Below are 144,179 nucleotides of genomic sequence, written 5' to 3' on the forward strand. Positions count from 1 at the left end.
CCTACTTATATTTTTAAAATGAGTTATTGAAGGAAATAGCAAAAAATGCGCTTTCATGGACTTTAAAAGCAGGAAATTAAACCTGATTTTTCTGACCTCGAGCATACTTCATATTGCAATATAAATAATTGTGATAATAACTGCCATCATAGAGACATCTAAAACTTTCAAAACATGATTTCTTCAAAGCACTTGAAGACTCACAAAATTCATATAGGAATAAATACAGATTATATTATTATCTCAATTTTTCAAATAAAAGAAAAGGAAAATGTACCACACAGCTAGTTAAATGGTCAACCCAGAATGAACTTTACCTTTTATATATAAAAGTAGTATTTATGGTCTTTTCAAAATAAAGATTCCTGGGCTGGGGATGTAGTTCAATGGTAGAATGCTTACCTAGAATGTGTGAAGCCCTGGATTCATTTTCCAGTACTTAAAAAAAAAAAAAAAACAGATTCCAAATCAAGTGCTCATTTCACTAAATGTTCCCAACCTTTTAGAAAATATTTATTGAAAAAACACACACAGAAAAAAAATAATAATAATAGTTCTAAATAAATTCACATTTATTAAATCCTATCTACAAATATTTGGGAAATAGTAATAAAAGTTATGTATTCAGTCTATAGATTGTGACTAGTATGAATATGGATTCACAAGCTTTAGCAGTAACACCCAGGCATTGACCCAATCTGTGACATTCATGGAATAGCTTCAGTCCATTAAAATTTCATCAATAATATGACATCATGAAACTCCCCCTTGAACTTCTCAAAGGCTAGAATATCCTTGATATAATTGGATTATGGTAGAATCCAAAATGAATAATTTAGTGGGAAGGCCAGTACATCCTACTGGCCTTCTTTTAACTTCTAGAAAATAATAACTCTGAAATAAAACTAAGTTAAAAAGAAGAAAAGTGTGAGACAATAATGGAGATTTGACCATCCCTCCTCCAAGGCTGATAAATTCTCAATTCAACTACTTACTGAAAGATATTAGAGAAGCTTCCCCCCCCCCCAAACAAACCTGTCCTGAACTCATTACATAAGAATGTTTTGCTGACAGAGGCCAGTATTGTCTTTATGAATATTTCACATTGTTATTGGAGATGGAAACATGGACTTACTATCACATTTTTTAAAACTAACAGAGTAAATTTAATAACTAGCTAAAACTATCTCCATGAAAATTTGTTAATGAAATGAATAGGTCTATTCTTATTCTGTCTTTAAGAATAAGACAGGGCTGGGGTTGTGGCTCAGTGGCAGAGCACTTGCCTAGTTTGTGTGAGGCACTGGGTTCGATTCTCAGCACCACATATCAATAAATAAAATAAAGGTTCATTGACAACTAAAAATTTTTTTTAAAAAAAAAAGAATAAGAGATAAAATACTTTTGTTGTTATTCATCACAAGTAACATTTTATTTAAATAGAACTTTTACTTTAAAAGTAACTTTTACTTTAAAAGTAATATTTGCAAATTCTGGAAAAAGGGAGAAATGTTAGAAGGAAAAATTGAGGAGAAAATAGCATTGTTAACTATTATTAATACTTTGTCACTTATCTTCCAGTCTCCAAAACACACTTATGCTTTTCATTTCTAAGAATATAATGCCTAATACTCAGAACAAATGAAAAAATGCACACCAGAGGAAAAGGCATAGAATTAGTTATGGTGGTCCCTATGGAAAGAGGTTGGAGGGGGAGGAAGGATGTTTCACTTCTGGCTTGGTAACTCCTAAACTGTATTTATGCTTTATTAAATAAAATTAAATTCAGTAATAAAACTATATAGTGAGGACTACAGGGGAGAAATCTGTTCTCTTTATTTTTAGCCTTGTTAATTATTCTTACTGTCTTGTATTTGCATAGATTTGTAGCACTGGAGGTGAATTGAGATTACTAGAAAAAATAGAAATTGAGTTTTTTTTTTACTAGATAAAATAGAAATTGAGTTTCTATTTTATAGATGAGAAAATTAAACCAAGTTACATAACTAGACAGCAAGGCCACATCTCTAATCCCTTTGACCTTAATGTTACATATTAATATTAATTTACTTTGAGTAGTTAAAATGCGTATGCATTTTACCAACACACTTTGACATTAATCTGGATGTGACATATGCAGTATTCTCTCTCATTAAGAGATTTTACCCAACAGACAACTTTAAACTAATTCTCCCTTGTTATTCCCTTTTATATGTGTTCTGTTCCTTTCCTTTCCAGCATGTACCATGATTTTTAATTATATATTACTTTTTGCTTATCTATTGTCTTCTCCCCCACCAGACCCTGAAGTCCTTAAAGGCAAATCTTCTACATGTTCAATTCTCCACTATAAACTCAGTGCCTAAGATATGTTCCATATGCAGGATCAAGCCTTGTTCTCAGTGTGGTCATTTAGGGGTTGTCTCCTAATGTACTGTCAGGATCCTGTTCTTCACTTGAGCCCACTAAAGCCAGTTCTCAGTTTGGCCATATATGTGCAATCTTCAAATGGCTTTTTGGTAGAAGAAAGGAAAAGATAGCATAGGGAGGTTGGGAAAAAAAAAAACTCAGTGCCTAGCACAGTGCCTGGTGTGCAATGGGTGCTAAGTAACATGCAGCCAGAGGGTCATAAAGATGTTGACTGATTCACTTTACTGACCGTCCTTTCATGGGTACCCAAGTTACCTCAACTTATTGGCAATTACTGTGTTCTAAAATTTAGACAATGTAAGAAGCATGGTTTATATGTTTATGCACTTTAAACATATAGATTAGCTATACTGTTATCTCTGTCTCAGACTAAGGCTGAGAGAGGAGGGAAAATGTCGAAAGATCAGAAATTGAGTGCTATAATTTGGTTAGGGTTAGTTCCCCAGATGCTCAGGTGCTGGAAGTTTGATCCCCAATATAATGTATTGAAAGGTGGCAGGATTTTTAAAAGGCAGGATTTTTTTTACATTTTTTTTATTATCTACACATGACATTACAATGATCTTGGCAATTCATACATTTGTATCATTGGGGTATAATTTCTCATTTTTCTAATTGTACAGATTGCAGAATCACACTGGTCATAGAGTCACCTATAAAAAGATAGGATTTTTAAAAGGGAGGAGACTGGGTCATGGCCCACCTCATGAAGGAAGTGAGTTAATTCTCTCAGGAATAAATTAGTTCTCTCAAGAGCAGGTTGTTATATTGAGTTAGCTAACCCCTCCCTGGTCTCTTGATTCTTCTCTCACCATGTGATCTCTTCTGTACATGCTACTCATCTTTTACACAAGTTCCTGTCATGATGCCATCTGCCCTGTTGTGACACAGCCATAAGGCTCTCCCCAGATGCCAGCATCATGCTATTTGGACCTTCCAGCCACAAAAATTGTGAGCCAGATATCTCTCTTTCTTCATGGAGTATCCAACCTCAGCTATTTTGTTACAGCAACCACAAAATAGCCTAAAACATATAGCAAATAACAGACACAGAATTCAATCTTCAGGTTTGATGCTAGGGTCTAGGATCTGAACACTTTCGCTATTGCTTGCTATTGCTTGCTAATATCCTAGTTATCTGAGTTTGAGATTCAGTAATAGGAATAGTTTCTTTTTACCCTCAAAAGTTTTCTGAGCTTCTGAGTTAGTATGCTAATATTAAACAAATATTTCTAATTTTAGACCCTCAAAACTCACCTAAAATGATAAATGGTTTTTTTTTTCGTTGTTTTTTGTTTTTTGTTGTTGTTGTTGCCACAGATTGGACCCAGGCAGGGACACTTAACCATGGAGCTACATTCCCACCCCTATTTATTTATTTATTTATTTGTTTGTTTATTTATTTATTTGAAGGGCCTCACTAACTTGGCGAGGATGGCTTTGAATTTGTGATCCTCCTGCCTCAGCCTCCCAAACTGCTGGGATTACAGGCATGCACCACCACGCCAGGCAGTAGATGATTTTTTAAAAGGCAAAAATGCCATGAGAACAAGGAGAACTGAAAGAGAAAGCAGCAAACAAATGCTGGAAGCAATAAAACAAAAGGACAGTTGTAACTGATTTAGCAAAGCTAAGACAGCTGCATCCAGAACTGGTGCTCGGTAACTGAGAGCCTACCCCATTGACACTGCTTAAATTGGTGGCACTTGGGAGAAGAGATGAGGGACTAAAATAAGAAGTAATTGAAAAATCGTGAAGAAATTGTTAGATCCCAAGATCCCTTTTCTGACCCTAGCTTTAAGAAGTAAAGGACTGGAGTTTTACTCCTGGGAGAGAGTCTCTGGACTGTCCAGGCACAGTTGAAGGCAGAAATGTCCTTTTGAAAAGAGATTTTAAAAGAATGTGATGTTGTGCGCTCTATGTTGATGTTTTGGTCAACATGGGATCATACACACAATGCTGGTCCCATAAGATGATAGTGGAGCTGAAAATGCCCTATTGCCTAGTGATGCAGAAGCTGAGGGAACATTGTAGTACAAGGTATTACTCACGTGCAGGTATAGACGAACCTCCTGCACTGCCAGTCTGTGATATCTGTGTATCAGATAATTACTTACAGTACATAACACTTGATGATGATAAACAACTGTTATGGAATGATGTATTTATGGTGCTATATTTTTGTTATTTGAGTGTGATTCTTCTACTTATAAAAAAATTACTGTAAAACAATATGATATGTTACACCAACAGCAGCTTCATAGCTCATCACACCAAGTTGCTTGATGCAATCAAGAGGCCACAGAGAATGACGAGTCTACACCACCTAGGTTTGTGTAAGTAGACTCTATGGTATTTGCACAACAATGGAATCCTGACCATGCATTTCTCAGAATATAACCCCATCGTTAAGTGATGTGCGACTGTATATATGTGTGGTGAGTCCACCTTCCACTCAGCCCTCTTCTCCCACTCAATTCTCAGAAGAATGGAAGCTAGGCCTCCACTTGGGCAACAAGCAGAAGATTGGGAGAACCTCCCCTGGGGAATCTGAGCAGCCCAAGGGGAGAAGATACCAGCACTGGCATTCCCCCCAAAGAAACAGCCCCAACAGTTAATCAAAAACAGAAACAGAGTTAAGCCTCACTCATGAACTTGGAGAGTCTTAGAAATGTTTAGTCCTGTACACTTAAATATTAGCATAAAGTGTGGAAGTCCTAAATAAGGAGAAGGAAAGCAATTTGTGAGAAATAGAAACTACACAGTGAGAAGAAAACACATGCAAGAGGAAGAAATCAGATTGCTTTCCAACTTCTTGTGAGCAACATTGATAAATGCAAGGCAATGAAAAAATCACTTCAAAAGTCTGAAGGACAACTGTACCTAACTTGGAATTCTATGCCCAAGTGAAGGGCAAAATAAAGATTTAGGCACTCTTGGTTTCAAACAATTTACCTCCAACGGCTTCAGCCCCCCAAGGAAGTTGGCCATGAAAATAGACATGAGATCCAAGAAACAGAAGAGGCAGAAGAAATCTCAAGATGATAGCAAATGGACATCTATGTACCTGGAACAAAGGGCAACCAGTGCAGATTAGAGTAGATCAGAAGACTATAAGAGATGCCTTCAGGAAAATGCAAACCACTAAGAAACCTGATGCATCCAAAACCTTGAGGGGTGTTTTCAAGCGTGTGTGGAGTTCAGGATCGAATAAGTGATAAGTACATAGAAAAGTCACCAAACCAACAGAATGATGGCAGTTTTCATCCCCAGGGAAAAATCACAATTTTTCCAGGAAAGGAAAAAGAAAGCCTAGTTTATCATACTGCTCAGCCAAGAAAAACATTTTCATATTACTAAAGTAAATGCTGAATAATAAGCTAAACAAAATTAAAATATTATTTTATTGGGATTTTAAGGGAAAAGTAGTAAAGAGAAATAGCTTCTTCTTACCATAATGAGAAATCAAAAACTTAAAATTCAAGAATTAATGCAAATATTTTATTTAAAAACATATAAAAGCTGTCTCTCTCTGTCTCTCTGGAGATGGGCCACATTCACCCTTAAATGTGTCCCTGCTTTCCTGAATAAATCTTTGTTTCTTTGAAAAAAATCATTTTAATTTGTAAACATGAAATGATAAGCAAAAACAATTATATAAGGCACATGAAAATGAATGAAGCAAGAGGAGAAGGTGGTCATCAGGAGTGAGTGGAAAATGGCTGCTGTTTATTATAAAGCTATTGGTCTCTTTAAACTATTGCACATATCATTGGAAAATCTAAACCACTAAATTTTCTTAAAAACTGAAAGAAATATTTAAGGGCACACCTCTCCTCAAATTATAAATCTCATGACAGCCCTTTCAGCTAGTCAGCTGAAGAAGAATGTTTAAATTATTTTAAATATCAGGTTGACTCAGATAAAATAAAAGAATCCAATCAGACAAGAAAGAAAATCATTTCCTTTCTAGGATGCCACATGAATCAAAAATTTCTGCAAGTTGAAATTCTGCTTTTGCCACAAAATGACCCCTAAAATGATTTATTTTTCATCTTCGTGTAACCCTGTATTTTTTTTCTACTGATCTTTTCCATAAAAGCTCTGTGTAATGGTGTGTGTGTGGATTTATGAGACTTCCTCCAGCCTTTATTCCATTTTTATTTCTTCTTATCTTGTTATTTCCCTTGGTAGATGCATGCCAAGGGTGTTCAGTCAAAGACAGTTCTCGGTCAAATTGTAGCCTGAGACAGATGGCGAGGCCCAGTCCACGCCTTGGGGCAATCAGATTACATTTCCACGGTGTTCTCATGTAACAGCTGTGTTCCTTTGATCAAAACACTGAGAAACTCAAGCCTCCACGTCTTCCTTGGCACAAAACCAGCCAGGACTCTATTTTCCTGGATCAATTAAAGGCATGTCAACTTCTCATAGACTTCCTATGCAGCCGATACCCAGGTTCTAGAAGAGTTGAAGCGGCACCATATGACATGAGTCATCCGTGCAAGAGGACCTCTGCAAGGAACTGGAGGGGCTCCAGGAGGCCTGTTTCCTACTCACACGCTGTACGTGCAACAGTACTGGGCACAGAGCAGGGGTTCAATAAATATTTGTTAAATAAATTATTGAATAAACATGCCGCTTCTCTGTCTGTCATGCATTTTACTTTTCTCAGATTGACACATTGCTGTTCATCCATCAAGATCTAGTTCATCATAGCTGGGAACGGTGGTGCAGGCCTGTAATCCTAGCGATTCCTGAGCTGAGGCAGGAGGATCCTGAGTTCCTACCCAGCCTCAGCAAAAGCAAGGTGCTAAGCAATTCAGTGAGACCCGGTCTCTAAATAAAAATACAAAATAGGATTGGGGGTGTAGCTCAGTGGTTGAGTGACCCTGAATTAAATGCCCAGTACCTAAAAAAATAAAAATCTAGTTCATCTATCTCATGTAGACTTTTCCTTGACCCATCCAAATCTTTCTCTTCATACATCTGCAATTTGAACAGAGTATTGTCACTTGTTCTCATACTACAGTACTGCAGTTACTTGGTTGCCTGTCTAGGGCCAAGGCTGTGTCTTTTATTTATCTCTGTACCTATGTCACTTAGAATGGTGCCTATTTTTTATTATTATTATTATTATTATTATTATTATTATTATTATTAATGTATTTGACAGAATTTGAACAACTGCTAGGTATGTATCCTGGAACAGCTCTGGAAATACATTTGTGAATAAGACATGAACCTTCCCTACCCCCAAGTTTAAATTCTATCAAGGATTGCAAATAATTCAAGTAAATGTGATAAGTACAATGACAGAGGTTGTGAGCATAGTATGGGAGCAAATGAGAAGGGCTCATTTGAAGGACTTCCTACAAGGACGCAAGAAAATGGGAGGGCTCTGGAAAAGCCTCCTAGAGGATGCTTCCCAGAAATAAAATTAAAAAAAAGAATATCTTGAGACTAAATGAAAGTTAACTAGGAAAAGGCTAAAGAGTGTTCCAGAAAGAATAGCATTTTGGAGAATGGAAAAAAGAAGGAAGAAGGGGAGAGGAGGAAAGAAAACAAGAGGAAGGGAGAAAGGAGGAAAAGGAGGAAGGAGAAGGTAGAAGAAGCAATGAAGAGAGGAAGCAGGGGATACCACATTATCTTTCTTGCTTTGTTCCAGAATGTGGCTTTACCAAGAGCCCTGTAACTGCTAAAGGCCACCTGCTACCCCATCTTATTTGTAGGATCTGTTTTTACCCCCAGTCATAGAATCACAGACTATTGTAGAGCTGACAGGGGTCTCTAATGCCTAGTTGTATCCCTCTTGTTCTACAAATAAGGACATTCAAGTCCACAGAGGTTAATAGTGACAGTATTTTGCTTTTATTCATCATCTTACAAAGTATTTTCATCATTATCCAACCTGAAACAAACAGCCCCGTGGAGCAACATCATTCCTTTTTACAGATCAGAAAATGAGGTTCAGATGGAATTAGCAGTAGAGCTGGAAGTCCGGTCTCCCGGTGTCTGCTCAGGGTTCCTCCTGCCATGCCCCAGCTCTCTACCAGTCACAACTGTAGGAGTAGATCCAGCCACAGAAGGCTCCTCATCCAACATGCAAGCGCATTCTGACACCTCATAGGGACAGACCACTGCTAATTACTCATAGCCATCCCAATTACCAGAACACTTGTGCTGAATGCCTCACTTGCCAACAGCCTGGGGAGAGATGGAATCATAGGGATTTATTTACTCTTGCCTTTATTTGGTATCCAATTGTAAATTAGCCTTGTTACAAGTAAAAAAAAAATTGTTAATTTTGGCTATATAAAATGGTGAAGTGTCCATAAAAGTAAGATTCTATAAACCAAGTTAAAAGATAAGCCACTGGTTAAAGAAAAAAACCAACTTCATATCAAAACCACCAAAAAAAAAAAATCCAAGGAATTCCTATAAGTAATAAGAAAAAGACTAATAATCTAATAGAAAAATGGGCAAAGGATATGAACCGGCAACTCACAAAAATAGTAAACTTAATGGCCAAGGAAGTATATATGAAAAATACTCATCATTAATTGAGGTGCACATTAAAGCAATAAGATAACTTTTCACCCCAGATTTATTAACTTTTAACGTCTAAAAAGAGTAAATATTGATAAAGATGGGATGAGAAAGAATTACACTTCAGGAGTGAATCAGACAATATCTAATGAAGTTAAAAAATGCTTTATGATCTTCTATGACTCACACATATTTACAGAGGTATGTACAAGGGGGGTTCACTGAAATATTGTTTGCCACCAAAATGAAAATAAAACAAATTTTGAAATGTTATATACTATGTTACCATTTCTATAAATTAGAATAATTATAAAATATTTATTAATACATAAGTGAAAAGTGTAAAAGCATGGAGAGAACATATACCAAATTCCTGATAATTGTTACCTCTAGAAACGGAGGAAAATAAATAGAAGTGAGAAATATAAGAACTCCAATTTTGCTAGCTCTTTATTTTTCTTAATTTTTTTTCAAAAATCTGAGCTGAATAATTAAAAATATTTTAGCTCCAATTTATTTCTGCAACACAATTTCTTTTCAAAACATTTTTAATAAGCTTGACATTTCATAAGGAAGTTTCAAATGTTTCAGACTTAACTCTGCAAGCTTCCTAATCTGTTAATGGAAGAAAAGGTAGATTTTATCAAGTCTAAGATCCCTTCCAGCCCTGACACCGTAGTCTCCTTGAAATCTCAAAGGCTTTGAAGAGCATAGAGACAGGTGACCTTTCATTCCAGTAAATTCTGGGAAGGAGCTAGAAATATACTGTCAGCTGTTACAAGACGCCATGGAACCTTTTTTTAAACTGTGAATGCTGCTTCTTTTCACATAGCCTCACCCCACAGGCATTCCCCAATTAGTGTCCCATCTATTTATATTCTGGGAACTCTATCTAAATTCAGCTTCCACACAAAGTTTGTACAGTGATGGGGTCTGGACATCCTGCTACTGTTTCCTTTCCCCAATTTTAAGCCAAAAGCCTTAACTTGAAACCTCATTGTCACTAATTCTTAACTATACTAGGCTTAGAGCTTTGGTGACCATGTATTGAACCCCAAAGTACAATATGTGATCTGACACAGGTCTGATGCTGCAGCAAAATGTTGTTAATTGGGATTGTCTCAGCACATCTCAAGTCTGTGGGAAACTGAAGGAAACAGTTAACAGCTTCAGTGAGAGGTCTCAGACAGAACCAGGGATTTTATATGGAGTCAAGCTTGCTTCTAGTACTCACTAGAGGGGAACCTACGAGGAATGCTTTCTTTAACCACAGGATAACTGAGAAAAACATGGGAAGAGAACTGAAAATGAACATTTAACATATTTATTCATAAAACTGGCAATAAAATAAAGGTTAGGAAAAGGAAGAAGAATAATATGTGAACAAAACAGAAACAAGGCAACTAAAATAATGGTGAGAAGAGACAAAGGGGAAATAGAAAAAGATTCAGAAAATGGACGCTGTCTTCAACTGAAAGTCAGTGGATAGTGAAAGGGGAAAAGGGGATTGGAAATGATTTTAAAACAAAGATAACTATCAGAACTAATTATAAAACTAAGTGCTAATAGAAATTCTTTCTAAATAGCAAAAAAAAAAAGTATAGTGCATAAAATGTATACCATCATCATAACATCTGATTGATGACAAGGCTGAGAAAATGTGATTTCCAAGATATGTTAAGTGAAAAAAAAGTAAAATGCTAAAGAGTTCACATAGTATGCTACATTTTGTGATTTTAAAAAATAGGGGGACAAGAAGCATAAATTGTACTATTTTGTCTTTTTGCAAAAAGAAATACAGGAAGGGCAACCAGAAGACAATGAAATTGGTCACTTACAAGTGGGAATGAGAAAGATAAATGCAAGAGAAAGTGATGCTTCTCTGAGTGAAGTGTTAATTTTTGGAAGCATGTTAATATTCTACATACAAAAATAATAAAGTTGAATCAACAAAAATGGGAGGGGATCTAAAACTGAATACAAACAAAAAACAAATGAACCCAATTATATTTGAAATAAATAATAACACTCTCTCTACTTCCTGGCCACCAGGAATGGAGCAGTGTTCCTTCACCACACTCTTCTGCCATGATGTCCTGCCTCACATAGGGCCCAGAGCAATGGAGTTGGCCTTCCGTGGACTGAACCTCTGGAACCACAAGCCAAAATAAACTTTCATTCCTCTAAAAAATAAAATAAAAAATAAGTAAATAACATGATCACACTGAAGGCGCATGGTCGGGGGATGGCAGGAGTGAATGATCGCTTTTCCCCACTTTTCTTTGCGGTAGGGCAGGAACTCTGGATTGAACTCAGGGGCACTCAACGACTCCTCAGCCCTATTTTGAACCACATCCCCAGCCCTATTTTGTATTTTATTTAGAGACAGGGTCTCACTGAGTTGCTTAGGGCCCCCCTAAATTGCTGAGGCTGGCTTTGAACTTGTGATCCTCCTGCCTCAGCTTTCTGAGCCACTGGAATTACAGGCATATGCCACCACACCAGCTCCCCACATTTTTTATTGGTGCATTATAGTTGTACATAATAATCACTTTTGAACACAGTATTTTGACCATAATCCTCAGTCATCAGTCTAGTCAAGATAGGAGGTGAGGAAATACCAAACAAATCTAAACTTTTTTTAGCAGTTTTGTTTTTCATAGTGGTAAAAATATAATAATTTTGAATCTATTTTGTGTTTATTGTAGATGTGAGTCTGAGTGAATGTGATTAAGTCTGAGGAAGCCAGGGTTCGAACTGTGAAAGAAAGGAGACACAGTGATGGAATGGAGGATAGAAAGGAAAATCGGTTGTGCTGAATGGTACTGGAGCCTTAGCATGAGCTCATAATTTCAACAGTAAACAAACATGTCAGTAACAAGAAGAGTCACTGGTGCCCCAGTCTTGTTTGGTTCATAGTAGGAGTGGCATCGTTAAATGAGAGGAAAAGATGGTGTTGGAAAAAACAATGTCTCATGATATGGAAAAAAAATTAATGTGGATCCACACTTTATACCACAAACGAAGATAAATTCCAGGTGGATTAAATAATGATACATGAAAGGTAAATTTGTAAAGCAAATAAAAAGGGGAAAATGAAAGAAAATATCTTATAACTCAGTGAGGGATTTCTTAAACAAGGAAAAATTCATAAGGAGAAAAGTTGGTGAAATTTGACTACATCAAAGCCCAGACTTCTGTTCAAGAAAGCACATATACCCGAAATGATATGGTGACAGATTAGGATATATTTATAACATAAAAAGCCAACAAGGAATGGATTCCCACCTTATGCCAGGGCCACCTGAAAACATAAGAAATTTTAAAAAGGATATCCACACTTGGTAAAGAACTATGAACAGGGGATTTACAAAAGAGAAACGCCAAATGACCAGCACATACCTGTCCCCCAAATCAAGGTCTTTCTCTTCCTCCAACATACCAGCTTTTCCAACTCTAACCATTATGTATGTGCCAGCCACTGCCTTAGTCCTAAATATTTGTTCCCTGAAACTTCCTATAATTGTCTCTTTGCTATTTATCTCTCAGTTTAAATGTAGTCTCTTCAGAGATCTTTCCATCCCCCCCACCTAAGTAACCATCCCACTGCCTGCCCTATTACCCCCTCTCTTTTAATATTATCATGCATTTATCACTCAGTAACATATCCTTTACCTGTTAATTAACTCTTCTTTCACCAGAAAGACCCAGAGTGGGAAATTTATCTTTCTTGCTCAACCTTGTACGCCTAGTACTTGATACATTGTTGATATGTAATAAATATTTGTTGAACTAATGAATCCATCAAGGTATGAAAAAGATAACACTATCCCTGTTGTTGAAGTAAGCATTCCAGACAAGGATATTTAATCATAATCAAATAAGTAATTAATAGAATCTTGCTAAGCAGAGCCAAGCATCAAATGGAGAACTGGACAGGATGACCATTTAATATACTCCTTCTAAAAATAATGTTTTATGAGTCAAAGGAACACAGTTTCCTTGGATACCTTTGCTTCGACCACAGTACCTAGAGCTCATTATTTGAGACAATTGGAATAATCCAATTGAAACTCAACCTTCTGTAGGACTATGCACCTTCTATATATTGTCACTGAGAGGGGCCCCATGTGCATTCCATCAACAGGAGGTGGTGCTGGTGCTGAATGTTCCAGCAGGCAGAAATATTCTAACCATGAATCTTGGTGACTCAAGGTTACTGACAGTTGCTTCCCACTTTAAATCCTATGGAGTGAAGATCACCACATAATAATAGAAAACTATTTTTTGCAGACCAGGTCCCATGTGAAAAAATGCAGTGAGTTTCTTATGATTGGCTCTCAGGAGGAACAAGATGTCATGGGTATCACATCTGCCATTTCAGTTAAGGCATAAAGGGCTTGATTTAACAAATTGTTGAATTTATTTCAACAAAGTGTTTACATGCTTGGAAAATCTGTCAGACGACTTCTCAGCATGCCATGCAATTTCTAATGATCCATTTATGTAAACTTCACTTGCTCTGTGTAAGGTGAGCCTTGTCCCTGTGGATTTGCAGGGATATCTGTTTAAGAGGCTTTGTTTTTTTTTTTTTTTGCTCTAACTTAGATGAATAGTCTCATTAAATACAATGTCCTCATTCTTAGCACATTATCATATTCAATCCATGAAAAGCATCTCTCTTGCTTTATCTATTTATTTTCTCTCTTCATTCTTGACCCCAAAGTCACTAATGGATGTATTTCATAAAATGTCATAAAATAAGCACATATCCTCATGAAACGTGGTGTTGTGCATGTACTTTAAATATCATTTAAATCTGTTTATATACCACTTTTAAGATACAGCAGAGTTTCTAATTCAGGCTCTATCCACTATATTTTAATTGTCAGTCATTTTCTGCTGTTGTTATTACTGTTGTCAACAGAATCTTATTTCTATTTTATTTTCAAGTTTGCTATTACTGGCCTAGAGAGAAATGGTGTCTATTTTTATAAGTTGATCTTGCATCCAGAAATTTTGCCAAGTATTTTTAATAGTTCTAAGATATTGCCATGTTGAAGAGATTGAGACACTGACCCCACCTTCTTATACTTCTTATCCCTTAGCACTGACACGGACCTCCTCCATGATGTTACAAATTAGTACTGAACAAGGAAATTCACTGCAGTGAAAGGCTGTAAAGAAAGAAACTTTCATCACCAAGGGACCATTTGGATAAACTATGATATAACCTCTTATTTTACTCTGGTAAAAAATTCTCTGGAATATATGGTTGACTATTTCTCCCTTTTATCTTAGAAATATAGGAAATACAAATGAAAGAGACAGGTAGAGAGTTTGCCTCTTCTATTCACTCAAAGGTTATCAAATTGACAGTGTTTCGTTGGTTGCCTGTGACCAGGAAGAGAGCTAGAGTCATTTTAAACTTTCAACAATTAAAAAAAGAATGAAATTATGTCATTTGCCAGTAAATGGATGGAAATGGAGAATATCATGTTAAGTGAAATTAGAAACTAAACTCTGGGGACTGGATTGCAACTCAGAGGTGGAGTGCTTGCCTAGTACGTGGGAAGCACTGGGTTTGATTCTCGGCCCCACATATTAATTAATTAAAGATATCATCAACAACTAAAACAATTCTTTTAAAAAAGAAACTAAACTCAGAAACTCAAAGATTGAATGGTTTCTCTCATATGCAGAAGCTAGAGTAAAATAAAGGAAAGGAGAAGGGGAAGATAACAAAGATAAAGGGAAGATCCGTAATGTAGAAAGATATCTAGAGGCAGAGTGGAGGGATGGGTAAGAGTAGGCAATGTGGAGTGAATTCTCTAAAACTCATGTTATGTGCATGTATAAATATGCCACAGGGAACCTCATCTTTATACATAGGTAGGGAAAAAAATCACATATAAATAAATAAACGAGCAAAAGGAAGTCCAATAGAAGAGAGGAAGGTGAATAAGAGAGGGGAAGGAGGACGGGAGGGGAAAGAGGGAGGGATAAGGGGGATCATGAACTGAAATCCAATTCCATGCATATATGAGATTGTCAGGATGAACCCAACTACTATATATAACTCTAAAGCTCTAATTAAAAAATACATGTGTGTGTGTGTTTTTACACACACACACACACACACAATTTGGAATTAAAAAAAATTTCAACAATGTAACTTCTCCCAAACCATCTCCTCCACCTCTCGTCCTATTCAGGTTCAGTTTCAGACAGATATCTCCATTTGGTCCAGCTAAAGCCAGGACAATCAGCTCCCAGAGCAAGCGTCACCTGGCTTTTCACAGAGCTTGTGTGAGCAAAGCTGCTTCTCCTCCCCTTGCTGCTTCCCATAGGATGAACTTTCTGCCCATGACTCAGTGCTATAATAGACCCAGGGGTAACCATCAGGGAACATGACACGACTGAGCTCTGACTCTGAAAATACCCTCACGTTCTAAATCACAGAATATTTTGACAGCATTACGTGTTTAGAAGCCTCTACCCTGGAGTGGTTTTAGAAGTCACCATTGTCCAAAATAAAAAACAATGTAAAGAAAAACAACTCACAAACTTCTGATTTTCTCCAAAATGAATGTTTGAAAAATAGAAATTATCAAATTCCTTAAAAATATATTTTTTTTAATTTTTATGGGTGGATCTGAGAAAGCCCTAAGCACAGGAATGATGTATATATTTGAAATCTCAGAATGGGGGCAAGTATTGTTTTTGCTAAGACAATAGACACTCTATTGGGTTTGACCAAGAGTATGTGGTTAGTTAGTAGTTAAACTGAAATTCTAGACTTGCATCTTACATGCTCTCCACTAGATTACACTGCCCATATACTTAGTTGTGTACACAATGTGTGCAGGTATTGGGACAGTGGTGGAAAGCATCTATAAAACACAAGGTGACTTAATCTGACTCAAGGAAGACTGGGATTCTGAAAGTCGAGATTGACCTGGCATCTCTGTGCACACAGTTACTATGTGGAATACACATTCCCAGGATCCAAGTCTCTGGAATTTGGAATTCTAGAGTGAAGCACCCCCCCCCCAGAGTACCTTGGACCAGATAGGAAGCTATTTCTCACCCAACTATCACAGAGTAGGGCTTCCCGTGCTGTGATGAACATGGTACAAAAATCAGACTCGGTTTTTGGGGCAGAAGGCATTGAAGTGTCAGTCCATCTGCCATGTCTGGTATGAGCATCAGAGAAAGAGTGTGAAAGAGATGGCAAGCACTGTATGCCTTCCATGGAGTGAAAATTCTCAGTGTCACAGATGGATGCTGAAACAGACCTGGATGCCTGAATGTAGTTTTACAAATCCTTCAGTCTTGGGAGCTGATGTTGCAGCTCAACCTGGGGAAATAAGGAGCCTCCAAAGTAATACAATCTTAATCAGATAAATGTTCTTTCACCAGTTATTAATTATCAGGAAAGTCAATAACAGGATTCAACTGAACAAAGTCCCAGGGGCTTCTTGTTCTCGTGTTAATGCAGGTATTTATTTTCCAAAATTTTTATTTCAACACCGCCATCTAGTGTTCAGTTCCCTGATTTACCAAACCTCAGAATATCTGTAGAAGGGAATACTATTTATTCAATCTTAGGAAGATCAATATTCTCTACCTAAGAAAATGTCCTGACATATTGTTGGGAGCAAATTACATCAGATGTAACTTTCCTATGTTCATGTATGAATACACAGCCAATATAACTCCATATCACATACAACCACAAGAATGGGAAGTTATATTCCATGTGTGTATAATATGTCAAAATGTACTCTATTATTGTCATGTATATCCAAAAATAACAAATACAAATAAATAAATAAAATATTAAAACATTTTTAAAAGCAAATTACAAAATGGTATGTATTATGTGGATCCATACATGGGACTATTTATGTGCATCTGTATCTGTACAAATTTTTTCATGTGTTTTTTATTGCATAAAGATCTAGAAACATTTTCTAAATTATTATTGATGATTATTTCTGGTTGGTAGAATTTGGGGATTTTTAAAATTTTCTTATTCTTTTCTGTCCTTCATTTTTTCATAACACTAATCAATAATTTAAGTAATCGTAGAGAAGACATAACTTTTTAAAAGACCAAATGAGCCCCCAAGATAAGAATTCATCCAAAAAGGACTATTTTCTAAATGTAATTACATTCAACTGATGTTTATTGAGTGATTATGCATAAATGTATCCTTTTGATCTTCAAAAAAGTCAGACAATGTCCCTCTACCATATTAGCTACCATTTAATGAATATTTGCTATGTTATGCTATATACTAATCACTGTGTTCTAAATCATAAAATAATCCTAAAGGTGAAACTACTAAATCCTAAAGGTGAGAATACTTTGGCTCACAGAGGTTAAGTAACTTTCTCAAAGTCATAAAGATTATATGGCATTCAAATCCAAGTCTTTCTTCTAGACACGTGTCTAAGAAATTACCACATATTGTGCACAAGCACAATAGAAAAGGAAGTAAAATATGTTCAGTGATGTTAGTCATTATTCCCTAACCAATACTCGATGAAGTGATATATCGTAGCATACAACCACATTACAGGCGAAGTTCTTTGTACAAGTTTTCCTGAAGTCACAGAGATGGGAAACAAAATTACTGAGTGTGTTGAGCACAAGTTATGTGTCAGGTCCTGTTCTAAGAACTTCATATGCATTGAACTGTTTAGTCTTCCAAATAACCCCATGAGTAGCATGCACAATTATCATTCTCATTTTGCAGAAGAAGAAAGAGTTCAGAAAGGTTAAGCAGCTTGCCCAAGACATTAGCTAGTAAATAAAAGGGCTGGCCTTTGAATACAGGTTTGACTAACTCCAAAGCCTTCTCTCTCTCTCTCTCTCTCTCTCTCTCTCTCTCTCGTGCGCACGTGCTGTCCTGGGCATAAGGTAGTGCAGAAAAGGATTTCAGATAAGGATTTCAGATGAATAAATGGAAGATGAGGCTGCTGTTGTCCTCATTTTGCAGAAGACATCTGGGACCCAGAGACTTGAATGCAATAACTGTCCATGATCCCTGAGCTAGTCAATATGATTAGAATCCAGCATGACTGATTCTCAGGCATTCCCAGACTCTTCTTGACACCTGAACTCACCTACATGCAAGAGTATGTTAACCACAAATGGCTAATATATTCCTCTTTTATTGGAACAAACTACCATAAACATGGTAGCTTAAAACAACACAAATTTATTATCTTAATGGTGATGAGAAATCTGAAATAGTTCTCACTGGACTAAAATCAAGCTGTGGGCAGAGTTGTGTTCCTTGGTGACCGCTCAAGGGGAGAATCCGTTTTCTTGCCTTTCCCAGTTTCTAGAGGCTGCCCATGTTCCTGGTTTCATGGCTCCTTCATCTTCAAGGCCAGCCATGGCCAGTTGAGCCTTTTCACATTATATTTCTGACCTTTTCCATCATCACATCTCCTCTGTCTCTGCCATTCTCTCCTCTCTCTTTCACCTATTAGGGCTCTTGTAGTTGTATTGGGCTCACTTGCTAATCCAAGATCTCTCCCTATCTCAAGATGCTTAGCTTGATCACATCTGCAAAATTCCTTTTACTATGCAAAGCAGCATGTTTATAGGTTCCAAGGATAAGGACATGGACATCTTTGCTATTCTGCCTAACAGTTAGCATACTGATTATTAGGGATTTTGCCTATTTCAGATTATAATTTTAAAGATTTGTACCTACATTCAGTTGTCTTCATTAAATCAAAAATGAGTACTTGGAGGAGAGGTTTCTATTTAGAGTGTGAAGTTGTCTTTCACAGAGAGAAAATCCAAATTTCTTTATTTTTTTGGCAAAGGGCTCCTGACCTTCCTGAAATTTTGAGCTTGGAAGGTTATATCCCATACCCTTCTGAACTGTATGCCATTTGCCACCAGACCAGGATCTACATGGAGCAACTATCTCCTTTACTGTTTCCTATAGTTTTCCATTCAGGGAAGTATCAAGGTAAGTTACAGGTGAAGGGGAGGAGATGGAAGCTGAGCAGGTCATATGGAACAAGGAACAATGCAAGATAAGGCAGGTTCAAAGAAAAGGAGTATGGGCATTAAAAAGTCATGGAACAACCATGTAACCATTACCCCAGGCAAGATATAGAAACCCAAGATAGTTCCCCCTTGCCCTTTTGCAGTGACTTATATACCCCCAAAGCACCACCATTCTGATTTCTAGTTCCATAGATTAGTTTTCCTGGTTCTGAACTTCATACAAATGGAATCAAACAATATGTATTCTTTTGGCTTTTTGTTTCTTTCATTCAACATAAACATATGTTTTTGAGATTCAGTCACATTTTATATGTATCTATAATACGTTCCTTTTATTGCTAAGTACAATTCTGTTTTAGTCAGCTTTTTTGCTGTTGTGACTAAAAGATCTGACCAGAACAGTTGTATAGGAGGAAAAGTTTATTTGGGGGCTCACAGTTTCAGAGGTCTCTGTCTGGGCCACCCTGAACATGAGCTAAGTACGCCCCCCTTCATTGAGTAATAAAGGTATTGAACTGGCAGCGCATGCAGTGCAAAGCAAGTGGGCCTTACCTTCCCTCAGCAAGGAAGTGCATCACCCATTGGAACTGGGCTATGCCTCCCTGTTTCTTGTAACACAATCCCTTGCCTTATTTGGGTGGTATATTGAATGTCTTTTCCCTAATAAATACAGAGGTTCGGGGTACGCTCACTCTCTATTGCCTCCCTAGCTCCTCTTGCCCTCCAGGGTGGGAGCTGACCCCTGAGGTCAAAGAGCCATCCCTGACCCCTGCAAAAGGTATCTCCATGTTTATGTGGTGTTTACATTGCCAGCCTAATTCACACGGAAAGACCCCATCACCCGCGAGGAAAGTGGGCAATAAGCCTCAGTCCATGGATAGCTGGCTCCATTCCTCAGGGCTTGAGGTAAGGCAGAACCTCATGGCAGAAGAGAGTGGCAAAGGGAAGAGGGTTACATAATTATTAGAAAGCAGAGATAGACTCACTCACCAGATACAATATATACTCCAAAGGCACACCCGCAGTGATCCACCTCCTCCAGCCAAACTCTACCAACTTTCAGTTACCACTCAGCTAATCCCATCAGGGGATTAATTCACTGATTAGGTTATGGCTCTCCTAACCCAATCATTTCTCCTCTGAACCTTCTTGCAGTCTCTTGCTCGTGAGCTTTTGGGAGCACCTCACATTCAAACCATAACATATTCAATTTGTGAATTTGTCTCAATTTGTTTATCCATTTTTCTGTTGATTAACATTTGCATTATTTTCGAATTTTTTTACCCTTACACTTAAAGCTACATTAAGCATTCTTGTTAATAGAAGACCACTGTACTGATGACCTCCATTATCTGCAAACCAGGAATTGTCTCCCATCTTTAGCACAATAGAACAGTATATATGTAATAGGAGGAGATCTGGTACATATGCCACTTGGATAGTTGTACCTGAAATCTGATATTTCCTTGACTTACCAGAAGGTGAAGAAGTAACAGAAATACAGTAGAACATTCTGAGTAGAGAAATGCATTTACTTGTTATGCATTCAGTAACAGTCGTACATATGATGGGTGATTCATTTCTCTTACCGGTAGGACCTATCATGGTGGTGTGATCCTTCCCGTACTTGGTGCTACTTTCCATTTGCTGTCAGTTTGGAGATCACTGAACATGGACTTTGGGCTCCTCCGAGAGGAGACTTCCACTATAAAACTTCTAATACCTTATCCAGAGTCATAGATTCCCCTGGCTGGACAAAAGATGGCCCAGAAACTCCAACCCACAGACACTCCAACATGCATTTCCAATGTTAGACAAGCTATAATGTTAAGCAGGTGATTGAAAACTGCCCAGGTTGTGAGGAAGGAATGTCAGGTGGGGGAAAATTATAAAAAATGCTGTATCATACCACTTATCCAGCATGAGGGTTTGCTAGACAGGATATGAATGTAAAAAAAAATGAAATATTAAGGTGAAATGGAATAAGTCCAAGCAATCAACCACAGACTACAGGCAGAGTAGAGAGGAGAAAAAATGTTCCAGAAGGGGAAACATTAAAGTAATTATAGAATAAGAGCTCAGGAGAACTTGAAAAGTAGGTGTGCTGGGTTTGAGAATATTGCACTCAAAATAGAGAATATGGGATTTTAAGATACCAAAGCAGAGCATTTCTGAGGGATGACAAATTTTCAATACAATATGAGAGAAATTAAGTAGTGTTTGGCATTAAGGAGACAAAGAAATTGTTAGGTTCAAGAGTGTGGGGGGGTCATCTACAAGGGTACAGACCCTCCGTGTGATAGAGGATGCTAGGTAGAAGAACTGTAAACCAAGTTGCAAGATCCTTAATGAAGGCTGGAGAGTGAAAAGGAGGCAGAAAGGGGCCACACCAAGAGACAGAAAGCATGAAACTAAATATGAAACATGAAGAGATACAATAAAAGGTGTAGTCATATTTGTTGAAATATATTTTATTGCTTTGAGAAAAATATCTAATTTTTTTCATTGGGACAAGAATTGAAAGAATACTGTTGGCAACAATTATATGGCAATGGCAATAAAGCACAAATAGTTATTAATTCCCATCAGAGAAAAGATTCCTGGTGGGTACTATATTTTTAAAGAAAGCTATTCCGATTTTTCAAACTTGATGATTTATTCTTAAGTGTAAATCATCCTGCTATTGTAATGAAATTACTTTCCAGACAACAAATTTGTAGGGAATTTCTCTTTTTTTGGCAAGGAAGATACCAGACAACCACCCTAGATTCACTGAGAGCATCTTCCATTCAGAAAGAGAGAGAATAGCTTAGAGTCATTAAAATTAGTCACTACCCCCAGAATCTTACGTGGAGTCATTTCAATTCCTTGGAGGCATCTCTCCTAAAAATGCATTTCTCCTAAATTATTTTTATGGCATTCAAAAAACTAAGGGTTGCATCTTGAGGAGGATTGGTGGTTTGGTGTGTGGGGAGAGTGAGAATTATTTTGTGTTTTGAGAATTGGACCTTTTTACACTGCTTGAGTGCTAAAGAAAATATGTCAGTAGTTCTGGTCAGCAGGCATTAAACAAGTCCTACTTAAGTATCTGAGTCCAGATGACACTTAAGAGATAGTTATATATAAAATAAAATGCTAAATATTAAATGCTGCAACATGCCTGGCCAAACTTCAACAGGCTTGGATCGCTTACTCTCCATCAAAGAACCACATCAATTTGTGCAGACCTGGATAAACACTGGCCTCACACAAAAAAGGAATAACATCCTCTGTCAAACTGTGGAGAACTATGTTGAACTTTGAGGACCAAAAAGTGTAAATCACATCACTTTCTCAAGGCTCACTAAGCAAAAGGCAAGCCAGGACTGCACCCACTTCCACTCACAATCACTGTGTGGAGCTGCTTTGTACTCTAAAGGCTGGTAGGCCAGAAGAGATCTTTGTTCAGCCCAGCAGACACCAACCTATTTGTGAACTCCAATTCACCCAGGTTGGTTTTTTGTTTGTTTGTTTAAGTTTTAGATGAAGAAGTCTATCTCTCACAGGGTTGAGTATAGCAGCACATTAGTTATTCTGGCTGGCTTTTCCAATAGCTCCCTGGATAGCAGACTTATCTGTATCTGGAAAACAGCCAAAATCTAAAGCTCAGAATTTACTTTCAGATCCCCAGGAACTAAGAACACTCTCTGTCAGGCTTACACGCTACCAAGTCAACTCTCAAATGGTTGCATTTGGTTATCACTAATTAAGTGCAAGGAGATGTTAATGTTTAAAGATAACAATTATGTTGGTTATAATCAGACCTCTATGTATCTAAATAATAACAAAATAATAATGATATTTTAATTTAAAAACAATACCTTGAAATTTATTCATAATTTTCTGCCCATATTATTGATTTTACTCTTCAACAATGATAGATAATACAAGAATTGTTATTATACCATGGCACTATATCATGGAGCCTAAAAATGTAGACCCTGGACTTAGACAAAGGAGAATCTAAATTTGATGTTTATTTAACTTCCTTAAGTCTTTCTACAGTCTTAGGGATACACATAAATAACCCAAGTTTCTCCCCATCCCAGCACATTGCAGAATTGCATTTGTATGTCCCTTTGAATTTAGATATGGCCATCTAATTTTCTTTGGCCAATGAAATATAATAGAAAGTGATATATGTTGTTTCAAGGTAGTAATTAAGAGCCAAGAAAGAATTTTCAATTTTCCTCTGTCCCTCTGCCATGGTGGCCTCATTGGCCTGGGCCCCAGAGTGGGGACAACTTGAGGCACACTCAAAACAGAACTGTAGTATGGTTAAAAATTAAATCTTTGCTGTTTTAGGCAATACAATATTTGGCATTGTTTGTTACAGCAGCATAACCTAGTCCTTCCTCACTGATTAAAAACCTCAGTTTCCTAATTGTAAAATTGTTATATAAATACAACATGCTTAAGATGTTATAAAGTTTAAGTCAGATGACATGTTTCTAAAAACTTAGTACTCTTCCATTCACATACTACTTCTAGATCAATAAGAGATACGAAAGAGAAAAGTAGCAAAAAATCAGCTTATACCATCTAGATTTTTAATAATAGAACAAGTTCCTTTTCCCCAAGCAGTCATCTGGAGAGTCTGTAAAATGTTAATCATTAATTCAAATATGCATATTCTGGCTTCCAAATGTAGTCATTTTCACCAATATGCATATTAACACTGTGATGACCAAAATTTCCCTTCTATTTGATATGCTTGTCATTTTTCAATAACAAGGTCTAATTGTAGGAAATTAAGTCTACTGACCTAGACTTTATTTTTTCCAAACCAGAGTAGCATTTCCTCATCAAGTATCTTCCAAAATTCATCATTCAGTCCCATCTTAAAGGATTTTAAGAATATTTCCAGCGAGAGATTAATGCAACTAATAAAACTAATAATTAATAAATTAATCCAATTAATGGGAACCACATCAGCCACAACATTGGACAATGTCCTAAATAATAAATTACCCTCTAGTTCTTAAATCATAGAATTATTATTACTTACCCAAACTTAAAATAGCATTTCACAAGTTTAGAGTCTGATAGAACATGGGAAAAACATAATTAACCAACAAATGCAAACCACAGGATGCCTGAATCTCTGTTATTTTTTTTAACATTTTTAGTTGTAGATGAACACCTTTATTTTATTTACTTATTTTTATGTGGTGCTGAGGATTGAACTCAGTGCCTAACAAGTGCAGGCGTGCACTCTACCACTGAGCTACATCCCCAGACCAGTCTCTGTTATTTTTAAGAGTTGATGTTTGGTTATATTGAATATTAAAAAGAGAGTTTCTAACCTTTCTCACTGCATTAAGATTTTAGTATACCACAAACTAAAACAAGGCATGTTTTGCTCTGCTCAGGCTGTTATAACACAAATATCAAGTGGTTTATAAACCTGGGTGGTTTATAAACAACAGAAATTCATTTTTCACAGTTCTGGAAGCTGGGTGGCTACTGATTGTCTGATGAAGCCTCCCGTCCAGTGTATAGATGGCCATCTTTTCACTGTATGCTCACATGCAGAAGTAGAAGGGAGCTTTCTGGTGGCTCTTTTATAAGGACACTAGTGACTCTGCCCTCATTCCATAATCACCTCTCAAAAGCCCACCTCCAAATACCATTACTTTAGGGATTAGGCTTTAACATATGAATTTCACAGAGACACAAACATTCACTCTATAGCAAGGCATAATTTCTGTCCATAAGGATCTTATCATTTCATTAAGAAGATAATATATTAACATAAACTGTTAAGTAAATTAGCAATGCAAGACCTCAAATTCAACATGTTCATAGAATCCCAAATATCCCATACTATATAAAGACCCCAGACCAACTTTTGAAAGCCCTCAGTTGCTCAACAAGCTTATTTTTCAATGAATTAATGATTGATGCTGCCGCCAACCAACAATTTATTCCCACTGAGCAATTGGCATTTATGTAACTGTTTGGCTATTTTAGCTCATCTTGCCCATCTTATTTTATAAAAAGGAATGATAATATTAGTTCCATATAGTAGTGTAATTCTTATAAATGTAATATAATAGAATAAAACTGGCAAATGTTTACATTTCCAAAATGTGGAAATAATGAAAGTGGTGTATCCATAACCTCACTGGATTTTCAAATGAGGGAGGAAGGAAGCAATAAAGATTGAGTATAAAATACTCACTCACAAAATGCTGAACATGTAGAACCTAAGTATGTGTCTAAACTGGGAGTTGTAATTAGACCCCTATTCTCATCCTACACAAAACTCAAATCAAAATGGATCAAAGACTTAGGAATTAGACCAGAAAACTTATAACTGCTAGAGGAAAACATAGGGTCAACACTCCATTATATAGGCGCTGGCACTGACTTCCTTGACAAGACCCCCAAAGCACAAGACATAAAACCAAGAATCAGTAAGTGGGATGCCATCAAACCAAAAAGCTCCTGCAAAACAAAGGAAAGAATCAAGAATATGAAGAGAGAGCCTACAGAATGCCATGAAATCTTGGGCAGCTACTCCTCCAATAGGGGATTAATATATAGAATATACAAAAAGCTCAAAAAAACTTAACACCAAAAAAAATAGATAATCAATAAATGAGCAAAAGAACTGAACAGAAACTTCTCAAAAAAGGAAACACAAATAGGCAAAAAAATATGTGAAAAAATGTTTAACATCTCTAGCAATCAGGAAAATGCAAATCAAAACTACACTAATATTTCATCTCACTCCAGTCAGTATGGCAATGATCAAAAATACAAATAACAATAAATTCTGTGAGGTTGAGAAGGGAAAGGTACATTTGTACATTGTTGGTGGGACTGAAGACTAGTACAACCACTCTGGAAAGCAGAGATTTGGAGATTACTCCAAAAGCTAGGGTTGGAATCATCATATTGACCCAGCTATCCCATACCTTGGTATTTTCCCAAAAGATCTAAAATCAGAATACTACAGTGATAAAGCCACTTCATTTATAGCAGCACAATTCATAGTAGTTAAATTATGGAATCAACCCAGATGCCTATCAATAAATGAATGGGTTAAGAAATTATGGTATATATTTACAAGGGTCTTCTACTCAGTCATAAAAAGAATGAAATTGTGGCCTTTGCCAATAAATGGATGGAAGGGTAGAATATCATGCTAAGTGAAATAAGCCAAACTCAGAAATTCAAAGGACAAATGTTTTCTCTCATTTGCAGAAGCTAGAGTAAAATAAAGGAAAGAGGGGTGGGAAGGACAGGATAACATAAAGAACCAATCAAATATATAATAACAGATGAGTGACTGGAAGTCTAGTATAGTAGATGAAGAAGAATGGGAAAGAAGAGGGAGGGCAGGAGGGAAAAGCGGGGATCATGAACTGAAATCAATTTCTATGTTTGTATGATTTTGTTGAGACGAACCCAACCACTAAGTGTTACTATAAAGCTCTAATTTAAAAATTAAAATAAATAAAATGTGAGCTGTAGTCGGATAGTCTAAATTTCTTGGCTGTCTTGAATTGAATTGAACCTCCTTTTCCTTTATAACATGAAAATGTATTGTTTTGACTTGCCTATTCAACTTTTATTCACATTTAAAGGAATGCAGTATGATTCTGGTAGAAAATGATCCATGTATATCAGCTGAGTGCTACAAGAGAATAAGCAATACTGACACCCTAAGGAGGGAGACAAGCTTGTGGACTCCATCATCTAGGAAGAGGGAAGAGGACTGGAGCTGAAACTTGGAAAATGAAGTACACATTAGATACACAAAGATGAATTGGAAGAAGGAATCATGCATAAGAAGAATTGCCTATAAAGTATATGAAGACAGAATGCAGTAAGCATGTGAGCATAGAACAAGAAGGAGGCTTATTAATTGAATTTGTGTGAGAAAGCAGTAACAAGATATAAGATTGGAAGGTAAGAACAGAATCAGTTAGGTTCAGATTTTATTCTAAGAGTAATTAGGAGCATTGAAGGTTTCTGGGTCAATTGAGCATGCTTTAGAAAATTTCCTCTAGCAGGAATACATAGGGTTGAAGAATTATAGGAATGTGTAGAGAAAGAAACTGTAGACAAAAACTCAAGATATTAGAAGATATGATAATTAATTTCGTGTCAATTTGACAGCTAAGAGATGCCCAAATAGCTGGTAAAACATTTCTGGGTGTGTCAATGAAAGGGTTTCTGGAAGAGATTAGCTTTTGAATCAGTAGACTAAGGAAAGCAGATTGCCCTCACAAATGTGGATGGGCATCAACCAAACTCTTGAAAACCCAATTAGAGCACAAAGACAGAAGAAGGTGAAATTCCCTCTTCTTGTTTGAGTCATCTATCCTGTTCCTGGACATCAACCCCCTAGTTCTCAGGTCTTCAGACTTGGACTGGGACTTACACCACTGGCACCCCTGGTTCTTAAGTTTTGGAGCTTGAATTAAAACTACACCACTGGTTTTCTTGGACCTCCACAGCTTTCAGATGGCATTTTGTGGCACTTCTTGGCCTCTACAGTCACAGGAATCAACCCCACTTAATAAATCTTTCTACTCTGCTTTCTGGTTGCTTTCCTCTGCCATTCCATTCTGCCATGATATTCTGCCTCATGTTGGGCTCAGAGCTATAGATCAGTCATCTATGGACTGAGATCTCTGAAACCATGACCCCAAATAAGTGCTCCCTCCTCTACATTGTTCTCAGATCTTTTTGTCACAGTGACAAAAAAAAAAAAAAAACTGACTAAAACAGCAATTGATGCCAAGAAGTGGAGACATTGCTGTGACTAACCTGACCATGTGATTCAGAAGCATTTGGAGTTGGTTTACAGGGGGGAGGAATTTGGAAAAGTTTAGAGAAGCAAGTTTGAAAACCTTTAGAATGTTGTAAGCAGAGCTTAATGGATGAGTGGGGTGAGAACTCAGAAGACCAGAATGGCCAGTAGAACTGAGGACAGTAAACACTGGGCTCATGACATTTCAGAGGAGGAGGACTCTACCGGAAATTAGAGTAGGGGCCAATTCATGTTATGTTGTGGCAAAGAATTTGTCTACATTTTCCCCATGTGCTGAGACTTTCCATGAGGCTGAATTTAAAGAAGATGGAATAATTATCTGGTGGGAGAAATTTCTAGGCAGCATAGCATTCAAGCAGTGACATGGATATTGCTGGAGGCCTTTAGTCACGTCTACTGTGATAATCAGGAGCAGAAAGATTTTAAAATTTGGCAATTCAGCTTGAAAATTGTAAGTAAAACTATGACCATAGAAGGTGTAGTGGTTAAAGAGATTACACCCATTAAAGGAATGCTAAGTACTTTACCCAGGAACAATAAAAAAGATGGCTTGAGGGAAATTCACGAATTGGCAAAACCATATCTATCTCAGGTTCAAAGATGTTAAAGTCAAAATTCCTTTGAGAAGAGACCACTAGGGTGCCCTGTTTGCAGAGGTATCTAAGAAGTTATTTTCACCAGGCTCAGCTGCCCAGGTACTCAGAGGCTGCTGCAGCCATGTTCCCAGGTAGGTGTGGCTACCCTTAAATGGTGGCAGAACTTGGCATTAATCACATGGTGCTTGTTCTGCAGGAATGCAGGATAATGGAGGTAAGGAGTCATGGAGGTTTCCATCAAGATTTCAAAGGAAGGCCTGGGAAGTCAGTCAAAGTGTAGCAGGGTCAGAGTCCCTGTGGGGTGCCCCTGAGATGGCAATGCATGAAGAAGTGAGGAGGATGCCAAAACTATAGTGGAAAGTCCCAATATTAAGAGATGCCAGCAATACAGGGCATCTTCTGAGGAAATCTGCAGGAATGAAGCAGAAACAAGTCAAGAGAGAGGCCCTGTGGGCTGCAACAGGCGAGGCCACAGGGGTGGAGCTACACAAGGCTTTTGGAGAGAATATCATAATGCCATGTGCCCTAGATACTGGATGTGGAGCTACAGGACTTGTTTGTCCAGCCAGATCTCAATCTTGCTTTAGTTTCATCCCCTCCTTCTGTGCTCCTGTTTCTCCCTGGTGGAAGGGAAATGTTTACTCTGCTATTATATATTGGAATGCATAACTTGCTTTTTGATTTTTACTGTCATAGCTAAGAGTTTGTCTTTAGTCTCAGATGAGATTTTGGACTTGGACTTTGGGGCAATGCTGGAATTAAGACTATGGGGACTCCTGGAAATAGACAAAGTGTATTTTACATTGTGAAATGGGCATAAGCTTTTGGAGGCCAGGGGTAGAATGTTAGGGTTTAGATAAGAGGAGTATCCCAAGAGCTCAGGTGTGAGACAATGCAAGAATTTTTAGAGATGAAATTATTGGATTATGAGAGGTATGGCCTAATCAGTAGATTAGCCCAAGGATATGGATGAAGTGGGTGGTAACTACAGGCAGGTAGAGTGTGGCTGGAGAATGTAGTTCTCTGGGGGTGTATCTTTGGAGTTTACATTTTGTCCCTATAACCAGAGCTCTCTTAGCTACCTGGCTGCCCTGTTGTTTCCTGAGCTGCTTTCCTTTACCATGCCCTTCTGCCATGATGTTCTGCCTCACCTTAGGCCCAGAGCTATGAAGTTGGCCATCTATGGACTGAGGCCAATGACAGCATGAGCTCCAAATAAACTTTCCCTCCTCTATGTTGTTCCTCTTGGATCTTTTGGTCACAGCAATGAAAATCTGACTAAAACAGGAGTCCAGTTTTTTTCTTTTTTTTCTCCTCTCTTTCTGTTTTAGTATTTTGACTACCTGAAGCCATTTTTTTAGTTTCTATTTTGTGTGATAATCCATAATGTAGACCATTCTAGTGACTATGGGAAATGTATATGTGGGACACATAAGTTTGCTAGGGTTACAATAATAAAACACCACAGACAGGATGGTATGAATGAATAAAATTTATTTCTCACATTTATAAAGTTAGAAACCCAAGATAAAAATGTTAGCAAGTTTAGCTTTTCCTAAGGCCTCTCTCCTTGGCTTCCAGACAACCACCATTTGCTTTGTCCTTACACGGTCTTTCTGCTGTCTGTGTGCATCCCTGGTATCTCTCTCCTTCTTATGAGAATATACCAGTCAATTTGGATTAGGGCCCCAACCTTATGATCTCATTTAACTTTAATGACCTCCTTGCAGACTTTATCTCCAAATTTCTTCACATTGTTTGTAAGGTCTTCAAGATATGAATATTGGGAAGACACGGTTAAGTTCATAAAGGAAGAAAGTGTCATAGTAGTCTGCTTCATAGGCAGTCATCTCTGAGAGAGTTCTTGAAGGTTAGGGTTCCTCAAAGCATTCATTTTGATACTTTATCTAATGTATGTAATCACATGTACATGCCCACAAACAAATGTGTGTACACATGCAAAATCTAAAAAGAAAATGTCTGAGAGTAGTATAGAGGTAAAATCAATAATCAGTAAAATCAGTAATCCATAAAATAGAAATTAGGAAAAATTAAAATTATTAGAAACAAAAAATGATTAATAAATTTGAAATTGTATTGTGAAACAAAACATGCAGTTACATAAAATTTTGTATGTTATCTGACATTTACGTTTTCTAAAAGATAAACAGTGAAGCATGAGAAATAAATAAAAACTCATTAAAAATCTTTCTCTGTATCTCTATCTATATGCCCTATTGGTTCTGTTTCTTTAGAGAACAGTGATTAATATAGAAGGCTATAGGATGAGTATGAAAAAAAGTAATGAGAATTTGAGCTAATGAAAGAACTGAAAATAACAAGAAAGACAGTTGTAAGAGTTATCATCAAAGAATAGCCTGTTGGTGCCTGTTGGATGTAATGAGTGAGAAAAAATCTAATATAGTTTCAAAGATTTGCATCTGAGCAACACTAGAACAGTGCAACTAATGCAATATGGAATTCAGAAGTGGACACTCAAAGGTGAGAGGAGATGACTGAAGATGAGAAGGGAATAGAAATCACAACAGGCTTCAATTTGATTTCCTGGGCTTGAGGCAATGATGGGATAGTCAGCTTCAGGAATTTCCATATTAGGAAGTTTAAGAACATTCTAAGGACACAGGCCTATTGCTAAACCAATAGCAGACTGAGTTCAGTCTGTCTTTAACGCCCGCAGTTACCTTTCTTGAGTTCATCTTCAACCTAGGTGTCCAGGAGTCTCACCTTACTCAGTTTCTTTCCCCATGCCAGGTGTCCCACCTTGGGGACTTAGTTAAGCACCCTCCCATGCTCTAGCTAGCCTTCTCCCTAAGAGACTGGCATGTGGTCACTAAATTCCAGGCTGTTAAAAAAGTGCCCAGTTATCCACAGATAGATCTCCCCAACAGCGTTTGCTGGCCTAGCCTGGAGTCCTCCGGCTCTGCCCCCCACAAGGAGATATGGACTTCAGCCATGTTACTACATCATAACCAAGAGTACCCAGGATAGTGCACTGGGCTCACCAGCCAAATTAGCCTCTCTGCTGAGCCAAATCTGCCTGCTCTGGCATGTCTCCCACTCTAGTTAGCAAATCAGGGGACCAACCTTGGCCCTTTCATGGCCTATGTAATCCTCTAGATTGACAACAGAGAACAAAAAACTGCTGAACACCAACTGTGTCCAAGTATGGGTACCAAATACATTCAAGCTAACAGAGGGACTGGGGAAATTAAAGTTCTTTAGGAAGGCCTTTGGATGTTGCCAGAGGCAGGGGCAGAGTCCCTGAAACTGCTACAATCCATCTTATTGAGAATAGCAATTCCTAAGAAAGTAGATCTTGGTGAGGTTTGTTTTAGTGATGGTGTGTGTGTGTGTGTGTGTGTGTGTGTGTGTGTGTGATCTCTAAAGGTGGATGCACTGAACTAGTAGGATCTACAGAGGATCACAGGCCAAAGTCAGATTATGAATCTGAAAGAATGTAAAATAATCAGGCAAATGTGGAAAAGCACAGAAAAGGTGGGATTCACAAGGAAACTGTAGCTACTAGGATTGCAAGCTCTCTGTGTCATACCTTGTGTATAAACTCTGGCCTCCTCAGTGAGCAGGCAGTGAGTGGCAATAGCAGATTGAGTGACCAGTGCCTGGAAACATCTAAATGCTTGTTTATGGTCAGTTAGTGACAATGATTGTTCAAAAGGCCTACCTTTTTATATCAGTATCAGGTCTACCCACCCTCCTTCAACCTCAATTTTGTTCTCCAAAAGTGTCTGCATTTCAGACCTAGGTTATTAGAAGAGGGCATTATTTAAATCAAGGAATAAAGTACATAGTGAAAATTGTTGAGCACTGGGAGAAAAAACCTTGGGGCATTAAATTCTACAGGTTCATACATGGAAGGGCAGGTTACATTCTGCTGTTTTGAAGAGGCTTTATTCCCCTGATATACCTTTTATATAGTGTCAGAGTTTCCAAAACACCCTTTATATGACTAGTGGAGAATTGCATGTTCAGCATTACCTAATTTGCTCATAAATCTCTTGCCTTTTAATCAGCTAAGTGGCTATCTGCTGAATTTCCCTGATTTATTGATATCTTTTGAGGGCTGAGGATATGTCCAGATACTAAGTGATTCAATGAGGATGAAATGGCACATCACCATAATTATGATAGAAAAGAGAATCGTGACTAGGCATGCAAAACACCTTGTGGAGACAAAAGTAGACAGTTAAAGGGCAGGCTCCAGAGTTGCAGAGAAAACACTACCAAGCTAGTTTTTCCACAAAAATCTTCCCAACAGCTCTCAAAAGAGTAGCATTTGCATTCACCGACTCAGCAGTCCCACAGGAACCATGACCCCTGAGAATATACTGAGCAGGAACCAGATTCTGGCTAAACTAAAAAAATTTAAATCTGCATCCTCTTTCTACTTAGCCCCCCAAATCTGTGTGAGCTGCCAAAGGTGTTTCAACTCTTCTGAACCCCCAGTTCTTCAACTGTTAAGCAACAGCAATCTCTGCTGAGGAAATTCATTATAATAACCTTTTTTAAAAGAAAATAGACGTGGAAAAAAAAGATGCAGGAAAAAAAATGCACTTGGGGTCTGGGGTTGTAGCTCAGTGGTAGAGCACTTACCTAGCATATGTGAGGCACTGGTTCGATCCTTAGCACCACATAAAAATAAATAAATAAATAAAAAGGTATCATTTCCATCTACAAATTTAAAAAAAATCAAATACGCTAACAGGACAGCATGGTGGTGCTATAAAATGACACAGTTATTTATATCACAATTTCTGGATTGTTACAATTGTTAAAAGCGCCACCTGCTGGAAAGGCCACTGATACATATCAATTGGATGAGATGCTGCTATCATCAGGTTAGAATTGTTAACTGACTGTTACCAAAGAAAACCTAATTTCAAAATACAAATAGTGAACATGGCATAGGCAAAGTCCTCTCTTCTTAAGTGCTACCACAGTCCGGTTGCCCAATTTATCACATCTATACAACACTAGGGAACATTCCAGCAACTCTATCATTCATAGGGGTCTTTTTTTAATGCCATGAATATCTATTAAAATTATTGAAAAATCAATATTGTTCTAATAGGCAAAAAGAATTTAGAGAAGACTCTCAGCTTAAGAATGTGGTGTTTCAAAAGCCTGCATATGCTCTTGATTTTCAAAGGAATCACCACATATTTAAATATTTATTTATTTGTTTGTTTGTAATTTATAGTGCTGGTAATTGAACCACCCAGGCATGCTTTACCACTGAGCTATGTCCCCAGCTCTTTTTTAAATTTTTAAATTTTGAGACAAAGTCTAGCCAGGTTGCCAAGGCTATCCTCAAACCTGAGATATTCCTGGATCAGCCTCCTGAATAACTGAGATTACAGGCATGCACCACTATAACCTGCTCAATGAGTACTTTGTCATAAAAATCTAGCATGGTGGTGTGAACCTATAATTCCAGCTACTCAGGATACTAAGCCAAGAGGATCAAAAGTACAAGACCAGTCTGGGCAACTTAGCAAGAGCCTGTCTCAAAAAAAAAAAAAAAAAAAATGTTTTAAAGGGGACAGGCAGGTCTGGGGATATAACTCAGTACAGAGCACTAGCATGGCATGCATGAAACCCTGGACTCAAACCCCTGTACAAAGAAAGAAAGGGGGAAGGGAGAGAGGGAAGAGTTTGGGAAGGCAGTTTTAATAGGTTTCAGAGAATGAAAGTATATTTATTCAAAAAAGTAAAAATCCCATTGTGGCCATTCAGATTCCTACAAATGACCTGTAAGCTCAGTATCAATTTCCCTCAATCCCACAGTAGCCCCCAAATAGGTATGTCTGCTTCACCTTCACAGGAGACATGATTCTAAAAACTTGGATATAAAAGATCTTGAATATATGAAGTCATTTACTGTCCACCAGGGGATTCAGTGAACCTAAGAAAACACACAATAACTATATTTTGTGAATTCAAAATCTTTATTTAGCCCCAATTGTTGTATTATACTTTTATAAAAAAATTTTTTTACAAACAAAGTTTTCTGAAAGTGTCATTTTGGTGGTTGATATTATACTGATGCTGCATGTTAACACTTTACATTGAAAAAGAATCATAAAAATCTCATGGCATTACAAACATTTTGGTAGGAAGTAGAGTAGAGCTCTCTATCAACTAATGAAGGCTTCCTAGGCTCTGGGGCATACTATTCTCTGAAAAATCATTCATTTTATGTTTTCATTTTGATGATAATCTATTTTCTTTACCAGTTATACAAATAAAGTTTTCTCCTTGTTGTGATAATTTGCTGTAAGACTTAGTTTTATGAGCTGAAACAATAAAATGAGATCAATAGGGAATATTTCTGGGAGTCATGAGAATTTTTGTTAAAGGATGGTATCCACATATTTGCTCAGGTTTGAGAAATCTTGGCATATGGTGTGAAGCTGAAAATGTAGAAGGGATGTTCACCGTCACAGACTTTAAGATCACAGTCTGCTCTGGGACCTGGAATGAAGGAACAAATGTGACCAGTGAGGACCTGGGAATGATGGAGGAGAAATATTTAAAAAAGAGAGAGAGCCTACAATTGAGAGAGGGTTCTAGGCTACTACATTCCAGTTTCATGCTTCCATATTATTCATTCTTTTATCTCAGAACCTCTCAAATGCTGCCCCACCCATTTTCCCACCATATGCAGTCAGTGGCCAGGACTCATCTGTGCCCAAAGGCCACAAGGCCTGTGGATAACTGCCTCAGCAGGACAAAACCCCAAAGTTTCCAACAGAGGAAACCTGTTCCAGAACCGCCCTGGACCATCCCTACTCCTGAGCACTTGGCCCAGACTGGACAGCCTACTTTCAGACCCTGCCCAAGGCTGGTTCACTCCTGGGTATTCCCCCATTCTGCTCTCTCACATGTACCTCTGAGATACCCGCAGCAGGGCCCACACCTTGTCTCCCTCTCACCCAAAGGTTTTAGTCCTTAACACACAGAAGAAACAGGTCCTGGTCTTGGGTTCTGCTCTATTTTGGTATATCTATTTTTGATACATTGTTCAGTGTTCCTTTCTAAAATCTAACCACTGAGTGTAATCCAGTGCTATAGAGGGTTCATTCCAAGCCTTGTAATTTCCCCAAGTGTCTCTCAGCAGTCGGTGGGTTCTGCTTTCTCCTGGTGCTGCACAGGTGTGTGCCATCCTCTCCAGCTACAAGACCGCAGATTGGGTCTCTGGGAGACCACTCTCCTCAAGCTTCAGTCCAAGGTTGTCAATTCCAATGCTGGTGACTGGGGGCACATTGCTCTCCGCTGGCTCTGCTGTGCGCGTCGGGGTGGAGCAGTACAGGATAAACCCCAGCATGATGACAGTAAAGGACAGGATGTAGAGTCCTGAAAACTGGGAGAAGAAAAGAACAAACAATGCAAAGCGCTCCCGCATATACACACCTTTCGTCTATAGTCCTTTGAAGGTTACCTTCTCTTTACCTATTTCTGAAAGTTCTGTAAGAAGAAGCTAAATGCCCCAGACCCTCCCATGTATACTGGTGAATGCACGGGCTATCGAAACACCTGGCACATCAGCCAACTACAGCCTTGCATCTTTAGGGAAATGGAACCTTGCCTTGCTTTGTGATAATTTAGATGTACCTCACCCTGAAACCAATCCAACAAAGTGGAGGAAATAAAAGGCCATGATGAATACCATGAGAGAGCCCATTTCAGATCCTAGACACAGTTTACCATATTGTTATAAAACAGGACACAGAACCTAAGACAAAATATGGATGCACAGATGTCATATCTACTCAATAACTTCTCAATCTGTGTATCATAATTTGGGTCTTTCGTGTCCTCCATAAAGCTCATGTGTTAGTCAATGTAGGAATGTTCAGAGGTGAAATGATTAGATTATCAGAGCTGTAACCTCACCAGTGGATTAATCCATTTGATGGAATAACAATTTGAATGGACTACTGGGTGGCAACTGTAGGCAGTGGGGCATGGCTAGAGGAAGTAGGCTACTGGGGGTGTGACTTTGGACTATATCTTGGGCTCTTTCTTGCTCATGTGTGCACATTTGTATTCTCTCCCTCCCTCTTTCCCCTCTCTCTCACTCCCCTCCCCCTTCCAGTCTGGAGCCAGCCAACCATGGACAGAATGTCTGAAACCATAATCCCAAAATAAATTTTTCTCCTATAAATTGTTCTTGTCAGGTATTTTGGTCACAAGGATAAAAAGCTGACTAACACATCTTGCTATTTCAATAAATTTCATTTTGTTATACTAGAATGAATTATCCTGTTTCTGTAGGAAATTATTACATAGTAAAATTTATGATGGACTGCACAGATTCAGATTTTTAGAGCTAGAAAATGATTAAGACACCATTTTTCAAAAGAGTCTGAAGCCCAAAGAGGAGAGTGGGGTGACGACAGCCACAAGAATGAACCTGCAGAGACACTGGCTACCCTCTCTGCTCCCAGAAGGACCAATAGAACAGGAGCCCATTCTGACAGACACACCATAAGAATGCAGAGCAGTTTTGGTGACTTCTTCAAATGACCCTTTTTAGGAATAAAAACATCTACCCAGGGCAAAATGCAATACAGACAGAAAGCTAATTCATTGGGTATATATTCCAAAAATGACATCTGACATACCTCCCAAAATTTAAACAAGTTATATTAGGTACCTTGTAAATGTTCTCTTATATGAATTGAAGATCCATACAAAAATTCAAGTATTAAATAAATTAATAAAATCAATATAAGTGGTTCCCTCTTATCCATGATTTTACCTTCCTTGGTGTCTATTACCCAAGGCAACAAGGATAAGAACAGTACAATAAGACACATTTACATAACTCTTATTACAGTTTATTATTATAATTGTTGTCAGTAGTCATCATTAGGGTTACTGTGCCTAATTTATAAACTTTATCTATAGATAAATAGATAGACAGATAGATAGATAGATAGATAGATATAGGGTTCAGTGCCATTCAGTCAGTTTCAGGTACTCCCTGAAGGTTTTGGAACACACTGTATTTGCTTTTACATTAGCATGACAAATAAAGCACAGAAAGAAAATTACTGAAGACTAATCAAGAATGGTGAAGTAAAAATTATGGAAACTACGTGCAGGCGAGGTGGCACATGCCTGCAATCCCAGTGGGTCAGGAAGCTGAGGCAAGAGGATCACAAGCTCAAAGCCAGCCTCAGCAATTTATCGAGGCTCTAAGCAACTCAGAAAGATCCTGTCTCTAAATAAAATACAAAATAGGGCTGGGAATGTGGCTCAGTGGTCGAGTGCCCTTGAGTTCAATCCCTGTACCAAAAATAGAATATTTTTTTTTAATTATGGAAACTATGTAGCATAAGTAATGCATAATTAAATACCCAGGATTTTTTTTTTCTTGATAGAAGTAAATTCAGTTCATGAATGGTCCTGTTAAACTGATTTTAAAATGAAGAATGGGGGTAGAAGGGCATGTTATGTTATTCAGGTCAGTAGATGTATTGAATTAACTTAGGTTTTATATTATGTCCATTAAAAAAGGGTTTCAATAAGGGGATTACAAAAAGAGCAGTAAGAAAACAGAATGGGCAAGGGAAAGGAAAGAGAAAGATTACAGAAAGAGATGAAAAGGAAAGCAAGACACATCCCTAAAGGTAGGTTTGTGAAATAAGTGACCTTCTATGGAACACCATTGGGTTTGACATGCTAATTTTCAAAGACTCTTATTTCCTCTTAATATTAATCTTCATAAAGAACAGAAAGGCCACAGCTCTCCTCCCAAGGCCCGACAGCCTTCACCAGATTCAATGATGTTTCAGAGCCAGTGACAACATCAAGCTGAGCAGTTGAGTTACCTTCTTACCACTGGCTTTAATTCTTATATCTAGCATTTAGCACGGTGTCAACACATAGCTGGTGTCTAACGGATGCTTGTAGGAGGAACATTGATTCAGAGACTATTAGGGGAAGTTAAAGCTATTTAGAATATCCTAATTTTTTTTTTTTAAGATGGAGTCCCACTATGTTGCCTAGGCTGGTCTTGAACTCACAGACTCGAAAAAATCCTCCTGACTCACCCTCCCACGAACCTGGCATGCAACTCTGCACCCAGCTCATTAAACTTTTAAAGTCAGTATTATAAAAAGCAATCACATTCTCCTGTAAAGTGTTCAGAGGTACCCCTCTGGGGAAAGCTATATAGTTTGTTCAAAACATACCCAGTTTGGTTTGGTGGTTTTCAAATGTTCCAAAGAAAAACACTATATCACTCTTAGGAAGAAGGGTGATGAAATGGAGGCACCTTTATTAGAATAGAGACTGAGGGAGTGTGGTAAGTCTCCTAAACAGAGGTTATTACCCTTTTTCCTTTATGCAATTCTACCCTTTGAGTCTGGATCTATACAGGAAGTTTCTGGTAGCCACTTTATTCAACAGGTATTTACTTAAGGTCGATTCCAGAGGAACAGAGTGTTTAGGATCTGACACAGACAAGTGTAAAACTTTTAAACCTCTTTTCAATTGTCTTCTTCAAAAGAATCAAAGTTATTTTGGCTATACAATTTTTTAAATTGGTGGTATACTGGGCTTCCTTTAAAAACTGTCTAAAATGCTAGGTGTTTTCATTACTCCCTGAACTTTTTACTACATCTACAATGTAGTCTAAAAATCACTGCAGTCCTGCTCTTTGCTCTGTAAGTCTTGAAATGGCCTTTGGACAAAAACAATAAAATCTAATCTGAGTTAGGAGTTAGCTACTAGACCAGCAGGGACAAAGGACCATAAAACAAAAGAACTGGATAGGAATATATAGACTGCAAGTTCCCATTCTAAGAATAATAGTTTAAAGTCATGTGCCCCAAAAATGACACAGAAAGGGGCTTTTTCAAGGGAGATTGAAGAGCAAATATTTAAGGTCTAATCTTAATTACTTATTATTAAGAGTTTATTAAATGACATATTTGTTAAGATAAAGAGTTTATGATAATGACAAGGGAACTTCCACTTAGAAGTTCTTTCTTTCTTTTTTTAGTTGCAGATGAACACAATAAATTTATTTTTTTTTATGTGGTGCTGAGGCTCGCACCCAGTGCCTCACACACGCTAGGCAAGCGCTCTACCACTGAGCCACAACCCCAGCCCTAGAAGTTATTTCTTTAACCTTTGCTCCTTTTTAGACAATATTTTACTTATGAGAGTAAAAGTTAAACTACTAGAGATAAATCAATATGTTTGGTTAAAAAAAATTAAACAGCACTGGTGAGACAGGTCATAAATTTTACTTCTGCCCCCAAATGCTTTGTTTGGGTACAGAAGCTATCATGGGCCTGGAAAGGCAGTATGGAAATGCCACCATCCCCTAGTGGCAGTCATGAGAAATGCAACCACAGAACCAAGGAGCAGCTCAGTACCTTAAGAAGTATTTTGTAGCCCTTGACAATTCTCATGGGGGGGGGGGGGCGGGGATGGGCCTGTCAGGACCACTTCTCAGATTCACTTTGACATTTGTTACTTTTTTGTGATGCTTCCAATAAACTATAAATACTCCTTCTGTCTTATTTCAGTAATATCTTAACCAAGTATGCAAAGATAAAATCTGGTTTCTGTCCTCCATCGCTTTGCAAGACAAAGGTTTACAGTTCATAAGCAACAATTTCTGAGAACCCAGTGAGCTTCATGTATCAACAGTTCAGATAAGTATGTGAGTTCATGGCTGGTTCCTGGGAAAGAGCATACATCAGCATAAAGGATTACTATGTGGATACAAAATTTACTAGAACAAAGAAATATAGCTGCTATCCCTTACTGAAATTAAAATTATCAGGTAACAGCCAACATGGTAACTATCTGTTCCACGATTATGGAGAAAGAGAGCAAGCAGGTCAACCAGCCTCTATTGTGGGTATGATGGAGGAAAAAAAGCTTCTAAGAGAGCAGCTCTCAAAGTGTGATCCAAAGACCTTTGAGGGAACCCCTTGAGGGGAATCTGTAAATTCAAAACTATTTTCACAATGATACTAAGATAATATCTGCCCTTTTCACTTCCACTGTCTTACAAGTGCACAGTGGAATGTTCCAGAGGCTACATGACATGTAATCACAAGGCTGAATGAAGAAGCAGATGCAAGATTCCAACAGTTTTCTACTAAGCTGAACATAAAACAGATTCTTTGAAAAGTAAATCAGGGCTGGGATTGTAGCTCAGTGGTAGAGCGCTTGCCTAGCCCATGTGAGGCACTGGGTTCAATCCTCAGCACCAATCAATAAATGGGCCAAGGAACTAAACAGACACCTCTCAGAAGAGGATATACAATTAATCAACAAATATATGAAAAAATGTTCAACATCTCTAGCAATTAGAGAAATGCAAATCAAAACTACTCTAAGATTTCAACTCCAGTAAGAATGGCAGCTATTAAGAATATAAGCAACAGGGCTGGGGATGTGGCGCAAGCGGTAGCGCGCTCGCCTGGCATGCGTGTGGCCCGGGTTCGATCCTCAGCACCATATACAAACAAAGATGTTGTGTCTGCCAAATAAATAAATATTTAAATAATTTTAAAAAAAGAGAATATAAACAACAATAAGTGTTGGCGAGGATGTGGGGGAAAAGGCACACTCGTTCATTGCTGATGGGACTGCAAATTGGTGCAGCCAAAATGGAAAGCAGTATAGAGATTTCTTGGAAAACTGGGAATGGAACCAGCATTTGACCCAGGTATCCCACTTCTTGGTCTATATCCAAAGGACTTAAAAACAGCATAGTACAGGGACACAGCCACATCAATGTCTATAGCAGCACAATTCACAATAGCTAAATTGTGGAACCAACTTAGATACCCTTCAGTAGATGAATGGATAAAGAAAATGTGGTATATATTCACAATGGAATTACTAGGCAATAAGAGAATAAAATCAGATAAAGGATGGAGTTGGAGAATACAATGCTAAGTGAAGTAAGCCAACCCCCAAAAAAACAAATGCAGAATTTTTTTTTTTTTTTTTTGATATAAGGAGACTGATTCATATTGGGGTTGGGAGGGGGAGCATGGGATGATTAGACAAATTCTAGATACGGCAAAAAGTTGGGGAGGAAGGGAGGGGTCATGGGGGTAAAAAAGATGGTGGAATGAGATGTACATCATTATCCTAATTACACATATGAAGACATGAATGGTGTGAATATACTTTGTATACAACCAGAGATATGAAAAATTGTGCTCTATTTGTGTAATATAAATTGCAATGCATTCTGCTGTCATATATAACAAATTAGAATAAAAAATACAAAATACATAAAAATGAAAAATAAAATAAAGGTATTGTGTCCATCTACAACTAAAAAATAAGATATACTAATCTTTAAAAAATGTAAATCAATTTCATTTTTTTAAAATCTTAGACAACATAATTTTTCATAAAAATATTATTTATGCTATTATGTACTATATGAGTTTATTGTTTTCTCAATATGTTAATAAATGAATATTTTTAAATTTCTCAGCTTTAATTTCCAATATGATAAATAATAGGGAATAGTGACTTGAGCCCTCAATTTTTAAGCATTTCAAAGTGTCCTGAGATCAAAAAGTATGGAAAATGCTGCCCTAAGAGTTCTCAAATAGGCTGTGAAGTCGAAAAAATATTTACTTATTTGGTTCTCTCTGTTGTATGAGACAACATGATGAATTCATTAACTTGACATTCTCATTTTATAAATTAAAATAGGGGGGTAGGAAGTTCAGTGAAAAGAAAATTGGATTGCTAGAAGAGAAAGAAGAGGATGACAACTTAAGATTTGGTCATGACTTCACCACTAACCAGTGGTAAAGCCTTGCTCACTAAGGCTAACCAACTTAACTACATATAACTTCCCTGGGCCTTTGTTTCCCATCTCTAAAATAAATAATATAATCAGTAATTCTCGAGAGAGGGTGGTCCAGACTGAGGATACAATTTTTTCAAATTACATATTCATTCTCTTGCTTCCCCTGAGGACGCTGATTTATTTCCTCCCACCCTATTCCCCTTGATCATTAGTGCATTTAGCAGAAACTATTAATGATGGGAGTGGGTTATGCTTATGGTGTGCTGTGATGCTCTGGAGACAGAAAAAAATCTGAAAAACCACTGGACTGAACTACCTTTTAGGTCCCTTATGATACAAGATTACTGCCAAAGAGGAATCCATTGCAATCACACACTCGTGATAATGTACCTTTTCCTCCTTCCTTTCCATCAGGTGTTGCAGACTCTATATCTGGGCAAAGAGTGAAGAGAAAAGCCCCAAGTGCTCAGTCTAGTTTGCAAGGTCAATAACATCTCTCTCCAATTGTTTGGTTATCACCTGGCAACACATATTAGCATTTCCAAAACCTAGTGTTCTTGGCTAAATCAAAAACAAAGTGCACTGCATTTCGCCCTTTAGAATAACTCCAGAAGGGCGATTCTTATTTGGACCGATTTTCTAATTTGGAAACAAAAGGAGTTAGGCTTGTCCAGTGAAATCCTTGTCAAAAGGATGAGGTTTTATTTTTGGATAGAGAGTTTAAAGAAACCTGCTTAAAGAAACTTCTTTTCCACCAGGTAAGTGTTCTTATTTGAACATGATCTATTTTCTTACCTTATAACCAAACAGAAAGAGTCCAAAGAAAAGGCTGTAGAGATCAGCTGTCAGGATGCCCAAGTTGACAGAGGTGGCACTAGTGACTTTAATCACCAATGGCATGAAGCTGTATAGGCAAAACATACAGAGAGCAAATGCCACAAATAGCAGGGCTGTGGAAAAATGGAATATCTAATATTATGGGGAGAAATCACAAGACAAAGTGGCTTAAGCTTGGCTGCCATATAAAACTCCCTGATCCTTTAACACACTATCTACAAAGCTTCTCCTAATGGTAGTACTGCAAATGTGACTACAAAGTTCTCTGGAAAATAATAACAAAATACCAAGCTGTGATGTAGATGACAAACCTTAAAAATCTAATAGGGTGTTGGATGATGAAGACCATAATATCTTGCTTATAGTGTGACTGAGTTAACAGCTCTTATCACCCTCTGCTATTCTATCCACCCTCCCAGGGCAAATGATTCTGTGATAAAAAGTCAATAAAAACAGACTCAATGTCATGTGTCAAGAGAAATCACTCATTATCTTTTGTTCCTTTTATTTGTTTGGTCACTAGGGTATGGTTTGTATAACTGGATTCAGAATAAAGTATTTTTAGAACATCCAAGACAGATATGAGATCTTTGTATTTTGTACATCACATTAAATTAAATGCTCCAAGACAGCACGATATAACTATCCTCTTTGGGACAGTGCTAGTCACAATAGCAATGTTTCCGCTTTGTATCTACTTCTTTAACCTTGTGCTAAGCTCAGTGCAAATATATACATATATTCATTTTCTCTCTTTCTCTCTCTCTCTTCTCTCTGTTATTTAATTGAATCAAGTTATTCAAGCATGGTACATAATCGTCAGTGACATTTATGTACTGTTTAACTTCTTTCCACCCATCATTAAATACGGCTCAACTTTGTAATGTTTTGAACAACCAATAAAAAAAAAAATACGGCTCAAATCTTTCTTCACTCTCTTAACATTTTCTTCAGTTTTATTTTTGTGCAGAAACCTAGCAATGTCAGATGAGAGGAGCAACCAGAGGTGGTGAGTGATTACACAACCTTTGATGCTTCCAGTTAATGCTTCACAAATTACCACAAGCAGATGGCAACCTTCACACGTTGGAGGACCTAAATACAGATCTAATTGAAAGCTAGTGTGACGAAGTTCAGTCATCAGTCTTGTTCAGAATTCATAGTTTGTTTTATTTTTAAAGCTATTCCTGGAGTTAAAAATTAATTTTATAAGGGTTCATCTACCAATTCTCAGAGAAAACTCAATGTAAATCTCTATCATCAGTGTGATTTTACAAAGACATATAAATATTATTAAAATGAAGCATTTGTTTTTTGGTGTGCCTTTCGTCAGTTGGGGATAGAACACAGATAACAAAATTATTATTTATTTACATACCAATTTTCCAGTCCCAGTGAATGCTGGCAATATCCTTATATTCCACAATCAATCTAAGATAAAAACAAGAGGTTGCAGAGAGAGCCACATATTAATTTTTACTATTTCATAAGTAGTTTAGTTGCTATACTTCAGCAAAAGTAAGGAATTATGTTGACTTTTGAATTTTTCGTAGGAAATAATTATCTTCAATAAAAATGACAAAGAATAAAACCAAAGGAGTCCATAAAGATATGTCAGACTCAGCCAGGTACATTGGCACACACCTGTAATCACAGCTGCTCAAAAGGCTGAGGCAGGAGGATTGCCAGCTCAAAGCCAGCCTCAGCAACTTAGCAAGGCCCTAAGCAACTCAGTGAGGCCCTGTCTCTAAATAAAAATATTAAAAAGGGCTGGGGATGTGGCTCAGTGGTTAAGCACCCCTGGGTTCAATTCCTGGTACCCCACCACCACCAAAAAAAAATGATATGTGAGACTCCCTTGCAAGTGTTCTTCAACAGCAGTCAGCTATAGAAGGAAAACATGGCATACTCCTTTCCCTTGAACAAGATTAGAAAGTTAATGTGTTAACATTTTTTTGAAAATAATTTTAAAAGAAAAAGTTCTTACTGGCAAGGCCTCCACAACATTGTAGTCAGGAATCCTATGGAATCCCACATGCATAAGAAAATAAAATATAATAATATTGATGTTTAACAATCCTCTAACAAATCTTTATCAGCTTTCTATTTCAGAAGTGAATTTGGGCTTAACCGAACAAATGAATATTAGTAGTTAGAAAGCAATCTCTGATATATTTGCTTAGTTCGTTCTTAAGAAAAATCTTAGACACTTACAGCTGTATGCCACTGATAATTGTTCCAAATAAGCCCACCATTCCTAAAAATTCCTGTCTGCTCAGCTTCTTCACAATGTATTCTTCACACACATTAGAAACGGCATAGAGGGAAGCTCCAAGCAGGACCAAGAGGTCACCAATCAGCACGTCACTCCCTACAGGCAGGCAAGACACAAAGAGGAATATATTGTCAATAAGTGAACTAGGGGTTTACCTGATTCCTGTTCATTTAAGTAAGATTTTTATTTAACCCTGGTTTCTAGAAGTTCATACAATTCTCACTATATGGCAAAGTTTTCATATTTTTACTCCTCAATAACTGGAAAATAATATTATATTCCATAATATGAGGCCTCAGAAAGTGATTCTATAACTTGACAAACTCATGGAATTTGTGGAAGGGGATATATTAAAAACCACAGGGCAGGAAGCATGGAAATGCTCTTGTCTAAATCTGACACAAAGTCTAAATTTCACCAAAGTCATCTACAGTGACTTTAGATGTCACCAGAGAACACCAAGTCTCATTTTTGATAAAAATAGAAAAACAAGAAGACTCTACAATAGATTTTTCAGTAACTAATCTAAATGTTCATACCAAAAGAAGATGATTGCAAATATACAAAGAAACGACTCTCTCATGAGACAAAACCAGAAACTATTTACTGAGAAGAAAAAAAAAAAAAAGAGCAGGGAAGGACTGTGGGCCAGTAGGAACAGGAAGATTGTTTTGTGAAAACAGTTACAAAACACCAGAAACAAGTACAGCTGAAAATAAAATGTAAAAGATAGTTAACCAGGACATGTTTACTGCCTTTGACTGCATCTTTGCAAAACTAAAAGTGCTAACATGAGCAAAACTTTTCTGTGACTGAACCACAAAGAAATAACACACAAGTTCTTACCTGAGTTGTCGTCCCTCCCAGCTAAGATGTCTGCACCAACCATGGTTCCTACCCCCAACAGACAGACAAACACAGCAATGAAGTGGATCACTCTGTATCTTGCACGAAGAATAAACCACGAGAGAGCCATCAACACAGGAATCCCAAAGCAATCCAAAAGCTTCAAGGAAAGAAAAATAAACAGCTTCAAAAGTCTCTCATAAGCTAAAAAATGGCTACTAATAATAGGAAGCAGTATTTCTTGGGCATTTATTATTGCCAGTCCTGTATGCTAAGTGCTTTACCTGGACTAACTCATTTAAAAATCCTTACAACAACCCTGTGAGCTTGGAATTATAATCACATTTTATACATGAGAAAACAAAAGCACAGAGAGAAGAAAAGAGTTGCCCAAAACCATATTGTCCAAAGTGGGATGGCTGGTTGCTGAACCCAAAAATTCTATTCGGAGGCATATGCAATTTACCTCTACACTCCCACTTATGTTTATCCTAAAATCCAGAAGGCAAACTTTCCTTCCTGCATTCATCTCTTTACTCAGTCAACAAATATTTATTAAGCACTTGACATGTGCAAGACACTGTAAGAGGAGGTGGGAATACAGAGGTGAACAAGATAGATACAAGGCCTGTCCTCAGGAATTATACAAGGTTAACAGATATGGAATAAATAATCACAAAACCAGATAAGTAACTGCAAAAGGGGAATGTGCTACAAACAAGTAAAGGTCAAATTGAAAGAGCAAGTAGAACCCTCTCCCTGATGAGTATGTGACCCCATGACATGAGACAATGGTTTGTTCAAACTCTTGCTTGTTTTCATCACATGCTCCTCCATCACCTGTTAATTCTAGGTCCAGAAAACACTTGTACCCTGATATTGCCCATCTCAAAGACAGGGACATTAAGGGTGTCAAAATTATACAAATCCAAAACTATTTGCAAAATAAAAGAAAAATAAAGATCGCACTTACTTAATTCTTAATTTTGCAAAACTATGTAAATTCAAGGATAAAATATAAATAAGGATAATTCATGATGCTTTCAAGTATATATATGCCTTACACTAATAATATCCCAAAACTGCTGGGTTTGGATTACCCTGTTTTTTGTTGTTATTTGGTTGGTCAGTTTGGTTTGATTTGGTTATTTGTTTAACTCTTGTCCATGATTCTCTCTGAATCTGTTTAGTCATAGACAAGGCAGATCTCTAAAACTCCAGCAGCCTGTCTGATCCTATCTGCCTTTTACTGCAGTATCATCACTGGCATCCAACACACCATGTAGAAATGGGCACCTTGCCTTGTTATTTATTCCAGCTGCAATTCTCTAATCTCCTAAGTGCTTTATTGAGTTTGCCTGAATAACAAGCCATTAAATGATGCAAATGATAATAGGCTGTCCCGAAAGACACCAGCAGAACCCATCATCATAGCTTAACAAAGTTCTCAAACCAAAAAAAAAAAAAAAAAGTAGAAAAAGTTCACTCGAAACTGTCACAAAAGACTCCCTATCCAAAAACTGCATCTTAAAATCAAACTTGAATCTGCTCTACCTGTAGCAATTTCGGTAAGCCACAAATGACCTTATGAGGAAGCTGCTGTCACGGGAAAAGCCTCAGAAGCTTCGGCTCTGTCCCTGACATGGACCAGCTAACTCTGTGATCTCAAGCCAGTCACTCTCTGAGTTAAAATATGGAATGAAGGGATCAGACCAAATGATCTCAGGTTCACTCCTATTCTAAAATTCCATAACTTCTCATCTGATACCTAACACCTTCAGTCATTTATCTACATGAACCAAATTTTCAAAATGTATTCTTGCTGACTGGTGTCTTCTTCGATGCCTTCAGTTCCAAGATTCTCACTTCATCTTTAAAAGGCATTATAGAGCCACAAAAGAGGGCACTAAGTGAGACCCTGAGGACAGGAGTAGGGAGACATAGATATAAAAATGAGTTAGATCATATTAGAAGCTCCGCAGCTCCACGCGGCCTGGTGACCCAGAGAGAGGCCCAGCCTGAGCTGGGGTTCCTTATTCACCAAAGTGTGGCTCCACGGCTCAACATCAGGGTACATACAGGCTTGAAGCTGCCACTGCCACAAAACTGGCATATCGTGGCTTCTATCAAGGGACAACAATAAGGACCTGGTAAGATGTCACCAAGGTCCCTGTGAGCCTGGCTGCACCAGAGGTATCTTTACTAGGGGTGCTAACAGTTATCCTGTTGCTAAGGTAACAGGGAGTCTTGCATGGGGTTGCCTCTCTCTTGTTTCTCCTACTAACATCCTACCTCACAAACATCTCAGCCCACCCCCAAGCCACCACTTCTACCATTAGAAACTGTAAACCATTATGCAAACCCATCAACTATATGGTAGAAGATAACCAAACTCATCATTTCTGATTATAGCAACAAAACTGTAAATGTAAAAATAGAAACTAACGGATCTATGGTTGCACATTGGGTACATTGAGTGCTGTAATGTTAATCTCCCCCTTAAAGGTGAGGTATTGGTAACCTGCAGGGACATTATAAGACAATAGGGCAAAGCTGTAATACCTCAGATCTATACTGCAAGAGAGGAACACACAGAGACATCATGAAAAACCAAGGGAGGAAAGTGCCCCAAACAAAGCAAAATACTACAACAATAGAATCCATAGATAGCACAGTAGATGAAATGCCAGAGAAGGAGTTCAGAATATTCATAACTAAAATGATCTGGGAATTAAAGAATGACCTAAATGAGCAGATACAGGCAAAAATCAATCAATCCAACAAAGAGATAAGAGAACAAATACAGGCGACCATCAATCACACCAACAAAGAGATAAGAGAGCAAAGACAGGTAGCAAGAGATTACTTCAAGAAAGAGAGATTCTGGGGAAAAACAACAACAACAGAAATTCATGAAATGAAAGAAACAATAAGCCAAATAAAAAACTCAATAGAAAGCATCACCAACATACTAGATCACTTGGAAGACAGGACCTCAGACAATGAAGACAAAATACACAATCTTGAAAATAAAGCTGACCTCACAATGAAGATGGTAAGAAACAATGAAGAGAACATTCAAGAATTATGGGATAGCATCAAAACACCAAATTTAAGATTTATTAGGATAGAGGAAGGTTCAGAGATTCAAACCAAAAGAATGCACAGTCTCTTCAATGAAATAACATCACAAAATTTCCCAAGCATGAAGAATGAATTGAAAAATCAAATACAAGAGGCCTATAAGACACCAAATGTACAAAATAACAACAGATCTACAACAAGACACATTATAATAAAAATGCCTAGCATAAAGAATAAGGATAGAATTTTAAAGGCCACAAGAGAAAAAAAATCAGATTACCTATAAGGAAAGACCAATTCAGGTCTCAGCAGATTCTTCAACCCAGACTCTCAAAGCCAGAGATCCTGGAACAACATACACCAAGCTCTGAAATATAATGGATGCCAACTAAGAATCTTATATCCAGAAAAATTAAGCTTCAGATTTGATAATGAAATAAAAACCTTCTGTTCTAAACAAAAGCTAAAAGAATTTATAACAAGAAAGCCTGCACTACAGAACATTCTTGGCAAAATATTCCAGGAGGAGGAAATAAAAAAACAACAATGAAAATCTGCAAAGGGAAGAACTACAATAAAGGAAAAGCCAACCAAAGGAGAAACCAAGTCAAGTTAAATACCAAAAATAAACAAAATGACCAAAAATACAAATCAGGTCTCAATAATAACCCTGAATGTTAATGGCCTAGACTCACCAATCAAAAGACATAGACTGGCAGATTGGATTAAAAAAGACCCAACAATATGCTGCCTGCAAGAGACTCACCTCATAGGAAAAGATGTCAACAGACTGAAGGTGAAAGGTTGGGATAAAATACACCATTTACATGGTCTACGTAAACAAGCAGGGGTTTCCACCCTCAAATCAAATAAAGTAGACTTCAAGCCAAAGTTAATCAAAAGGGATAAAGATGAACATTTTATACTACTTGAGGGAACCATACATCAACAAGACATAACAGTTATAAATATGTATGCCCCAAACAATGGAGCATCTATGTTCATCAATCAAATTTTCTCAAGTTCAGGAATCAAACAGACTACAACACAATAATTCTGGGTGACTTTAACACACCTCTTTCACCACTGGATAGATCTTCCAAACAAAAGCTAAACAAAGAAATTGTAGAACTAAATAATACAATAAATAACTTAGACTTAAGACATATATAAAACATTTTATTTATCAACGAGCGAATACATTTTCTTCTCAGTAGCACATGGATCCCTCTCTAAAATAGACCATATATTATGCCACAAAGCAACTCTTAGTAAATACAAAAAAGTAGAGATACTACCCTGCATTCTTATCAGAGTATAATGGAATGAAATTAGAAATCAATGCTAAAACAAAAAATAAAAGCTATTCCAACACCTGCAGACTAAATACTATGCTATTGAATGAACAATGGGTTGCAAAAGATATCAAGGAGGAAATTAAAAAATTTTTAGAGGTAAATGAGAACACTGATACAACATATTGAAATCTCTGGGACACTATGAAGGCAGTTCTAAGAGAAATTTCATTGTGTGGAGTTAATTCCTTCAAAGAAGAAAAAGTCAAAAAATATATGACCTAACATTACATCTCAAAGCCTTAGAAAAAGAATAACAAATCAACCCCCAAAGCAGTAGAAGACAGGAAATAATTAAAATAAGAGCTGAAATCAATGAAAATGAAACAACTGAAAAAACTGACAAACAGTTGGTTCTTTGAAAAAAATAAATAAAATTGATAAACTGTTAGCCATGCTAATAAACAGAAGGAGAGAGAAAACTCAAATTACTAATATCCGTGATGAAAAGGGAAAAATCATGACAGACACTACAGAAATACAGAAGATAACTAGAAATTATTTTGAAAATCTGTACTCCAAAAAATAGAAAATATCAAAGGCGTCAACAAATTTCTGGAGGCATATGATATGCCAAACTAAATCAGGATGATATACACAATTTAAACAGATCAAGTTCAAGCAAGGAAATACAGGACACCATCAAAAGCCTACCAACCAAGAAAAGCCCAGGACTGGATGATACACAGCTGAGTTCTACAAGACCTTTAAAGAAGAGCTAACTAACCAACCAATACTCCTCAAACTATTCCATGAAATAGAAAAAGAGGGAGCACTTCCAAACACATTCTATGAGGCCAATATCACCCTGATTCCAAAACCAGACAAACACACATCAAAGAAAGAAAACTTCAGACCAATATCTCCAATGAATATAGATGCAAAAATTCTCAATAAAATTCTAGCAAATCGAATACAAAAACATATCAAAAAGATAGTGCACCACAATCAAGTGGAATTGATCTCAGGGATGCAAAGTTGGTTCAATATACAGATATCAATAAATGTAATGCATCACATCAATAGCTTCAAAGATAAAAATCATATGATCATCTCAATAGATGCAGAGAAAGCATTTGACAACATACAGCACAGCTTCATGTTCAAAACACCAGAAAAACTAGAGATATCAGAAACATATCAACATTGTAAAAGCTATTTATACTAAGCCCCAGGACAATATCATTCTAAACGGAGAAAAATTGAAAGCATTCCCTCTAAAAACTGGAACAAGGCAGGGATGCCCTCTTTCACCACTTCTATTTAACATAATTCTTGAAACTCTAGCCACCGCAATTTGACAGTTGAAAAAAAAATTAAAGGGATACGGATAGGAAAAGAAGAACTCAAATTAGCACTATTTGCTGACGATATGATTCTATACCTAGAAGACACAAAAAAATTACATCAGAAATCTTCTAGAACTAATAAATGAATTCATCAAAGTAGCAGGATGTAAAATCAATACCCATAAATCAAAGGCATTTCTGTACATCAGTGACAAATCCTCTGAAAGGGAAATGAGGAAAACTACCTCATTTACAATAGCCTCAAAAAAAAAAAAATACTTGGGAATCAACTTAATGAAAGAGGTGAAAGACCTCTACAACAAAAACTACAGAATGCTAAATAAAGAAATTTAAAAAGACCTTAAAGATGGAAATATCTACCTTGTTCTTGGATAGGCAGAATTAGTATTATCAAAATGATCATACTACCAAAAGCACTATACTGATTCAATGCAACGACAATCAAAATTCCAATGACATTCCTCATAGAAATAGAAAAAGTAATCATTAAATTAATCTGGAAAAATAAGAGACCCAGAATAGCCAAAGCAATCCCTAGCAAGAAGAGTGAAGCTGGTGGCATTACTATTCCAGACCTTAAACTATACTACAGAGCAATAGTAACAAAAACAGCACGCTATTGGCACTAAAATAGACTTGTAGACCAATGGTACAGAATAGAGGACACAAAGACTAACCCACATAATTACAGTTATCTCATATTAGACAAAGGTGCCAAAAACATATATTGGAGAAAAGATAGCCTCTTCAACAAATGGTGCTGGGAAAACTGGAAATCCATATGCAACAAAATAAAGTTAAACCCCTATCTCTCACCATGCACAAAACTCAACTCAACAATTCAGAGATCTTTCACCTAATGGAAGAGAAAGTAGGCCCCAATCTCCATCATGTCGGATTAGGCCTCAACTTACTTAATAAGACTCCTATAGTGCAAGAATTAAAACCAAGAATCAATAAATGGGATGGACTCAAAATCAAAAGCTTCTTCTCAGCAAAAGAAACAATCAATGAAGTGAATAGAGAGTCTACAGAATGGGAGCAAATCTTTACCACAAGCACATCAGACAGAGCACTAATCTCTAGGATATATAAAGAACTCAAAAACCTTTACACCAAAAAAAAAAAAAAAACAAACAAACAAATAACCCAATCAATAATTGGGCCAAGGAACTGAACAGACACTTCTCAGAAGAGGGTATACAATTAATCAACAAACATATAAAAAAAGTTCAACATCTCTAGCAATTAGAGAAATGCAAATCAAAACTACTCTAAGATTTCATCTCACTCCAGTCAGAATGGCAGCTATTAAGAATACAAACAACAATAAGTGTTCGTGAGGATGTGGGGAGAAAGGCACATTCATACATTGCTGGTGGGAGTGCAAATTGGTGCAGCCAATATGGAAAGCAGTATGGAGGTTCCTTGTAAAACTGGGAATGGAACCACTGTTTGACCCAGTTATCCCTCTCCTTGGTCTATACCCAAAGGACTTAAAAACAGTATACTACAGGGACACAGCCACATCAATGTTCATAGCAGCACAGTTCACAATAGCTAAATTGTGGAACCAACCCAGATGCCCCTCAGTAGATGAATAGATAGGGAAACTTTGGTGCATATATACACAATGGAACATTACTCAGCATTAAAAGAGAATAAAATAATGGCATTTGCAGGTAAATGGATGGAGTTGAAGAATATCATGCTAAGTGATGTAAGCCAATCCAAAAAAACACAAATGTTTTCTTTGATATGAGGATGTTGACTCATAATGGCAATTGGGAGGAAGCATGGGAGGAATGGAGGAACTTTAGATAGGGCAAAGGGGAGGGAGGGGAAGGGAGGGAGTTTGGGGGTAGGAAAGATGGTGGAATGAGTTAGACATCATTACCCTAAGTACATGTTTGAAGACACGAATGGTGTGAAGATACTTTGTGTACAACCAGAAACTTGAAAAATTGTGCAATATACATGTAATATGAAATGAATTGCATTCTGCCATCATATATAACAAAATAAATATATATTTTAATAAAATAAAAAAGAACAATAGCGTATAGAAAAGATAGCCACATTGAAGTAAGCCTTAAGAAAGGGGAGAGGACTTCAAAACAGATTTCTAGATTATATTCTAGAAAAAAATAGAGTGGCAAAAGAGAGAAGGAGCAGATATGGTAGGGGATGGGCAGATGTGGCAGAAGAGTGGGAAGAGACAGGAGTAGAAACCCAAGGCCACACCATGAACTTCAATGAAACACCGTCTGACTACCTGTAATTACGAATCTTTGAAGGAATCCTTAAGAAGGAGGTACAAAGACTTTCTAATCCAAATTTCCACATTTTCAGATTTCCCCTGTCAGAGATTTACTTTAACAGAGAATCAACTTGAATAAATCCAATCATAGGAATCTCTGCTGCTAGAAGGAGCTTTAGTTGTTAGATGCTTTTTCTGAAATAATATATTCTTTGCTAGGACCAGAAGTATGTGACTTGACAATCAAATGCTTAGGTTTTTCTAAAGGGCTAGCATATAAGAAATTGTTTTCAATAGGAAAAAGCATGAACTTCAGTTGCAACAGGTAAGCCGGGCATGTTGGTACAAGCCTGTACTCCCAGAAGCTCAGGAGGCTGAGGCAGGAGGATCACAAGTTCAAAGTCAGTCTCAGCAACGTAGCAAGGACTTAAGTAACTTAGGGAGATCCTTGTCTCAAAATAAAAAATAAAACTGGCTGTGGATGTGGCTCAGTGATCAAGTACCCCTGGGTTCACTTCCTGGTACCCCCCCCCCTTTAAAGAAAATCCAAAGGTAAGTATTTTGTTTAACTGTGTGTAGACCTTGAACCAATTAAAAAGCTGTTCATCATTACTAGTCAGATATCAAAGTTTCTGAAAACTGAAATCAAGTAATTAAAATGTATCTGAGTTCACTCTCTAGCACCAAAAAAAAAAAAAAGGTATCTGAAATTATAAGGGTAGATGTGACTAGAAAATGACATTTTCTATATGTACTCACTCCTCCTTGTGACAAACTTCATCCTTTACGTAACTCTGCTTATAATTTTTATGAAATTCTAGGTTCTTTGTGTGCCTCCTCTGGTGTTCAGCTTACAGTTTAGATATAAGGTGTCCCTTGAAAGCTCATGTGTGAGATAACCCAAGAACGTTCAGAGGTGATATGATTAGGTTATGAGTGTAACTTGATGGATGGCTTATCCCACTGATATGGATTAACTAGTGGTGACTGTAGGCAGGTAGGGTGTGGCTGGAGTACATAGGCTACTGGGAGCCAGCCTTTGGGTATGAATTTTGTCCCAGGAGAGCTCTCTCTACTTCCTGTTACCACATCCTGAGCTGTTTTCCTCTACCATGCTCCTCTGCCAAGGGTTCTGCCTCACCCTGGGCTCAGAGCTATGCAGTTAGTCATCTATGGACTGAGAAAATAAACTTTTCCCCCTCTAACTATTCTTGTCAGGAATTTTGGTGACTAAAACAATGTCTGTCTTAACAAATCATTTCCTATCTGGGAATTTTAAGCTATACCAGTGAAAAAACCAAAGGATTTGCTGAGGATGATGCTTAGCACAATTTTATAGGGGGGAAAAAAGTATTTAACAAAACATATTCTGGGAATAACATTTAATGTATGTTCATATAGAAAAAATAAATTTTTGTCAATCTTTACCTTTTCCAGTGAAATGAGTTTAATTTCACTTTAATTTTTCCACAGTTGCTAAAATTTGTAGGTCTAATACAAACTGCATAGTGAGAAAAGTAATATATCAAAAAGTTATAAATTCATAGAACTTCGAAGTTTAAACATGGAGTCCATTTCACTTCCATCTCCTTATACATTTTGTTGCTAGTAATGATGAGTTGGTATTAATACATAGCATCCCCACTAACATTTAAACAACTGAAATTAAGTCTTCCTCAACTCCAAAAAAGTTGGAAATTAATGCTATATAGGAGCACTTTTCTTTCAACCCTACAAGAATAAAACTAATAAAGAAATAGGGATGAGAGTTCTACCTTTGGCTACCCTCTCTCCCCAAGATGTTTAATAGGCTCCTTCAATAGGTTCCTTTGCTTGCAAACCTCCAACTTTTCTGTAGTATAAAGATACATCCACTTTCATGTTGAGCAACGCATAAAACAGAACTCCTGTCAACATCACAGTACCAACTGCCAACTAAATATTTGTGCTTATTTTGGTAGGAATTGTTCTAAACTGCTCTAGCATTAGTGGTTTAGGAAATGATTAACATGTATACATTTTTTTACTAATTCCAGGCAATATTACTCATTACTGCATGTGCTCTACTGGAAAACAGATATCATCCACCTGTGTTTAGGTTATTTCTTCAAGTGAACAGATTTCAATAAAATTAGTTAGCACACATAAGCACATGTTCTCCTCTTGAAGCTATAAAATCCACAGTGGTCAGAAGGCTCCCTCTCACCTGGACACTGGTTAGAGTGGTGTATTGGTATGCTCTGACGATCGTGTAATTCGCTTCCACATCTGCCAGTCCCAGCAGAATGTACTTCCACCATTTCCTTTTCAAGATGTCTAAAAGGTTATCACTGCCTGGTTGAAAGAATGCTGGATTAGTTCATGTTACTTGAAAATAATAAAACACATATTCATCTGGAGATCAGAGCCAGGACTCTCTGATCTGTATTCTGTATTGTGTATTTTGAAAGTGGTCCCACCTAAGTTTCATTACCCAGAATCCAAACTCCTGCACCACCTTAGCAGAGTCATATTTTTTCTAGATGATACTCAAGTTAAGGTGTCACCATAGACCAAGTAGTCAATGAAAACACCAGAAAGAAATTGAGAGAAAAGTGGTTAAATTTTCTTTCCTGTTGTCAAAGAAGTACAATATCCAGATGAGTGTGGATGTCACTATTTCTGACTAGCCACAGACTATTCTAGGAAATGAAATGTTTTCCTGTGAATTAACTGGTTATTTAACCTCCATTCATGGGCTTCTTCAAAGGAAACTCTGCAAGTGGTCTTTCTTTTGAAAAAGATGAACTGTTAAGTGAAAGGAAGCCAGTGATAAGCTTAGGAAAAGGCCCAGCCATACAACTAAACAAACACCTTTTATTCCACCAAATCTTGTTTATTCATATTAACAAAGAGTCAATACTCTGGAGAATCGAGCATCACAGGAGACATTGAGTTGGCATGTATAGGGGAAGCTTTATGGTAAGATAACCCATGAAGAAATAAAACTAGTGGGTTGCGGTTGTGGGTCAGTGGCAGAGCACTTGCCTCACACGTGTGACGCACTGGGTTTGATCCTCAGCACCACATAAAACTAAATAAACAAAATAAATATATTGTGTTCAGGTATAACTAAAAAGATTTTGTTAAAAAGAAATAAAACTAATGAGAATCATAACCAAATAAACATCATTAAAATCCAATTGGCAGGAATATCCTGAAAACAGAGTAAGTCTTCCTAGATGTAAGATCCATGGCAAGCACACAACAAGCATTCCTTAGGAGGACCTCATGATGCACTTATGAATCACATTGACTTCCTGAAGTCCAGGGCTTCCAGAAAAGAGCAAGGTCTATGTCTGTAAACCATGTACCGGTTTTGCTTCCAACTTCTAGAACTCTTGCCAAATGTGGTGTTCCCCCACTCCCAAACATGTTTTCCCCTCTCACAACTAGTTTCTATTTTAAGAAAAAGTCATGATCCTGACACATAGGAATACCACCAATGCACTAAGATTCATTTTAAAAGTGGATTAACAAATGCCACACTGGTAATTTTAAATACGATGAAACCCAGTCAGCTGGGTTGCCCATTTTCTTCATGCTCCTGAACTGAATCTTTTTTAATTGATTTGGCGATACCATGTTCTTCTTTTCTTGTGAGAAGGACTTTAGGACTGCAAAACAAGCAGCCCCTAACACAGACAGGTGATGGGAGCATGGTATCTGGGACAGGCTGCCTAGGTTGAATTCCTGGTTCTACCAGTTACCACCAACATAACCTAAAGCAAGTGATCTAAGTGCTACACATCTGCTTTCTCTTCTGTTAAATGAGGATAACATAACACCTGAGCTATGAGGCTTCCATGAGTCCATATATAACAAACGAGTTAAGCAATCAAAATGATGATTGCTCTGGTGGAGCTCAATGTGAGTCTCATGTGACCAACACCCTGGGTCTGATTTCCAACACCACACACACACAAAAAAAAATGTCTAGCTTTTCCCATTTTTGTGTAACTAGCTAGAAACAATAATTCAACAATTTTCTAATGGTGCTAGCAATAATGATGTTAATTCTTTGCCAAGTTCTCATCTTTGTCACTCTCAAAATGGACTTGATCCACACGTAATCCATGCGTATGCAGCATTCTCCCCTTGGCTAGAACTAGGTATTTTGGAAAGTAAAGTTCTTGACTTTTCAAGTGTTTCTGATATTGGCTCTTAATTTTATCAACCAGAGGAGAGAAGAAGAAAAAAAAATGAAATCTAACATTTACACTTTTTTTTTTTACAACTTCTACCCTGTTACAAATAGCTGGTGCTACATACTTGATTTTAATCAACAACTTCAGAGAGTTATGCATAAATTTCTAGTCACTACTTTCAGACTTTTAAAGTGTCATATTTTTCTAATAACTTTTATAACTAATGCTACAGTTTTCTTTCTTGGTTTTGCACTGTTTTATTTTTTAAGCGTCTAAAAGCAGAACATCTTTTTGAAGACAATTTTATTGAAAAGGTAATTTCCACATTTGACCTACCTGACTGAAATGCCAGCATCATTGTATAAATTAGGAACAGTAAGCAATAGTTGATAAAGCTCTGAAGCATGGGGGTGTTCACTTTGTACTTTTCTGTCAAATACTGGCTGGTGATGGCTGTCCCACATATACACAAGGACAACATCTGGCCCAGAGCAATGGTTTTCAAAATATTCCTAGAAAATAAAAAAAGATATCAGAATAACTTGCAAGTAAGTTCTATCCATAACACACATACACACATACACATTCTCTCTCTCTCTCTCTCTCTCTCTCTCTCTCTCTCTCTCTCGCTAAACACAAAGGGAAATACTAAATTTTTTGCAAGTAGTTCCTTATTTCATTTTATTGCTTACTTCATGTGCACAAAAATTAAATTATTGGATTTTAAGAGGCTACATTTTTATTCTCTTTTACATTTCTGACCCCTCCTCAGTCTCATGAAGACATGTTCCCCATTTAATTGACCATCCAATCAGTGATCACTTTAGTTAAGCTGTTATATGCTATTTGAAATGTGTGTGTGTGTGTGTGTGTGTGTGTGTGTGTGAGAGAGAGAGAGAAAGAGAGAGAGAGACTTCTTTAAATTCAGTTTTAACTCTAGTTAAATTCTCTCTGTTCGGTAAGCATTGGATAATTTGTCATCTTTTCACTCTCTGAAGACTCTGTTTCTTCAACTGCCCTTCTAGAAGCAGTGATTGTCAATGTTGCCTGCACATTAGAAGTTTGGTGCTTGGTAGTGCATCCTTTCCCAGCTGAATCTTCAGATTAGAATCCACCCCAGGCCAACACCATGATGCAGCCTCGTGAAAGACCCTGAAGCAGAAAGTATAGCTAAGCAGTGCTCAGATTTCTGATCCACAAAAACGGTAAGATAATAGATATGTGTTGTTTTTAAGCCACGAAGATTACGCTAATTTCTTATGTAGCCATAGATAACTGGCCCTTTGTAATCACTAAATAAATTCTTTCATTTGTTAAATGAAAGAATGTAAATAGGTTGTCAGTCCTTGTCAGTCCAAATATACACTTCCCTATTTTCCCAATAGTTTGCAATGGTCAGAAAAAGGTAAGAAATTCTGAGAATGCCACGACAGAGAAGTTAGGATAGAAAAAGCACATTAAGAAGGAAGAGATCATCAATACAGAGTGTCAGAAACTGCAGAGAATGACAGGATGGCTAAGGAAACAGGATGACTGGTACATTGGAAGCTGCTGGGTTTTTGAAGGCAAACTTTTTGTTGATGGGAATATCCAAAGTGGATTTCAATGGGCCGAGGGAACAGAAGACCTGCAATTGAGTGCACCAAACAGAACGCTGTTTCAAAAAATGATGAAAGGAAGGAGAACAGGGATGGGCAAAGAGTTCAAAGAATAGGCAGCAGTGTTGAGGACAGGGTTTTCATTGTCTTGCCAAGAATCAGGGAAACTTAAACAAGTTTGGAAGGTAAACAACAGAAGGCAGCAAGGGTGAAAGCCTAAGACCCACAGGAAAGAAAATCAAGAGATGATGGAGACAGACAGTTCTTGGAAGGGTCAGGAACCAGGGCTGAGAACACTACAACCTTTATCAAAAATATTCTCTATAGAAATGCTTCCTTGAACTTAAAGAGATAAGAATTTGAATTCATTATCGTGTGAACCTCAGAGCTCACTGGTTCTCCACCCTGGCTCATACTACTATTAACAGGAGAGCTGTTTTAAAAGTACCTATGGCTCAGGAAGGAGCCAGTGGCAGAGAGAATTTTTAGCATGCACAAGGTCCTGCATTCAATCTTCAACGGCAAAAAAACAAACAAATAAATAGGATAAAATACGGATTTCCTGGCCCCCCAAACAAACCAATTATTGGACAATCTCTATAGTGGAATCTAGGAATTGGTCTGCTTTTAGGGAGCCACGTTGAGACTGAAGATGCACTTCAACCTTCTCCTGTTACAGCTGCCACAGGAAAGTTCACAGGGGAGATGAGGTGCCTTAGGGATCCAATCTGATTTATGAATTTCTTCCTTTTTTTTCTTTTTAACATTTCAGAGAAATTATGCTTAACCCAATAAGTCTTCACAGACATTCCAAGACTCTTCACCGTGTCATCTGTGTTGAGGATGTGCATGTTTATTTCAACAAAGTATGTCATGGCTTTTTAAAACTCCTTTTAAACCCTCTGGTTTGGGGGCTGGGGTTGTAGCTTATTGGTTGAGCACTTGCCTCGCATGCGTGAGGCGCTGGGGTTGATCCTCAGCACCACGTAAAATAAATAAAAATAAATAAATAAAGCAAAGATATTGTGTCTATTTACAACCAAAAAAAAAAACCTCTGGTTTTGATGTCACCTTAGTAGGCTGGGCTCTCTGTGAGGCTGAAAGCTCGAGGCATTGTTCTCTTTGGATCTGAGAATGCAAAGTAGAAACTGCAGGAGCCACAAGTGCCCCCTACATACTTTAATGCCACTGAGATGGGCCTTTCCATCAGCCACTGGTAGGGCTGCCCCTTCCTCTAATCATGACCATATTCCTTTTTTTTTTTTTTTTTTTTTTCCTGGACTGTGAGGCAGCTCCTACCACCATCTTTAGAGCCAATAAAGAGAATTTTAAAACTATGTGCCAGGGGCCATCTTTGTTGTGGTTGTTGTTGTTTAGATATTTTCTTAGTTGTCAATAGACTTTATATATATATATATTCAGTGCTGAGAATCAAACCCAGTGCCTCACACATGCTAGGCAAGTGCTCTACCACTGGGCCACAACCCCAGTCCCCAGGAGCCATCTTTTAAACACAACTAGCTATTCTCTTGCTTTACTAAAACAACCCAACTGCCACAAGAAAGCCTGATATAGTCCAGCCTTGCTGCAGTGATTTATGAATTTCTGTTAAATTACTGGATGTGTGATTTCTTCTTCCTTTTACAGTACTGGGACTTGAACTCAGGGATGCTCTACCAGTGAGCTACATCCCCAACCTTTTTTTGTTTAATTTTGAGACAGGGGTCTTGCTAAGTTGGGCATGCTGGCCTTGAATTTACCTCAGCCTCCCAAGTAGCTGGTATAATAGGGATGCACCCCCACACCCAGCTCTAATTATTTTCTCTAGTGTTTCTTCTAGCTTCAGAACCTTATACTGTCACCCTATCTTACTTTTTAAAATATTTTCCTTGTTCGTTCATTTCTTTTATTTCATTCAACATGTACTTGTTGTCCAGAGTTCCTAAGCAATAAGAGGAAACAGAGTATCTAACCGTTGACAATGTATTCTTTTCTCTGTAAGATTTGTTTCAGTAATTTGCCATTCACCTCAAACAAAGACAAAAAGAAGAAAAGTGAAGCTTGCTGGGTAAGACAACCCTAAGTACATTTGTAGAGCACCCACCATGTGCCAGGCCTTGGAGATGCAAAAATGGACAGGCACCCTCTGCCCTGAGAAGCTGGGTCTGCTGGGGATGGATGTCAAGAGTTCACCAGAGGGGCTGGTGTCGTGGTGAATGAATGCTCCCTTCCGGCCTTGCTGATCACTCCCCTCCTTCCTATTTAGGAGATTTTAGTGATTTCACCACCAGCAAGATAAGACATTGACATTAGAGCATTTTTCATCCTCAGCCCTTCTTGATCTGCTTTGGGTTGACTTTTCCACCCTCACCTGTTGCCATTTTTCCTTATGCTCTGTGCTGTACCTACATCAATGTACTTGAAATCTCTGAATGTGCCACAGTTTTCTGGCTCTGTGCCTTGGTATCTGATATCACTTCTGCTGGGAATGCCTTTTCTTACTGAGTCAGTCTAGTGAATTTTTGTGTGTGTGTGTGTGACACTAGGGATCAAACCTAGGGCCTCAGTTTTCTGGCTCTGTGCCTTGGTATCTGATATCACTTCTGCTGGGAATGCCTTTTCTTACTGAGTCAGTCTAGTGAATTTTTGTGTGTGTGTGTGTGTGTGACACTAGGGATCAAACCTAGGGCCTCCCATGTGCTTTATGCAAATCCTCTGCCACTAAGCTGCAGCCCTCCTCTGGTGAACTCTTTTTTTTTAAATATTTTATTAGTTGTTGATGGACCTTTATTTCTATGTGGTACTGAGAATCGAACCCAGTGCCTCATACATGCTAGGCAAGTGCTCTACCGCTGAGCCACGACACCAGCCCCTCTGGTGAACTCTTGACATCCATCCCCAGCAGACCCAGTCTCTCAGGGCAGAGGGTGCCTGTTCATTTTTGCATCTCCAAGGCCTGGCACATGGTGGGTGCTCTACAAATGTACTTAGAGTTGTCTTACCCAGCAAGCTTCACTTTTCTTCTTTTTGTCCTTGTTTGAGGTGAATGGCAAATTACTGAAACAAATCTTACAGAGAAAAGAATACATTGTCAACCCTTAGCATTGTCATTCCAAATATGTCAGAGCACGTGGCACCGGAAACCTTATCTAATACAGAAACCAATTAAAGAGACAAGTTAACAGAGACAAAGGAGTCTAGAACAAAACCCAGATTCCTAGACCAGAAAACAATGTTTAATCAAGATCCCAAAGGCAAGAGAAAAAGACACATTTAGAAGGAAATAACTCTATTTTGGACATACTAGATTTTGTTTAATTGCTAGACAGCCAAGAAGAAATGTCCAGTAGGCAGTTGGAAGTTGGGGAAAGAACCAAGTTGGAGATAGACCTGTGCCTCGCTCTCCAGCCTCATCTTGCACTACTCCTTCACAGATTGTTTAATTTTTAACATGATACCTTTGTTTAAAATATAACAAAGGTATCATGGGGGACTAGTTCTAGGATCTGCCACACTTATCAAAATCCAGAGATGCTCGATACTGTATATAAAAGGGTGTGGTATTCAAATATAACCAAACTCCTGTATATTTTAAAGCACTTCTAGAGTATTTATTATACCTACTACAACGTAAGTACTTTATATGGGACTTGAGGGTATAGCTCAATGGTAGAGAACTAACCTAGAATGTGCTAGGTTTGATTCCTAGTACCATCAAAAAGAAAAAAAAAGTAAGGTATGTGTTATAATGTATGTATTATTTAAGAATTAATGACAAGAAAAGAAATCTGTATGTCTTCAGTACAGACATAATTTTTCCCAAATATTTTCAAAATGTGGTTGGTTGAATTTATAGATATAGAACCTGCAGATATAAGACCAATTATCTAATATACAATCAATATGTACCATGTAGCTACCAGGTGGCTTAAGAAATAAAAATTAACAACAACAACATAACCTCTCTTGCATTCTCCCCAATCTCCGAGCCCTCTTGAGAGGTAACTACTTTCCAGAACTTGATATTTATTATTCTCATCCATTTTTATTACCATGAGTATCCCTAAGCAAATATCATTGCTTTTGTTTGTTGTTAAATTTTATATAAATGGCATTATACTGTATATGTATACTTCTGCAACTTGCTATTTTGATCAACATTGTTTGAGAGTATCATCCCTTCCTTTTCACTACTATGTAGTATTCCACTGTACAAATATATCATATTTTATTCATTCTCCCAGTATTAGATTTTTAGATTGTTTTCCAATTTTTTATTGTTCTTGTGAATAAGGCCTCTACAAACATTCTAGTGTATGTCTCCTGATTTACATATCTATTTTTCTAGTTTTTAACAAACCTGTACAAATGGATTACAGATATACTTAAAATGTAATCTCCCCAGCACTCAGGACTGCCTGATGGGGCCATCTAAGACATCTGGAGAGATTCCAGTCAGTTGCTTTTACTTCTGGGAACAGTGAATTTAGAGTGCACTGAAAATATAACGACTTTCTATTGTGTCTTAAGAGTTTAAAGCAATCATTTAATCTGGAGTGGAGTCATTGGTCTTAGGGCATAAGCATCAACTTTACTAGTTTTGCAGTTCAAAGGGTTATATTCTTCCCTGTAGTTTTAGTCTGTCCATTCCAAAAGGAAGGAACTTCCACCTTTCAAGAGGAAGGAATGATGTCAGAAACTTGCCAAATCCAAAGACTAAGCTATTGAAAAAAAATTCACCAAGATGAGCAAAATATTAAGGACATGCTCTTGGAGGGGAGGTACGTTTTTAGGGATGCTGTAGCCACAGGCTAAAGTGGTAACCCAGATCCCGAGGTTGCTGCCTCTTTCTTTTGTGCTCACTTCTTACTAAAGGGGCCTGTTGGCCTTGATCTCAGGCTGTAATTGGGTCTATCCTAGACAAAAGAAATGCACCACTTGGTCCTGTATAGTGCATTCAGTGTCTGAAGGAATAAGAGGACAAAGCCAAAGGATGAACAGTTCATTCATTACTGTCATTCATTATGTGTTCGTTCATTACATGTCCTTCTCCCAGCCGAATATTCCCCTTGGTAAGCATGAAGGACAGGGTGCCTGGCAAAGGGAATTATCCCAATTTCTCATTCTCCCAATATCTCATTGTGCAGTGAGTATAATCGTAGCACACACTCCCAACACAATTCTCACCATAACCCCGAGAGAAGTATCATTACACTCAAGCTACAGATGGACAAAACGAAGCTCAGAATGGTTCAGTAACTCACCCAGTTAGCCAAGGGCAGAAGAAATCAGTTTCATTTTGTTTTGTTTTGAACTAATCAGAAGGTTCAAATTCCCTTTAAGAGGGTGGGGGAGTTAGGGAAAATTCCTCTCCTCCCCAGAAAGAAAATCTTAGAATTATCGAAGTTTGGTACTAATGCCCACCTCTTTAAATTGAGGAGACTGGGACCCACAGGAGGGATTCATTCTGCCTAAGGACAGACAGGGAAAAAAATGCAATGCCCAAATCTCCTGACCATTAAACATCTGCTGTGCCTCCTACAGCACATGGTCTTGAGATAATAGGTGAGGTCATCCCTCACAGTGGGTATCTTTCTCCTCTCTGCATCATTTCTCCTCAATCTCCTTCCTCATGTCTCTCTCCCCAGCCGCCTGAACCTCTCTATTGTGATTCCATAACACAGCCTATATCAGAAAACCTCTTCTCCGAAACATTCTTGGCACCTCACATTGCTGTCAAGAAAGAGCGAGCCACCCCTGGTCTCTCCCCTCCCCTCAGTAACACTGCCTCCCTGTGTATAATGGGGGAGCTAGATTTCCAAACGAGAAGGCACAGTAAATCTAATCAAGTGGCTGATAACCTAATCATATTCAGACTATTTTTCACATCCCATAATGGACCTGAAAACAATTATAAATTTGAAATAAGTGAGAAAAAGAAGTGTGGCATCACTAAGTCCTATTCACAAACCAACAGAATTTCTCCAGTAAGCTCATATTTGCATTCTAAAATAGTGAAATTAAGCAAGCTGCCCTCCATCTATAAAGTATACCATCTTCTAGAAAAAAAAGAAGAGTCACAAATTGAGTATGGAGATTTAAAGTTACAGGAATGCACTTCTCTTGGCTCCAAATCATAATGACCTCATCTATAATGGAAGAGCAGGAGAGAGAGAGAGAGCAAGATCAAGTGAGCAAGTGAGAGGGAGAAAGAGAGGGCATACAAACAAGAGAGAGGGAGAACCTAGAGGAGATGGAAATTAAAGAAAAAAGAGGGAAACACTCAGACTTGTAATGAAAGACGCAGCAGCTTCAAAACACGTTTTGTTGCTTATAACCTAACCTTCATATTTACATTTTACCATGAGGTCCTAATTTGGGTGAATTCTGAACAGAGGGACACTACACCAGAACAAAACCTGTTCCTGTCTGAGGGAAGCTGCCAGAATCAACGTGCATCTGACCATGGGATATATCCTGTCATGGTTTTTCAAACGGAACCTTCACTGAAGTGAACTTCAATGGCAGGATACGGTCCAACTGTAAGACATATTTCCCAAGGCGGCATCATGCTGTGGGAGCCAGGCCACCAGAAAGCACAGCAAACAAAAGAGCTATGGATCATTGGAGGCAGCAGCAGAAGACAGGTAGGAAAGATGTGAGTAAGGCCACTTCCAACCACTTTATTGTTTGGATAAGAACCTAAGAATTTACGGAATGAAAAAAATAAGAAGAAGACTGTATGTAGTGCTGGGGACCTAACCTCCGCACACTAGGCAAGTGCTCTACCACTGAGCTACATTCCCAGTCCTTAAAGCACTTTATTTCCCCCTTCTTTCTTCCAGAAAACCTAAAGTACGTAACTTAATATCCCTTCTACTCCAAAACACATACTCATGCATATGCTTTCCAATGAAACCATATCCTCTTTTATGCACTTACTCCTTCAGTAAATTCTTCAGTCATATATTGAATGTTAACATATGTATATTATATATACACGTCACCCACCAGGAATTTAGAATTTAAAAGACCCACATATGGGGCTGGGATTGTGCTCAGAGTAAGAGTGCTCGCCTCGCATCCATGAGGCACTGGGCTCGATCCTCGGCACCACATTAAAAAAAATAAAGATATTTTTTAAAAAGTCATTAACATTAAAAAAAATAAAAATAAAAGACCCACATATTTCCCAGTCCAGACCCTCTCTCTTCTCCCCAGCCCAAATCTGGGCCTCACACTGTGGGTCTGACACGGCTCATGGCTCTTCTTCCACTAAGACCCCAAGCTCCAAGAGAACAGGGACCCTACATCCTCTATGACTAACACAGTGTCTGGCACACAGGGAGGGATATTTACCATTGTTGAACATCTTAAGGAGTTTCTGTCTAGATAAAGAGTCAGACCTAACAACACAGAAGGACAATAAAATGGGAAAGTTAAAAATAAGCAGTGCTTGCAGCTAAGACGAGAAGGGTCAGGATCTCCTAGAGAAGGTTCAGAGAGGAGATACTTGATTAGAAACTAGAAAGATGAATGATTTCCAGGAAGATTCAAGAACACAGGAAAGCCTATAATCTTGATTTCTGCCTAAATCAAATACTAGTTGGACATAATATATACATGATACACAATGATGGAGTTCATTCATTTCTTTAGCACTTGTTCATGTGCAACTTCAAGTCAGACGAGAAGTCCTCTACTTAGACATCAAGACCCCAGCTCAGACCAATGGAATCAGATTCTCAGGATGCAGGGTCAAAAATAGCAGCCTATTTTAAAAGCCTCCTAGATGAGTCTAAGATTCAATCAAGATAGCAAATCATCAAATTATTCTCTTCTTTTTATTTGATGGGGAAAAGAAAAGAGTTCCAAGCTGGGCACAGGGGCACACACGTGGAATCCCAGTGACTTGGAAAACTGAGGCAGGAAGATCACAAGTTCAAGGCCAGCCTCAGCAACTTAGTGAAACCCTGTTTCAAAATAAAAAATAAAAGGCCTGGGAATGTAGCTCAGTGATAAAGCACCCTGGGTTCAACTCCCTCAATATATTAAAACGAGAGAGAGAGAGAGAGAAACATTCAAATGATTGATAAAATGCATTGTTTGGATGCAGATCACATATTTCCTTCACATTATGTCTCAATAAATCTGCTGCTAGGTTGCACATGGTCTGCTAAAGGTAGGATTTAATATTAAAGACTTCTATAAAGCACAGCTATTTTGGATAATTTTTTAAATCCATCACATCTACCACCTATAAATATCTGGTAAAGAATAATAATTTCCATAACATCTATAGAAATTTTATCACATATCCATAAAGAAATATTCATTTAGGCCAAGTCCTTACACTTAGCACATAAATTATCCAGTTGTTTTCTAGAACATTTTAAATAATATTGGAAACAAGCTCAAAATTAATTATAAGTAGTTTTTTCTTTACATAGTGAAAAGAAGCCTCAATGACCTGTTTTGTTTCCATCGCTGCAGGCCAGAGATGTAGCTCAGGGATAAAGCACTCCTGGATTCAATCCCCAGCACCCAAAAAGTAAATAAATAAAATAACTTTTAAAAATAAATGAGGTCTAGATTTAAATTTGAAACATGAACGAGAACAGAAACAGGTATAGGCAAGTGAAAGTAGTGGTTTGCATCAAGCCTTGTTCTAGAAGTCTGAGGGTGATTGCTCCTGAGATGTGGCCTAATATGCCTTCCGAATATACCAAAGAACCCTAGACTTCAAAACAGAGGACCTAACTCTACCCTTTGAAAATTCTTTTAAAATTATAGTTGTTCTTGTTATTTTAAATGGATGTTATACCACCCACCCACCTTATGCACTCATTGAATTTTATTTCCTTCCTTCCTCTGCCTTGCCCATCCTTTCAGTAACCTGCCCAGTAGAATTTTAATGATGAAAATATTTCATATGTGCACTGGTATGGTTTGTATATGGTCTGAGTGTGTCTCCCAAAGTTTCATGTGCCAGAAGCTTGGTCCCAAATGTGGTGATGTTGAAAGGTGGTACAAACTCTAAGAGGTGGAGCCTCTTGGGAGGTGATTAAGTTTTTGAGAGGAATTGATGCTTTTCTCATGGAAGTGCATTCTTCCAGAGAGGACTGTTATAAATAAGCTGAAACCTCCCCTAAACCTCTCTGGCTTCCTGTCTCACCATGCGGCCACTCTCCCATTTCTGCACACAGCTGGTTCCCTTTCCATTTCTCCACCATGTTGTGACATAGGGGAATCCCATCAGGATGCTGGAATCATGCTGGTTGGACCTTCCAACCACCAGAAATAGTCAAATAAGTTTGTTTTCTTTAAAAGAACACAGTCTTGGGGATTTTGTTCTAGCAACACAAAATGGACTAATACATGCACCATCAAATAAATACATTGCTCTGAGCCATGTGTAGCTAATGAACTCTTAAAATATCACTAATGTGGATGAGGAACTGAATTTTTAATGTTATTCAACTACAATGTAAATTAAAAGTCATATGTAGCTACTGGTATCAAATTAAATGGTGCAGTTATAAAAGAGCACTGTACAGTAGAAGTTACTGTAATAATGGGAATGTTCAAGAAGTAACTATTGAGCATTTGAAAGGTAGCTAGTATGAATGAGCAACTAAATTTTTCACTTATTTTCATTTTTATTTATTTCTATTTAAATAACTACAGATGGCAACTAGCTCTGGTACTAGAAAGCACAGCTCTAGCCCAATACCTCTCAATTGCTAATGTGATATGAATCACCTAAAGCTCTTGTTAAGTTGCATACTTCTGACTCAATGCATTTGGAGACAATCTTGAGATTCTGCATTTCAAATGAGTGCACAGGTGATGCCCATGTGGCCAGTCACTGGACCACACTTTGAGTAGCAAGGCTTTACAGCAATGTTTCCAATTCTGAGGTTGAGAGACCTCAGACCCAGCACCCTTTGAAAGAAGTGACAGCAATCCTTGTACTATTGGGGATCTTTATAAAACTTCAAGAAGTCTAAAACTACTGCTGACCATTGCTGGTAAGAATGCAAAATGAAACAATCTCTATTGAGAGGGAGGGAGTGGCAATTTTTGGCATCTTGAGCTATTTTATCTCTAGGAACCCATCCCAAAGCTATGTCATCAAAAATACAAAAAGGTATATATACAAAGCTATTAACTGCAAATCTGTAATAGCAAGACTAAAGAAGAAACCTAAATGTCCAACAAGGGACTGAAGTAGTAAACACAAAGCAGTACTGTACAGCTATGATACAGGGCAAAAGAAAAGAAAAAGAAATAAGGCAAAAATTTCTATACGCTGCTATAAAGTAACTGCCAGGTGCACTTAAATAAAAGAAGCAAATGTGGGCTAAGTGGAAACAGAAAACTAATATTTATCTATAATTCATTACTAGTTTTGTATTTATGTATTTATTTACTTATTTTTGGTTCTGGGGACTGAACTCTAGGATGTTTAACCACTGAACCACATCCCCATCCCTTTTTATTTATATTTTTATTTTTAAAAATATTTATTTTTTAGTTAGAGGTAGACACAATATCTTTATTTTATTTTTTTACGTGGTGCTGAGAATTGAACCCAGTGCCTCACACATGCTAGGTGAGTGTTCTACTTCTGAGTCACAAACCCAGCCCACCCCCCTTTTAATTTTTTTTTTTTTTTTTTTTTTTGAGACAGTCTAACTAAGTTGCTTAGGAACTCACTAAGTTACTGAGGCTGGTCTCAAAATTGTGCTACTCCTACCTCAGGCTTCAGAGTCACTGGGATTACAGGTGTGTGTCACCACACCTGGCTTATTATTTTTTTGGAGTGGGGGGGGAGTACTGGGGATTGAACTCAGGGGCACTGAACCACTGAGCCACATCCCCAGCCCTATTTTCTTTTTATTTAGAGACAGGGTCTCACTGAGTTGTTTGGCACCTCGCTTTTGCTGAGGCTGGCTTTGAACTCACAATCCTCCTGCCTCAGCCTCCCGAGCCACTGGGATTGTGGGCGTGCAACACCGCACCCGGCCTGTCTTATTAATATTTTAAAATTAAAAAATTAAAATTTAAAAGTTAAAGTTATTCATAAGGTTGGAAGGGAGCAAAGTAAAAGATATCTAAATATATCTTGTTTTCTAGATTTGTCTTTGGAACCATGTAAAGACTGTAAAACAATATAATTATCTAAAATAAACTTTTAGGGTACATCTAACTAAAAACTTAAATTAAAAATGAATTTGATGTTTTAAAGTGGTGGCAAAACCAAATGGAGGCCAGCTGCAGTGGCACAGGCCTGTAATCCCAGCAGCTCGAGAGGCTGAGACAGGAGGATCAAGAGGTCAAAGCCAGCCTCAGCAATTTAGTAAGGCCCTAAGCAACTCAGTGAGACCCTGTGTCTAACTAAAATATTTTAAAAGGGCTGAGGATGTGGCTCAGTGGTTAAACACCCCTGGATTCAATCTCAGATACCAAAAAAAAAAAATAGGGGAATTATTTCAAGTGACTTTAACATATGCTAATTTAACAGTACATTCCTAACAGAATATACATCACAGGAACAAAAAGAACTGTAAGACATCTTAAACTGTTTGGCAATAGTGTTCCTATTATTATGAGACTGTGTGTGAATACTGTGGAATAAAACAAATAAGAAATTACATGGATGTACCAATGTTAAGGAAAAAGGAGATGAAGATTTAAGACTGACAAGATTGGGTTAAAACCCTATAATTCTGAACTTAAAAGTTAGAATTAACTCATGAGATATTCTATAATTATTCATATTTCCCATCTCTGTCCACTGAAAAGCCCTGAAACAAACACCAACCCACTGACTTATGAACACCCATAGAACCCATATTATGGTGACCAAGTACTATCTCCCACTAAAAAGAGGTAGGGTTCTTTGAGAATAGCTGATTTCAGACCTAGGGCAGGAAATGTGACAAAACAAGCCTGGACCATCAATACCAAAGCACAAGAAAACTACCAAATACATGACAAAAAGATATTCTGAGTATGATAAGAATAACTGCAATGGACTCACCTCAAATATGTTTAAATCCACTAGTTAGTAATAGCAATACTTTTTTTTATTAGTAATAGCAATACTTAAAAAAAAAAACTCACTGGAATTCGGAAAATGCTAAAGAACCAATTCATTATTTTAAAAGCTAGTAAATAAGCCAGGCATGGTGGTAAAAAGTGTAGAGGCACAAGCCTGTTATCTCAGCCAATTGGGAGACTGAGGTAGGAGGATCACAAGTTCAAGGCCAGGTTCAGCAATTTAGCAAGGCCCTAAGCAACTTAGTGAGACCCTATCTCAAAATGAAAGATAAAAAGGATTGGTGATATAGTTTAGTGGTAAATTACCCCTGGGTTAAAAGTCTACAGTACCCTAAATAAATAAATAAATGATAGTAAATAAAGGGAAAGATGAAACATTTACCCTGCCTTTTTCTGTACATTTCAAAGAATTGATGAAATCGAGTTTAATCTTTGTAGAAATATTCTTATGAAATGATAGAAATAGAATATCACTTTATAAGTCTTAATTTTTTAAAAATGGATTTGGATAATAAATGTCAATAGCTACTAACATAACAAAAAGAGAAAGCAAACACTAAGTGCCTCCTAATGACAGTACACAATACCTGTGAAATATTCTCACCAATAATACAATCACAAGTGCTTTTACCTGGCATGCATGAGCCAAGCCCATGAAAATAGTCTGGGGAACATATACTTCATTAGGAAAAAAATACATCCTGATTTTCAGTAACATGATCTGAAAATTTAACAATTCCTTCAATTATGAATGTAGATGACTACTGTAGTACTACAGTATCTATGACTTTGCTGCCAAAGAATTCAGGAATTAGCCAGGCATGACACACGTCTGTAATTCCAGTGACTCAGAGGCTGAGGCAGGAAGATCACAAGTTTGAGGTCAATCTGGGCAATTTAACAAAACTGTGTCTCAAAATAAAAAATGAGATGGGCTGGGAATATAGATCAGTGATATATTCTGAATTCAATAAATTCAATCTGGGTTGAATCAGTACTGGGTTTAATCCCAGTACTGAGGTGGGAAATATTTATTCTAAGAAAGAAGTACTGTTCCAAAAATATAAATTAGAGAAAAAACAGATTTTTTAACAAACAGTATTGGGAAAACTGGTTATTCATATGTAGAAGAATGAAACTAGACCCTTATCTCTCATCCTGCACAAAAATCAACTCAAAATGGATCAAAGACCTAGGAATTAGACCAGAAACTATACAACTCCTAGAAGAAAGCATAGGGTCAACACTCCATCATATAGACACAGGCAAAGACTTACTTAATAGGACCTCTGAGGCTCAGGAAATAATGCCAAGAGTTAATAAATGGGATGGCATCAAATTAAAAAGCTTCTGCACAGCAAAGGAAACAATTAGGAATGTGAAGAAAGACCCTTCAGAACGGTAGAAAATCTTTGCTAGTACTCCTCTGACAGAGGATTAAATCTAAAATACATAAAGAACTCAAAAAGCTTTACACCAAAAAAATAAATAAATAATCAAATTAATAAGTGAATTAAAGAGACTTCTCAAAATAAAAAATAAAAAGGGCCAAAAAACATATGAAAAAAAGTTCAAAATCATTAGCAATTAGAAAAATGCAAATCAAAATTACACCGATTTTATCTCATACCAGTCAGAATCAAGAATACAGAGAGGAATAAATGAGGGAGAGGATATGAAGAAAATACAGACACTTTACACTATTGGCGGGATTGTAAATCAGTACAACCACTATGGAAATCAGTCTGAAAGCTCCTCAAAAGAATCACCATATGACCCAGCTATACCAACTCCTCAGTATTTATCCCAAATAATTAAAGTCAGCATACTACAGTGACATGTGTATACTCATGTTTATAGCAGCACAATTCACAATAGCCTAACTATGGAACCAACATAGGTGTCCATCAACAGAGGAATGGATAAAGACAGTGTGCTATAGATACACAATGGAGTTTTATTCAGCCATAAAGAAAAATGAAATTATGTGCTTCCTAATGGCAGTACACAATACCTGTGAAATATTCTCACCAATAATACAATCACAAGTGCTTTTACCTGGCATGCATGAGCCAAGCCCATGAAAATAGTCTGGGGAACATATACTTCATTAGGAAAAAAATACATCCTGATTTTCAGTAACATGATCTGAAAATTTAACAATTCCTTCAATTATGAATGTAGATGACTACAGGAAAATGAATAGAACTAGAGACCACTATGTTAAGTGAAATAAGCCAAACTCAAAGGTCAAGGGATGTATGTTTTCTCTCATATGCAGAAGTTAGAGAGGAAAAGGGAAAAGAAAGGTCACAGATCTCTCTTGTAAATCAAAGATCATTAGAACAAAGGGACCAGGGGTTGGAGGGAGGGGACGGAGCAGGGAAGGACTGGGGAGTGATACTGGCCAGATTATATTGTTATATTGTGTGCATATATGAAAATGCAGCAAAAAATCTCATCATTATGTACAACTATAATGAACCCATTAAAAAATGTGAAAAAGAAAAAAATACTGTAAATCCACCAGAAAGGCACAATCAACAAAAACCATAATATAGAAAACTCTGTATAACAAAAAAAAAAAATGTTTCTTCAAAAATACACGAAGAGCAAAAAAGTGAAGGAGGAAGCCTCCAGAGAGAAAAATATATAGGTAATACAATCCACTGCAATGTGTGGAGCTTACTTGCACCTTGACTTAACACACCATTAAAAAAAATATATGAGCCAGAGGCATGTTGGAACAGGCCTGTAATCCCAGCAACATGGGAGGCTGAAACAGGATTATAAATTTTAAAGGCCAGTCTCAGCTATTCAGCAAGACTAAGAGTATGCCTCAAAAAAAGTGCAGGGCAATGTGGGGTGGGTGCTGGATGCAATCCCCAGTACCACAAAACGAAAGACAACTGAAATTTGAATATGAACTGGCTATTTGCTATTAAGGAATTATTGTTAATTTTTAGATGAGATAGCAGAATTACGATTATGTCTTTAAGTGTTTATCTTTAAGAAATGAATACGGAAATACTTACGCATAATATTATCTGATGCCTAGATTTACTTTAAGACCATCAAGGAAGGAGGAAGTGCAGAGGTATAAATGGCACGAGATGGGTTACTGACATTTATTGAAACTGGGTGATGAGTACATCAGAGGGAACAGCCTCTACTTTTATTTCAACATTCCCACAATAAAAAAAATTTTAAAGGAAACATTTGAATGGTAAGGTTTTTCAGACACACCAAAGCATCGCATATATTTACCGTCAGCTATAATTATACCAACGAGTGTGGTAACACTCATTTTCTTTTGCTAATGAGAAGTCCTAGTTTCTGATTAGTTAAGAGACAGAGGGAAACATTAATTCATTAGTACTTAACAAATGCAATTATAGGAGCAAAGTGTTAAGATTTTTTAAAAAAACAGGATTTCTGGCCGCCCAAAAAAAATGAATAAATGAGGTTTATGATGAAGGAAAAACATGAAGACTGCTGATCCACTATAAAGTATCTCCCCTAATTCTCCTTACTATGTGTGTTTGGCTCCCCAAGAAAGGTTGTAGGCTCCTGGAAGGCAGAAACAATGTTATATTCATCTCTGTTCATCCTGTATGTGAATTAGTATGGGCTGAATTGCTGCAAAGGTTAAGAAAAGGCCAACAGAGAAAGCCGGCCTTTCTGAAGGCCCATTAGTCCATCTATAGCAAATGGATTATAAATAGAAATTATAATGGATTATAAGAAGAAACCATTCCACAGTGTAATTTAGAAATGTGCCAACCCATACGTGACCATTAGAAAGCATTCAACTTAAAAATGTAGGGGTAGTGATAGAGATCAGTGGTGGAGAGCTTGCCTAGCATGGGCCAGGCCCTGGAATCAATCCCCAGCACCATAAAAATAAATTAAAAATAAAATGTAAAATAAGTCATAGTGTATAGTGAAATGGGACAGAGTGATAGTGATCTGATACGTTGGGTAATATGAATTCAAAAAAAAAAAAGGGGGGAACTGGATGAGGATGAGTCATGGAGTACTTTTCCACTACCAAGACTTCTCATCTTCTTGGAAGAAAGATATCAAGAGTAGAAGAAAAGGTTTCATGGAGTGAGGAGGTCATATAATTTATTTTGTCCTTGTTCTAGATTTACCAAGAAACTTCAGATCTCATATTTCATGTGTGTGTGTTGTATGTGTGCGTGCGTGTATTTGTGTGTGCATGTGTGTGTGTCAGATCTTACATTTCTTATGTTGGCTTTTCATTTGGAAGGATCTTATTATGACCAGTTTCAAATTTAACAGGGTCAATTCCCTTAATTAGTACATTTGTTTTCAAGTATAAATGTAAGTCTGAACAGCACAAGCACTTTCTCCAGAGCCTGGTCACTCTCAAGTGAACTAATTGATGTTCCAAACATACAGAACTGGAAAAATTCCAGCAAGGAACAGGAATCCTTGAGATCGAGATGTCGGCCTTATCTACAACTCTAGAAGCATATTCACATAGTCCAGCATCTAATGAAGCAACAAAGCAAGCTTTTCTAAAAACTATCCCATATGTTAGGCCAGTTACATTTTCTTATATTTGTGACTATAGAATAATGTAGTAAGACATGCCTGATTTCAGCAATTTCTTTTCTCTACTAATCTTCACAACATATTATACTGTACTTCTTAGACTAGAAGAGGGGAAAACAGTGAACCAGTCTTGCAGCATTTTTCTCAACACAACAAAAGTGCAGAGAAAAGCAAGCCTAGTGTGGGTCTAGATCCTGCAAGAAACCCACTGAATTTACATCCAGTCACTTTAGTTGTAATTCAGGATGTTCTCAATTAAAACAATCTTCAACCTTTGGCTTTCCCAACTCTGTTAGTTCCTGGAACTGTTTCATTCTGTTCTGAATGTGCAGGCTTAGAGCTGGAAGTGGTGGCTCCTGCCTGAAATCTCAGTGGCTCGGGAGGCTGAGGTAGGATTGGGAGTTCAAAGCCAGTCTCAGCAAAAGCGAGGTGCTAAGCAACTCAGTGAGACTCTGTCTCTAAATAAAATACAAATAAGGCTGGGGATATGCCTCAGTGGTCAAATGCCCCTGAGTTCATACCTCAGTAACACCCCCATTCCAAAAAAGGAGAAGGCTTAGAGTTGAAGGATACTAGTAGAAAGGGTAGGAGATCAATGACTTCGATGAACTGATGAATGGATCAAATTACCTGATTGCATCTTAAAGAACCACAGAATCTGGTAAGTCTTCTTTATCCATTTTATGTGTACCAAGTTTTCTAACAAGGAGAAATCTATTTTTTAAATCTTTGTTTTTTGTTTTTTTTAAAAAAAACTAGCAAAGTAAAGGGACCAGGAGAAAACAGTATTATAACATTAGAAGACTTCTCCTCACTCCTCACTTTGAATCCTTGGATTCACAGCTCACCTTCCTCTTGTTTCCCCTCCACCTCTTCCTACCCTGTGATCCTCTGTTGACATTCAAGGTTTCCAAACTGCTGACTTAAAGCTCCCTGGATTTGCCAGTGGGGCATCCATCATCATCAGGTATTATTTATTTATCACATTCATGCTAATGGACCCCATCAGAATACTTTGTTTTTTTATAGTGCTTCATAGTTTACAAAAACTTTTCTACACCCTACCTTATTTGATTTTTGATCCATCCACCAATGCTGCAGGATTGCTAAGGAAACTAAAGCTAAGAACGGCTGAATGGATCATCTGACACTGTTCGAAAGTGTCAGGTACAAAATTCAAATCCACTGGCACTAAGTAGAGTGCTTTTGCTAACCACATTCCTCCTACACGAAACTATTAAAATAACTCCAAACTAAAGGATCTATCTTTTTTTGTTTCCTCCAACCAAAGAACTGATAAAAATGAATGAAGGGGCAAAAATACAGGCTGGATCACACTAATTTCTTCTCTTTTTATAAATGCCTGACCTTTTACCTGATCATTAAACATTACTTGGGTATTATATTTTTCATATAGTATATAATAATGTATTTCATAATAACTACAGACTCAGTTATTATAAGATTATAATTATCTGAATTTTGCATGCAAATATATATACTTACACACTTTAATCAGTTTAATAAATATTGCCCACACTACTGACATGTTCAACTTTCTGCAATCCCTGGCAACTTTAAATCATCACGATATCATCCCAATGAAAATAAGACAGAAGCTATCAATATCAAATCCTCTGGAAAATTACTGTTAAACAGAAAATCAAATAGATGTTAGTTGAAGGGACTAAACCATTCAATGTCTTGAACCTTAAAAACACACACTTGCAAACAAAGATGGAGAGAGAGAGGTGGAGAAAGAGCAAATAGCCAGTGGAGGTATTTGAGGTAACTGCACCTGTGGAATGGACAGGGCACATATGGTAAATGCAGTTTTATCTGAGAGCTGCACTATTTCGGGAACACTCAAGTCTAGGTTGTTCCTGGGACTTTTTCAGAAGAGGCCTTTGCAATAGCACTCACTGCAAGTCTTCTACCGAGAGATTGGAATATGGGAGAATTTTCCTTGTCTGCTTAGTGGAAACAGTCCAAACCCAGAAGGCAACTTCAAATGCCCACAGTGACTTTTATTGTCATCTCTTTAATGATGTCCAGTTCAATTCAGCAATACTTTCTTAATACCTAGAGGAATGCGAACACTATGCCAGGCTCTGGGAATAGAGACAAATAAAGCACCTGTCTTCATGGAATTCACAATACAACAGAGAAGAAGAACAGTAAAGGCATCATTACAAATATGGAGAGTGTGCCCAAAGAGATGAGCGGGTAGGATAGGATCCAACCTAATCTGGGATTTCATGGAGATTTTCATGAAGTATTTCATGAAGTAATACATCATCTGTGACTTACAGAGTAAATCAGGCATGGTGGTACACTCCTACAATCCCAGCTATTCAAGAGGCTGAGGCAGGAAGTCACAAGTTCAAGTCCAGCCCAGGAAATTTAATGAGACCCTCTCAAAATAAAATTTTTTTAAAAAGGATGAGGATGCAGCTGGGAGGTAGAGCACTTGCTTAGCAAGTGTGAGATTCTGGGTTCCATCCACAGTGGGGAAAAAAGAAGGAGAAGGAGAAGAAGAAAAACTAAAGAGGGGGAAGTAGTGGAGGACAAGTTTTTCAGGTCAAGAGAAGAGATATGGGAAGTGTCATTCCAGCAGCCGGAGCAGCAGTCCTCAGCATGACCGAAGCAAGGAGATGCAGCTCTTCCAAAGGAATTAGGAGTTTCCTAATTTTTTCCAAACCTATGGTACAACTTGAACAGAGTCAGTAGCAATTATTCTTGGTTGATTATTTCAAACGTGAAAAGTTGGGGTTTAAAAAATCTGAGAAAATGTTTCCTTGACATTTTATGAATTATTGCTTCATTTTTACCAACATCCAGGTAGTCTTCTTTCTTTGTGCTTTAAAGCTATTTTTTTTATTGGAGCCATTTTAAGTTTTATCACTAATTCTAGGAGGGAGAATATTGGCCTTCCAAAAACAGCCGAGTCCTCTCCCCAAACCTGTAAATAGGATAACTTACAGGACAAAGGGTCCTTTGCAAATATGGTTAAGGTGAAGAAGCTTGAGATGGGGAGGTCATCCTGGATTATCCAAGTAAACTCAATCTAACCACATGAGCCTTATAAGGAAGAACCTTTTCCAAGTGTAGTCAGAGAATCAGAGAGCTGCTGGCTTTGAAGATCTAAAGGAGCCATGAGCCAAGGAATGCAGGCAGCATCTAGCAGTTAGAAAAACTCAAACAAATTGATTCTCCTCTAACTTTTCTAAAAAAGAATGCAACTCCACCAACATTTTGATTTTGGCCTAGTGAGACCTGTGTTGGTCTTCTGACCTACAGAACTATAAAATAATAAATGTGTGGGTTCTTTTTTTTTTTGGATGTGTGTATGTGGTACTAAGGATTCAACCCAGGGGCACTCTAACCCTGAGTCACATCCCCAGCTACTTTTTAATTTTTATTTAAAAATTTTTATCAAAATACAGGGTCTCACTAAGTTGCTGAGGCTGACCTCCAACTTGAGATCCTCCTGCCTCAGCCTCCTGAGTAGCTGGGATTATAGATGTGCACCACCACACCCAGCAAAACTGTGTTGTTTTAAGTCACTAAATTTGTAGGCATTTGTTATGAAAGCAATAGAAAACTAGCACAATAAGTCAATAATGTAGGAGATACTTGAATCATAATGTTAGACCCATTCAGAGTCATCTCAGTGAATTTCCTCACTAGTAAGATAATCCCATCAAATAAAAAGTCCATTAAATAACTGCATGCAAAGCTGATCAGGAGTCACCCTGGATTAAAGAGCACTTTCATCGTTTGCCAGGGAAAAGATAAAACCATGCCATCAAGTGGCACTAAACCACTTTTATGCAGACCAAAAAAATAAAAGTATAAATCCAGTGATTTCTTCATATACAGTATGGCCTGCACGATTCTTAGATGGTCAAGAATAAGGGAAACCTGTTAATGCTCTCCCACCTCCTATACAGGAAGAAGGGAAAGTACCAGCCACTGTGCTGACCTCTTACACATATGAACTTACTGTGTTTTCACATAAGACTACAAACTAGGTAGCATTTTGCCAAAGTTTATGTTTCTTAACCAAGTTCATATGGCAAATAAGTAGCAACACTAGGTTCAAAATCTAAATATGATTCTACAGCCTGTGTTCTTTCCCTTCTGCCATGCTAAGAAAATAAAATAAATAAAAGTAATAAAAGTGCATAGCAGGGGCTGGAGTTGTGGCTCAGCAGTAGAGCACTCACCTAGCACATACAAGGCCCTGGTTCAACCCTCAGCACCACATAAAAATAAATAAGTAAAATAAAGATATTGTGTCCAACTACAACTAAAAAATAAATATTAAAGAAAAAGGTGCATAGCACTAGAATGATAACCTCTAAATTCTTATGGCATTTTGGTTATAACCATTTTTTCCCATTTCTACATTCTGCCTGTGAAGTTTTACATATTGCATTTGATTTACCAGATTATAAATAAAGAAACCGTGTCAGGAATATTTTTTACCCCTTCTCCCCATATACACATAGCCACACAAAATATCTAGTAACAGTAGAATGAGGATAGTGATGATGATGATGATAATAATAATAATAATAATAATAATGACATCTCATAGTCATTGTGCACTATATTCCAAGCACTATGCTAACAATTTCACAGTCCTAATTCATTTATTGTTGCTATCTATAGATAAAGAAAAAGACACAGAGATGTTAAACAACTCACCCAATATCACACAACAGGCAAATGATAAAATCTGGAAAACAACCCAAGTGTGACATGAGAGCTCATAACCACTGCTATATTGCAAGAACACTACTTACATCCATTAGGGATTCAAAAACACTTTCATCTTATCCCAACAAAACTGAGGTGGCTTAATAAAAGTAATTATGTGCCAGGATCATACTAAGTGCTTATATATGATGTTTCATTTCAATCTCACAAAAACTTGCTGGCCGTAGTGGAGCATGCCTGTAATCCCAGCTGAGGAGGCAGAGGCAGGAGGATCACAAGTTCAAGGTGAGTCTCTAAGCTTAGAGAGACCCTGTCTCAAAATAAAAAATAAATAAATAAATAAAAAGTTCTGGGGAATATGGCTCAGTGGTAGAATACCCCTGGGTTCAATTCTGAGTATCAAAGGAGAAAAAAACTCTCATGAGATAGGGATGATTAGCACAGTTACACTGTTGAGAAAGTGAGGTTTGGTTGTTCAGAGAATTAACTTACCCAAGGTCAGAGAATTAGTAAGTCTACATTTTTGCCAGTCCACACAATATCTCTCTCATAATATTCATAATAGTAAATATATAATATTGAGGACTATTGTACTACATAGGGAGATCAACTGATATAAACCTATTCCAGCATCTCTAACAATGGGCACTGATTAGCACAACCCATTTGATGATATGTTCTACAGTTATTTAATAAATTGGGTGTTCTGATGAAAATAAGAGAGAAAGCCAGGCAGGTGGAGCACATCTATAATCCCAGCCACTCAGAAGTCTGAAGCAGGAGGATCACAAGTTTGAGGCGAGCCTCAGCAATTTAGGAAGACCCTGTTTCAAAATAAAAAATAAAAAGGGCTGGGTTCAGTGACCTGGGTTCAATCCCCAGTACTGCAAAGTTAATGAAGGAAAGAAGCCATAAAATCTATTTTTTTAATTATTTTATAGTTGTAGGTGGACAGCATGCCTTCATTTTATTTGTTTATTTTTATGTGGTGCTAAGGATCGAACCCAGTGCCTCACAAGTGCTAGGCAAGCACACTGCCTCTTAGCTACAGCTCCAAATCCCATAAAATCAATTTATGATAGTCTTCTCTTTGTCCTTCTATTTTTGTAGATCCTAGATTCAGGGAGGGGAGTCCTATGCTGTGGGCAGTATGTGAAGGATTTTGCCTCTGTTTCCAGAATATTCCCTCTCCCCAGACTCCTCTCTGTGAATTCCAAGAGAAGCACCCAGGTGGACACACAGGAGCTCCAGTGGGGCTGGAAAGGTGGGTGCAGGGATGTGGGGAGGGCAGGATTAGGAAGCGTGGGATTGTTACTGAATCATAAGTGCACTGCTGTTTCAAGTCTGGATTACAAGTGTTTATGTCCTTGGGACGGACACAACTCCCCCCTCTCTACCCACCCCAATCTGGCACAAGAACTGAGAACAGACTAACCCTGCTCTCAAAGGCAGCCAAGAAGCCATATCCCAGAAAATCCTTAATACTGTCTATCCATTGAGGCCGAATAAGAAGTTTTGAAGGACTGTTTAACTGTCATAACATCTAAACTTACTTCTTCATGGATTATCCAAGCAAAAATTGATTTCAAAACTTGACTTTTCCATTGTTTGTTTTGTTTTGTGTGACTTAAACTACAAAATGTAATATTCAAATGAAGACAAAACAACTGGCCTGCCTTTGGGAGAATGAAGCCAACAGTGAACGAGAAGAACAAATAGAGACAGAGAGAAAGAACCCTGGTGTGGTTTGGGCTCCAGGATCCATCTCCTTCCCTGGTCTCCCTGTGGTTTGGCAGTGTGGCCTTTCCTGATCCTGTAAAGCGATAAATGCTCTTTTTTTCCTAGGCCAGTGGTGAGCTGGATTTCTCGAAGAACCGACCTAATCCACTCATCAAACACCACCCAGGCTCCTGAAAAAAACTAGAGTCTAAAACTGACCTACAAAGCTCCTGGGGACCTGGCCCAGTGAGGGGAACGGAGGCGGAGGGGAGATTTCCTGTGAGTCATCCTATCCTACCAGCCTTTCAACACCCCACAGGCCTCAGACCCGAAACACTGTCACACTCCTCCTCCTACATCAGCTTCCACTGCTTTCATCCAGCCAACGCTCGATACTCTCAAACTTCCCCAGTGAACTTCCACTCTCCAAGGGAAGCCAAAGAGCCTGGGTGGTAAACCTGCTGCAAGCCCTCTGGTGGTGTCTTTAAAACTCACAGAAAAGTGTATAGAGGGATCTGTTTAATATAAATATAATGTGCAAAAAACATGTCCTGTTCACAAGAGTGAAAAACCTGGAAACTTCTAAATGCCTAGAAACAGAATGGTTGGAGAATGATGTGCTCACAGAAAGAATATTATTCAGAGAAAAAGTGACTGTTCTGCAGCACCATGCAACAAGATGGAGTAATCTCAGCAACGTGACTTAGAGGAGAGATCTCAAGATTACACACAGCATGGTACCCTTCCTATAAAGTTTAAAATCACGACAGGAACCCTTTGTGGAGATACATAGAAATACAAAACTATATGAAAATAAGAGCTAAAGAGGATTCCAGATGATGATGATCTGTGGTTGAAGAGTAAGGGATTGGAAGAGGGATTACCTGCATGTAAATTTAGTTTTACAAAACTTGAAAATCCTCGTTTTAGGGCTGGTGGTAGGAACATGGGAACTTGTTACATTAAAAAAATCAGTTGAGCCACGCATGGGTCAACAATGGGAGTGTGTCATGAGCCAGGAATTATGATTAATCCACTTCAGGGCACTGAAGGCTAAAAAATTAGTCAAATGATGTTCCAGGAAGATACTTTTATTTATCCTGTGATGTACATCTTTCTGGTCCCACTGGAGACACAAATAGCCCAGAGCAAGCCTGGGATAAGACTGCCCAAGAACTGTTTTGTTTTTTGTTTTTTTGTTGTTGCTGTGCATCTCTCAAGAAACAGGGAGAACAGTGTTGAGTACAGAATCTGGGACCAACCACCTGGTGGGAAACCAGGTTGCATTCCTCACTACTGTATGACTTATCCTGTTAGGGAAAATTATCTAACCTCTCTGCCTCAGCTTCCACATATGTCAAATGGGGCTGGCAATTATAGTATTAAAATGCTGACTGCAGAAAGTTAGCGGAAGGATTACATGAGTTAATTCTCCCACCCCCAAAGTCCTGAAATGGTGTGGGTGCTCTAGGTGCACAAAGTCCAATTTAATCAAGTTTGACTTTTATTATTATTTTTATCTCTCACTTGATTCCACTGTGAAAAACTTAGAAAATGCTGTTCTCCCCAAGTATATCCTAAGCTCTTCTAGAGCAGAAATGTTTTAATAATTCTCTGGGAAGACGTACTACACCCAGCATGAAAACAGCCTTAAATTCGCAGTAATGACTTGGACTTAAGAAATTGAATCAATTTGTTTTATAAATACACCCGTATTTTAGAAAGAAGTTTTGGGGTTTTTTTTAATTTTTTTTTTTTTTAGTTGTCAATGGACCTTTATTTTATTTATTTATTTGTGGTGCTGAGACTGGAACCCAGTACCTCACACATGCTAAGTAACTGCTCTACAATTGAGCTACAACCCGAGCCTTAGATAGAAGTTTTGGAATGGATTTTTCATGCAAGTCTCATAAAATCTGTCTCTGTTATCAATAACTAACACAGGTTTTTGCGACATACCACTTTTCCTGGTGACTTTCAATTAATATAGACTTCTGTAACCATCCAAAATAAATATCCCAAAATCTGCAGATTAAAAACATCTATAACTTATTAAAATGAAAACCATTCAAGTCTTTATTCAGAGAGCCTATTCACACTTTCACAGCAAGTGAACTGAGTTATCTGGTTCTTATAGTGTTAATGGGTTAGAAATCATAATTTAGAAAGAATACAGGCTTCTGCAAATATGCTTAGTAACACACACACATCATATGTTGACAAGCTGGAAGAAAAAGTTGGAAAAAAATAAGTAATTCACTTAAATGCACCTGAGCATATTATTGCCGCTCAACAGAATCAAGTTCATGATGATCCTGAATCAAGAAGAGACAGCATCACGTTCAATTTATGAAAAAGACTACTCCTATATATTTTAAACATGCCATGAAGAATTTTAAATAATGTTTTATTTTTTTCTTTCTTGGCAAAATCTCTAGGATTTGTTGCAAATGGACCCACTAAGTAATTAAATGGTTTGGCCTACCCTGGAGAGTTGTTCAGTACAGACCAATTAAGTGTTGGAGAGCTGCTGCCAAAAATAAATAAATAAATAAATTATGAACAAATGATTTAGCAGAAGTGAGAAATCCATTACATAAATGCTGCCGTTCAATTGGGTTTAAAAGTAAATTTTAATGCTTAGAAGAGTAAATTTAAAGTTATTTGGGAAATTCACCTGTGTGAAATGATAATTTCCTCCTGATGATCCTCAGTAAATAATAACATAAGGAAGTTGTAGAGTACTTTAATAAACTTACCAAAACTTACAGACACAAGCCCATTTTCCATGTATGTGCTTACCTTGGAAACAGCTTTGAAATTTCCTCCCCAGAAATAGCCTAATCTTACTTCAGTCCTAACTTTTACATCTTACTTACCAAATCTAGTTGCAAATAGGTTTTTACTGTTCCTTGAAATCAATTCTACCTCCAAAATGGAAAGAACTGCTATCATTTGAGGTCTGTGCCAAGAACAAAGTATTGCAGGAAGTTCCAAGATGAATGGCAGCCTCTACCTGAAGGTACACTGGCAGGCTGGTGAGAACTACATTTCACCCTGCAATACGGTAAGGGCAATGATGAGTTAAGAATAGTACCTGACAGGAGGGGCACCCAAAGAAGATGTCTGTGAGGAGAAATTGAAAGAATTCAGCAAAGACAACTTCCCAACTTGATGCTGTCTACAAAGATTCTTTAGGATACCAGGAGAAGAGGTCAAACAGCAAAAGCAATCCAGGAGGGGACCACAGGGCAAAACTGCAGCCACCACGGCATGCACATGAGCAATCACAGGAGCAAACACAAGTGAGAAACGCAGGTTCTGAGATATGAGCCTGGAGGGGCTGGTGATGGGGCCCTTGTGGTTCATACCAAGAAGCTTAAGCTCTCACAAGAGGACAAATGTGATGAGACACCATCGATGTGAGGCTTCTAGAGAAATCAAATTCCCAGACATGAAATGTAGAACAGGAGTTACCAGGGGCTGCGCAGGGAGGTGACATAGAGTTATTTGGCAGCTATGGAGTTTGGGAGGATGACTAAGTTCTGGAAATACACATTGGTGATGGTTGCACAACACTGTGAAGGTACTTAATGCCCCTGAATTGCACACATAAATGCAGCTAAAATAGTAAAGTTTACATTACATATATTTTATCACAATAAAAAAAAAAAAAACATGAACTGACATAGTGCAGCACACCTGTAATCCCAGCAACTCGGGATGCTGAGACAGGTGGATTACAAATTCAAGGCAAGCCTCAGCAATTTAGTGAGACTCTGTCTTAAATTAAAAAAAAAAAAAAAGGCTGGCAAATGCAACTTGGTGGTAAAGCACCTCTGGGTTCAATTCCGAGTTCAAGAAAAAAATGAAAAAATAATAGGTAAAGGAGAAAGAAGAGACAGCAGGAGGGGAGGGGCCAGCAGCTACAGCACCAACTTGAGCTCTTTCCAGTAACCAGTGGCTTTCAGACCCCTATTAGCTATAGAAATCATTCTTCAGACAACACAGCTGTGGACTGAATGTTTGTGTCTTCCCAGAATCCATGTTGAAACCTAATCCCCAGTGTGATGGTAGCTGTGGGAGAGGGTCAGGGAGGTAATTAGGCAGTAAGGGTGGAGTCTTTATGATCAAGATTAGTGCCCTCATAAAAAAGACACCAGATTGTTCTCTGACCCCTTGGGCTATATGAGGACACAGTGAGAAAATAGCCTTTTATGAAGCAGGAAGTGGGCCTCCACCAGACACCAGTTTGCCAGAGACTTGATCTTGGACATCCCAGATTTCGGAACTATGAGAAATAAATTTCTGTTGTGTATAAGCTACCCAGTCTATAGTATTGCTGTTATCAAAGCCCAATTGGACAGATTAAAAGCCCAACTATAAAACTGACAATAGCAGCAGATCTGGTAGAAGCCCCAGAGGCCCTCCCAGAAGCATACAAATCCTAATTTTCCATTGGTCCCCCATGGTAAACCCTAAGGAACCTCCAGGGAACCCCAAGAGCCTCACCATCAGTTGGCAAATCACTGGTGTAGGTGATGTGAGGAATATCTAAGAAGCTTCCACTTGAATATGATACAAGTGAGATGCTGGAAATAGTAGAGACAGTCTGCATTTGGAATCAAATGACACTCCCTCAGCTCTGCCTTGCAGCAGCCATTTGTCCTAGGCAAGTTACTTACCTACTCTGTCAAGTGGGATTAAAAAACCTATTTTACCATGAATACCCAGAGGAATGAGAAGTTGTGCTCCATTTGTATACAATATGTCAAATGCATTCTACTGACATGTATAACTAATTAGAACAAATAAAGTAAAAATTTTAAAAAAGCAAAAAAAAAAAAAAAACCAAAACATATTTTATAGGAGTGTCACAGGATTGATGAAATGTAAGTAGGACAGCTGATACATGGTGAATTCTCACATAGTGACAGCTATTGGTGCCCTTTCTTCTTAGCTGGTATCACTCTGGATCCTGGGAAGTCAGGGGACTGAGGAGGAGGAAGGCAGGTCATGTGAATGGAAGCTGCTATAAGAGTCCAAGTGAGAGATTAAGATAAAGGCTTGCACTGAAGTAGTGAAGGTAAGGATTGAAAAAGGAGAAGGAATCTGGGAATATTCTGGAAGTGTTGTCAAAACGGAGAATAAGCACTGGCAGCCATTGCTGCTTCCTTCAAATCAACATGTAAAAAGGAATGAAGGAAAGCAGGAAGAATCCAGGGGTTGTCTAGAACTGGTCTGGAGGAGGGAGAGGACTACAGCCTGAGGTGGAGCAACCAGAGGCCTAGAGGAAGGCCCGCTAGAGGAACACTTTCAAATTCCACTCACATTGCGTGGGGAGAGATACTGCCTGCCCCTTCCATCTCCCCAGAGGGTTGAGAAATTAACCAAACAGGTCAGGCTGTCCAGCCAGCGATCATTCCTCCACCCACCTGCTCCAAGCTCCTTGGGCTAATGGGCTACAACCTAGAGAAGTTGCCTCCTCATTCCAAGCAGCTGATAAAACAGCCTAATGGAAGTTCACTGAACAACAGCAATCAACAGGGGTTCTGTGATCCACGATTTCTCCATCCTGGGGTACATCCCTTCCCCTCTACCTAAAGTTACCTGGAGGGACTCACCCAGGCCTGGCCATCAGCTCTCCGCCACTACACCCAGAACAACAATAAAACCTCTTTCTCCTCTAATCAAAAATAAATAAATAAATAAAAGAATCTGTGGGACAATATGTAAACCTCCTGATGGAATACAATTAAATAATAAGCATCTTCAGGTACTTCTGGGCACTCAGACTTTTGTTACAGCACTGGTCATTTGAGTTGACAGTGATAAATGACAAAAGTAAAAATTAAGGGCTGGGGTGGTGGCTCAGTGGTGGAGCACTAGGTGGAATCTGTGAGGCACTAGGTTCAATTCTCAGCAATGCATATAAATAAATAAAATAAAGGTCTGTTAACAACTAAAAAATATATATACTTTTTAAAATACGGAACACTTCACGAATTTGCGTGTCGTCCTTGCGCAGGGGCCATGCTAATCTTCTCTATATCGTTCCAATTTTAGTATATGTGCTGCCAAAGCGAGCACCTAAAAAATATTTTTAAAAAGTAAAAATTAGGGGCTGGGATTGTGGCTCAGAGGTAGAGCACTCACCTAGCATGCACAGGGCCCTGTGTTCCATCCTCAGCACCACATAAAAATAAATGAATGGAATAAAGGTATTGTGTCCAACTACAACTAAAAAAAGTTAAAATTTTTTTTTTAAAAAAAGTAAGTAAAAATTAAGAGCAGAGACTTTTTTGGGACTATGTGGCACTCATTATCATGAATCCTAACACATAGTAAGTGCTCAATAAACTTCATGAGCAACCTGAAATTCTTAATCAAAGAGAAAAGCTATTTGTACCTTAGGGAGACAGATAGCTAAGAGGTGGGGTCACCTAGAATACATGCTTCTCATGATAAAAACAGAATGAATTCTAGGCCCCCAACTTTGTTCTGTATTTGGTACCCAGTTGCTAAAAGGGCTATTCTTACCACTTTTTGGTAAAAGGAGTAGAAAAGAGCTGTGCAATTACAAACCAATCCCTTTGCATCCTATCCATACGATGGTAACACATTATCTCCATTCACGAACTGCTCTGCATCCCCATAGTTCCCTCACCACAGATAGGTATTCACTAAACTAAACTAGTTAGTCACTAGGTTGGATAAAATTGCCATCCAGAATTGAAGTGCCTAGATGTTTGGCATAGGTAAGACCAAAAACCTAAATGAACAATTCCAATTCATTCTTTCATTCATTTGTGTGCTAAAGGTTGTAGGAGATATAAAAATGAAAATAATATGATTCCTGCTGTTAAAGAACTCTATCCACTGGAAATGCAAAAAGTCTCCAGACAAAAGTAAAAAAATAAAGTTAAAAAAAAAAAGTAAAGAAAGAAAAAAGGAAGTACATTTGGAGACAGAGGAAATCTCATATTTAAAAAGTAACTAGACGGGTGCAGTGGTACATGCCTGAATCCCACCTATTCAGGAGGCTGAGGCAGGAGGATCACAAGGCCAGCCTGGACAACTTAGCAAGGCCTGTCTCAAAATAAAACTAAAAGGGCTGGGAGTGTATTTCAGTGGTAAAGCGTTTACCCAACATGTACAAAGCCCTGGATTCAATCCCCAGGACCACAATAAATAAATAAATGGATTACTAGAGCCTCTAAGTATAAAACACACCAGGACTCTGAAAATGTGAGAATATTAGGAGAATTGCTAATGTAATTATTGCTATTTATTATATCTTGCTAAACTGAAATCTGCTATATCATCTGGCCCAGCCTCAGGGCCACAGGCATCTCCTGGAGCAATCACCTCCACATTTCCATCACTCAGGAATGGAGAGAACTAATGGTGACAACAACCTATGCAGGCACTGAAATGACCAGACTGTGTGCCCACTCCTGTGTAGCCATGTATAGTCCCCCAACTAATCTTCACACAGTCCTACAAGGTAAGTACTGTCCTGAGGTTGGGAGGTAATTTTGTTTTTTTGGTTTGTTTAGTTTTTAGTTTTGATTTGTTTTGTTTTTGTTTTTTGTTTGTTTTTACTACATTTTATTTTTGGTGTTGGGGATTGAATCCAAGGACTTGCATGGGCCAAGCATGCACTTTACTACTGAGCTACATTCCCAGCCTCTGTAGTTACTATGATTATCTCCATTTTACAAATTAAAAAAAAAAAAAAAACTGGAGCACAGAGAAGTTAAGTGACTTGCTCAAGTCTACCTAGCCAGGATTTGAATACAGAATATGTGTCCTTGGCCATAACATTATACTACTTCAGAGCTGAGCAATTATCAGGATATACACAACTTTTAGGAGACAAGGTGATTGGGGGCGGGGCACAGGGGATTGAACTCAGGGGCACTCACCAATGAGCCACATCCCCAGCTCTATTTTGTTTTTTATTTAGAATCGGGGTCTCGCTAAGTTGCTTAGCCGCCTCGCTGTTGCTGAGGCTGGCTTTGACTTCACGATCCTCCTGCCTCAGCCTCCTGAGGCGCTGCGGGATTACAGACATGCGCCACAGTGCCCAGCTGGAAACAAGGTGATTTTTGACCAAATGTCCCCTTTAAACATGTGCATCTATTTAAAACTATACTTATTTATATGACAAGAATGCATACACCTTTATTGATCTAGTTTTGGAAATAGTATGGCTTTTCAGAATATAGCTTTCAGGATCTCCAAAGGGAAAAGATAAAAATCAAATGCTCATTTTAGGAGGTGCCTGGCCAGGAGAGGTTAAGGTGCAATTTAGATCAGAATTTACGGTCACCTCTCCTTACAGGTCATCTAATGGTCCTAGCCAAATTGTTTAGCCTTCTTTGTTTCTCCATCTGCAAAGTGGGTATAACAATAGCACTATCTCCTACTGGGGAGGATGAGATGATACTATCCATACAAATTGCTATGCACAATACCTGGCGCAGAATGAATGCTCAATAAATGGCTTTCATTATTTAGGTCCTAGGTTATCTGTATTTCCAGAATGCAAGTCCTCCAGTAACCACAGAAATGCTTTCCCCAGAGTCGCTGCCAGCTCCTTAAGAACATTTCTCCCTACTTCCCTCAGAGCGGGAGTGACACCAGAAACAGGCTTCCCTGGACTCCAGCCCTGGAGGTGGCCATGTCACCTAGCTTCGGGCCCAAGAACGAGGCAGATTCTGTTCTGCCATACTAAACTTAACCTGGATTTGTTACTTGGGTGAACTCAGTGCAGATCACGGCCCCCCGTCTGACAGGATCAGAGGCAGAAGGAATGCGGGCGCCGTGCCAGAAGTGGAACTCATCCACCTGCCCGAGGATGGGTACCCCTTCTCCACAGCATCCGCCGGGAGGCCACCGGGGACCCGACCTAACAATGCCAGTAGGGTGAATGTCACCCAGATCCTCTGAAATGCAGTGCCTCGACCTAAGAGAGCGCCAAGGGAGGGGCTAGAAGTACCTAAGGAAGCCAGGTGAAAGCCAACATCCTGATGCTCGCGTTGAGCGCCCAGAACCAAAGTCCATGCCGCCGCCACCTCTGCCTCCCGGCTCGCCAGACACGTGCGAGCCGGTCGCCAGGCGGTCTAGCCCGCGCTCCGCTCCGGTTCCCGCCTCCCCGGCCCGCCGCCGCGCGTTCCCTCCACTCACCAGGTGAAGAGTTTGCCTTTTATCCTGCGCAGCAGGCTACCCAGCGCGCCCGCCTCTCCCAGCGCGCGGGGCAGCGGGGTGCCGTCACTCGCCGGCGAGTCTGTCTCCATGGGGACCCCTGACTTGTCCTGCGCCCGGAACCCCACGAAGTGCCGGGGCCCGGAAGACAGGAGGCGGCGCCTGTGCAGCCGGCGGGGACTGAGCTCGGGCCCTGCGCTGGCTCTACCTCCTTAGCTCGCTCGCCGGCTGGCTCGCTCGCTTCCCTCTCGCTCCTCGGTCGGGCTCCTTCCGCGACAAATCATTAACTGTCAAGCCCCAAGGGCCAGACAATACATTTGCAGATTGTAACCTGGCACCACGGGGGCAGCAGCAGGAGAAAGGGCGATTTTTTTTTTTTCACCTTGGCAGTCGAGCCTCAGTGTTTTGTGGCACCTAATATGCCTTTCAGGTTTTTATGGTTCCTTGTTTCAAATCAGCAAATGGGGTGATCCGAGGTTATTGTGACTGGCTCCAAGGTGTCCTCACTAAAAACAGAGAGGCGGTAACTACCTGAACTTTGCTAACTAGCAGGACCGACTGACCTCTCCCTTTATCTCGCGGTCTCCTCCCTCTGATTTATAGAAGATAGCCAGCCCCATTGAAAGAACTAAAGGGACATTCCAGGGGTGTGTGTGTGTGTGTGTGTGTGTGTGTGTGTGTGTGTGTGTGTTCCTTGCAAAGCAACGGTAAGATCCTTAAAAAATCCTGGAAATGTGTCTTTGTGGCGTGGAGCTCGGCACGTCTCTTTCTTTACGGGTTTGTTAGGTTTTCCTTGCAGCATTGGGAGCTGTCTTGGGGGTGCCAGGGAGGAAAACGCTACCGACCCCTGGCGCTCAGCCAGGATGCCGCTGCCAGGGCCACGCCTTCCGATGCTTCCCCAGGACCCCGGAGGATTAAGGATTAAAAGAGACTAAAGCCTAGGGTGGGAAAGTTCCAGGCTCTCCCAAACAGAAGGAAATCAGTAAGTCTGCTGGAGTCCTTGCTTCCGGAAAAAAGAAGACAAAAGAAAAGGTGTTGGTACTGTTTGTTCCCCACTCCCCACACCCACCCCACCACCTCCTTCCTTGGGAGAGGTGGAGGACAAGAAAGAAAAAAAAACAATATATTTAAGAAGTGTAAATGAGTGGGCAGTTTTCTGTAAAAAGATTCTTTTAAAAAAAATAGGTTTTGAAAGATGAAATGTAGCTTCAGGAATTCCAAATTTACCAACTACAGGAACCCTGAAGTTTATTTTGCTTGTTTATTTGTTTGCTTGTTTCTATTGCTTGATTTTTTTTTTTAAACTGGGGATTGAACCCAGAGGAGATTTACCACTGAGCTACATCCCAAATCCTTTTATGTTTTGAGACAAGTTTTCATTAAGTTGTCGAGGGTCCCACTTGCTGAGGAGGACCTTGAACTTTTGGTCCTCCTACCTCAGCCTCTGGATGCGCAAGGATTACTTGGGTGTGTCACAGGGACCAGCTGAAACCCCAAAGTTTAAAAGAAATGATTTATTTTAAAAACTGTTGAAGTGAACCTGGTGTGGTGGTGCACTGCTATAATCCCAGGAACTCTGGAACTTGAGGCAAGAGAATGACCGAATTCAAGACCAGCCTGGGCACCTTAGTGAGACTCAGTCTCAAAATAAAAATAGAGATGGAAATGGAGGTAAGTGGTAGTGTGCTTGCTAGCATGTTCCAGGCCCCTGGGTTCCCCCTGCCCTCCACTGTGTGTGTGTGTGTGTGTGTAAATTGCTGAAGTGAAATGGAGGAAAAACCCCTGAAAACTAAGTCATCCATAAAGGACTAACTAAATGGTATGAAACAACCACATCATGAAGCATTATGAGGACATCAGAACTGTATTTAATAGGATCTCATTTTTCTAAAGCCCCAGCGCATTAAATCCTGTATATTGACAATGTTGAATTTTACCCAAGCCCTGTGCTCCTGGAATAGTTATGGCTTAAAAATCTCCCACACTGTTGAGTTCCTGTAAACAACACAGTACAAAGAAACACCTCCATGTAATTTTTTTTTTAATGAAGACTGAGTTTTTTAAATACATTTATTTATTTATTTATTTTAATGTGGTGCTGAGGATCAAACCCAGTGCCTCACACATGCTTGGCAAGCCCTCTACCACTGAGCTGCAACCCCAGCCCTGTCCTCCATATGATTTTTCTAAGACCCATAATGTCCCTTTGGGACAAGGTGAGCCTCAGATCTTCTAAATTCATATATATATATATATATATATATATATATATATATATATATACACACACACACACACACACACACACATTGGAGTTCTTTTGACATAATTATATAAGCATGGAATATAATTTACTTCAATTCAATCCCCAGTACTTCCCTTTTCCCCACCTCCTCCCTCCCTCCCTCTCTTCCCTTTCCTCTACTATTTTTTATCTCACAAATGATTGGCTGAAATGTTTGTCTCCACTGACCAACCAAAACAAAATTCTTGGTAAAATTCCTTTCCTTTCCTGGCCTCTGTACTTTCACCTACCCTAAGGCTGAGCAAACACGTAAACCCTCCTTAAGGCCCTTCCTTATAAGCTGACCTCAGGGCAAAACATTCTCTCATCTACTAACAATCAAGCCACCCTTACATTTATTCCCCCCACCTACTCAGGGAATAGCTGCCCTCTTTCTTTTTTTAATATTTATTTTTTTAGTTTTAGGTGGACACAATGTCTTTATAATTATGTGGTGCTGAGAATGGAACCCAGTGCCTCATGCATGCTAGGAAGCACTCTACCACTGAGCCCCAACCCCACCCCTTAGCCCCCCTCTTTCTACTGCAGTAAACCCCACCCCTCCCCAGGCAATAATTCTTTCAAATAAAGTCTCTGCTTACTAAGTCATATTTTTATTTGACAATATATATATGGTTATTGAGCACAGAGAAAAATATAGGATGTTTGTCAAAATAAGTAACCAAGTAACCTTAAAAGAATGTGTGAGAAAACCTGAAGGGTAAAGAGAGAACACTTAACATACATGAGGCCCTAGGTATAAGGCCCTTGCTTAGCATCTGGACAGCCATCTTAAGTGACAACCGTCATTTTAAGGAAAAAGTTTCGCTTTCCCTCCCAACAGCGTTTCTGAGAAAGGCTCACCATTCCCTCATACCAACCAAAGCCCTAACCGCCTGCATTAGGATGTGCCCAGCTCTCATTCCTGAGCCTTCCTCCATAAAAGTCCCGGAACCCAAGCCTGTTTTGCCTCTCTGCACTATAGAGAAAGGGCCTTTATTTGTCAGCTCTGAAAAATAAACTCTTGTATGTATCTCTGTCTGGTCTCCGTCTTTCATTTCTTGCTTACCCATCTCTTGCTCCTCACTTTCCCTTCACTAGGTACAAGAAAAGAGAGAGAGAGAGGTGGGGGGGAAAAAGAAATTTGAAAAAGAAAAGAAAAACTTTAAGAGGGAAAAAGGAGAAAAGGTAAGTGGATATGAAAAATGAAAAAAAAGTGAACCTGCTGTGTATGGTAGCACACACCCATAATCCTAGCTGCTCAAGAAGCTGAGGCAGGAGGATCTCAAGTTCAAGGCCAGTCTGAGCAAGTTAGCAACACCCTATTTCAAAATAAAATTAAAAAGGGTTGTGGATTTAGCTCAGTGATAGAGTACCACTGTCTTCAACCCCCAGCGCAAGCATGCGCGTGCGTGCATGCGTGCACATACACACACCTACCCACATACTTATGCAAGAAGAAGGAGGAGGAGGAGCAGGAAGCATAGGAAGGAGCAAAAGAAAAGTCTCTGTAATCTAAGGAATTCAGGAGGCAGGCCAGTCTCAGCAATTTAGTGAGAGCTTCAACAACTTAGCAGGAACCTGCCTCAAAATAGAAATTCAAAGGTCTGGGTTTGTAGCTCAGTGGTATAATGCCCTGGGTTAGAACCCTAGTACCAAAAACACAAAAACAAAAATTGATGGTAATTTGCTACAGTAGCCATAAGAAACAAACATAAATATAAACATACTAATTTATAAAGGTGATAATATATTATAAAGTAAAAGAAAGCAAGTTGTGGAGTATTAGTGTAATGTGTATGCATTTTAATGAAAACCACCAATTAAATAGCAAAATATCTTTGCAAATACATACACACACATATAAATATATTTATACTCACTTGCGCTTACATGATCAAGAAAGGTAGGGTGTGGAAGAATACATATTAAGTAACTAATAAGGATTAAATCATGGGAGTGATCAGGAATTGAAGTTGGATATAAGGAGATGTGACAGTGGTCCACTTTATGCTTTGAATATAGGCCTTGTTCTGCCACTGCAATTTATTTTTTTAAATGATTTGTAAAGAACATGTTACTTTTTCTTCCTCTCTCCCGGTGCCTCCCTAAATTCTTTCTCTCCCTAATCTCAGGGGAAACAAGATTACCTTTCTTCCCCATCCTATGCAGATTTATCTGTCCCTTTATAGGAATGAAGTAATTCAGACTTTGGGGATGGCACCAAAAAAATCTCAGAAATGACTGTCTTCCAAATTAACAAGTGAATTACAACTTCTGGACAGAACATGTGAAATATAGCCTTTGAATAACCTCTTTAAAAGTCCTCTAGTCTCCTTAATGTGCAAAATCACAGCCTCTGGAACAGGAGTCCCCTGTGTTTCTCCTTTGTTAGCAAAGCAATAAAACTTCTTTTTCTTTTTTCTCAAAACCATATCCTCACTTCAGTCAGAATGGCAGTTATTATGAAGACAAACAACAATAAATGTTGGCAAGGATGTGGGGGAAAAGGTACCCTTATACATTGTTGGTGGGACTGCAAATTGGTGCAGTCAATTTGGAAAGCAGTATGGAGATTCCTTGGAAATATGGGAATGGAACCACCATTTGACCCAGCTATCCCTCTCCTCGGACTATACCCAAAGGACTTAAAAACAGCGTACTACAGAGACACTGCCACATCAATGTTTATAGCAGCACAATTCACAATAGCTAAACTGTGGAGCCAACCTAGATGTCCTTCAGTGGATGAATGGATTTTAAAAATTGTGGCATATATACACAGTGGAATTTTACTCAGCATTAAAAAAGAACAAAATCATGGCATTTGCAGGTAAATGGATGGTGTTGGAGAAGATAATACTAAGTAAAGTCAGCCAATCAACCATAAAAAAGATGCCAATGTTTTCTCTGATATAAGGAGGTTGACTCATAGTGGGGTAGGGAGGGAGAGCATGGGAGGAATAGATTAATTCTAGATGGGGGGACAGGAGGAAGGGAGTAGGGGATTAGCAAGGATGGTGGAATGTGATGGATATCATTATACAAAGTCCATGTATGAAGACTTGAATTGGGTGTCAACAAACTTTATATATAAACAGAGATATGAAAAATTGTGGTATATATGTGTATTAAGAATTATAATGCAAAAAAAAGAACAACAAAGTACATGTATAAAGGCATAAATTGGTGTGAACATACTTTATATACAGAGATATGAAAAATTGTGCCCTATATGTGTAATAAGAATTGTAATGCTTTCCATTGCTGTCATGTATTTAAAAATTTTTTAAAAATATCTTCATCCTTGTTATTGAATTGGCATCAGGGACAAGGGCTGAGCTTTCAGTAACAGAGAGATTGTCTTATGTATCTTTTCCCCCCAGTACTGGGGATTGAATTTAGGGGTGCTTTACCTTTGACTTACATTCACAGCATCCACTTTTTCTTTGTTTCTTTCTTTCTTTCTTTTTTTTTTTTTTTTAATTTTGAGACCTGGTCTCACTAAATTGCTAAGACTGGCCTTGAATTTACAATCCTCCTGCCTAAGCTCACCAGAGTCCCTGGGATTACCAGCGTGTGCCACCGTGTCCAGCTGCCTTATGTATCTTCATTTTCTTATCACATACCTTTCTTCTTCTTCTTTTTTTTTTTTTTTTTTGGTTTTTAAAATAGCTTCAATTTTTAGAAATTAATATTTTAATTTTGTGATTTAAAAAAGTATTCATTTAGCTGGGTGAGTGCAATGGTGCTTGCCTGTAGTCTCAGCAACCTGGGAGGCTGAGGCAGGAGGTTCACAAACTCAAGGCCAGCCTCAGTAACTTAACAAAACCCTAAGTAACTTATTGAAACCTGTCTCAAAATTAAAAACAAGAAAAATGGCTGGGGGTGTAATTCAGTGGTAAATTACCCATAGGTTCAATCTCCAGTACCAGAAAAATAAAGTAAAATTCAATTAGGGAATTTTTCAATAGACCACATTTTAATCTTAATTTAAAACATGTTAGGCTCAATGTATCACTTCCAGGGGAAGATGGAGCCAGAATGGAGCCACTGGTACAGATTCTAAAGTTAAAAAGTTATATGTATTTTATAAATACAAAGTCCTCCTCAAAGAGTAGCAAATAGTAGTACTTTCTAGCACAAAATGAGCTCATTCCCTTACTGAGGAGTATTGATCAGTCTACATTATTTTGGTATCAGGATTAAAATACATTGAGTTGATCTGTTGGCACCAATCCACAAGTTTTTGTCCAAGGAAATGTACTGGAAAAAAAATTAGGTGCTGGGAATTTTGCACATAATAATCTTACTTCTTACAAGTCAAAATAATAGCAACAATAGTAACTACCACTTACTGAGCACCTACCATATATCAGATACTTATATTATTTATTGTGTGTGTCAAACAACCCCAAATCTTTGTGGCTTCAAACACAATCATTTTATTATCTCTTGTGGTTTCTGTGGGTCAGGAATTCAGGAAAGCATGGGCCAGGCAATTCTGGCTCGAGGTTTCTAGTGCAGTTACATTTGAAGGCAGTTGAAGTTAGAAGGCAGGGGTAGCGTATGAGAAAAATGTTGAAAAATCTAGCACCTGACCAGCACCTCTCTGTAGCCACTTAGTTTCAGGGACCCTCCATGTAGACTAATTTGAACTTCCTCACAGCCTGGTGACATCAGGGTATTTGGTCAGCTTACTTGGTAGCTGGCCCCTCCCCACAGACAAGGGTCCTAAGAGAAAAGAGGCAAAGCATATTGTCAATATCCTCCTATCAAAGACTACCAGAAAGTCTCTTCTTACTAAGTAGGATTTGTATGGTTTTTGACAACATATGTATATGATTATGTGAGCAAGGAAGAAAGCATAGGATACAGGTCAATAGAAGTAACCATAAAGAGGGTGGAGATGCAAAAGGCAAGACAAAAAAAAAAAAACTTTACCTAAAAAACAAAAAACAACTCCAGCAAGCATGACATAGTCCCTTTATGAAGTGTGTGCTTTTGTATAAATATATAAGATTAAAATATGGTTTAGATGTTCATGAATATATATGTAGTTAGACAAGTTGAATTTATTACTCCTTAGAGTAAGAAAGAATACACAGCATAAAGGAACGATGGATGTCTTAGAAGGTATTAGAAAGAACCTGGTATAGTGAGCCCACAACTGCATCCATTAGTTCCACATCCTTGGATTCACCAACCTCAGATCACAAATACTTTTTTTGGAGTGGGATGGAGGTGTGGGTACTGAAGATTGAATCCAGGGGTGGTTTATCACTGAACTATATCCCCAGCCCTTTTTTGAGACAGGGTCTCTCTAAGTTGCTGAGGCTGGCCTAGAATTTGCCATACTCCTCAACCTCCCAAGTCTCTGGGATTACAGTCCTGCATCACTGTATCCAGTTTACAAATACTATTTTTTAAATTGTGTTTGAAGAGTTACAGCCATGTGTGTGTGTGTGTGTGTGTGTGTGTGTACTGGGGATTGGATCCAGGGGCTTTAGCACTGAGATAAGTCCCCAACCCTTTTTTTACTTTTTTATGTTGAGACAGGGTCTCACTAAATTGCTCAGGGTCTCACTAAATTGCTAAGACTGGTCTTCAACTTGCAATCCTCCTGCCTTAACCTCCCAAGTTGCTGGAATTACAGGTTTGTGCCACCCTACCCAGCCAGATTTTTTTTCCTTGTCATCATTCCCTAAACAATGCAGTACAACAACTATTGCATATCACATTGTGTTAGTAATTATAAGTAATCTAGAGATGACTTAATGTATACTGGAGGAAGCCAGACATAGTAGTACATGCTTGTGGTCCCAGCTGCTCAGGAGGCTGAGGCTGAAGCATGGTTTGAGCCCACAAGTTTGATAGTAGCCTGGGCAAATATTTTCCAGCTCCTTTTTTTTTTTTTTTTTTTGAGATGGATCTCACCAAGTTGCTCAGGCTGATCTTAAACTTGCAATCCTCCTACCTCACTCTCCTGAGTTTCTGGAATTACAGGCATGCATCACCACACCCAGCTTATTCCATTGTATTTATTTGTTTGTTTGTTTGGTTGTTTGTTTTTCTGGTACTGGAGATTAAATCCAGGGGCACTTTACTACTGAGCTATGTCTCCAACATTTTTTATTTTTTATTTTGACACAGGGTCTCCCTAGGTTACTGATGCTTGCCTCCATCTTGGGATCCTCCTGCCTCTGCTTCTTGAATTACTGGGATTACAGGTTTATATAACTACACCAAGCTATTATTTTAATTTATTTGTTTGTTTGTTTCTCTGATACTGGGGATTGAACCCAGGGGAACTTTACAACTAATCTATATCTCCAGCCCTGTTTATTTTTTATTTTAACACATGATCTCACTAGGTTATTGATTGTGGCCTTGATCTTGGGATCCTCCTGTCTCTGCTTCCTAAATTACTAGGATTACAGGCTTATATCACCATGCCCAGCCATTATTCCACTTTATACAATGGAGTACCCTTGAATTATGGTACTGTGGGAGGGGGGAAATCCTGGATCCAATCCCCAGTGGATATGGACCATATAGGATGGGAGGAGCAAGATGGCAGACAATTAAGATCCTCTGGTAATTGTCCCTACAAAAACACAAAGTTGAACAGCTATTTATGCACCAAACTACCTTTACAAGCCCTAAAAAAAATCAGGTGAGAGACCATAGTGCCTGCTTTTAGTACAAGGAAATGAAGACATTCATTGAAGAAGGCAGGAAAAGATGGAGTTCCCTACATCACTCCTGCCCCAACTCTAAGCACCCAGTGTAGAGAAAGAGGCATCCTGCTTGGGGAAGGAAAAAAGAATGGAGTCTAGACCTTGGACTTGAAGCCTAGTACCAGATTCACCACAGTGAAACCCAGTGCCCCATGGCATACCTGCAGAATGAGCTGCTAGAACTTTTCCTCAACACAACTCCTTTCAACTCAGGCGGTAGATAGGCATCAAGACTCCATCCACTGGAGAGCAAGCAGGAAAACTAACACAGGGGTTTTCCCTGGAGCCAAGTGCCAGGCTCACCAAGATAAGATCCACCATCTGGTAGAATTCGAAATCCCTGTACACAGGCCAGAACTTATAGATGGTTCCTCTAGATAGGCTTTGGCATTAGGCAGAGACATGCACACCAGTGAAACAGACTCAAGTTTTGGTCTGCATCATTTCTAGCTTTGAAATGGCTTAGAGAACACCCACCCTCATCCTGAAATTGTGCAGGACACTGTGACTGTGAGACATAAGGGACCTTTGTGACAGCCTTAGTTGTCAAGGTACTGTCTCTACCACCTGTTCCCTACCTTGAGCAGCAAGCTATCTATCTCTAGGCTAGTACTGAGAGATGGGTCATTAGAACTGCCCAGGTAACAGGCAGAGTCCTGTGCACCAATGGGATATAACCCTGTTTCAGCCTGCATCTCTGCCACCTTTGGTGTGGGCTTTGATGTACCTTGAAACCATGTATATCCTTGCAACTGTGAGACTCAAGCATGACTCAGCTTAGCATCTGCCAAAGGACTGCCTTCACCAGAACTCTCCCAACCTTGGGCAACATAATATAGTGTAAGATCCCATTTGCCAAAGGTGGGACAGACTTTACCCTGGAACTTAGTGCTAAGTTAGTGAAAAACAATACAATAATGGCCTCCTAATGGCCCCCATACCCAGGTCTGTCTGAGGATGGAACAACTGGAATAAGCTCCAATGCCAGGGGAAGATACATGGCCCCAGCCTGTCAGACTTCTGTTGCAGCTAGCATCCCCTGTGGCTGATTGCAGCCATCTTGAGTCAGGAGTCTACCACAACAATAGGTAGCTAATATCTGTATGAGTCTTAGTCTTACTCCCAGTGTTATGCTGGTCTTGGCAGGCTGGGAGCTCAGGGTGTGACACAGCTTGGGGGTTATTGATGGCTACAGGTGTCACATAGAAGCCTGGAGCTGGTCCATCCATGGTCCTCTACCCAGAGCCAGGCAGAATCCCACAGTGACTGACCATAGTTGGTATATAGGCCTACTCAACCTTACACAAGCCAGGGAAAGGCTTGTGGGAACAGACTACTCTTTCTAGGGACTCTCCTAGTTCTTTTTTGAACAACACACCAACCGTGTATTGGGACAAACCTGGGCTTGGATTGCCCTCTAGTACTATGAATAACAAATCAATAGCAGACTCCTGGAAAATTAACCTGGGCATAATCCATTGCTAAAACAGTGGAAGTGACTACAGGCTCAGAGAAAATAAGCTGGCTTTCTTATTTCTAGAAAGACAGGCACAAACAAAGTGAACTTAGGAAGACCTAACCCTTCAATGCCCCAACAATGTCTCATCAACAAGCATTGAGAGGTTTCAGGAAATCACAACTTCACCTAATAAGGTATCAGAAACTGAACAAGCCATAATTAGTATGGGAAAATTTTCAGAGAATATAAAAGAACTATTTTAAGGAAACTCAATGAGATTGAGGAAAATGAAGAGAAATATTTCAATACTCTAACACAGAAACTTACAAACAGAGAAAAGCAATTAAAACAGAAATTTTGAGGCTAAAAAATGCATTTGGAAAAATTAAAAACATGAAGGCCGGCTGGGATTGTAGCTCAGTGGTAGAGCACTTGCCTTGAGTGTGTGAGGCACGGGGTTCAATCCTCAGCACCACATAAAAATAAATAAATAAAGATATTGTATCCATCTACAACCAAAAAAAAATTTTTTTTTTTAAACATGAAGGCATCAATAGTAGGATAGGCCAAACAGAGGAAAGAATCAGCTTAAAGACAAACTATTTGAAAATACACTGTTGGGAGAGGAAAAAAGAAAAAGAATGAAGAGGAATGAAGAAAGTTATGGGAATGTTTAGATAGTTTTAAAAGACCAAATATTCAGATTATTGCAGCTTAAGGACTTGAGGATGCGAAAGGGATAAAGTTATTTTTAAACATAATAATGATAGCCAACCATAGTGATACATGCCTGTAATCCCAAAAACTCAAGTGTCTGAATTGTTCTAGGCCAGCCTTGGCAAGTTAGTGAAATCCTATCTCAAAATAAAATTACAAAAGGGCTGAGGATGTGGCTCAGTGGTAAAATACCCATGGGATCCCCAGTACTACACTACTACTACTACTACTACTACTTCTTCTTCTTCTTCATCATCATCATCATCATCATCATCATCATCACCTCAGGACACTTGCCAAACCTAGAGAAGGATATGAATATTAAGGTACAGGAATGTCAAACATCACCAAATTTTACTCAACCAAGTGTACCAAAAGATATTTTATAAACCTGGCACAGTGGCACATGCCTGTAATCCCAGTGACTTTGGAAGCTGAGGCAGAAGGATAGCAGGATCAAGGCTAGCCTTGTCAACTTAGCAAGATCCTGCCTCAAAATAAAAAATAAAAAGGAATAAGGATGTAGTACAGTGCTAGAGTGCCCCTGGGTTTAATCCCAAGTAACTAATACACACACACACACACACACACACACACAAGAGAGAGAGAGAGAGAGAGAGAGAGAGAGAGAAAGATAAAATTTCACAAGCTTTTAAAGGAAAAAGATAAAGAGAAGATTTTCAAGACTGCAAGAGAAAAGGAACAAATATTAGGACATAAGAGTGCCCTAATTTACCTGACTGCAGACTTCTCAGCAGAAATCTTATAGGCCAAGAGAGAGTGGCATGAGATTTTCACAGTACTGAAGGAAAAAACAACCAAGAATCCTGTCCCCAGCAAAGCTATCCTTTAGAAGTGGAGAAGAGATTAAAAAAAAAAAATCTCAAACAAAAGCTGAGAGAATAGATTTCTACTAGATCTGAACTATAAGAAATGCTAAAGGAAGTTTTTCAAACTAAAAGAAAGGGGCATTAATGAGTAAGAAGAAAACATAGAAAGGTATAAAACTCACTGGTAATGGGGCTGGGATTGTGGCTCAGTGGCAGAGCCCTTGCTTCTCATATATGAGGCACTAGGTTCGATCCTCAGCACTACATAAAAATAAAAAAATGTATTGTGTCCATCTACAACTAAAAATATATATATAAAAAACTCACTGGTAAGAGAAATTATATGAACAAATTCAGAAGGCTATAATATTACAAGCATAGTGCATAAACCATTCATATTTAGTTTGAAGACCAAACAATAAAACAATTAAAAATAACAGTAGGTATGGTGGTACACACATGTAATTCCAACTAATCAGGAGGCTAAGGCAGGAGAATCACAAGTTCAAAGCTAACCCGGGCAATTGAGCAAGATCCTGTCTCAAAAACAATTTTTTTTTTAAGATCTGGAGATGTAGTTCAGTGATAAAGCACCCCTGTGTGCAATCCCCAGTACAATAAGTAAGTAAAAAATAACAGCAGGGTGTAGTGGTACATACCTGTAATCCAGCTACTCAGTAAACTAAGGAAGAAAGGTTGCAAGTTTGAAGCCTCAGCAACTTAGCAAGACCTTGTCTCCAAATAAACATCTAAAAAATGCTGGGGACATAGTTCAATGGCAGAACACTTGTCTGATATGCATAAGGCTCAAGTTCAAGTCACAGTACTACAATAAAAAATTAAATAGTAATAACTACATTAGCAGAATTTGGTGGCATTAGTCTCTAGTCCCAGCTACTTGACACACCAAAGCAGGAGCATCACTGGAGCCCAAGAGTTCTGGACCAGCCTGGGCAATACAATGAGATACGGGTCTCAAAGGGGAGAAGGGAGACTGGGTGTTGCTCAGTGGTAGAGGGCATGATTAACACGTAAAAGACTCTGAATTCAACACCAGTACCACTAAAAAAAAAAAAAAAAAAAAAAAAGAAGGATGGAATGGAGCTACATTAATGTGTTAAGACCTAACACATTAGTTGAGGATGTGAAAGGGATAAAAAGTTATTTTTTATAATAAAAGATGTAAATGGGATAATAAAATACAAAATGCAGAGAAAAATGGAATGCAATTGGAGAGTTTTCTTATGGGTACTTCTCCACTTATTCTTTTATTTGTTTGTTTGATTATTGCTGTTCTTTTTCTTTACCATCACATTAAGTTGCTATCATTTCAAAATAGCTTTTTATGACCAAATTATGTTTTTGTAAGCCTCATGATAACAAAGCAAAAATCTACAATAGGCAAACTGCTAGCTTTCCATCCCTGTGACAAAATATCTGAGAAAATCAACTTAAATAAAAAATATTTTGGCTCAAGTTTCAGAGGTTTTTAATTCATGATCACTTGTCTCTGTTGTTTCTGAGACTGTGGTGAGATAAAACATTATGACAGGGAGCACATGATGGAGCAAAGCTATTCATCTTGCAGTGGGCAGGAGGCAGTGAGATAGGAAGGGATGGACATAAAATACTCTCTTCAAGCCGGGCACGGTGGCTCACGCCTGTAATCACAGTGGCTCAGGAGGTTGAGACAGGAGGATCGAAAGTTCAAAGCCAGCCTCAGCAAAAGCAAAGCGCTAAGCAACTCAGTGAGACCCTGTCTCTAAATAAAATACAAAATAGGGCTGGGGATGTGTCTCAGTGGTCAAGTGTCCCTGAGTTCAATCCCCAGAACCAAAAAAAAAAAAAAATCTTCAAGGACATAACCCCAATGACCTACTTTCTCCAACTATGCCCCATCTCCTAACTTCCTATTGGGAAGTTTCCACCACTTCCCAATAGCCCATTAAGTTATTAACCCATTAATGAATGAATACATTGATGAGGTCAGAGCCCTCATCATCCACTCACCTCCTACAGGCTCCACTTCTGCAGATGACTACATTGGGGACAAATCTATAACACACAAGATTAGGGACATTTAAGATCCAAAACATAACACAAACCAAAACTAATAAGCTAGGAATCAAAACACACTACTAGAGTAACTCACTTAACTACAAAGGAAGACTGTAAGAGGAAGAAAGAAGGGAGGAGGGAGGGAGGTAGTAAGGAAAAAAAGAAGGAAAAGAACTATAATAAAACTAGAAAGTAAGTTACATAATGGATGTAGTAAAAGCTTACCTATCAATAATTACCTTGAATGTAAATGGATTAAATACTCCAATTAAAAAAACATAGAGTGACTGAATGAATTAAAAATTAAGACCAAACTGTATTCCTTACAAGAAACTTCACCTCTAAGAACAAAGAGACTTAAACTGAATGGATGGAATAAGATATTTCATGCAAATGGAACCCAAAGAAAGCAGGAGTAGCCATGCTTATATAAAATAAACTTTAAATCAACAGTAAAAGAAGAGTCAAGAAAGGTCATTACACAATGATGAAAGTATTAATTCACTAAGAGGAAATATCAATTCTACATTAATATATAGTCTGGCATGGTGCAAACCTGTAAATCACAGCTACTGAGGAGGCCAAGACAAAAGGATCAAAAGTTCAAGGCCAGCTGGAACAATTTAGCAAGACCTGATCTCAAAATACAGTTTAAAAAGGGATAGGGAGGGACTGTGGATATAACTCAGTTGGTAAAGTGATTGCTTTGCATGCACAAGGCCCTTGGTTCAATCACAAGGCCCTTGGTTCAATCCAGCACTGCAAAATAAACATATATATTTACCTTTATTATATAATATATTAATTTTATTATATATATATCTCCATCCAATGGAGCACCCAATTATATAAAGCAAATATCAATAGGTACTTTAATACCCCACTTTCAGAAATGGGAAGATCATTCAGATAGAAAATCAATAAAGAAACAACAGCATTAAATTGCACTCTGGGCCAAATGGACCTAAAACACATCTACAGAACAATTCATCCAATAGCTGTTGAATGCATATTTTTCTCATGAGTACATGGAACATTCTCTAGGATAGGTCATATGATAGACCACAAAACAAGTCTCAACAATATTTAAAAGACTGGAATCATGTCAAGCATCATTTCTAAATACATTGCAACAAAACTAGAATTCAATAACAAGAAAAGCTTTGGAAACTATAGAAATCCATGGAAATTAAACAACTTATTTTTGAGCAACCAATGAATCAGAGACGAAATCAAAATGGAATTTTAAAAATTTCTTGAAACAAGCAAAAATGGTGATACCAAAACCTATGTGATGCAACAAAAGTAATACTAAGGGAGATTTTTATAGGAATCAATGTCCACATGAAAAAAGTAGAAAGACAGATAGGGTGGCACATGCCTGTGATTCCAGCTGCTTGAAAGGCTGAGGCAGGAGCATTACATGTTTGAGGCTAGCTTGGGCAATTAAGTAAGACCCTTTCTTAATAAATAAAATAAAATAAAATAAATTTTTTTAAAATAGAAAATTTTTAAATAAATAATCTATTTCTTCATCTCAAGGAACTAGAAAAATAAGAACAAGTCAAATCCAAAATAAGCATGAGAAAAGAAATAATAAAGAGCAGACCAAAACTAAAAATAAATGGAGAAAAAAATGAATAAAATAAAGATCTGTTTCATCCAAATTCACTAAAATTCACCCAAACACTTAAAAACTAATACCAACACCACTTAAGTTGTTCCAAAAAATAGGAAAAAAGAAAGGAGAAATTCTTCCAAACACATTCTACACCACCAACATTACCCTGATACCTAAACCAGATAGAACACACATGAAAGAAAGAAAAGAAAACTGAAGGCAAATACCCTTGAGGTACATAGATGTAAAAGAATCCACAACAAAATGCTAGAAAACCAAATTCAACAGCATATTAAAAAGGTTATTTACCATGATCAAGTGGAATTCACCATAGATGCAAGGATAGTTTGATAAATGTACATCAGTAAATATGATACAATTTATCAACATAATGAAGGACAAAAATCATATAAACATCTCAACAAATGTGGAAATGCATTTAATAAAATTCAACATCCTTCATGATAAAAACGCTAAATAAGTCAATATTAGAAGATTCATATCTTTAACATAGTAAAAGCCATTTATAATAAGACATCAGCTAACATTATACTGCATGAAGAAGAGCTCAAAGCTTTCTCTCTAATATCTGAAATAGACAACTTTTCCATTTTTATTCAACCTCATTCTGGAAATCCTAGCCCAGACAATCAGGTAAGAGAAAGAAAGAAAATACATCCAAATTAGGAAAGAAGAAATCAAATTGTCATTTTTTTGCAGATGGCATGATCTTATATGTGAACCCTCCCCCCAAAAAAAAGACACCAAAAAAAAAACTGTTGGAATAAGTGAATAATAAATGAGTTCAACAAAGTTTCAGAATACAAAATCAACATACAAAATTGGTAGCATTGATATGTACCAATAGCAAATTATCTGAAATAGAAATCAAGAAGACAAGAATAGGGTATAGCTTTGGGGTAGAATGTTTGTCCTGCATGTACAAAACTCTGAGTTTGTTTCCCAGCAACACACACACACACACACACACACACACACACACACACACACACAAGTGAATTTTAAGCCAAATATGGTGGTGCATGCCTATAATTCCAGAGATTAAGGAGGCTGAGGCAGAGGATGATTACAAGTTCAAGACCAGTTTGTGCAATTTAGTGAGACCCTATTTCAAAATTTTAAAAAAAATTAAACACATAATGATGTACCTCAGTTGTAGAGCACTTACCTAGTATGTGCAAGGCCCTGAGTTTAATTTCTAGTATCACAAGAAAAGGAAAGAAAGAACAGCAAAGGAGGGAGGAAAGAGGGAATGACAGAAGGTAAGAAGGAATGAAAGAAATCAAGAAAACATCTGGGTATGGTAGCACATGCCTCTAATCCAAGCTACTTAGAAGGCTGAGACAGATAGATTATATGTTCAAGTTCGGACTAGGCAACTTAATGAGACCCTGTCTCAAAACAAAAAGAAAAAAAAAAAACATTTTTAAAGGGCTGGAGATGTCACGCAATAGTAGAGCCCTTTCCCAATGTGCAAGATTATAAATTCAATCTTGCGGGGATGAGAGAGAGAGAGAGAGAGAGAGAGAGAGAACATTACATTTACAAAAAAATACATAATAAAATATTTATGAATAAATTTAACCAAGGTGGATGATCTAGTTCTCTCTCTCTCTCTCTCTCTCTCTCTCTCTCTCTCTCTCTCTCTCTCAACAGGGTCTCACTAAGTAGTTGCTTAGGGCCTCACTAAATTGCTAGGCTATCTTTGAACCTGTGATCCTCCTCAGCCTCCTGAGCTGCCGGATTACAGGTGTGCACCACCATGCTCAGCCAGAGATGGAAGATCTCTACAGTGAAAATTATTAAACACTGATGAAAGAAATTGAAGATGACACAATAAAAGTAGAATGACATTCCATGTTCAGGGATTGGAAGAATTAATATTGTTAAAATACCCATACTACATAAAGTGATTCACAGATTCAATGCAATCTCTATCAAAATATCAATGACATTCTTCATAGAACTAGAAAAAAATCCTAAAATGTATATGGAACAACAACCAAAAAAAAAAAAAACCTGAATAGCAAAAACCATCTTGAGCAAAAAGAACAAAACAGAAGGTATTATATTACCTGAATAGCATGGTATTGTCATAACAACAGAGAACAATGGAACAGAATAGGGAATCTGGAAGTAAAATTATATAGCTACAGCCAACTGATTTCAACAAAGATGCTAATAACATGCTTTGGAGGAAGGCTGGTCTTTTCAATAAATGGTGCTAGGAAAATTGGATAGCCACATGCAGAAAAGTGAAATTAGGCCCTTTCTCTCACTAGTTACAAAAATCAACTCAAAATATATTAAAGACTTAATGTAAGACCTGAAATATGAAATCAGTATATGAAAACATAGGAGAAATGTTTTGGGACATTGGAATGGGCAATAATGTTTTGGAAAAGATTCCAAAAGCATAGAAAATAAAATAGATAAATGGGGATTTTATCAAACTAAAAAGTTTCTTCACAAAAAAAGTAAATAATCAACAGGATATACAGACAACCTATAGAATAGGAGAAAATATTCATAAACGATACATCTGCCAATCCAGAATATAGAAGGAAGTCCAAAAACTCAATAGCAAAATAATGAGTAGCCTTATTTAAAAATGAGCAGGCTGGGGATACAGCTCAGCTGGTAGGGTGCTTGCCTTGCATTCTCTAAGGCCCTGGGTTCAATCCCCAGCACCACAAAAAAAAAAAAAAAAAAAAAAAAAAAAAAAGAATCCTCCTGAGATCCCAAGAAACACTAACTTTTTTTTTCTTTTTTTTTTTAATTTTTTATTGTTGGTTGTTCAAAACATTACATATTTCTTGATATATCATATTTCACACTTTGATTCAAGTGGGTTATGAACTCCCATTTTTACCCCATATACAGATTGCAGAATCACATCAGTTACACATCCATTGATTTACATATTGCCATACTAGTGTCTGTTGTGTTCTGCTGCCTTTCCTATCCTCTACTATCCCCCCTCCCCTCCCCTCCCCTCCCCTCTTCTCTCTCTACCCCCTCTACTGTCATTCATTTCTCCCCCTTGTATTATTTTTCCCTTTCCCCTCACTTCCTCTTGTATGTACTTTTGTATAACCCTGAGGGTCTCCTTCCATTTCCATGCAATTTCCCTTCTCTCTCCCTTTCCCTCCCACCTCTCATCCCTGTTTAATGTTAATCTTCTTCTCCTGCTCTTTGTCCCTACTCTGTTCTTAGTTACTCTCCTTATATCAAAGAAGACATTTGGCATTTGTTTTTTAGGGATTGGCTAGCTTCACTTAGCATAATCTGCTCTAATGCCATCCATTTCCCTGCAAATTCTATGATTTTGTCATTTTTTAATGCAGAGTAATACTCCATTGGGTATAAATGCCACATTTTTTTTTTATCCATTCGTCTATTGAAGGGCATCTACGTTGGTTCCACAGTCTTGCTATTGGGAATTGAGCTGCTATGAACATCGATGTAGCAGTGTCCCTGTAGCATGCTCTTTTTAGGTCTTTAGGGAATAGACCAAGAAGGGGAATAGCTGGGTCAAATGGTGGCTCCATTCCCAGCTTTCCAAGAAATCTCCATACTGCTTTCCAAATTGGCTGCACCAATTTGCAGTCCCACCAGCAATGTACAAGTGTACCCTTTTCCCCACATCCTCGCCAGCACTTGTTGTTGTTTGACTTCATAATGGCTGCCAATCTTACTGGAGTGAGATGGTATCTTAGAGTGGTTTTGATTTGCATTTCTCTGACTGCTAGAGATGGTGAGCATTTTTTCATGTACTTATTGATTGATTGTATGTCCTCCTCTGAGAAATGTCTGTTCAGGTCCTTGGCCCATTTGTTGATTGGGTTGTTTGTTATCTTACTGTCTAATTTTTTGAGTTCTTTGTATACTCTGGATATTAGGGCTCTATCTGAAGTGTGAGGAGTAAAGATTTGTTCCCAGGATGTAGGTTCCCTATTTACCTCTCTTATTGTTTCTTTTGCTGAGAAAAAAACTTTTTAGTTTGAGTAAGTCCCATTTGTTGATTCTAGTTATTAACTTTTGTGCTATGGGTGTCCTATTGAGGAATTTGGAGCCCGACCCCACAGTATGTAGATCGTAGCCAACTTTTTCTTCTATCAGACGGTGTGTCTCTGATTTGATATCAAGCTCCTTGATCCATTTTGAATTAACTTTTGTGCATGACGAGAGAAAGGGATTCAGTTTCATTTTGTTGCATATGAATTTCCAGTTTTCCCAGCACCATTTGTTGAAGATGCTATCCTTCCTCCATTGCATGCTTTTAGCCCCTTTATCAAATATAAGATAGTTGTAGTTTTGTGGATTGGTTTCTGTGTCCTCTATTCTGTACCATTGGTCCACCCGCCTGTTTTGGTACCAGTACCATGCTGTTTTTGTTACTATTGCTCTGTAGTATAGTTTGAAGTCTGGTATCTCTATACCGCCTGATTCACACTTCCTGCTTAGCATTGATTTTGCTATTCTGGGTCTTTTATTTTTCATATGAATTTCATGATTGCTTTCTCTATTTCTACAAGAAATGCCAATGGGATTTTGATTGGCATTGCATTAAACCTATAGAGAACTTTGGGTAATATCGCCATTTTGATGATGTTAGTTCTGCCTATCCATGAACAGGGTATATTTTTCCATCTTCTAAGATCTTCTTCTATTTCTCTCTTTAGGGTTCTGTAGTTTTCATTGTATAAGTCTTTCACCTCTTTTGTTAGGTTGATTCCCAAGTATTTTATTTTTTTTGAAGATATTGTGAATGGAGTGGTTGTCCTCATTTCCATTTCAGAGGGTTTGTCGCTGATATACAGGAATGCCTTTGATTTATGCGTGTTGATTTTATATCCTGCCACTTTGCTGAATTCATTTATTAGCTCTAATAGTTTCTTTGTAGACCCTTTTGGGTCTGCTAGGTATAGAATCATGTCACCTGCAAATAGTGATAATTTAAGTTCTTCTTTTCCTACTTTTATGCCTTTAATTTCTTTCGTCTGTCTAATTGCTCTGGCCAGTGTTGCGAGAACTATGTTGAACAGAAGTGGAGAGAGAGGGCATCCCTGTCTTGTTCCAGATTTTAGAGGGAATGCCTTCAATTTTTCTCCATTCAGAATGATGCTAGCCTGAGGCTTAGCATAGATTGCTTTTACAATATTGAGGTATGTTCCTGTTATCCCTAGTTTTTCTAGAGTTTTGAACATAAAGGGATGCTGTACTTTGTTGAATGCTTTTTCCGCATCTATCGAGATGATCATATGGTTCTTATTTTTAAGTCTATTGATGTGGTGAATAACATTTATTGATTTCCGTATATTGAACCAGCCTTGCATCCCAGGGATGAATCCTACTTGATCATGGTGCACAATTTTTTTGATATGTTTTTGTATCCGATTCGCCAGAATTTATTGAGGATTTTTGCATCTAGGTTCATTAGAGATATTGGTCTGTAGTTTTCTTTCTTTGAAGTGTCTTTGTCTGGTTTAGGTATCAGGGTGATGTTGGCCTCGTAGAATGAATTTGGAAGTTCTCCCTCTTTTTCTATTTCCTGAAGTAGCTTGAAAAGTATTGGTATTAGTTCCTCTTTAAAGGTTTTGTAAAACTCTGCTGTATACCCATCCGGTCCTGGGCTTTTCTTAGTTGGTAGTCTTTTGATGGTTTCTTCTATTTCCTCAATTGATATTGGTCTGTTTAGGTTGTCTATATCCTCCTGACTCAATCTGGGCAGATCATATGACTTAAGAAATTTATCGATGCCTTCACTATCTTCTAATTTATTGGAGTATAAGTATTCAAAATAATTTCTGATTATCTTCTGTATTTCTGAAGTGTCTGTTGTGATATTGCCTTTTTCATCCCATATGCTAGTAATTTGAGTTCTCTCTCTTCTTCTCTTCACTAGCATGGCTAAGGGTCTGTCGATTTTGTTTATTTTTTCAAAGAACCAACTTTTAGTTTTGTCAATTTTTTCAATTGTTTCTTTTGTTTCGATTTCATTAATTTCAGCTCTGATTTTAATTATTTCTTGCCTTCTACTTCTTTTGCTGTTGTTTTGCTCTTCTTTTTCTAGGATTTTGAGATGAAGTATGAGATCATTTATTTGTTGTTTTTTTTCTTTTTTTAAGGAATGAACTCTAAGCAATGAATTTTCCTCTTAGAACTGCTTTCAATGTGTCCCATAGATTCCGATATGTTGTGTCTGTGTTTTCATTTATCTCTAAGAATTTTTTAATTTCCTCCTTGATGTCTTCTATAACCCATTGATCATTCAGTAACCTATTGTTCATTCTCCAAGTGATGTATGCTTTTTCCTTCCTTCTTTTATCGTTGATTTTCAGTTTCATTCCATTATGATCAGATAAGATGCATGGTATTATCTCTACACCTTTATATTGTCTAAGAGTTGCCCTGTGACATAATATATGATCTATTTTTGAGAAGGATCCATGTGCTGCTGAGAAAAAAGTGTAACTGCTTGATATTGGGTGGTATATTCTATATATGTCAATTAAGTCTAGGTTGTTAATTGTGATATTGAGTTCTATAGTTTCCTTATTCAACTTTTGTTTGGAAGATCTGTCCAGTGGCGAGAGAGGTGTGTTGAAGTCTCCCATGATTATTGTATGGTGGTCTATTAGACTCTTGAACTTGAGAAGAGTTTGTTTGATGAACATAGCTGCACCATTGTTTGGGGCATATATATTTATGATTGTTATGTCTTGTTGGTGTATGGTTCCCTTAAGCAGTATGTAGTGTCCCTCTTTATCCCTTTTGATTAACTTTGGCTTGAAATCTATTTTATTTGATATGAGTATGGACACTCCTGCTTGTTTCCGAAGTCCATATGAGTGATATGATTTTTCCCAACCTTTCACCTTCAGCCTATGTATGTCTTTTCCTATCAAATGCGTCTCCTGTAGGCAGCATATTGTTGGGTCTTGTTTTGTGATCCATTCTACTAGCCTGTGTCTCTTAATTGGTGAGTTTAAGCCATTAACATTTAGGGTTATTATTGAGATATGGGTTGTTCTTCCAGCCATATTTGTTTATTTCTGTTACTAAACATGGTTTGTTTTCCTCTTTGATTATTCCCCCCCCCTTTACTGTCCTACCTCCCACTGTTGGTTTTCATTGTTATTTTCCATTTCCTCTTCCTGTAATGTTTTGCTGAGGATGTTTTGAAGAGATGGTTTTCTAGCTGTAAATTCTTTTAACTTTTGTTTATCCTGGAAGGTTTTAATTTCATCTTCCATCCTGAAGCTTAATTTCGCTGGATACACAATTCTTGGTTGGAACCCATTTTCTTTCAGTGTTTGAAATATGTTAGTCCAGGATCTTCTAGCTTTCAGAGTCTGTGTTGAAAGATCAGCTGTTATCCTGATTGGCTTACCCCTAAATGTAATCTGCTTCCTTTCTTTTGTAGCTTTTAAAATTCTCTCCTTATTCTGTATGTTGGGCATCTTCATTATAATGTGTCTAGGTGTGGATCTCTTATGATTTTGCACATTCGGCGCCCTGTAGGCTTCTAGGATTTGGGATTCTGTCTCATTCTTCAAGTCTGGGACGTTTTCTCGTATTATTTCATTGAATAGATTGCTCATTCCTTTGGTTTGGAGTTCTATACCTTCCTGTATCCCAATGACTCTTAAGTTTGGTCTCTTAATGTTATCCCATATTTCTTGGATGTTCTGCTCATGGTTTCTTAACAGTCTTGCTGAGCTGTCTATGTTCTTTTCCAGTTGAAATACTTTGTCTTCATTGTCTGATGTTCTATCTTCTAAGTGTTCTACTCTGCTGGTAGTATTCTCCATTGAGTTTTTAAGTTGGTTTATTGCTTCCTGCATTTCTAGGATTTCTGTTTGTTTGTTTTTTATAACCTCTATCTCCCTGTATAGTTGATCCTTTGCTTCCTGGATTTGTTTGCGTAATTCATTGTCGAAGTGATCTTTCATTGTCTGATTTTGCTGTTTAATGTCTTCCTTGATACTCCAGATCATCTGAAGCATGTATATCCTGAATTCTTTATCTGACATTCCATCTGCTGCAGCTGTTACCTCTTCTAAAGTTGCGTTGACCTGCATTGCTTGTGGTCCTTTCTTTCCTTGTCTTTTCATACTGCTTGCGTATCTTTCCTGCAGGCGCGGGCGGCGGCTCTGCCCTGCCCCTCCTACCACGTCCGCGGACCGCTGGGCCTGATCTGCAGGTTGGTCGCAGGTCTGCCCACCCTGTGGGCACGGGTGGCGGTTCCGCTCCGCCCCCACTCCAATTGGGGTCACGTGACCACCACACCGGTGGGGCCTGATCCGGGTGCGGGTGAAGGCTCTGCTCTGCCCCTACTCCAGTTAGGGTGACGTGTGTACCACGCTGGCAGGCCACTGGGCCTGACCCGCCAGTCTGTCGCAGGTCTGCTTACCTTGCAGGCGCGGAGAGTGGCTCTGCCCTGCCCCTCCTACCACGCCCGCGTACCACTGGGCCTGTTCTGCCGGTCGGTTGCAGGTCTGCCCAACTTGCGGGCGCGGGTGGCAGCTCTGCTCCGCCCCCTCTCCAATTGGGGTCATGCGACCACCACGCCGGGGAGCCGCTGGGCCTGCTCCGGGCGCGGGCGGCGGCCCGGCTCCTCCCCTCTGGCTCCACGACAAAGCGAGAGAGACTCGGGTGTCTGTGACTCACCTTCCCTACCAGGAGACCAAGTGTTTCTGTCGCCGCTGGTATTGATGAAGTTCTCTCCTCCGCCACTTTCTGATGACATCAGATCTCTGCCATGTTGGTATCCTATGCGAATGGCAGCATTTCGTTCCCTTTGCTGGGTGACCAAAGCAACGGGTGAGTCCTGACCGGCCCTCACAAGCCCCGTCTCAGTCCCGTTGCCACTGCCCACGAAGGCTCGGTTGGTATTTACCTCCACAGTACTCAGCAGGACCCGGATCGAGAAGCAGTTTCCGCGGGCTCCTTAGCCCTGGGCCAGAGCAGTTCCGGGAGCCGGAACTCGGCATCTCCGTGCTCGGTGTATGCTCTGATAAGAGCAGGCTGCAAGAAGCAGTTTCCGCGGGTTATTTAGCACTGAGCCTGAGTAATTTGTCTGCAAGCCGCAGGTGAATGGCAGCCTGAAATTACCTGTTCTATGGCTGAATGAGCTGCGGTCAGTCGAAAACAGGGATGGTGACGTCAGCTCTCCAAGATGGTGGCCGCTGGCCTCCTCTGTGGTCTGACCGGTGTGGAGAACCGAATTGGACCGCTTCCTTCCCCCGTCTCGAACCCAGAATTCAGCACTGAGTACGGTGCTTGCAAGGCTGGCAGAAACTGCAGCGCTGTATCCCTGCGTCGCTATCTCCTCGTTTCCCAGCACGCGCCGCAGACTCTAGCCGCGGGGCGATTTGCTGAATAAGCAGTGTTACCCTCCGTGCGACAAATCTCTCGCGTTTGATTCCCCGTAGCCGATCCTCGTGCGATGGAAATCCTTCCTCCAGGTTCCGGAGCACCCCACTATTGCTGGAAATTCCTAACAAGATAGCCTTTAGCATTCCTGACTCGTCATTCTCCCACACAGTGACGCGGCACACGGGGGCAATGCACTCCCCTCGCCGCCATCTTCCAGGATCTTGAAGTCAAGAAACACTAACTTTGGGGCTGGGGTTGTGGCTCAGCGATAGAGTGCTCGAAGCACTAGGTTGAGGCACAAGTTTCGATCCTCAGCACCACATAAACGTAAAATAAAAGATATTATGTCCACCTAAAACTAAATATAAAAAAATGAAAATGAGCAATATATCTAAATAGATATTTCCTCAAAAAGAACACATACAGATGGACAATAGGTATATGAAAAAGTGCCAAGCATCACTAATCATCAGGGAAATAAATGCAAATCAAAACCATACCCCAGTAAAGAACTGTTACTATTAAAAGACTAAAGATAATAAATGTTGGTGAGGGTGTGGAGAAAATGTAACTTCTGCACACTATCAGTGGGAATGTAAATTAGTACAGCCATTATTGAAAAAAATACAGATGTTTCTTTAAAAATTAAAAATGGAACTAACATATGATCCAGCAATCCTATCACTTGGTATATATCCAAAGGAATGAAATCAATATGTCAGAATATATCTGCACTCCACTGTTCCTTGCAGCACTTTTCACAGCGTCCAAGAGAGAAACAGCTGAAGTGTCCATCAACTAATGTAAAGATAAAGGACTAGAGATGTAGCTTAGTGGTAGAGCTCTTGCCTAGCATGTGCAAAGTCCCAGATTCAATCTCCAGCCTCACACAAGAAAAGAAAAAAGAAAGGAAAAGGATATATTGTACATATACACTATGGAATCCTATTCAGACTTTTTTTTTTCTTACAGATGAAATCCTGTCATGTGTGACCACGTGGGTGGAACTGGAGATCATTATGTTAAATGAAATAAGCCAGGTACAGAAAGACAAGTACCAACTGATATCACTCATGTGGAATCTAAAAAAGTTGATCCATAAATGGGCATGATGGTGCATGCCTATAATCCCAGTTACTTGGAAGACTGAGGCAAGAAAATAGTAAATTCAAGGCTAGCTGGCAAAACTTTGAGGGACCCTGTCTCAAAATAAAATTTAAAAAAGGTGGGTGATGTAGCTCAGAAGTAGAACACTTTCATGGCATGCTGGATTTAATCTCCAATCACACACACACACACACACACACACACACACAATTGATCCATGAAATTTGAGAGTTGTATAGCCATTATATAAGCCAGGGAGAGTAGTAGTGGGGAGGAGTAGTGGTGGGCGAGGATGAGGGAAGCTTGATCCATGGATGTGAATTTACAATTCGATAGGAGTAAAAGAGTTCATTTTATTTTATTTTACAGTCCTGGGGATTGAACCCTGGGTCTTGCACATGCTAGGCAAGCACTCTTCCCAGAGCTACATCCCCAGCCTTTTTTAAAATTCTTGAGACAAGGTCTTGCTAAATTGCCCAGGGCTTGCCTCAAACTTGTAATCCTCCTGCCTCAGCCTCTGGAGTAGCTGGGATTACAAGTGTGTACCACTATGCCAAGCTAAGGAGCAAGAAGTTAGAGAGATTATGTACTGTACAATTCAAAAAACTGGAGGAAAGTATTTTGAAAATTTTTACCATAAATGATAAATATTTGAGGAGATAAATATGTTTAACCTGATTTAAATATTACACAATGTATTAAGTGTATCAAAACAGTATATGGTACCCCATTAATATGTACAATTTTATGTTTTATTCACCAGTTAAAATGAATAAAGTAAAAATTTGTGACTTTTTTTCTGCAACCATTGTTTTAGGTAGTTATTTTTATAAATGGTTAATGTGAACTTTCTAAATGTGAGCTGTATTTAAAATTCATATTGAAGACTCATTTAAAAGTTTTGTTTTAAAAGATCCTATCTGTGTCATCCTACTAAATATATTTACTGCCAATACCCTTAGAGCTCACAAAGACAAATATCTGTCTTATTCCAGCTTAGCCTCCTTATTTTCTCTTTCAGAGGTGTTCTGAGAATCCTAGTCAGTGCCAATCTGTCTTCAATTTGAATAGGAAAAAGTACACAAAGTATCAAACAAATGAAAATGTCAGAATTATTTGTTATTAAGCAGAGTGAATCAATAGAACTCTGTGCTTAGATGGCAACTTTGTTTGAAGACTTCACATTTTACCATTATCTCACTGTAGGACATGCTGCAAATCAATCAACTGGATATTGGCTTAATGCAAATTATGTGCAGACTGCAGTTATAGATGTAATCTGTGATGTTCAAGATATGAAAGGTGGTGTGTGTGTGTGTGTGTGTGTGTGTGTTACTGAGGATTGAACCAAGAGGCATGCTACCACTGAGCTACATACTCAGCCACTTTGTAAAATTTTGAGACAGGGTCTCATTAAATCATACAGACTGGTCTTGAACTTGTGGTCCTGCTACCTCAGTCACTGGAATTATAGGCATGATCCATGTCTGCTTATGAAATATGCTTTTACCCATTTTTCCTTGCCCCCCAAAACACAGTTTTAGAACATGTACTATATTAAGGGCCCCATGCTAAGTAGCAGAAAGAATGTAAGAATAAATCAAACTTAGTTCTTGCCCTCAAAATAGGAAAAGAAATGATTTGTATACACACTAAATGATCTTACTATCTTTTTTCTCCCTATTCCTACACCATACTAGGGATTGAACCTAGTAGTGTTCTACCACTGAGCTATATCCCAAGTCCTTTTTATTTTGAAAAAATAAAGTCATTAAGTCACTGGGATTACAGGGGCACACCGCCATACCCAGTTAACAATCTCACTATATACTTAAGAAGAAAAGACTCCAATAAATGAGCTCTTTACTGATTATTCCTTACAGCCTGCCAGCTCTCACTTCACCCCTTCTTTTTAAAATTAATTTATTTATTTTAATAAATATCACATTAGGTATGTATGAGGTATATATATATTCAAATATATATAAGGTATATATATGTATATGAATATATATATACACACACACACACACACATATATATATATATATATATATATATATATATATATATGGTATATATGACAGCAGAATGCATTTTGATTCATTGTACACAATTGCAGCACAATGTTTTTATTCTCTGGTTGTGTACGATGTGGCATCCCACCATAGTGCAGTCATACATGTACCCAGGTTAATGATGTCCATCTCATTCCATCATCTCTCCTACCCCGATGGCCCCTCCCACCCTCATCCCTTCTTTTTTACCCAGTCCTGAAAGACTTCTCTTCTGTTCACCTCTTTTCCAGATCCCATTGCCCTAATCATTTTTCCTGAGGCAGTCAACCTCTGATATAAGTACTGAAGAGATAATGAAAAGGAAATAGACATAGTTTGTGCAAAAAGTCACCAAAAAATAAGGGGGGAAAGTCAAAAGTCATCTGAAGAAGTTTTAAATTTTGTAATTAACCATACCTGTCCCTTGTGTAAGTTAATATCTTTAAATACCAACGATTGACTGATGACTCCCAAATTCATATATCTAACTGCTTCTTTTTTTTTTTTTTTTTTAGTGGGAAGGTACCAGGGATTGAACTCAGGAGCACTCAACCACTGAGCCACTAAGGCTCAGCCCTATTTTGTATTTTATTTAGAGATAGGGCCACATTGAGTTGCTTAGTGCCTCGCTGTTTCAGAGGCAGGCTTTGAACTCGCAATCTTCCTGCCTCAGCCTCCTGAGCTGCTAGGATTATAGGCATGTGCCACTGCACCTGGCTTTTCTTTTGTTTTGAGATTATGAATGACTTTCTTTCTTTTTTTTTAATAATGGTGGGATTTGTTGTTGCATATCCATACATGCACACAATATGATAACATGATTTGGTCAATATTCCTCCCCAGTATTTTCCACCCTCTGGTCCCTTTCCTCTATTCTACTGATCTCCCTTTGCTTTTCATGTGATCACCTCTCACCTTTTCCTCCTTTTTTCCTTTCTAGCTTCTATATATGAGAGAAAACATATGACCCTTGACTTTTGGAGTTTGGCTTACTTTTATTAACATGATGGACTGCAGTTCCATCCATTTTTCTGCAAATGACATGTTTTCATTTTTCTTTATGGCTGAATAAAACTCCATTATGTATAGATACCACATTTTCCTTATCTATTCATCTGTTTATGGACACTTTGGCTATTTTTAATCATGTGACTATAAACATAGGTGTGCATATATCACTATAGTATGCTGACTTTAATTCTTTTGGTAAACCAAGGGGTCATATGGTGCTTCCATGCCTAATCTTTCAAGGAACCTCCATACTGATCTCCATAACCTTGTACTAATTTGCAATCCTACCAGTAGGGTAAAAGTGTTCCTTTTTCTCCACATCCTCTTCAGCATTTATTATTATTTATATTCTTGATGACTGTCATTCTGACTGGTATGAGATGATACCAGAGATTAGCAGTGTAGTTTTGATTTGTATTTCCTTAATTGCTTAAGGTGTTGAACATTTTTTTCATATATTTTTTGCCCTTTGTATTTCTTTTGAGAAGTGTTTGTTTAATTCATTTGCTTGTTTATTAATCAGGTTATTTTACTTTTTTAGTGTTGGGTTTTTTGAGTTCTTTATATATTCTAGTTATTAATCCTCTCTCAGAAGAGTAGCTGTCAAAGATTTTTCTCCCATTCTGTAGGTTCTCTCTTCACATTGCTGTTTCCTTTGCTGGGCAGAATCTTTTTAATTTGATGCCTTCCATTTATTAACTCTTGGCATTATTTCCTGAGCTGTAAGGGGTCTTAGTTGCTGCTGCTGCTTCTTTTTTTTTTTTTTTTGGTACTGGGGATTAAACTCAGGGTACTTGACCACTGAGCCACATCCCTAGCCCTATTTTGTATTATATTTAGAGGTAGAGTCTCACTGGGTTGCTTAGTGCCTCGCTTGCTATTACTAAGGCTGGCTTTGAACTCATGAACCTCCTGCCTCAGTCTTCTGAGCCGCTGGGATTACAGGCCTGCGCCACCACGCCCATCCCTACTTGCTTCTTGATATTTACTCTTGGAAGTCTTTGGGAGGCAGGTACCAGGAATTGAATCCAGGGATGCTTAACAACTGAGCCACATCCCCAGCCCTTATTAATTTTATTTATTTTTATTTTTGAGACAGGTTCTCACTAAATTGCTTAGGGCCTTGCTAAACTGCTGAGGCCAGCCTAGAACCTGCAATTCTCCTGCTTCAGCCTTCTGAGTTGCTGGGATTACAGATTTGTGCACCACGCCTGACTTCTAGGAAGTCTTAAAGGCATCTCAAATATGACCCTAACAAAACTATATATTCCCTCATTTCTTGATTTTTCCACCTTACTCACATCCTAGTATATAGCTCTTTAATCTGTCAGTTCCCAAGCTAAGCATCTAAGGATCATACTTTATTCCTCCTTTTCTCTTCGTCTACCCTACTCAATCCAATAGACAATATTTTATTTTTTGCTTTCAAAATCTTTATTTACTCACTCCATCTTCACCACCATAAACCAAATCACAAAAAATTTCTATCTTAGACTATAACAGTGGCTCCCTTGAAATTGTTTGGTGCTCCCCTTTCCTTTTGCCCTTCCATCCCTCTCTTATCTTTTGGCTGAAGAACAGTCCAGCTAGAGGCTTTAGATCCTCTGAACCCAGATGGCATTTGTAACACCTTCCTCAGTAACTGGTGCAGGAGATCAAATTAACTATGATATCCTGGAGAAGACACAAGTCCTTGCAGAGGAAAACCCTGCCCAGCCTGCAACCTCACTGCCTACTCCCCTCTCACATAAAACTTTTCCCTCCCAAATATGGTACTAAAGCAGAGGGCAGCCCAGACATTTGAATCCAGTAACAAGACCACTGCAGTTTATCTTCTTACTAAATCCATTCTTGGATTTCTACAACCCGTTATCCAAGTTATCTGTGAAATAAACTTCATAAGCAGTCGATGCTGCCTGTTGTATTCAGAACAAAATTTAGGCTCCCGGGCTGGGGTTGTGGCTCAGTGGTAAGTGCTTGTCTAGCACGTAAGAGACATTGAGTTGGATCCTCAGCACCACATAAAAATTAAATAAATAAAATAAAGGTATTGTGTCCACCTATAACTAAAAAATAAATATTTTTTAAAAAGTAAACAATAAGGAAAATAAATAAAAATATCATAAATAAAACAAAATTGAGAGCTGATCTCTTTCAGTACACTCATTTGACTTTATTTTAAATCTTTCCCTCTATGTGGAGTTTATTATACTATTCTTTCTACTTTTGTAAGTGGTTGTTTAAAAATGTCCATACTAAAAAGTTTTTTTAATGACATAAAATTAAAAAGAACAAATTAAAAAAAAATTTTTTTTTACAAATTAAAAATTTTAATTAAAAAAGACATAAAGCCACAAAGGAGTGTGGGAAATTTAATTTTTAGCTTTCCAGCCTTTGCAACTGAGGAAGGGATACTAGGAAGAAATTGGATGGACATCAAGTGCTAAGGCATCACATCATCACACAAATAAAACACATACAGATGACATATAAATTAGAAAGGCCCTGTCCCACATGAATTCTCTCTCTCTAGTAACTGGGATATTTGTATCTGTAAAATACAGTGTCTCCCTTAGATAATGCTTGGAATTCACATCGTTAAGGTTATTTTATCAGTTCCAGAATTACATCGTAGTCCCAGAGTTTATTAGCAATAAATCTTAGAGTGGATACTCTTGGAGCTGATATCCACAATTCATTCATTCATTAATGCATTTAGTTCTTTAGTCTTTTCAGATTTGCTCTCAAGGCCAACAAACGCTGAGAACACCTTACCATAACCCTCTTTACAAATCTTCTTCTCATTGAGGAATAACTAAATAGCCTAATTGAAAATGTCAAAGGAAAGAAATTCAGGGGAAAAATGCACAACAAAACAAGTCTCATTACCTAGAGTTGTTGCATGTGAAATCTATGTTAGAGATATTATTATTGTTGCATTATTATTCAAATACTTAAGTGCTTTTAAAAACGTTCCAAGCAGTTAAAAGAGAAGAGGTTTGTACTTTGGGGATATAATGAAACATCATCTAAAAGCACTGTTGTTAAAAAAAGAAATAGGTAAGCACTTGAGAAATTTGGACATATTTCATGGAGTGCACATAAAGATATTTTAAACTCAAGAATGAGCTAAAAGTCTTATTGAACTGCTGACAGTTTTTAAAATTATTGAAAAACTATAGTAGAACACAGAATTGGAAAGGCAAATACAGTGCCATCCTACATCCATTGCATAAGCACTGTCCCTTAATGTTTCTTACAATTATCCTCACAAGCTCAGGCCACTTGTCAGCAAAAATTAAATGGCAGAGTTATAGCAATATTATTACTGGGATGCTGCCTACTTTTACAAAACACTCTTCAAGACATTTACTAATGCACTACAGTGTATTGTTATAAATAATTAAAATCAAATAAATTCAGAAAAGCTAAATAATTTAAACACTTGTCAAAATAAATCAGCTAAGAATATACTGAGGTTTAATGTATTTTATTTTCATACTTTGATTTACTTGTTTTCTCATTAAATCAGATATAATTTTAAAAACTGTTAAATCTTCCATTCATATATGCCAGATAATACCATCTTTATTGCTCTACAAAACATTTTAGAAACGAACTTTAAAATATTGACAAAAGGGACTTAAAAACTGGTCATGAAACTTGGGTGGATTTTCCACAAGTTACAAGTACCCCAAATCAAATGGTAGTCCTGTGTTCTCCTGAGTACAGAAAAGTTTTCACAGAACATATATTCAAACTTTTTGAAAATATATACAGTCCCTGGGCTTGAAAACATGTGTATTTTTTCTCTCTGTTTTTTTAATGAGTACTGGGGATTAAACCCAGGAACAGTGAATGCTAAGCATGAGCTCTACCACTGTTAAATGTATTATAAGGTGTATGAATATATGTTCTTGGTGTCAAGAAATAAGAAATTTATTAGAGAAATAAGGCATATGCATTACAAATTAACTGACAAAGTAAGGTACTAAATGTGAAGTGCTGTAAATTATACAGATTTAGAGCTAGACAAGATGGCTCTGGATTAAATCAGAGAAAGCTTGAGGGGTGGGTAGTTCCTTTCTCTGAGCTTTAAATGCTGTTTAGGACATAGATAGGTGATGAGTAAGAGAGAATTTGGAAGCCAGGGAAAAAGTGGAGTGCATTATCTAACATGGAAGAATAAGCAAAACAGCTTGGTGGAAGGAAGGGGTTTCAATGATAGGACACTGAAGAAGAAAAAAAGAAAAAGAAAAAAAGATAAGCTGGGACTGAATTGCGAAAGATTTCAGATTATAAATCTAGAAATTTCTGTTTCATTCTATAGACAATAGAGTCATGGTAATAGGAGTACTAAAGAAGGAACCAAAGCAAAAGAAGTTTCTACAGAATCTATAGAACTGGTGATTTCTTGGCAAGCAAAAGGAAGAGATGAAAGATGGAAGATAACACAGAGGATATATTTATTTTGTTTATTATGGTAAGAAACATAATGTGAGATCTATCCTAGCAATTTTTTTAAGTACTGGGGATGGAACCCAAGGGTGCTCTACCATTGTGCTACAACCCCATCACTTTATTTGTTCATTCATTCATTCATTCATTCATTGAGATAGGGTCTCACTAAATTGTCCAGACTGGCCTCAAACTTACGATCCTTCTGCCTCAGCAACCCTAGTTGCTCGGATTACAGGTATATGTCATTGTGCCTAGCTACCTTAGCATATTTTTAAGTGTACAATACCTTATTTTGTTGACTATAGGTGCATGGTTACGCTGTGGGTCTCTAGAGTTTATTCATCTTGCTTATTTGAAATTCTATGTCTGTTGATTAGCATCTTCCTACTTCCCTCTCCCCCAAACCCCCAGCAACCACCATTCCACTTTTCGGTTTCACGAATTACATTGTTTTGTTTATTGTGTTTCAAGTTTTTACAAAGGAGACACACAAATGTCCAACATATAAAACTATGCTCAAAGTCACCAGTCATCAAGGAAAGGCAAGTCAAAATCACAATGAGATGTCACCTTGCATCTATCAGGACAGCTATTATCAAAAAGAAAGCAAATGTTGATGAGGATGTGGAGAAATCAGGATCCTTCAACACTGTTCAGGGAAATGCAAAAATGGTGCAGCCACTATGGAAAACAATACAGACGTTCCTCAAAAATTAAAAGAAAACTCACGTAATCCAACAATCCCATTTCTGGGAATTTATCCAAAAGAATTAAAATATGGACCTCAAAGAGATATTAACAAACCTTCATGCATTGCAGCACTATTCATAATAATCAAAATGTGGACACAAGCTAAATGTCCATAGACAAAATGTAATATACCCAACCTGAAGGTTTTTTTTTGTTTTGTTTTGTTTTTGTTTTTTTTGTGTGTGTGTGTGTATGTGTGTTTTTGTTTTTGTTTTTGTGGTACTGGGGATTGAACCCAAGGAAACTTTACCACTGAACTACATCCCCAGGGTCTCACTAAGTTACCAAGGCTGGCCTGAAACTTTTAAAATTTTGAGACAGAGTCTCCCTAAATTGTCCAGGTTGGCCTTGAACTTGTATCCTTCCTTCCTCAGCCTCCGAGAAGCCAGTTGGGATTACAGGTATGCATCACTGCTCCCAATAAACCTGAAGGTTTTAAGTAACTGAGAGAATGTACAAGGGACAGAAAAAGAGAAATCAGGAGTCAATTTGTGAATAAAAGAATGAGTTTGATTTTGAAGCATGTTGTATTTTAAGGAGCACTTAAGCTTTCAAGGAGTCAGGTCTGGGCCTAAAAAGATAACACTAGAGAGAAAAAAATTGGGATTCATTTGCCTAAAAAGGATGGTTAAGCCAATGAAACTACTAAATTATCTGAAAATAAGAATACAAATTGAGAAAGACATAACCAAACCTAGAAAATGCCCTTACTCACAATGTAACAGGGGTTCACTTGAAGCTTTGACTATATCCCTTGTGGCTTTGAAACTTTCATATTTTTTTTTCTTTTTCCCAACATTCTTCTCCCTGATGTCTCCTCCCTGATCTTCTTTTCCCTAACTTTCTCCTTCCTGATCTTCTCCTCCCTGATCTTTTCCCTGAACTTCTCCTCTCTGAACTTGTTTTCCTTGATCTTCTCCATCCTAATCTCATTTTCTCTAAATCACCTCTGTAAAAGACCCCTGTTCCTGCTGATGAGCAGAATCACAGCCTTTGGGACAGGAGTCCCTGTGTTTCTTCTTTGCTAGCAAAGCAATAAACCATCTTTTTTCCTTTTTCTCAAAACTGAGTTCTTATTATTGGATTGGCATCTGAGACTAGGACCGAGCTTTCAGCAACAAGAAGATAGGAAGAGGAAGAAAGGCCATCATGAAGCCAAAACATTTAATACTTTATTAAATTATAATTTAATAATTAAATTATAAAATAAAAATATGTAACATTAATGATGACAATGACTATTATTTTAGAAGTTTGTCCCTCAATGTTATTCAAGAAACTATAAGATTGAAAATTTACTAAAGGATAACAAAAAAGGAAGAGTGACACCAAATTTTTAGGAATTAGACCAACAGAAAATATGATATGTTAAGAGACAGAGATAGATAAAGTTGCAGTGTTTTTAAGTTAATGTATATCACTCATTTGGGTGAGATGAAGGTTAATAAAGTATATGTATACAAATATTTAAGTTTATATGAAATTCTAGGAAGAATAAGATAAAATTATTCACAATCAGTAAATCACCTGTGCTATCTACCTGAGTCAATTGCATTTTTTTTTCAGTAAATTGACTAAGCTAATTGAATTAGCATGTTGGATTGTCTTAGAATTATGTGGTCACATGGACAAAACCAAACATTCAAATAGAGCATAGTAAATTTCTAATAATTCACTTAGTACAGATAATCCTCAAACCAACTCAATCATTGAGTCTTTGAATTCTGAATGGGTTTGTCCCATTTATGCATTATGTCAAGCAATAATTATGTTTGTGAATAATTGCCTTATATAAGCATAAGACTGTTGTTGGGAATATTTTTATGAAACCACCAAATTATTGGAAGAATTTAAAGACAGTAAATATCCTTATCTAATAATATTAAAACTAGGAGGCTGGATAGTAAAATAGCACAGGTTTGATAGTCAGGCAAATTTAGACTAAGAATATTAAAAAGAATTGCATTACATGAGTTGATATATGTGCATTAAGTGCTTAATTAATTAATGCTGAATAATTTGTTAATGAAGTTCTGACCTCAGATGCTATTGGATAGCAGAGCAAACTAGGTATATAAATCTCTAATAAAATAATGCAAAAATAAAAATATATATTATTATTATTAGGTGCTTACCATATGTTAAATATAGTCTCCATTTCATAGAATAAGAAACTGAAGCATAGAGAGGTCATATAAATTGTTCAATGTCACATAGTTAGTTACTAAGGGATAAAATCAAACCCAGATTTGCTGACTGCAGAATCTGGGCTCTTAAACACAGATGTATAAAGTCTTCAGATAGAGTTTTGATTAAAAGGTGCAATGGAAGTAGAAAGGAAGCACTTCTTGATGCAGAAAGGCAAGAGATAGCACAGAAAAGGTGAAAAGGAATCACAAATAAGTTTGCTTCCACATCATGCACAACCACAGGAATGGAAAGTTATACTTTATGTATTTATAATATGTCAAAATACATCCCACTGTTGTGTATAACTAAAAAGAGCAAATAAAAAATTTTAAAAGAAAAAAAAAAGAATGAGTTTGCTGACAAAGTAGAAAAAGCAGAGAATTGGAGTGCAGGGATGTAGCTTGGTGGAAATCACTTCTCTAATATATGCAAGGCCCTGGGTTTGATCCCCAGCATCACCAAAAAAGTAGAAATTTGGTAGACAGTTAAGGTGATAGAAAGGACATTATGGTTAAAAAAAAAAGAGGAAGATATAACTAATTAAAACAAATTTAAAAAATTTTTAAATAAAAAAATTAGAGGAAAGGGCTGTGGCTGTGGCTCAATGGTGGAGTGTTTGCCTGGCATGTGTGGGGCATAGGGGTCGATCCTGAGCACCACATAAAAAATAAATAAAATAGGGCTGGCGATATAGCTCAGTTGGAGTGAGCTTGCCTTGCATGCATAAGGCCCTGGGCTCAATCCCCAGCACCACAAATAAATAAATAAAATAACTTAAGGTATTGTGTTCATCTACAACTAAAATATATATATATATATATATATATATATATATATATATATATATATATATATATATTTGTTGCTCAAAACATTACAATGATCTTGACATATCATATTTCATACATTTGATTCAAGTGGGGTATGAATTCTTATTTTTACCATGTGTACAGATTGCAGGATCACACTGGTTATACATCCACGTTTATACATACTGCCATACTAGTGTCTGTTGTATTCTGCTGCCTTTCCTATCCCCTTCCAATCCCCCTTTAAAAAAAAAAAAAAAAAACTTTTAAAAAATAAGAGGAAATTGGGGCTGGGGATGTAACTCAGTAATTCAGTGATAGAGTGCTTTGCATGCACAAGGCCCTAGGTTCAATCTCTAGCACACACACAAAAATTCAAACACAAAGTATGGCTGCTTGGTTTACAAAAGGCACAGAAAAAATGTAGTAAAAAATGAGGTCAGAAAGTTCATCCAGGACTCCATGCCACAGAGGACTCCATACTTCCTGAAAAGTCGAAGCACCAGGAAGCATGAGAATGTCAGGATCACTCTGTCGCTAATGAGCATGATACACAGGATGGGACAGAATCACTAGTTTGGAAGCAATTGTAATAATCCAGACAAAGGATAATAAAAGCCCAAACTAAGGGTAGAGTGGAGGGGATAGAGTTTGAACACACTTAGGAAGTAGAATCTACAAGGTTTGGCACTGATTGAATGTCATGGGTCAAAGGGTAGAAAAGTCTAGCTAAGTCCCTGCCATTTGACTAAGGCAACTGCATAGAAGATGATTTGTTCCATTTAAAGACTCTAAGAAGATGAGTAGGTCTGAAATGGAAAAATCATGAATTTTACATTGGACTCTTCCTGTTTGGGATGCTTCTAAGACATCATGATGGAGATGCACAACAAAGTGGTAAAAAAAAAAAAAAAAAGTTACTCAGAAGGGATTTCTTAGTATCTGCTAATATTGAGTGAATATTCCTTTATTCACAAACATCCTTTTACATATGGAGAAACAAAAGCATAGATTTAATAGCTACACCAGTGTCCATAATCCTACACCTAGTCACCAACAGATGCTGCCTTGTGAATGCCAGTTTGACACCCAAACTTGGACTCTATCCACTAGACTGTACTGCCTCCATGTGTATCCAAGTTGCAACAGCAGAATAAAAATTAAGTCATCTACTGCACTGTTTTAGGCAGCATTATACATATTCAAACACTTGGTGGCCAGAGTAATCCAATGGATTCTTAGTTTATGTAATCTTTAAGGAATCTTTTTGGGAGTTCCACCATAGTCTGGTACTTCTCACAATAATACTTTTGTGTGACATAAGAAAATATTCAATAATCTGAAAGGACTATATTTTAAGCTTCATTAAGTTACCAAAAAGAAATGCACCAAATACATATAAGAATTAAAAGTAAAATGTAATTACTTGTTATATTATTTTCCCATGATTTTTAGTCAAAAGTGCTAAAAATCTTAATTTTTAGCTAGTGTTAATAAAAATAAAAACACTTTTAAGAATTATAGTCTGAAAATTTACAGGGAAACACCAAGACAATGAAAAATGAATTTTTAACCTTTAGGGGATTAGATTCACACACATTCTACAAAATATTGTTGTTACTTACCTATTCAAATAGAAGAAATGCCTCCCTTCTTCAAAAACACCACAAAACGGGGCTGGGGATGTGGCTCAAGCGGTAGCGCGCTCGCCTGGCATGCGTGAGGCCAGGGTTCGGTCCTCAGCACCACATACAAACAAAGATGTTGTGTCCGCCGAAAACTAGAAATAAATATTTAAAAAAACACAAAACTCCAAAGGGAGAAAAGGATTCTAAGGAGGGAACGGCAGGGAGAAATGAGGAAAATACACTGATCTGAGTGTTTTTTTGTGGAGTGGGGGGGGGGGTACTGGGAATTGAATCCAGGGGGGCTTTGCCATTAAGCCACATCTCCAGCCCACATAATTCTAAGACAATTCAACATGCTAATTCAATTAGCTTAGTCAATTTACTGAAAAAAAAATGCGATTAGCTAATTGACTCAGGTAGATAGCACAGGTTTTTTTATTTTGAGACAGAGTCTCAGTAAGTTGTTAGGGACTTGCTAAGTTGAAGAGGCTGGCCTTGAATTTGGGATCCCCATGCCTCTGCCTCCTGAGTCATGGAATTATAGGCAAATTTAACCACACTTGGATGATCTGAGGCTTTATACGTCAGATTCTCTTACCTTCTGAGACTTGAAAAGGAGAAAGAGGTTGCACAGGGTTTTAAGTGAAGTAGCTAGAATTCTAACCCAGGTACAAAGTCCACCTCTGTCTTTAAATGACACGCTCTTAATTACCCTATTTTCTGCTTTCAATAAAGAACATTAGGCAAGTCAAAATGTGTGCATGTCTTTCATCAGCCATCACCCAGAGAAATCATCTTCCCCAAAAGTATAATCTGAGGGGAAATCTAAGATGCATGTCACCTACCTTTTCATTCTTTCAATCATTTAACAATTAAGTATGAAGATCTTAATTCATGACAGGCACTGTCCAAGTACTGTATGTACACAGTAGTGAAGAGGGGGTAGGGAAATGAGACAACACATAGGAGAGTATTAAATCATCGTAAGTGTTGATGATAGGAGAGAAAGAGTGGGAAAGCAGAAATTGGTAATCGTTTTGAGAGGTGCAGTGGCGCACACCTGAAATCCCAGCAGCTTGAGAGGCTGAGAGTGGAGGATTGCTAGTTTAAAGCCAGCCTCAGCAATTTAGCAAGGCTTTAAACAACTTAGCAAGACTCTGTCTCAAGATAAAATATAGCTGGGAATATAGCTCAGTTGGTAGAGTGCTTGCCTTACATGCACAAGGCCCTGCGTTTTAAAGTGCTGAGACCTGGCTCACAGGTTCAACCCCCAGTACTAAAAAAAAGTCCTGAATTTTAAATCAGAATTTAGATTTACCTTGGCTTTTGTTATACACTAGTTTTGGGCAAAGCACCTCACTCCCTTGGATATTAGTTCCTCACCTATCAAATGAAAATTATCTTAAAATAGCATATTAAACATATATTGGGCTGAGAATATAGCTCAGTGGCAGAGCACTTGCCTAATCCCCAGTACTATACATACACATACAGAGAAACACATGCGCGCGCACACATAAAAAGAAAACAATTAAAAACTCTTAGAAATTGAAGTATGAGAGCAAAAATAAAAATTCAACAGAAGAATCGAAAGATAAAGTTGAGGGGATTTGCAAAAAAATAAACTAAAAATGCAAAAAGATAGAAAATATGGGATAAACATTGAGGAAATCAGACAATATATTCAAAAGATATTACCTCCAATTTTTAAACATTTGGGAAAGAAAGCAAAAAAATATAGAAAAGGAAATTCTCACAGAAAAAAAAAATCCTTGAAAAGTGAGAATGAAAGGGCCTATAACAACAAAAAAGCACATCACTGTAAAAATCTTATAAAAACAGAAATAGAGAAAGTGTCCTAAAAACTTCCAGAGAGGAAAAAGGTAAGAAGATTATGCACAAACATAATAGGAATGAGAATGGCATTGAACTTCTCGATTACAACACTGGAATCTAGGAGATAATAAGAGAATGACTTCAAAATTATTTAAAACTATCTAACTTTATCTGGGGAAAACATTAAGTATGAGGGAAGATAGACATGAAAGTTCTCAAAAGAATTACTTGCTATACACTCTTTTTTGGGAAACCTGGAAAATGTGATCTGCCAAATTGAAAAGTATATAAAGAAAGGAAATGTGGTATGACAGATGCAGGGGATTAACTCATTAAACGATTCTAACCTCCTCTTAGTGTGTATTTCTGGAATAGGGGCTAGAAATCTTTTTTTGGCGGGAGCAGGGGTTATTGGGGATTGAACTCGGGGGCACTCAACCACAGAGCTACATCCCCAGCCCGTTTTATATTTTATTTAGAGACATGGTTTTACTAAGTTTCTTAGAGCCTCACTAAGTTGCTGAGGCTGGCATTCAACTCACAATCCTCCTGCATCAGCCTCCCAAACCACTGGGATTACAGAAGTGCACCTCCACGCCTAGCTAGAGGCCAGAAATCTTAAAACAACATTTTTCCCAATGCTTTTGAATTGAAGACTTCACTTTGTTATTCAGATGCATGCACACAGGACTTGAATCAAGAACTAGGCTAAGTGAAGTATGAGAATATGGCATGCATGGATGGCATCTGGATTTTGCTGGCATGGATTTGTAGTCAACAACTATAGTGGCAGCTTACTGATTCCTCTATCAAAGGGTATTTCTGGAGACAAGAGTTGTAAGGTGATTTGATGATTCACCAACATCCTAATGAGGGCATATGTAGCAGCAACTTGGTAGTAGTCTTGTTTTGAGAGTCATTTTTATAGGTCCCAGTTTCTTCTCTGATCCTTTCAGCAGCTATTTTTGACACTAAATCCCTATATTAAATACTTTTCTGCTTGAAATATCTGGAGTGGTTTCTGTTGTCTATTTCAGAAGTGGTTATAGATATCAGACATTCATGGATAAGAACCTGGGATTATGTGGTCTGGATTAATATGAAAGGAGTGGAGATTCATCACAATTAAAAGATAGGATGCTGATGATCCATGCTACTTGGTGGCAAAGTTACTTTCAATGTCATATGTGTGAACTGAAAAAAGGATCTCTTTTTTTCAATACTGGGGATTGAACACAGACCTTGTGCATGCTAGGCAAGCACGCTACCACTGAGCTACATTCCCAACCCCTCTCTTTTGTTTCATTCTGTTTGCAGTATTATAGATTGAACCACCAGCTTACATCCTCAGACGTTTTTTTTTTTTTTTGAGGCTGGTCTCAAACTTGCAATCCTTCTGTTTCAGCCTCCCAAGTAGCTGGGATTACAGGCATGCCAGCATGAAGTGTCTTTTGTAGGCATGTCTTTGGTGGACTCAGCAGTTGAAGCTATGGCAGAGTATAATGTAGTGAAGAAATACAAGGGCTGTGGAATGAGATTACTGTTTCTAACAAAATTGGATTTAAAAAAAAAAAAAAGAATCCAAGAGTTTCAGGTTACTTTTTTCTCCACAAAAAATCCAACCTGTGGTATTCATTTTCTCCCATCCCTGGATAAAACTCAGACTGGTGCTCAGATTTTTCAGGCCTTTCTTAGGTAATAAAAAGTCCTTTTAGTCACTTTAGTTACACAATGCACATTCCATTCAAAAATAAATATCAGAATAACAAAGAACAGAAAAAATTCATGCCTAACTGGCCGTGTCATGATCATGTGGTATCTATAGTCTCTGGGCTTACAGATTTTAAACCTGATCTTTATTTCAGGGGCTCTTTGGTAGATTTTGTGGCAGGTTTCATAAATGATACACTACCAGGAAGCTTTCATGTGCAAGTCCCTTGCCATGTGTGCCTGCATCTGTGTTCTGGCTAGTTGTCCGACTCCTTCTGAAGTCGCAGGCAGTCAGTAGTACAACTACAGGGTGTTCTCATGCATGGAATTCAAGATAGTTCCATGCTGGCTTTCCCAACTTTCTTTGGGGTCACATAAAATCCTTAGTCATCTTTTCCCCTAATGAACAAGAAAGGCAGGATAATACCAACTCATTACCAATTGTAAGGTGATTTCATGATTCACCAGCTTCCTAATGAGGCAGATGTAGCAGCAACTTGGTAGTACAATCTCTACTTCGCTCCTCATTGGAACAAGCAGCCAGCCAGGTCCTCACTCTTTGGATTTCTCAGGTGAAATTAGACATTCCCTAAACTGCAAGGGATATCTACTGAGCTTGGCAAGCATCTGTTGAGGCTCTTTCCCTGGACTTGCGATGAGGACAGAAGGAACTCACAGAACACTACCAGCCCTCTCCAAAACCCTCTCATTACCAGCAACCCATGGCTCTTTATATTCTCCATACAGGTAGGAGTTTATGAATTGAATGGCCAGTCTAGTGTGTGTCCCCTCTGACATTTTTGTATCTTGGATCAAGTACTTACTTTGAAATATGTTTTCTGTTGAGCAGGGGATTCAGTTGAAACTTCCATTATGTTGGCACACTCTAACACAAATAAAAATCATGGACTTTCAGATTACATTATCTTTAAAGTCTCTTGCAAACCCTATAAACTGAATTATATGGGGGTAGTTGAAAAGAAGGGTAAAATGCTTATGGTGGTCACATAGAGAGGTGCAGGGAAAAAAGACATGTGTGTGACATGTTGTGATCAAGGATGGATGGGCACAGCCTCTGGCCATGCTCCCTATTGACTTTCCCTGAATGCTTTGGAGGATGAGGAGGAGTTAGCTGAAAGGATGACCACTTAAGACCAAAAAAATTACAGACCAGACACCTGAAAAAATCAGAAGAAAGTGGTTTGGAAAAACAAATAACATTTTTCTTCTTCTTCATTTTGGGATCTTTAAGATGTTAGTGAAATATGATTTAATATATTTAACTATAAGGAGGACTATTATAGTGACACTGATAATATACCAGGTCTCTGTTTTTATAAAAAAAATAAATAGGCACTCTTTTGCACTAATTCCATGAATTAATTATTGAAAAATGAATGCTACACCCAGGTTACCCATTCTTAATGAAATCTTACTAGATAGAAAAATGTAGTAAAAGCCATATCTTTTCTTTTCTTTTAATTTACTGTTTTTAGTTGGAGTTTGACACAATACCTTTATTTATTTATTTATTTAATTGTATGTGGTGCTAGGCATCGAACCCAGGGCCTCGCATGCGCTAGACAAGCGCTCTACTGCTAAGCCACAATCCCAGCCCAAACCTTCTCTTTTTAAGTGAACAACTTTTACGACACAACAAATGGTCAGGGTTATATGAAAAAAAAAATCCACATTTATATACTTCACTGTATCTACACCTGGGAGCAGTTCTCTTCCAAATCAGACACCGCAGCTGCACTTTTCCAACCCTCCTTTGTATAGGCATCCTGGTCACACTTAGCACTTAGGCCAGCAGAAGTAGCAGCTCTTCTTACAGAAGGTGCATTTGCACTCTGCACTTGCAGGAGCTGACACAGATACAGGAACTACTAATGGCACAGGAGCTGTTGGGGTCCTTTGGGACCCTGGGGAGGCTGGAGATGCCAGCTGAGCTGGTGGAAAGTGTGTTCTAAAGCCAAATTATTTCTTAAGAGCTCTACAATTTAGCTCTGATAGGGTGAGTATGTTTGAAACACTCTTTGAGAGACTTTCTATCAGAAATAATTGGCATCTGAGAGGGCTTAGAATTTCTTTTCTCTCCTCTAATAATATCAATTTTTTTGTTTTGGGGTACAGGGACTTGAACCTCAGGGACACTCAACCACTGAATCACATCCTCAGTCCTATTTTATATTTTATTTAGAGACAGGGTCTCACTGAATTGCTTAGCGCCTTGGTCTTGATGAGGCTGGCTTTGAACTCTCGATCCTCCTGCCTCAGCCTCCCTAGCCACTGGGATTACAGTGAGCACCACCATGCCCAGCTAATAATATCAATTTCTGAGCATCTTTGTAAAGCAAAATTTTCTGAATGATTTAGATTTGGGACTAGAGTAAAATTTGCATCTATATTCACAGTTCAGAAATTCCCACAAAATTGCTTTCCTTAACGATCTTGAAATTCATTGCAATGATTTATACCTTAACCTTTGAAGCATTTAATTTCCAGTGATGGGAAAAATGAGGTAAGGAAAAACTAGGAATGATCAATCATCAAATTAGTCATCTTCAGTAAAACTCAATTTGATAAGTAAAAATTATGTATCATTGATTTAAATTTGCATTTCTTAGATTACTAGTTAGGTTGGACATTTTTTAGTCCTTAATAGCCATTTGTATTTCTTTATTTGTAAATAAGCTGTTCACAGGTAGAAATAATTTTTTAATAAATCAGATATCAATTTCCAGAAAAATTGTGTCCTTGCTCCTCTTTTTTTTTTTAAATTTGCACTTTAATGACATGACACTGCTTTGGATGAATACATCACTGGCCCCTGGCCGTAAAACAAACAAACAAACAAAAACAAGAAATCAGCCTTAATCTTAAACATGAATCACTATTAATGTTTCTGCTATCATTGAACAATTCTCTATTTTCTTTTTTTCCCTATGTCTTTCATTTTTATTTACTTATTTGTTTACTTATTTATTTTTGCATTATAATTCTTAATACACCATTATATCATAATTTATCATATCTCTGATTATATATAAGGTATGTTGACACCAAATTCACATCTTCATACATGTATTTTGAATAATGATGAGGGTCTCCTTTCACCATCCATACTATTCCCCTTCTCGCTCTCTTTCTCTCCCACCCCTATTCCCTATCTAGAGGTAATCTTCCTCCCTTGCTCTCCCTCCCAAACCCATTTTGAGTCACTCCCCTTATATCAGAGAAGACATTTGGCATTTGTTTTTTTGGGATTGGCTAACTTCACTTAACATAATCTTCTCTAATGCCATCCATTTCCCTGCAAATGCCATGATCTTATTCTTTTTTATTGCTGAGTAATATTCCATTGTGTATAAATGCCACTTTTTTAATCCATTCATCCACTGAAGGACATCTAGGTTGGCTCCATAGTTTAACTATTGTGAATTGTGCTGCTATAAACATTGATGAGGCTATGTCCCTGTAATATGCTGTTTTTAGGTCCTTTGGGTATAGTCCGAGAAGAGGAATAGCTGGATCAAATGGTGGTTCCATTCCCAGTTTTTCCAGGAATCTCCATACTGTTTTCCAAATTGGCTGCAATTCTATATTTTCAAATAAGAAATGCATCTAAAAAGTCAACAGTTCTGAAAATAAATTCTTACATTTGAAAGACAGACACTAAAGTTTAACTTGCCTATCAATTATAAACTTACACAATTTTACCCATTGGGTTACCTACAGGTATTTCACTTTTAATGGGTGAGATAGGGATTTAGTTTCTCAGTTTAAGTGACTAAAGTTATACTCTGCTATATATAACTTTGGGTCTGGAAGGCCCTTTCATCTGCATGCTGTAGTGAATCCCAAAATATATCCAGAGGGGAATCTAGGACCTGACCATATAGCATAATAATGTGAGAACAAAAAGAAGGAAGTTGAAGGTGAAAGAAAATCAGTGATGATCAAAGTCTGTCTTTATGCCATTCCAATCAATTTAAATTTTATCCTTTTAGCAGTGTGTGGGCACACAGAGAAGGGATTTGGAGCATTTTGAGCTAGGAGTAATATTATTAGACTATTTTAAGTTAGAAAGATTCTTCAAGTGATATGATGGATGGGTTTTGGAGGTGAGCAAGACTAGAGAAACAACTCTCGAAAGAAACAATGAAGGTCAAAATCAGGACAACAATGTTGGAAAGGCAAAGAGAAGATAAGTTGGAAAGATATGTACAAGTAGAATTGACCAGAATGGGATCAACCTAAATGAATTCAGAAGTAATAGATGGGCATAATTACAAGACTACCAACAGCTGATATTAGAAATGGCATTCCAGAGAGATGACCTGAAAAAATGCAGCAACCCAAGCTAAAGATGAGTCATTTACCACCGCCATACAGAGTTCTCATGAAAGTTCTGAGATTCACATGCACATTAGGTCTGAATAAATGTGCATAGTTTTAGTGGAGTGTACAGAAATTTAAATGATTCTTACATGTCAGGTATAATATGGATCAGTTCTTCCTCTCATATCAAGCAAGATATTTTCAATCTACTCACTCAGGCATGGAAATGAACTGAAACTTTATCTTTCTACAGCTCAATTTAGTCTTCATCTTGAGTCTTCACTCCACCTGATGATACACTGTGGTTATTTAAGATATTTTTCATAATTATTATAAAGTTAAACTTTCTTTTCCTTTTTTTGGTGGCGGGGGACAGGGTGGGGTGCCAGTGATTGAACTCAGGAGCACTCAACCACTAAGCCACATCCCCAGCCCTTTTTTGTATTTTATTTAGAGACAGAGTCTCACTGAGTTGCTTAATGCCTGGCTGTTGCTGAGGCTGGCTTTGAACTCTATCCCCAGCCTCCCTAGCGGTTGGGATTACAGGCATGGGCCACCACGCCCAGCAAAAGTTAAACTTTCAATTCAGGAATTTTCCCCATCCCCATATTTTTCAGGTTATTTATATACCTGGATGTTTATATGAGCTCATTGGATTGAAGGTGGGGAGCGAAATTGCATATAAGCTCAGGTTAGAGATAATAAAGTCCTTCACTAATACAATGGCTATAAAGTCTTAATTTTGTTTGTTTGTTTTAGGAATTGAGGATTGAACCTGGGGCACTTGACCAATGAGCTACATCCCCAGCATTTTTATTTTGAGACAGGCTCTCACGAAATTGCTTGGGGTCTTGCTAAGTTGCTGACTGTGCTATAATCACCAGAGAATCTTAATTTTAAAGTGCAGAGGAGTATCTCACTAATATACTCATAACTGCAAATATAATACAATAATATAAGAGCTACACAGGATAGAAAACTATTACTGCATTTTAAAGTATAAATTGGTTTCTGATTCACTGTACTCTTTTCTGTTCATTTCTGATTGTTTTTCCTATTCAGAAAATGATTATGATCCTCCGTATCAAGAAAGAAAGAAGGAAAGAGAGGGAGGAAGGGAAAGAGGGAGAGAGGAAGGAAGGAGAAAATAAAGAAAAGAAGGAAGGAAGAAAGGAAGAGAGAGAAAGAAAGAAGGAAGGAAGGAAAGAAATAAAAAGAGATTTGGGTAATTTTTTAGAGTATTGAGAATTACATGAACATATATTTCAAAACCTAACTTCTAATTTTATGAAATAATTTCAGTTCATTCTATTCATAAACCCTGGAAAAATTCTGTCTCAAACACTCCAAGTAGATAGATGAGACCAACTAATCAGTTCAAATTAGAACTTTGGTTCCAGCTTAAGCAGTCTCGGATTGTGAGAACCAGATATTAAAAATAGTGAAGGTATTAATCACTTCATATGGACCCCTCCATAGTCTATCTCATGATTCTCAGGTGGAGTCACTAGGAAAATATTAGTTCTGATATAAAATTTATTATCAAAATTTATCTTTGGTTGGAAAAGGTTATGAAACGCTCTGTTCATAAATGTGAAATTACAACTGGTAACATCCTGTCTTCACTCTCCAAAACCAGAAATTTCTTTTTTTTTTAAATTTTCATCCAAAGTCTTCTATCTTTATGTCAGAAATAAAATACTATTATCTTTTTTTGGTGGGTACTGGGAATTGAACTCAGGGGCACTCTATCACTGAGCAATATCCTCAGCCCTTTTTGTTTTTTATTTTGAGGCAAGGTCTCACTAAGTTGCTGACGACCTCACTAAATTGCTGAGGCTGGACTCAAACTTGTGATCCTCCTGCCTCAGCCTCCCAAATTGCTGGGATTATAGGCATGTACCATCATGTGATGGCTATCTTTTTATTTAAAGACAAGTAACCCTGATTTTAACTTCTAGAGTCAAAATCTTTGGAAACTTTAAATTTATACAATATATATTTGTTTGGTGTCTATATATTTCAGGTACCATATTTGGGTATGGCTGTAAATAAAACAGAACAAAACAAAAATCCTTACACTCATGGAGCTCACATTATCTTTGGGGAGGCAGACAATAAACAGAATCAATAAGTAAAATATATGGTACATGGTGATAAATGCTAGGAAGGAAAGTAAAACAGAGAAGGGCATGTGGGTGTACTTTAATGGAGTAGGAAGGGAAGGTGTACATCTGGATATGAGATATCCCTCCTGTGTCAATACAGGAATGTTCAGAGATGGAATGATTGGATCTCAAGACCTAATCAGTCCATCCTACTTCAAATGGGCTGATTGGGTGGTAACTCTAGGTAGGTGGGGTATGGCTATAGGAGGTAGATCACTGGGGGCTACTCTGGAGGGGTGCACCTTCCCTCGCATCCCTTCCCTTCCTTCCTGGCTTCCTTGGGGGGAGAAATGTTTCTGTACGTGCCCTTCTGCCACAGTGTTCTGCTTCACCCTAGTCCCAGAGCAGGGGAGTCAGCCGACCATGGACTGAAACCATGAGCCAAAATAAACTTTTCCTCTCCTCAGTTGTTCTTGTCAGGTATTTTGGTCACAGTGACAGAAAAGCTGAGCAACACAGAAAACTTCATGGATTTTAGAGCAAAAACTGAATGAGGCAAAGGTTTAAAAATACAGATAAAGATGAAGGGAAAGAACTATGCGAGAGGGACCAGCAACTGCAAAGGCTCTCGGAGAGCAGCCTCCTAGAATGTTGGAGGATCATCAAGGAAGCCAGTATGGTTGTCATGGAGACTGTAAGGGGAAAGTAGAAGATGGGACCCAAGAGGTAAGAGAAGACATTAGAGGACTTGAGCAAAGAATCTGATCTGACTTGTTCACAGGCTTATTCTGGCTGCTAGGTTGAAATTAGCAGTAGTAATAGAGGACAATGTCTAAGTAGAAACTATTATTTACAAAAGAGACTAGAGATAATGGTATCTTGGACCATGTGGCTGAGGTGGAAGAGGTAAGAGAAATGGATGGAATACGGATATGTTGACTATATGGTCTACAGATTTTGCTGATGGAATACTTAGGGGGGGAAATAAGAAAGAATAGTTAAGGCTGAGATTATTGGCCTGAGCAACTAGAAGAAAAATGCTTCTATTTACTAAGGAGATGAAGACTAAGAGAAGAGCGGGTTCTTTCAGATGTTTTCTCATCTGCACATCATGGCACCCACAAGGAGCATATAAAGCACTTCTTAGAATTCAACCTAACAATCATAAACAGTACATGGGGGAACTTCTTAGCATTTTAAGTGAATCTCAGAACCAAAATATGCATTAGAGACCATCTAGCTCACTGGCTTTTTTGTAAATTTTTTTTTTTTTTTTTTAGTTGATGGACAGAGTGTTAGGGTCTGTAAACAAGTCGGGATGGCGCCTGGCATTTTGCAGAGGGAGTGGTTTGTGAGGTGGCACCAGCGAGCCATTAAGTGTGGAGATTCCTTTTTTTTTTATTTAATTTTTATTGGTTGTTCAAAACATTACAAAGCTCTTGACATTTCATATTTCATACATTAGATTCAAGTGGGTTATGAACTCCCATTTTTACCCCAAATACAGATTGCAGAATCACATCAGTTACACATCCACATTTTTACATAATGCCATACTAGTAACTGTTGTATTCTGCTACCTTTCCTATCCTCTACTAAGTGTGGAGATTCCTTATTGGTTGACTGCTGTATCTAGTTTATGTTAATTTAGATAAGCTGTGTGGAATGTATATATACCCCTCTGGTCCTACAATAAACGGCTCTACTCCTGCTGTATCAATGTACACAAGTTGCTCGTCACCTCCCGGTTATTTTGTTGCAGCCGGACTGTGGCACAGAGTACTTTTATTTTGTTTTCTTTTTATGTGGTACCAGGGATTGAACCCAGTGCCTCATGTACTAGGCAGGTGCCCTACCACTGAGCAACAACCTTAGCCCTAGTTCATTGGCTTTTGAAATATTTTGCTTTCATCCAAAATAAATAAACAAATTTTTACGTCTTGGCCAAGTACACACATTTATACATGCATCTACTTAAGCGCACCCACACATGCATACACGAGTATCACTGAAACATATTTCACAGAACAAGCATCTTGATTATGTATGGTGTACTTTGATGTTTTGTTTCAATTCAAATCCTGTTTTCAATTTGAAAAACAATGTTGTAGCTGAACTTTCTCTTTGTCCAAATGGAGGAACAGACCAAGAAATCAAATGGTTTTTCAAATGTTCCCCAGATTTCACAGCAATGCTGGAACTAGAACCAGTCCTTTTGACACCTGGTCCAGGGTTTCCCACAACAAAAAGAAGCCAGAACCTCCTTTCTAGCACTTCCTTTTTTTTTTTTTACTTTCTTTTAAAAGTATTTATATTAAAACAGAATTTCCTGAGAAACACCCTAATTAGCTTTCTAAAAGGTGCCCTACTTACTAGTTTTATTTACAAAACTGAAACTTTTATAAACACAAACATTATAATATTTGTCATCCAAATATACTTAAAACTAAAGTCATTCACAGAGTATTCAAAGGTAAATTGCAATAATCATAAAATTATATCAAATTTTAATTCATCATAAAGCTCATGAGATTTTACACTGCACACACATTGAAGTTCAGATTAATACAGAATTATGGTTAATATATCCACCTCAACTCAATGAACATTTATAGTGCATCTACTATGTGCTAATTGTGTTGTGCTGGCAAAATAACAGGGAATGAATGCATTCTTCTGGCTTTCAAGAACTTACAATCTAGCAGGAGAGAG

At 38.0% G+C, this 144,179-nt stretch overlaps 1 protein-coding gene and 1 non-coding gene across 2 annotated transcripts; both read right to left on the reverse strand.

Moving 5' to 3' along the window:
- Positions 1–34,442: 34,442 nt before the first annotated feature.
- Positions 34,443–92,434, reverse strand: Slc35f2 (solute carrier family 35 member F2). Its single transcript, XM_027930612.2, has 8 exons — positions 92,325–92,434; positions 58,780–58,955; positions 56,463–56,590; positions 46,248–46,407; positions 45,341–45,497; positions 44,505–44,557; positions 43,085–43,239; positions 34,443–35,842 (listed from the first exon to the last, which is right to left on the reverse strand). The coding sequence occupies exons 1-8, from the start codon at positions 92,432–92,434 to the stop codon at positions 35,654–35,656; spliced, it is 1,128 nt and encodes a 375-aa protein (XP_027786413.2). The 3' UTR covers positions 34,443–35,653.
- Positions 89,116–89,222, reverse strand: LOC114089055 (U6 spliceosomal RNA). Its single transcript, XR_003582111.2, has one exon. It is a non-coding gene; the product is annotated as a U6 spliceosomal RNA (small nuclear RNA).
- Positions 92,435–144,179: the final 51,745 nt, after the last annotated feature.

This window comes from Marmota flaviventris, chromosome 9, assembly GCF_047511675.1.
Source record: "Marmota flaviventris isolate mMarFla1 chromosome 9, mMarFla1.hap1, whole genome shotgun sequence".
In the NCBI taxonomy this organism is placed as follows: domain Eukaryota; kingdom Metazoa; phylum Chordata; class Mammalia; order Rodentia; family Sciuridae; genus Marmota; species Marmota flaviventris.

What these genes read in the sequence shown, in the direction of transcription:
- Slc35f2 (XM_027930612.2), bottom strand. Translation starts at nt 92,434, where the DNA reads ATGGAGACAGACTCGCCGGCGAGTGACGGCACCCCGCTGCCCCGCGCG. An exon ending in CCACTCTAACCAGTGTCCAG is followed by an intron (nt 46,408 to 56,462) that starts GTGAGAGGGAGC and finishes CTTTCCTTGAAG; the next exon opens with CTTTTGGATTGCTTTGGGAT. An exon ending in TCTTTCTGTTTGGTTATAAG is followed by an intron (nt 35,843 to 43,084) that starts GTAAGAAAATAG and finishes TTCTTCTCCCAG; the next exon opens with TTTTCAGGACTCTACATCCT.